Consider the following 144,179-nt stretch of genomic DNA (forward strand, 5'->3'; position numbering starts at 1 on the left):
GTTATAGCGGCTGAGCGCCATAAGAAACGGAGGGGGAGGGGATCAAAGTTGGTGGGAGAAGTGCTATGCTATATTATAGAAATACATCAAATAAACTGTTGAACTGTAAAAATAGTGAAAGATAGACACTCCAAACGGTGGTAATTTCACATATTGGCAAAAGAGGAATGGCCAGAGTAGACTATGAACCTCCGCCATCTTGAAGTCCACCATTTTGAAATCTGTGATAGTTTTTTTTTTAAATGGAAAGGTAGTCATGTGATGTATCAATTAGCGCCAACATGTTGTCAAAAATGCAATTATGAAATTTAGTGATCGTTGTCTGTACTCATGTTGAAGTTTTAGAACCATCTTTATAGTTATTTACGAAAATGTAGGAAAAGTGATATTGATATGTTGAAAGGTGGATTATCTTGAAAACACATGTAAGTTAAACATATCTACAAGCCAAGAAAACTAACAGTGAAGTAATATCCAAGTTGTATGTTATTACATTATTATTTATGACATTACTTCCAATTTGCTTCATATAATGCCGAAAAGAACTGTTACTGTCTGGAAGAACCGCTTCCACTTGTTTGTTGTTTGCGCTTTCGGTCGAGAATAATGTGGAGTTTATGTAGCTACTTTTGTTAAACGACATACCATAAATATAGACCATAACAAATAAAATCTGTTAGATTGGAATGCAACTTTTACGTACTGTACGTAAACCACTATTTGTTTCCACCACTTACTCGATTTTTCACTCAACTTTGTTTGTCCACCTTTATAAGCAATAGCAAATTCGGACGAGCGTAGCATGTGATATCTGGATTACTGCAGTCGAATACAGCAATGAAGTTGTAGTGGAAAATGAGTTATCGGGTGAGATGGCTTTCTCTAGTATCTATCGTGTCCCAATATGTTTGATCGGTTTGTTTGAAATATGAAGCCTTCGATTATTGTGACAATGTTGGTTCGTGAGTTCGGAACTTGCAATGATGAACCATCGTCGGAGGAATACAGTGTGTTTGAAAGAATTAAAAATATGTTGGAAGAAAACGAAAGTATAGTAAATTAGATACAAATATTTTTGACTTGGAACGAGGTGAAGATGGTTATGATGTTGATAATACCGTTAATGATTTAGAAGAGCAAGATGTTTCTAAATTAGAATCATCCATTGAAACTGTAGAAGATAGTTCTAATAAAGCAGCAGCCCCTTATGTATGTCCCGCCACGAAAAGAATTTCACTGTTTTTGGCGGGAAAGGCATATACTGGCTTGTAGATATGTTTAACTTACAGGTGTTTTCATGATTATCCAAACTTTCAACGTACGAGTATATATGAGTATCAGTCTCCTAGATTTTCGTAATTAATTATAAAGATGATCCTAAATCTTCCAAATGAGTACAGATAACGATCACTAAAGTTCATAATTGCATTTTTGAGAACATGTTGGCCCTAATTGATATATCAAATGATTACATTTTCATTTAAAAAAAAAAAAAAATGTCACACATCTCAAAATGGCGGATTTTAAGGCGGCGGCGGAGGTTCGTTATTTACTCTGGCAATTTTTATTTTGCCAATATGTGAAACTACCATCGTTTGCAGTGTTTATCTTTCACTATTTTTACAATTCAAGAGTTTATTTGATGTATTTCTTAATATAGCAAAGCTCTTCTCCCACCAACTTTGGCCCCCTCTTCCTTCGTTTCTTATGGCGCTTAGCCACTACAACTTTGCACATACACATATTTTTACATCCTCTATCAGGTGCACTATGTCTCATCCCGCAACTTGATTCATCCATTTGGACCCTTTACTTGTCAGAGATAATTGCACCAAAGTTGATATAGGAGTAGGTAATGGGAATAGAAAAGGACGTGTGAAAGCATTCGTTTCGCAGGCGTTCGGAATCAGAAATAATGGGCCCCACAGTTCTGGAGAAGTAGGGCCTGTAAACCAGATATTGATGGGACGGAGCCTTTGCTCGCTGTTGCGGCCAATGCAGAAGTTAAACAAAGTAGAATGGAAACAGAAAAGATAAGCTGAACAGAAAATGCGCCAATGTCCACCCTCAGTCTCACCAGGCGAATGCTGGGATTCTAAATTACCAACTGCCTCTGCCATTACCCATTGATATGCATCACTAGTTAGCTTACTAGTGACTAGACAAATTACTTTCTTAATATGCTCAGTATCCATGCCAAAACTCATCACCTTAGTAATTTCTTCTAATTGTTCGGAAAATTTAGTCTATCTGAACTATCCTATTTTCCCTTGATATCACACACTTACAACTGCCCATTTGGATACAGATCCTCACAGTGTTCCACATACGCGTACTATGTACGATTGATACGGTCATCGACGTCCCAAAGCTCTACATTCCCGTCTTTATCTCCTTCAGCAGTTAATGTAACCAGGTGTCGCATGTTTAGGCCTTGCACACACCTATCCACTTCTTTTGTTTATAATGGAATAGTTTCACAACATGCGTTGAAAGTAGGACATCACAAACTGTGCACAAGTCTGCTCTTTCAGATCTGTTTATGCCTCCTTACCACAAATCAATTAGCACCTTGATGGTTGAGTAAGCCTCATATTTCCATTGCCCAGTACAGAAAGTACAAATCGCAGATTCGAGCTTCGTCTTCAACATCGATTTACTTGTGTATATATATTTTCTTTATTTTCTTAATATAATTTCATTAAGTTAACAGAGTGATGCATACCCAATGAGTAATGACGGGCAGTTGATAGATTTAGTAACCCGGCATTCGCCTGGTGGGACTGAGGGCGGACATTGACACATTTTTTGCTCAGCTTATCTTTTCTGTTTCCATTCTACTTTATTTAACTTCTGCATTGGCCGCAACAGCGAGCAAAGGTTCCGTCCCATCAATATCTGATTCACAGGCTATACTTCTCCTGAACTGTAGGGCCCATTATTTCTGATTCCAAACGCCTGCGAAATGAATGCTTCCACACGTTCTTTTCTATTCCCATTACCTACTCCTACACCAAATTTGGTATAATTATCTCTGAGTGACATTATACCCTTCCCTCGTCAGTAAACAATTTAAATTGGAAGTCGTTATTGGCGAGTGTAAACAATTTATCTATTTATTATTTGTCTTTGCGTCCTATGAGTATTCAGTTCTGTATTGAGCGAACTAAATTATTTTCTTTCCTCTGAGATTGCTTACCTCAGAGTTTTTCTACGCTGCTCTCTTTCTATGGTTTGCCAATACAATGGTTAATACGCGGTCACTCACCATGTATTTCTATGCTAATTGGATTGCTTTACTTAAGTAAGCAGGTGTCTGATTAAGCCATGATTAATTATGATTGCAGGTGTCTGATTAATTATGATTGAAAAGACACGGCTTAATGATTTCGTTTATATAAGCTATTTTAGACCTGCATTTCTGTCATTTCTTATACTATTAGAATAAGAATAAAAATAAACTATTATCCGCTTATATCCGAACCATATGAGCTCCTACGGGGAAGCTTCGGATCCGGATCTCCCGCGCCAAAAGCTTGTACGCTAACTATATAGCCCCAAAGGACCTCGCACATATTACTTCTAACGAATGGATTAAAAGCACACGCTATTAGCAGCATCGTGCATATACGAAGAGCGTTCCGAAAGTAAGTCTCATCATTTGTTTTGAAGAAGATGGTACACCAGGTAAAACACAGAGTCGCCGTAAGAAACCGCACCAGTTGCTGGTTCAACAACGGAAGGAGCGTCAGCGGAGGTGGAATGACATATGCACAGAGCGCCGAAGAAGAGAGAATAAGTTGCAGCAGGACCGGCGTGCCCGAGGTTATTCGAATACAAATCACAATGCCAGATAGATGTGCGCTGATTACGTTGTCGCCAATGGAACTGCGTGGTGTTATCCGGTATGAATGGGCACATAGGACTAATGAGCGTCATCCATGAACGACTACAGATCATATATGGTGAAGAGGTCATATCTCGTCAAATGGATGATCGCTAGTGTTGCATATTCAATGAAAGAAGGCAGTGTGGAGGATGAAGGTTGAAGTGGGCTTCTCTCCACATCCTCGAATGAAAACAACATTGCTAGGGTACAGAACATGGTGTTAACAGACAGGCGCAACACGGTATCAGACGTGGTGTCCACACTGCGTATTGGTCATGCTCAGACCCATCAGATGCCCCATGATTTGTTGGGTTACTGAAAAGTGTCTGCAAGATGGGTGTTGAGAAACCTGACCCCGGTTCACAAGAAAATGGAAATCAGCTTCGATCACTTGATACAGTACGCGCGAGAGGGAAATGAGTTCCTTTTGAGAATCATCACTGACGATGATTTATGGGTGCACCACTTTACCATAGAAACCAAGGCCGCCTCAATGACGTGTACACATCCCAGTTCACCAGTGAGGAAAAGCTTCAAAGTGTCGCTCTCCGCAGGAAAGGTTATGGCCACAGTGTTCTGGGATGCAAAAGGTGTGATTTTGCTTGATTTCCTCCATGAACGGACCATCAATTCGCCATGCTACTGCGTCACCCTTACAAACCTCCGGTCTGCTATTCGACGAAAGAAACCAGAGCTCTTGAATGAAAGTAATGTGTGTTCTTGGAAGACAACGCAAAACAGCACAAAGCAAGGTTCTCACAAGATCAGATTCGTCGTTTCCGATGGGAGAGATCACCCAGCCTACACCCTTGATCTTACCCCATCGTTTTCACCTGTTCCCTGCATTGAAAGCTGCGCTTTTGAGATGTCACTTCAAAACAATGCTGGGGTAGAGCAGGCTGTGCGACAATTCCTTGTATCGCAGGGCAATGAGTTTTAGCAGAGTGGTTTCTTCAAACTGATTGCACGCTACGACAAATGTCTCAATGTCGGAGACTATCTCGAAAAATAGTGCAGTATGTGTAGTTGATAATGCCATGGTATATATGTGTTCGGCAATAAAGTTTCCGTGTGGGAAAAAAGGTGACCAAACTTACTTTTGGAAGGTTCCTCGTACGTAAGAAGTGAGTAATTATGGTTTCATTCACAGATATTCACTTGCATACTTCAATTTCTTAGTCAAGAAGAAGCAACATACTTGACAGAGCCTCATTAGGTTAATTTGAAAGCATGCGGCATTGACGAAGTTCCAACGATCCAATTGGAGCTGTTTTACACTAAAAGATATACAATGCGAAATGGAAAAGATATTTTGTTTAAGCCTTTTAATGAGAAAAGTAATTCCAGTAGATTCGAACTACTTTATTAATTAATTATAAGATTTTAAAATATTGAGTACTACTTCTATAGTAAGTTTCTATAAGGACACTCAGCACTTCAGAAAAGAATTTTTTGAGACAGTATTACAGACCCTGAAAAATTTCAGTTAATTTACTGCATCTATCTACATATTCAATAGGGATACCGGTCTTCAATTCAGCCAAATATGGCTTTCCCTTATTGGGAGAGAACCTATACAAAACAATCAGGGGTTGCTAACCAACTCAATCAACCAGCCAATCACAATTGAGGTCACAGACTGACGCTGATTGGATGTCGCCATTGAGCAATCAAACTCCGCCCCTTCCTGCAATCACCTATATAATACACGCTTCTGTTTTTGGTGTCTCATCTCACGCTTTCCTATCTTCTTGTTTACCCTCCTTTCTTTCTACAGGATGTCTATTAAATTCCAAAATGAAATTTCGTGACTTTTTCGTGAACTTTTCTTTACCAAATCATAAAATTTCCTAACATTTTCAAGAGCGAATTTGGGTGCGAATTAGACCGAATTTTCATCCATGCGATACAAACGTACTTTGCTTGCAATTTGGTAGCGTCTAAAGCCGACCATAGACATTTTTGGTGTTGAATTTTGATGTTTTATAGAACAAAATTTTCCCATCTGTACTTACATTTGCACAGTTAAAAGAAATCGTGACCCAAAAGCTAAATTTCGTGACTTTTTTGTGACATTCGTGACCGATAGACACCCTGTTCTATCTACACATTTCAACAGACTCGTGTGTAAACGTCTCCGTATAGATAGAAACCGCGACACACACTTTCCCCCCGACAGATGCTTTAGTGTACTAACTGCATGTGAGGAAAGGCATATAGATAGATGGTTTTACTTTCTGACAGGACTCGGGGTTTCCTGAGGGGCGTCTTATACGAGGCACGTCCAGAAAGTAAGTTCCGTTTGGTAATAAAATTAAATTGTGTACAGATACAGAAAAAATATTTATTGCACAAAATTCTACAACTCTTAAACTACTTTTCCACATAACTGCCGAAATTTTGCAGGCATTTGTCATAGCGTGGCACAAGGTTTTGTATACCTTCTTCATAGGAGTTTGCCGCCTGTGTCTTCAACCAGTTGGAAACATTTCTTTAAGCTCGTCGTCATTGTTGAAGTGTTGACCGCTAAGCATACCATATTCCAAACCGAGAGCACTAATTGTAAACCTGTGGTTTTCCTGGATCTTGTCATCAATCGCGTGAACCAGTTCTTCTGTAACCAAAGATGGACGCCCACTTCGTTCTTCATCGTGCACGTCACTACGTCCTTCACTGAATTGTCGGACCCATCTTCTCACCATTGAATCACTCATCGCATTTTGTCCGTAAACATCGCAAATTTGCCGATAAATTTCACTTGGTTTCACTTTCCTCGCATTCAGAAAACAAATCACCGCTCTGATTTCACAAGCGGCGGGATTTTCAATCAACACCGACATTGTAAACAAGCACAACAAAGCGTACGTGACTGGCTCCATGTGATCTCCAAATGGCGCACGTTTCTTCTCCTTGATACAGAGCGTCTACCGCGCATGTGCGGAACTGCGATCGCAGCGCTGCAGCGGAGATAAATTGAAACGGAACTTACTTTCTGGACGTGCTATGTATAACTTTTCTGTTTGGTCTCTCATACTTTACCCTGAAGACAAGAACAATTTTGTCAATTTTCGAAACATTGGACGACGTAAATTTTACTGTTATTCGAGAACAACTGTATTCATCTACATGTGAAGTTTCAGAGGACGGAGAGACAATAACTGTTTCACAATCATCAATCGAGAAATCGAATACCTCATTCCAGATTAACGTATGAGGACTATGGTGCGTAAGAACAATTAGGAAATACTAATTCTCCATTTTATAGGAAACAGAGACGGCTCTTGATGGAAATCGGTAAAAATTGAATTTTATCGCACCAAGTGAAGGAAAGAAAGCTAACCTAATATATTAATATTTTTGGATACAACTTTCATAAGCTGAATGGAGTTTACTCTCCTTAGCTCCTACCGGTATGACTTCCTTCAAGAACCGCTACTCACAGAAACCAATATTAACTACAGTAGGACTTACAGACCCCCAATAACTATCCTCCTGTTAAAAAACATTTAAATATGAAAAAAAAAATCTTGACTATAATGAATAAAATAACTGTATTTCTTGCATGTCGTGTACAGATTCCATATGGATATTATAATTCATATTCACTGCTTGTAACTTATAAGCATAAAATAAAAATCAACAATTATTATATTTTTATATATATATATATAAAGCAACTAAGGAAATTTAGGCTATTAGGCTTAAAAAGAACTTTGGCACCTCTCAAATACATAAGTATTATCTACAATTTATATACACATTTCTACGTATTTAATATAAAATAACCATTGCACAATTTACTTTCATACAATATACTATAGTTTTCCTCAACTTTTATTTTCACAATCTTATAATTTAAAAAAAAAAAAAAAAAAATACTGTATTGCACTCACCCGAATTTGGTACAATCAATATAAAGAAACAAAATTTTTTAAGTAGAGTCCGAATTCAACATGTAGACGGAACACGTAAGTACGAAATTACATATGTAAATCAAGACATATATACAGTCTCCTTAAGTCTGACTTACGCTTATATACCCGTTAAAATCAATAGTTATATTTTATATATTACGCATATCTTTTTCTAACATAGAAAATTCGAAATGTGTGTAATACGAGGTGATCAAAAAATATGGTGTATAATTTTATTACAAACAATGTAATAAGCTTACATGGAATTTGATTTTGATCTCCTTCAAAGTACTGTCCTTAGCTAACAATGCACTTATTCCAACGTTGAATCCATGACTCGAAGCATTTCTGGAAGTTTTTTATTATTATTATTATTTATTTATTTAAAGGGCGTTCAGCAGTTCTATCGTGGCCCTCTCAATGTCCGGAACGGTGTCAAAACGTTTTTTCTTAAGCACCGTTTTAATTTTGGGGAAGAACCAGTCACACGGTGCAAAATCTGGTGAATAAGGCGGATATGGACAGACAGGAACACTTTTCCGGTCCAAAACTCGCGAATCAAAAGCGAGATGTGGGAACAAATTTTGCATTCACTCGTCTCATTTGCAAAGTATTGGTTAAAATGCTTTGCACGGACCCGTACGAGATACTAAGTTCTTCGGTATGCTCTCGAATAGTTAATCGCCTGTTTGAACAAACAATTTTTGTTAAGCTTTGCACGTTTTCTTCTGTTTTTGAGGTTAATGGATGTGCCGAACGTTGCTCTTCTTCTACCGACTCACTTTCGCTTTTAAATCGCTCGTACCATTTGTAAACAGTCTTTAGAATTACAGCATTATCGCCATACACTAATTTCAACATTTCTTGAGTTTCTTTGGCACTTGAAACGGAACTTAAATGCCCACGCGTTGTTTGAAATCCATGATTCTGTACACAACCCCACTCTAGCGGCTCTGCACGCTGACTGACAAGTCAGAACGTGTTCCAACTTGACGCTGCCTATCTCAACGGATCAGGCTATCGGAGAAATTACGTCAAATGGTTGTAGCGTCAATAGTTGCTGCTTTAAAAAAAAGAAAAAAAAATCATTCATCGCATTTTTTGTTCACACCTTGTAATAGTAATATGAATGAAAATGGGAAGGGTATCATACTAATTCTAATTTATTCATTGTTTTTGTACCGTAGTGTCAGTCAATGGAAAGTGTCCGTTAGTGACCGACAGCAGAAATTTGTAACCAGCTTGAAGTGAAAAATCATGAATATTTTGTACAGTGAAAATATACACATTACAATGTGTCCCTTTTATATTGGAAGTTCTGTTAGTTTCATTTGTTAAGTATAAATATACCCACACCACGTTGTTTTGTTTCTAGTATCTTGTGCAGTAGCCTATGTCAACAGCAAAATTGAATAAACTAACACCTTTTACAATCAAAGTTTCTTTAAGTCATGGGTTGGTAAAGAAAACCGCAAGAAAGCTTTCAAATAAATTTTAGAAGTCTTATATAAAGTAACTACAGTTTCTGCTTGTGAATTCGGACTCTACAAAAGTTTCATCACCGGTCTCATAATCATATATTTGAAATAGAATTTTCTAACACTTAACAGAAAAAAAAAAAATAAATAAATAAAAAAATAAAGTTTCTCGTGAAGATTACTTTGGTATTTTGGTTTCATAGTTAAATCGTTCCAAAACCATACAAATTAAATCAGAATGAAACATATGTATCTAATTTAAGTCTAGATTTTAGTATTTCGTATTCAAAAATAAATAAATAAATGAAAGTCCAAGCAAACCACTCACTCAAGTAACAAATACAATAATTAGCGATAGCTCTTTCGAAAACAATGACTATTGGTTTCCCACTGACATATTGTACTATTAAATATGAACATCTCCCTTTTTAAAATTCTGTTTCATAAATGTCTGTCGCAATAGAATAACACATTTAATTTAACAAGTCTTTACAATTTCATATGACTGTTAGTTTGATAACCGTTATACTGGCAAATAAGTTTTGTTTCAGGTTCTTTGTAAGCACTTATTATTATTATTATTATTATTATTATTATTATTATTATTATTATTATTATTATTATTATTATTATTATTATTATTATTATTAATAATAATAATAATAATAATAATAGTAGTAATTTTTATATTCGCTCATTTTTTCCTTCTCTCTTCCTTTGTTATTCTGGAGTTGCAAAAAATAAGACCACAATACCCTCTTAATTAGTTCTTACTCAAAGAAAAATCCGTAATAACGTTCTGCATCCTTCGCTGCGCTCCAGAGACTTTTATCGTTGGTACACCTCGCTTGATGGATACTTTTATGTAATCACAGTACCATATTCAAAGATACTACTGTCGCTTAGAAAACAGTATTGGATTACATAATGTTATATATAAAGATGTTCAGAATACTTTTACTTTACATGACGACGTTGCATTCAATCACAATTAGCAATTTTCAAGCTGATGGCTATAGACATACCTGTACTTGCTAATATGTCAGTCAAAAGCTTCTTCAGTCCAGCCAGTCTGAGTGAAGTTTTCCTCATTCACACCAGGTAAATGTCGGGATAGTACCTAACATAATGACCCCAGGCTGCTTTTTCCTCTCCAACTTTCCGGGTAATGTGACTGCCGTCCTTCACACGTGACGGGCTAACATGTCCTTAGATGGCGAAGGTCCACAAATGTAATTCCTAATCAGGACAATCGACTGCGGGATTGAAAACGACAATCATTTAGCTACACCCACTCGTTTAATTCAGTTTGGATATGTACGGTTAAAATTCGATATTGAATGCGCTATTTTTTTTCTTTCTTATAGTTTCACTTCATTACGCATTAATAATGTTACTTCCTGTAACTAATATCTTATACAAATTTTTCGATACTCATAGATAGTGGAATTGTTGATTAATACTTTTCTTTCTATATGTTTGAGACAGCTAACGTAAAGATATGCATAGCAAGCTTAAAAGGGGGAATGAAAGTTAGGACAGAAATGGGCAGAAATTTTGCCTGAATAAAGTGGTATTCGATCTTTACGAAAATACTCTAGGCGCTATTATAGTTACAGCTCTAAGTTCTTTGACAAAAGATGGACAAATTCTAAGCTCTGTCCTTTTTTTTGCAAGCTGGAGATTGCGTTCATACATATGGCAATGCAATCACAGATAATACCAATGACATAGAAGAAGGATAAAGCTCAGTCTGTTTTCTGTTAACACGAGACCCGTTTAGCGATTAGGTACAACAGAAGTTCACGAGGGAATATGGATGACAAAAATACTGATGCATGATATGCGAAGGACGTTGGAAACGTGCTTTTCCTCCTGTGAATGTGGTGACCAATTCACCGTCCGTCAGTGAAGATAGTACTGAGACCGTGAAGCAAACGTCCAGTTGTGTGGAAGTCGGAATTCCCCGATCCACAGTACACAAAATTTTATACAAACTACTGCACTTGTGTGCATATGAAGTCCAGATACTGCAATTTTTGGAACCGAACGACTTCCGTAGTGTTTTGTTTTGTGATTCATATTTTGCGCCAGATCGGACAAAGATATTAAATATCTGCAGGTTTGTTTTAACTGCAGATAAGACTACTTCCCACATCTTCACGAAAATCAACTGGCAATATTGGGTTTTGAAAATCACCACAAAAGATAGGTATAGCTCAAAACCAATGAATGACTGAGGCATAACGATATTGGTCCCTTCTTGTCTAGCGAGCCTGGCGTTTACATAAGTTGGGAAAGTTCCTAAATGACTTCAAATCTATAGTGATTTTCTTGCACGATTGCGCTCCACCACATTGGGAATTGTTTATTCAAGATTAATTGAATGAGAGGTGATCGCACGCGACGACCCTACATCCTGGCCGCCACAATCGACTGATGTTATTAATCCCCTATGAACTTCTTACTATGGGCTATGTCTAGGACAGTGTTTATGTAACGTATATTCTTGTTCTTGATACACTAAAAACAAGAATATCGGACGCTATTCTTAGTATAACAACAGAAATATTACACAACATATGGCGCGAATTCGAATATCGTTTAGACCCACTGCGGGCACCGAAGGACGAACATATGAAGTTGTATTGCCATCGTAACAAATATCTTATGAGTTTGTCCCTCTTTTAAAACAAGCGCATAGCTGTGAATATAAGTTTCTTTGTAATACTGGAAAGACTATAAGACACCCTATACTATGGAAGGTTACGGAAATCTTTCTCTCTTTCTCTTTCTCTTTCTCTCTCTCTCTCTCTCTCTCTCTCTCTCTCTCTCTCTCTATATATATATATATATATATATATGATATTTAAAATTACATAAATTACAAATTATTGTCCATACTATATTCTGTAATAGTGCTAAATCTTAGATAGGAAGTGAAACCGAAATCTACACATAGCTAAAAATTAATGCCTCAGGAATGTTCATATAAAAACTGAAAAGGTTTCTTTCGTTTAATTACGAGATCCTCCTACTCTATAATTCAGTCATTTGCTTATATTTAAATTTAAATTGAAATCAGGAATTCCTCCTTGGTTTTAGTATCGTACACCCTACAAAAATAAACATCCCTTTATACAGTAGGATGCTGAGAATTTGTTTGGAGATACGGAATGACTTATTTTTTTTTTACTTTTTTAAGGTGTTGCAAATGAACTGACAATTATTGTTATTATTCATTATGAAGTGCCTTAAAACTTATTCTGAAGTTTCGTCACACCCTATATATAATTCAATTCAGTTTTTGTATTTTCTTTTTTACACTAACATACAATTATGATTGTAATAAACTTTTATTCCAAAATACCAAAGTACTTCTGTTAAAGGCGCAAAATTATTCAGTCTATGAAGAACTATAGTTCACATTTTCACGTTACATCAGTTTCTAAAACTTTTGAAACGACGGCACAGTATCTATCTGAAACGTAATCTTGCGGTTCAATGAGATGAAAATAAACGGGAGAAAGAAACTGTTTGTTTTTGCACATATGACTCAGATTATAGTTATTATACAGACGATGCGAAGCCCGATTTTCACATTAAATTGTAAGATTTCAATGTATTCACTTTTCTGGTTTTGGCATAAACCACTTCCTTAAGTTGGTTGCATTCATTGTCCGCTGTAAACACCAACAACATGAAGATTTTTCTTAGGCATTGTTTCTTTTGAAAGCAAAACCTAAGAAAGACCCTCATATTCTTGGTATCTTTAGGACTCACATTTTAGAATAAACAGAAGAATCGCTAAATGGTCAATTCTTTCATAAAGGAATCGTCAAAAAAGACGAAAAATCTACATAAACTAACAAGAGGTTTCATACCAATTTCGAACACTTGCACCAAAAGTGCAACCTTTGTTTATAAAATGATTCGATCTTCATATGACTGACTTAACATTGGTACTAACATGAGCTTACTTGGCCGAAATCATTTAGGAAAACTCTTATAGAACCCTTTTAAGTTCTGGCCTTTCAGACTAGACCTTTCAGTTCAGGTAAATAGCCTTTCAGTCAAGCAGCTACAGCATCATTCCCATTTATCCTAGAACATGATTCGTACCTCATTCTCTTCAGAATAGAACAGCCTTTTAAACAATTACATTTCCCAGAGGTGGTAAATTTTGAGAAATCGAGATTTTTTTTTTTTTTTAATTTTAAGCTCCTCTGGACTTTCCTGTGTTAACGCACAGATCTCAAAATCAACTGAAAAACAGTCAGAGTGTACTAAATATGTGTACAAAATTTCAAGCTAATAGTAAGGGCGGGAAAAACATATTTACGAATGAGCTCCACAATGCCTCAAATTACTCCAAAAGGCCCGGATTAAATATAAAAATGTCCTGAAATATCCGTAATTATTCTAGGATCATGGTTCGTACATCATTCTCTTCAGAATAGAACAGACTTTCAAACAGTGCCATTCACAAGTCTCCATCATGTATCTGAGGTGGGAAAATTGTGAAAAGAGGATTTTTTTGTTAAAAAGACCCCCCCTTTTTTTATTACCTTTTTGACTCTCTGCCCCCCCCCCCCCCCAACCCCTGTGTTAATGCAGAGATCTGTAGAATAGTTAATTCGTGCATTGAATGTGTGTGCAAAATTTCAATCCTCTAAGTGCAAAAGTAAGCCCATCAAAACACAATGAAAGCAGATCTAACAAACAATAGTTCTTTTTCAAGTTATTACGTCATCATCCTCTATGTCTTAACGCAGAAAGGCGTGAAACTATACGTAACTTGTTCTACAATGCCTCTAGACTTGAAAAAACAAAGAAAACCCCAAAGTAAAAAGCTTTATTTGGTACTTCTTTTTTAATGGAATAATTAAGACACTACTTCAGTGCCTGTATACAGGTACTAGAACTTAAAAGGGTTAACGAAGTAAATGTTTTAATAAGCTGCAAGAAGATGATATTTGTTGGTTAATCTTTTAGCAAAGACGCCATACTCAGTTGTTCTGATAGATTACTGTGCCGTATCATATTCTTCGAGAAACTTTCCCACACATCACATACTAATTCTCTCGTAAACAATCTCTTAAAAGTAGAATGTGCAACGTTCTACAAAAAAAACTCATTCAGTCTCATTGTATACTCGAAATAAAATGCAATCTAATAAAAAATTAAATTAAATTCAGAGCTGACGAAAATTCGCACGAATTTTCTCTGAAAAACTTACTTTTTTTTGTTTTTCTATAAACAATTCACTAAATTAATCAACATGAATTAACATCTAATTAATTCTTCTTCTCTTATTGTTAATATTTATATGTACACTTTTCTTTGAAAACATTCACACGTGGTACGACACGACGAAAGTGACAGTAAATGTATGATCATGAATGATTTTATGTATACCATAAATACAAATGCATAAAAAACGTCATCAAATATTTTCTTTTTTTTTGTAACCTTTTTTTTCTTAAAAACGGACAAAATATATTAATATATTATAATTGCAGTAAAATGAAGACTGTAACTAAATATGATGTATATTAATACTCTTTTTATGATTTATTATTGATTCCGTGTTAAAGGATCTTTTGCTCCTTTCAGTCTGTGCACTTTTCAATGTAGTCTCCTGTTTCTCTAACAGGGGCTGGGCTACAAAGAAATACCTAAAACATAACAAGAAAATATTTTTTCTTTTCTTTGTTTTTAATATTTCATTGATCATTATGAATATTCACTGGATTCGAACCACTTTTTTTTCGCACTTTTTATAACCAAGGAAAGGATCACATATAAATACTGATGTATGGGATGGATAGGAAATCACATACACTAAGTAGCAGAGCCACAACACTCGGCGGTACAAGCTGTACAACGCACAGGGCCCCAGGACGAAGAGCTGTTTGAAGCTTATATTATTTCTGACACTTAAATTAGCCTTTTACTCATTTCATGTATGTGAGATTTGTACATTACAAGATTACATATTACACACGCAAGGACGTATTAGGCTGAATTTTGTACAATTATATATAATTTCTAAGAGTGACAAAATTTCAAATCTCATATTTGTACTATATATATATATATATGGTGCACCTGAAAGATGTGCACAAACTCCGGGAGGTGATTCGTGACATCAAAAGAAGACAAAAAGTCCTCTTGCATGTTGTCGAATTCCGCGTCGTGTACGAGTGACAGGGGATGGCAACTTGGGATCGACAATCGAATCCTGACAATTGGAACGGAATAGAAATATATGCACAAACTGCGTGAAGTGATTCGTGACATCAAAACTAGTCAAATGTGGCTATGTACATCAGCAAAATCGTACATTAGGCAGTTGCACAGAGATAGTTCGTGCACATCTTTCTGTTCCGTTCCAATTGTTGATTCCAAGTTGGCACACCTGTCACTCGTACACGACGCGAATTCAAGAACATACAAGAGGACTTTTTGTCTTCTTTTGATGTCATGAATTACCTCCAGGAGTTTGTGCGCATCCTTCAGGTTCACCCTCTATATGTATTACCTTCTTCAAGTTCTAGTTAGTAGCCAACGCTGTACGTTTTTCTATTGTTGTTATCGAAAAGTTCTTTTTCGCAATACGAAATGTAAATCCAGGCCTTCCATGTAACACGTAGATGAATGTTAATAGACGTATAGTATCCAATTTTACGCAGTTTTAATTTTTCACGTATATTAAATACAATGAAATATATTTTATCAGCCTGTTATTAAATGAAAACAGATTTATTTTGCAATTGAAGCCATATTTTGATTGCAAAAAATTATATGATGTCTACATACGTTCACGTGTTTTAGTACAATCCGTCCCTTGGTTATAATGTATTATAGAAATCAGACAGTTTCTGATTAATTTTCAATCTAATACTATTTAATAAAATAGTCAGTTCTTTCTTTAGATTTTCTTCATTGTTGTGTAACTGGCCTTAAATCTATGATTCCGTACTTGATTCTAAGGTACGTAATGAATTCCACATTCAAGAAAACTCAATAGCATGTCTATGATCTGTTATTGACGTCTGGCACTCCACCCCGATATTCTACAGGCAGTGAAACACGCTCTAGGGCACAAACAACCGTACACCTTTCAGCACATTAGCAGAAGTGTTTACCCATGACCTTAATTTCCTTTCATATGAAATTCTCTGTTTAGCAACAATGACGAAAATCATAAAAGTAGCACTGACCATTTTACTAAACTGCTTGGTAAGCACTACAAATTTACGGAGAGAAACTAGATTATTGTTCTTTGAGTTACTCAATAATTTGAGAAGACTGAAAAAAAAGCAGCAAGGCTAGTGCACTCTTTACGGAACTACATCCTTATGTCAATGAAACAAACATACATGGTGTCTACCATCACATCTGGCAGACATAAAGCTCAAAAACAGGATACGACAACAGCTATTATGTGCTGTCTGTAAAATGCTCATTTTGCCATTCTGTTGGAACAGATCCATTGTTGTTGTTGAGTTACCACTTCAGTCTGAGTCACTATCTGAATCCGGGCTTCGTCTTCGTAGCTCATTGGGTAAACCTTCTTGAAACTCGAGGATATGTTCAATAGGCTTTGGTCGGCCATCGTCTCCAATACGACCAGGCTGGATAACTCCTTGCCTGTTAAGAAGAAACATTTCATTAACTTAGTTTTGATATGTAACGAATAGGAGGAAATATCACGTCGTTTGATAATTGTCATCTTGCAAACCCTAAGATTTCAAACTTTTGTAAATTTATGACCACTTCCTCGTGAACAGACACTAAAGATTAAAAGTGAAATTACGAGACGTGTTTGGAGAGTAACCTCCGATTGGTCACTGTGCGTGAAGTAGTGGGGGCAGCGTCATTATCTCTGAACAGATGTGCGTGGCAGATCAGTCTGCATCTGGCCGTGGTAGAGTCTGATCACTAGTTCCACTTTAGTAGCGTCTCAAAATTTGTGCTGCAATAGAAAACACCCGTCAAGTGTGAGGTGTTACACGTTTTCTTACGGCAAAACAATATTCGGCAGCAGGTATTCATCGGGAACTTTGTACCGTGTATGGATCAAGTGTGATGAATGAAGTGTTCTTTCATTTAAAAGTGGACGAACAAACACTCATGACGAAAAGAGGAGTGGCAGGCCATCAGTGGTCACTGATGAACTCGTTCAGAAAATTGATGAAAAAGTTCGTGAGACACAGTGATTATCATCCCTTCATGCATAAGAAGTGGCTTGACTCTAAGCAATTTGGTGATGAGGAGGAGCTGAAAGATGCGGTTACAGGCTACCTCAAGGCACAGATGGGAGATTTGTATGCTGATGGAATTTCTAAGCTAGTGTAGAGACATAAATGCTTGAATGTTTATGAAAACTATGCTGAAAAATAGAGCAAAGAAGTAGTTTTCAGATGTATATAATAAATGCGTCTTATTTACTTTAACCAATCGCAGGTTACTTTCCGAACGGCCCTCGTAAAATGTAGAAGAAATTCACGAAAGACAAAAGTCACTTACCCAACTGAAATTACTCAGTGAACCGATGGAGTGCATACTGAATAATAATAAACAAACTTTTACTTGTCAAAGTATCCAAGTGACCACCCTAAATTTACGTTTCTTGCAGAATACATAATTGACAACTTTCTTAACTGAGGGAAATATGAAGGTACAGGGAACTTTAGGATAATTTTTCATTAATCATTTGTCGTTTTTTCTACACAGAAGCTTATTCTAAGGCAAAAGTAAAACACCACGAATTACACAAAAAGAATCTTAACAACATTACTTAAATAACCTAATTAAATATTCCTTCAGCCACGAAAAGTCATCAAAAATGTAGTTCCACAAGCACAGTAAATTTCGTCAAAGATAGCGAAACGCATGTCGCCATCTTAGGATGGCCATTTGGATGTTATGGAGAGTACAATACAGAAATCCTCACAAATATAAAAGATCGATTGCTTTCCGAGTATCTAAAAATATCGATGTCACGCTACCACAAAGATTTACATATAAGGTTTTGTATCTTATCATAAATTCCTTTACATTTTTAATTTTCGTTTTAAGTTTAAGCTATGTATTCGTGAGAAAATGGGTCGTAAATCCACAAAAATCTGACCTATTGGTATTTACGAGTGAAGAGTACTACTGCCGGGTAAGATGTAACACATTAGTCAAGATTTGGCGTTTCCCATTCTTCACCTATATGCCGAATTAACATAAATATATGGAGGAGAGAGGAATCTTTTATTGCTCATCTGCTCTATACTAGAAGCTGCTATTATGATCAAATAAAGAGGGACAAATCTAATTCTTTACTACTAGATTTGTCCCACTTTATTTAATCATAATAGCAGCTTCTAGTATAGAATAGATAAGCAATAAATAACCACGTAATTATTATAAACGCATATAGTAGTTTATTCTAATATTCATAAACTGTTCTAATGGACTGATAGGTATATTTTCCAGTTTTTCATTTTCTGCACGGAAGAGATCAACGTGAAGGAACAAAGACAAAATTCTTGACCATGGTTTCAACGCGGTTTCTTTGAGAACAGCAGGAATGAAAATCAATGATCGTTCCGGAACGGTGAAACAAAATGCACGCGTTATGGTTCTCCCACTGCTGACTTATGCAGACGAAGGGTCAGTTCACTGCCTGCTTTCTTATTCTTTTACTTTCTTCTGTGGAGGCATTGTCATTGGTCGAAGAAACTTTAGTCTGAATTGATTATTATAGATTTTATGTGTAAATGTTATACTTGCAAACCGGCACTAATAATGATAATTACACGAATTGGTATCTCAACCATAATCTAAGATAGGCAGAGCTGGGATGAAGCAATCCCTTGTTTCTTGGAGCTTTGGAGATTATGAGTTGGACTTTGTCGGGTTGCGATAATATCGTGGGATTCGGTACCAGGTGGTATCGGAACGCTTCCTGATGTTATTTGGGGGATAGTGAGCTTCGTCCCCGATACCGGACATGTCGGTAGACTCCACTCGCTAGTGTAGTTCCCCCCACCAGTAGGTAAAACTGAAATATATACTTATCTCATTACCCCCTTCGGAAGGATGTTAGTTACTGATCTAGAAATGGCCGGAGTTCTGCCGCTGAGTTTTGGTAGTACAGGGTGTGATTGAAAAGTACCGGAACTCTTCCCGCCGCGCGGCTCCCTGGCGTTCGAAAAATGTGAGGGGTGGGGGAAAATGTGCGCGGGACTTTCCTCTTTCAAGCGGAACTTGGCCCAGTGCGCTGCGAGCAGCGGTTGAGAAAGCATCGCTGTCCGCGCGAACGTCGTTTTGGTCGTCGGTCACGTTTTTTGAGCGCCGAAAATGGAGTCAAAGATTGGCCGAGTTCGCGAATACCTGAACCTGGACCGTCGGACAACCCTCCGGGAGATCAGCGAAGAACTTAATTTGACATACTATGCAGTGCAAAAAATTCCAGGTTCAGGTATTCGCGAACTCGGTCGACGTTTTCATCGGTTTTCGACGTCGACGGCCTCCCAGAGCGTGGTTCGTCATCGGCGTCCTCCCGGCCTTTCCTGAAGGCCTTGTGCCACTCAAAGATCCGAGTACGGGACATCACATCTTCCCGAAAAGCTTCCTTGAGCAGTTCCTGGGTCTCGGTGAACGTCTTTTTTAGTTTGACACAAAACTTGATGGCCTAGCGTTGGTCAATCTTTGACTCCATTTTCGGCACTCAAAAAACGTGACCGACGACCAAAACGACGTTCGCGCGGACAGCGATGCTTTCTCAACCGCTGCTCGCAGCGCACTGGGCCAAGTTCCGCTTGAAAGAGGAAGGTCCCGCGCACATTTCCCCCCACCCCTCACATTTTTCGAACGCCAGGGAGCCGCGCGGCGGGAAAAGTTCCGGTACTTTTCAATCACACCCTGTATGTTCATTGTGAATCACTCCCATCACCAATTGACTGGTAGAACTTGCCCTACACGTATCATACGTATACTGACTATCCACTCTATCCTCGGATGGGATCATAAACTAGTAAGGTATCTATCGTAGTAAAGCTTGGGGATTAACTCCGGGGAGTTATACTGGTTTCATTGCTTCAATTAACTGCCGCGTGAAATGAATACATATATATCAAAACTTCAATCGATCATTAATCAAGATGGTGTCAACAAAAGTGATTCTCTGACAAGATACATCTGCATTTTGTCATGTAAGAGAGCAGCAAGATAGATCACAGTTTCAAATATAACCGTTCATTTTCTACTTGCCTTGATAGTTTATCCATAACGTTCACTAGCTGCATTGCTTCATACTCTTTCTGTTCCTCTGTCATCCCTTCGGTTGGATTCGGTCTCGGAGGTTCGTAGCAACCAATCACAGGGTTAATTCTGCTTTAACAGAGAAAAAACATAGTACTCTATTTAATCAACTATTTATAAAGAATATTTCACACATTTAAAATAAGATTTCCGGGCGTTAAGGTACCTTCAAATGTTTTCATATACGCGATTTCCCAACTATCATTTGGTAACTTAATTCTTTGCACTTCCAAGCCATCAGCTCTCGTTCGAAGCCTTCTACACGGAGAATAAAAATAGGAATAAAAGTGAAAAACATGAAAAAAATAAAATGAAGGGACTCGTCGGGGAAGAGCATTGAAGATACACCTTGTCAATAACTGCTTGTTAATGGTTAATTGTTATGTAGTGCTACTACAATGCTCCAGGGTATAGCCAAAAGCTAGAAAATGCAAGGAATCGGAATTTGATATAACTGACAATTGTTAAATTTCCTAAGCATGGTATTATATTGTTATAAATTATTACTAATTTTTCTTTCTTTCTCTCTTTTCATTTGCAGTTTTGATTCCGCACATAGTTTCAGTTCCCAACTGTCCCTCGTAATTCGCAATAATCTTGAGTGTTACTGTTTGGGATTTGTATTCTCTCGCTAGCAATCATTCCCATCTGTGTTATGGTCTTTTACTAAGTGATTTATTACTGGATTTCCACTTATTTGATGGGTACGAATTCTTTGACTTTCCCAGGTTTTCCAGGTCACGACTTACAGATTTCCAGGTCTATATATAACGTAAAAAAAAAAAAAAAAAAATAACTATTTTTCTACACTATGTTTTCTTGTTATCTACTATGCATGGATATACATATATATATATATATATATATATATATATATATATATATATATATATATAGAGAGAGAGAGAGAGAGAGAGAGAGAGAGAGAGAGAGAGAGAGAGAGATAGATATAGTGAATGGGTGGACAAGTTTTGCAGAAGAGGCTATTTTATTTTATAAAATATCCCGTACTAAATAGCCGGATAAGGCAAAAAGAGAAATGAGTTCTGAGAACTAAAAATCTGTACTTCAAATTCCCTGATCTATGCAGGTTCTTCAGCTTTTCATGAAATTCCCTGACTTTTCCAGGACTTCTAATAAGTGAGCTGAATACCCTTGATCTTTCCAGGATTTCCAGGTTGGTGGAAACTCGGTATGAGAAACAGTTTTCGTTCTTAAATTGCAGTGAAGGAACGGTGTTGCATTTGTGATGAGGATTCTTAACTATACAGTTTTCAGCAGGGTGGAAAAAATCATGATTTAAAAAAAAAATCATTTTTGTTGATTTTTTGATTTAAATCGATTTTTTTTTTTTTTTTTTTTAAATCAAATCTTTCTCCTCTTATAATACAAGTCGCGAAGTGAAGAAAAAGCATTAAGAATTAGTATTAAATGCTAATTATGTCATTTAAGTGAAAGTATTGGGGTTGAATTTTGAATTATCCCCAATCGTTAATCTATATCAATCCCAAACAATGTTTCTTAATCCTTTTAAATTATGGCTCTTTTTGAAGGTAAATTATAGACTGAGTCAAGCAGCTACAGCATCATCCTTATTTATCCTAGGATCATGGTACATACATCACTCTCTTTAGAATAGAACAGCTTTTGAAACGATAACATTCACATTTCCCTATCATGCCCCTGAAGCGGGAAATTTTGAGAGTAATCGGCATTTTTTTTAACTTTTTTTTTTTTTTAATTTTGATCCCCTCTGGATCCCCCTGTGTTAACGCACAGATCTCTAAATCAACTGGGAAGTACTAAGGGGTGTACTAAATGTGTCAGGGTGTTTACTAAAATTCCAAAATGAAATTTCGTGACTTTTTCTTTACCAAATCATAAAACTTCATAACACACCCAAGAGCGAATTTGGGTGCGAATTAGCCCGAATTTTCATCCATGCGATAGAAGCGTGGTTTGCTTGTGATTCGATAGCGTCTCAAGTCGACCATACACATTTCTGGTGGTGAATTTTGACATTTTATAAAACAAAATTTTCCAATCTGTATTTACATTTGTACAGACAGATAAAAAAAAAAAAAAAAAAAAAAAAAACCGTGACTCAAAACCTAAATTTCTTAACTTTCATGACCGTTTTCTGATTTCGTGACTTTTTCGTGACTTTCGTGACCGATACACACTCTGTTTGTCTACAAAATTTCAAGCTTCTATCTTGTGTAGTAAGGGTGAGGAAACTATTTAACAATGAGCTAAGAACATTCCCACAATGCCCCAGATGACCCGGATTAAAAATTTCCTCAGACATCCCTATTTATCTTAGGATCATGATTTGTACATTATTTTGTTCAGAATAAAACAAATTTTCAAACAGTACCCTTCAAATGTCTCCATCGTGTATCTGGGGCGGGTAAATCACGAAAAAAGAAATTTTCTGTTAAAAATATCCTGAGTAAATGTGCAAAATTTCAATCTTGTAGGTGCAAAAGTAAGCCCGCGAAAAATAATATTCCCCAAATACCCGTATAAAACAGAATCTCAGGTAAGTTTCCTGAGACATCCCTATTTATTCTAGGAGCATAGTAACGTACATAATTTTCTTCAGAAAGAACAGCCTTTCAAACACTACCATTCATACTGTATATCTCCATCTGAGGCGGGAAAATCACGAAAAAAGCTATTTTTGTTAAAAATATCCCTTTTTAAAAAATATTGCTATTTTTTGCCCCTCTGGACCCCGCTGTTTCCACGCAGAGATCTGAAAATTATTAAGAGTGCACTGAACGAGTGTGCAAAATTTCAGTCTTCTGAATGCAAAATGTAACCCGCCAAAAAATAATAATAATACGCATAACAAAAAATATATTTTTAAATTTATGACGTCATCACACACACTATGCTTCAACGCAGGAAGGCGTGAAAGCATATGTAACGTGTTCTAAAATGCCTCCAGTCTTGAAGAAAACGAAGTAAAAAGCCTTATTCGCACTTTTTAAATCGAATAATGAAGATTCTACCCTGTCACCTAAAAATAGGTGATATAATTTAAAAAGTCAAGCATTAAGGAAAAAGTACAGCAACGTTTATCAAAATGACACTTTTTTTTTCACAGAAGTTACTGATATTTGGCCGGGGCCTATTTTTAAAAACTCAGAACTAGCTTGAGCCATGAAATACATAAATTTCGCCTAAAGTTATAAAATTAACAAAAATAAATAAATAAATAAATAAATAAATAAATAAAATAAAATAAAATAAAATAAAATAAAATAAAATAAATAAATAATAATGGAGAGGGGGATAGGATCTCTCTATATACGCCCTATTATCTGGGAACAAACAAACAGACACTCACAAAAAAGAATTTTTGTCTTAAATGTCGATAGTGATTTCCCCGTTAGAATAGTTAATGATTTTAAAACCCAAACCCAATGTTACGAAAAGAAGAAAGCAGGATTGCTCTGATACCTGTTCAAAACGGGATTTTCCCTAATCATCCTCTGCATGACACTTGTTTTCATACTATACTGTATATTTGAGTCTCATTGTATTATGATTATTAACTTCCATAATCGAAATAAGAGAACAGAAACGGGTTTTACATATTTTCACTTTAAATTAATTTATTTCGGAATTCCATTTAAATCAACGATTTTTATTTAAAAAAATCAAGTGATTAAAATCTTGCTTTAAATCGTGATTTAAATCAGACTGATTTAAATCAATCCACCCTGGTTTTCAGTAAGCCGGAAGTTAACATTTGGTTTGTCTCTTCATTTAGAAAAGGCGAGAGAAAGAGAAGGTAGAACTACTCGATGGATTTCGGCTTCCCGCTGAGAGGATTCGTAACCTTGTTGCTTCGCAAAACGAGAGAAAAAGAGAAAATAAATATATATATATATATATATATATATATATATATATATATATATATATATATATATATATATATATATATATATATATATATATATCGTAATTGAGTGTATCTTACAATTAATTTAATATCAGTGCGTGAATATGCACACTTTAACACTATATAGAATTAAGAATTGTTAATAGCATATACGAGGTATGTTCAAAAAGTATCGAACCTTACTTTCTTTTCCCCGCGTAAACCAATGAAGCGCGGAAGATATTCAGTGTAGATGCAGAGGCGACACTCACGCGTACGCAGTCGTGATTTTTTCCCGTCCGCAGAAAGTGTCAGCTGCTGACAGTCGGCCAACGAGTGAAGATGTGTAGTGAGCGTCGTCGGATTTCAGTTTTTTGTATAATTACAGAAAAACTTGAACAGCGATATTGCATCAAATTTTGCCAAAAGCTTGGCTATACCCAAGCGGAAACCATTCAACCGGATCGGTACATTCACCTTTGAACGAGAATTTGGGCATGAGGAGAGTGTCCGCGAAATTTGATTCAAGCTTTCATCTCCAAGCACAACATTCATGTGTATCATCAGGCTCCCTACTCACCCGATATGGCTCCGTGTGACTTTTGGTTATATCACAAGCTGAAAATGCTACTAAAAAGGACCCGATTTGAGTGAAGAGAAGACATCATACAGAATACGACGACACGGTTGCTCACCATTCCAAAAACTGCGTTCCAGAGTTGTTTCTAACAATGGAGCGCTGCGAGAAGTATCTGCATTACCAAGGAGACCACTTTGAAGGGAATTAGTGTTTCGGATTTCCAAATCAATAAATGTACTTTAGCCAACCAGAGGTTCGTCACTTTTCGAACACACCTCGTATTTTCGCATATTTCATGTGCAACGGTTGTTACTCTACACTTTCATGTTGTTTTTCGATCAGTATAATAACTATATCAATTCCGAAACGTAAAAGAGAAGTACTCACTGATCTCGTAAGTCCTTATATATTTCCGTATCACTGTCTTCACTGTCCGAGGAGTAGTTGCCCTTTCCTCTTCCGCCGAGCATAAGACCTCGATTCGCAAACAGACCAGCAGCGTTTCCGTAACCGAAGTATTTGATCACTCTCATTGCTGAAACAAGAGACAGTTTAATGAAATGAATCATATATCAATACTGCTTAATGTTATGCTGTTAAATATTAAGCGACCAATATTTATTTATACGAGGGCTGTCGGAAAAGTTTCTGCGATCAATATGAAAAAAAGCCATGTAAAATTCTGGAAATGGCTTTATTATTTTTCAAAGTACTCACCTTTAAGATCGATACACTTTCACATTCGCTCAAACCAATTTTGAAAGCTTTTTTTTTTTTTTTTCCTCATTCTGAGGATGCTACCTCAGAATCCGCTGTTTGGAATGCGTCAACAGCTGCTTTTAGTGACATAAATAGTTCACGACGCATCTTATTTTTTATGTGTGAAAACAAAAGGAAGTCATTATATGATAAATCAGTTAAGTATAGACAGTTAATTCGATTCTTTACTAGACAAAAATTCAAAAACAGTTTGGTGTGCTGAGTGGGAAATGGCGTTGTCATAATGGAGAATGATGCGACGGTTTAACGTTTGTTTTATGCAATTCATTGATGACCTCTGACAAAAAAATTGTTGTATACACTCAGCATTTACAATCCTCCTATCTTATAACACTACGGTTGCCACATGTCCGGTATAACCGAAAAAGCAAGCCATCATTTGCTTGGCAGCACTCCACGAACGAACAACTTTTGTTGATTTCGGTTCACTTTGAAACACCCAAATAGCAGACTGCTGTTTACTTTTGGATTCATATGAATAGATCCAAGTTTTGTCCCCTGTAACGATGTAGTACATGAAATTTGAACTCAGTTGAACTTTTTGAGCATTTCTTTACACCAATTAACATGAGTCTGTTTTTGAGCTTTGGTCAAATTATGCAGGATCCAATGGCTTGCGTTTCTGTTCGTTCATGTGACCATGCACAATCGTATGTATTGCTTTCATGTCAATCTAGGATGCCTGAATCTCACGGTTTGACATATGCTGTCTTAAACACTTCATGCACAACATCAACATTACAGACAGAAACACATGCGAATAGACAGACGACCTTAACGGAAATTCATCACTGAGAAATGTGCGAGCATGTTGGAATTAGGAAACCCAATTGTACACAATCCTATTGGATGGTGCTTCATCCCCAAAAGCCAAATGATGTCACTCAATGCATTGTTTCATTGTAAACTATATTTGCAATTATGAAATACCATTGTCTGAAAGTGTTCACGAGAAACTTCCATTTCTTACCCCCCCCCCCCAAAAAAAAAAAAAAAAAACTCGTCAAACTGCTATGCAAAATAACTGAACAGGCTTAACTAACGATCAAAGATAATTTAAACATAGAAACATATTTTTTCGGATATTATAATAGCGGAACATTAGCGCCACTGTTAGTAGTAACGTGCAGAAACTTTTCCATCAGTCTTCGTATTTTATTTGTGTATTTAATATAGTAAGTATTCAACAATAGACAAGAAGCACAAAGCACTACACTACGAGTACTCGAACTCCACTCTCAGTAAAATACCTAGGTATTATGAAATTGAAGGATAATCTAAAATAAAACCGAAGTAGAGGTAACACTTAGCAACGTCAAGTGTACATCGCGTGAGAGAGTTTAGTTTGTATGGCGTGATATTTTCTCAATAACACTGAAAGTAGAAGTGGTAGGAGATTTCCACAACTTCTGGTTTCAGTACAGAGAGATTAGAGGAGAGATGACATATGCATTCCTGGGACGCTTAACTGGTTGTCAGAAACGCATTCTATTTATTACTGGTTTTACTCTACAGAGATCAGCGTTAAAACTGAAAGTGGTTAATTTTCTGCCACTGCGGGTTTGAAAAGGGAAATCTGTTTTACATCCCACAGTTATGCCGGTTAGGCTAAAGGAGACGGTGATGAGAAATGAATGAAATGGTGGAATGAAGAAAATGGGAGGAAACGGGAGAACCCCGAGAAAACCCACGAGCACGGTGTTTGTTCACCACAAAGTCCACACGGCGCGAGCTGGGATCAAACCAGGGACCCCAAGCATCGGAGGTAACCGCTCTACCACTGAGCCACCGCGCTCCCCTCACTGCCGGTTTGAATAGGGGGTTAAGAGTGATTGTAAATCGCTAAATCTATTTTATTTTTGTTTGTTTGTTTGTTTGTTTGTTTTACTGTTTTTACTGTATACAGATCAATATTGAAACCGAAAGTTGAAGTGGAGTTCAATCACTTTCAGCTTTTGCAGAGAATTAAGGACTTTGGTCCCTCTACAGTCTGACCAAGGGAATCCTTCCTGATGGATTTCGATGGAAAATAAAATTTGAAACTAATTCCAAGTCTGGGTGCAATCATTGAAGTCTGGGTGATGGCAAATCCTTCGGGAAAGAAGAGAAACTTACGGAATGGAAAAAGCACCACAGTGAAGAGTACAAAAATATTGCAAATTTTATAATGGGGTACATGGGAAGCTGTCACTCATTGCCGATTTTTTTTTTCAACCGTATGTTCATGCCACCAGGAAACTGATTCCAATATATGAAGTACAATACTATAATCCTTAAATAATAGTTACAAACCAGAATAATAACAGTTCCCAAATCATATTGCATAAACTGCAAATCGTGCCACTCTTTATGAAACTAACCCTCATTGTCGTTTTTTTGTTTTCTTTTAAGGTACCTAACATTTGTTCCCGAGGCTGATTTCAACGTACGATGCACAAAGTAATGTTCTTTGCAAATAATAGTTGTAAACCTGAATAAAGAGCTTTCTCGATTGCGCTGACCCGACTTTGCGAAAAATAAAAATAATTGCTCTTTATGCAATTTTTTAAGTAACATCATTATTTAATTTTAATAACTGTATGTTAAAACTATTTTGTTTATTACAACATAAATACAACTATTATTTAAAATGTAGTTTACAGGATTCCAAGACAACATGATACGTAATCAAATGCAGTTGAGTTCGTTCCTCTAGTCGCTGCCTTAACTTAGATTTTGGAGGAAAGTGTTATTCTGGCAACACTGTAATTTCTATGGATGGCAACACTGAAAATTCTTCAGGTTCATATTTTCTGTTGCAGAAAAAAATGAAATCTTTGAGTTTTACGTCCCACGGTTATGCCGGTTAGGCTAAAGGAGACGGTGATGATGAGTAATGAATGAAATGGTGAAATAAAGAAAATTGGAGGAAACGGGAGAACCTCGAGAAAACCCACGCACACGCCGTTTGTCCACTACAAAGTTCACTTGGCGAGGGCTGGGATCGAACCCGGGACCCCAAGCATCAGAGGTGAACGCTCTACCACTGAGTCACCGCGGCTCCCATTTTCTGTTGCAGAATAACATTATCTACGACTGTGATAAGTTACATTTCATTATCTCCTTTCACTTATGAAAAACAAGCAAAAGAAAGATGATAAATTTTGCATTATTTTCAGTAAGGCAGGCTCTTAGGAGGTATAAACTTAAACCACAAGATGTGACGTGATTGGAACGAAAGTTTAATCATTACAATTGATAAAGACGCAAGTCATCCGTTGGAATAATATGATTATTAATTTATAAAACATAGACGTTTACAAGGTAAGTCACTGATACTAGATACGCAATACTCTATTCTATTTACATGGTATGATTAAAATGTAATACTTACAATTCTCTTTACAGAGTACAAATATAAAATCTTCCACTATATCTTTTACTTGAGACACTGGCGTCGTCAATAAGCGACATAGTCTGTTCCGAAGAGTGCTACCTTCCTCTGGTCGGTTCATGACATCAGTTAACGGAGGGAGTATTTGAAGACGCATGTACTTTCTCATCACACGGTGATTTCTCGCACATGCAACAAGCACCGTCAAAATAGGAGACAAAGATTCCTTCTGGGATTTAAACGGCTGCGAAAAAAAAGAAGAAAAACACTTTATTATACACTTTTATTGTGCTCAATCAGTGTTTCTGGTTCGAACATCTTTACTTTAAAAAAAAAAAAAAAAAAAATCCTTTCGTCCTGAGTAGTATATGCAGGCACAATAAACATCTTGTTAAAACGTACAAAGAGTGAAAAAGTGACTAACTGGACCGGAGACTCGAACCCGGGAACTCCAGCATACCGCGCCGATGCGTTGACCACTACGCCACCCAGATCAGCCACTCTTTCTCGAAATCGGTGCTCTTCACTCGGACTACGTGGGTTGTATCACAGACCACTGCTGTGCTTTGACAATCCCTGTGTCCATAAGCACATAAGACGGTTGAAATTTCATATAGATATTAATGAAACAGGAAACAACCGATTTTTTCACACACCAGATCTTCTGTAGATGTGAATTCTCTAACGCACAAAGAGTGAAAAAGTGACCGACTGGACTCAAAGAGTCCAGTCCAGTCTCGGGCTCGAGTCTAGGTCCTCGGTCACTTTTTCACTCTGTAGGCGTTAGAGAATTCACATCTACAAAGGATCTGGTGTGTTGAAAAAAATCGGTTGTTTCCCCTTTCATCAATACCTATATACCTAGGTAAATATTGTGTTGTTTGTGTGTTGAAGTTTAGCGTTCTTTTTCAGTACTAAGACAGTATGAGTCGTGAACACATAGTTTAAGGTGAAATTCAAACCAACGTAGTGTGTTCAAATTTTTTATGACCTCCTAATAGAAACTAAACTCAGATCACATGCACCAAAAGCACACGCGCTAGCCACTAGGCCAGCGAGGAGGGATAATATTTTAAATTATAACAAAACTAGGGAAAGTATTCACACATTTTATTTTCCATCCATAATTGTGGAATTATACGCTTTTAAAGATATCAATTACGAGATAAAAATATGAACTTAATAATAGCTCATAGTAGAAATGCACTTTTTAAAAGTATTGAAGAGGTTTGAGTAATTCCTTCGTGTCTTATCCTAAACGAAAGGCAAATCCAAATCTATATCCTCGCGGGAGAAACCAGGTAACGTCTAAGGCGGCTTACGTAAGTGGGAACCGACTGACTCCTGGTTCAAGGAGTCAACCTCCATCAGGTGCCGACGGCCTCCTCGGAGGGCACATGAGCGGTTAAAGGTCAGGACATTTAATTGTCCTTAGGAGGGGTAACTGTCCTAAAAGGCGGATGGACCACAAGGTGGTCAACGGCATGGAGATGTGAAAAGGAAATGGGAACACAATCGTATTATTCTTTCCCAGGTGGGACGAAGGAGGAGGTAAACACACTAGTGGTACTTCCTGAAGTAAATTAGTTTCCAGTTCGGATCTTCGGGTTGGGAGTTCTCCGGGAAGAATCATCAAAGAAAAAATAACAACTTTCATTTCAACGTAGGAACCTGGGACGTACAAACTTTACGACGTGCTAGTAAACTTGAAAATGTAAAAGTGGGAATAGATAAATGTAAAGTAAACATAGCAGGTTTGAGTGAAGTACGATGGTAAGAAAAGGTGAAATAGTGTCGAGAAAATACACAATATTCTATTTGGGCAGCGTTAAGGACAAGAATGGTGTCGCGATAGCTATAAGAAACAAAACAGCAAAAACATAACCAGTGAGATCCTGTAGTGACCTTGATATTTGTAAAGCTACGTGTAAAACCAGTGGATATAACTAGGGAACGTGTTAGGGAAAAGAGGATATTTTAGTATGTTCAAATTTTTTGTTGTCGCTATGAGATTAATGAAATGAAATGAAATCTTTGAGTTTTACGTCCCACGGTTATGCCGGTTAGGCTAAAGGAGACGGTGATTATGAGAAATGAATGAAATGGTGGAATGAAAAGTGGGAGGAAACGGGAGAACCCGAGAAACCCCACGCACACGGTGTTTGTCCACCACAAAGTTCACTTGGCGAAAGCAGGGTTTGAACCCGGGACCCCATGCACTAGAGGTGAACGCTCTACCACTGAGCCACCGCGGCCCCGCTATGAGATTAATATTAATCAGCGAGTAGTCAATGCAAGTGCTGTGATTAAATAGTGACCCGCTGTGTACAAGCAATACCTGAGTAATGGCCCCATAATTACACATTTCTTGCATAATCCGACCAGCAGGGACTAAGTGAAGGGGGAGGAGCTGTACGACAAGCATACCACGTTTTCCGCAACACTTGTTGCTTGGTTTCTTGACCGGATTTATTTATTTGTTACGAGTTTAACGTCCCAGTTTTCCATCAAAACCATGACATGTAGACCTACAGTTCATCGTGGGATCCGAACCACAAACTCATACGGAGAATCGAACCCGATCTCCCGCACCGAATACATAATCGCTAGTTATTCAGTTATGACGGAGTTCTTCCCTCAAAGGGAATCCATTATACTCAATAGTCCTCCTGTTACAGAGTGAACGCTGTACCGTTAACACCATCCGGTTTTCCCCAATCACAACCCTTCTCCAGTGGTCAGACTCGTACTGTTTCACGTCGGTTGTCTTAGGAGAAAATACTCCTAACGATGCCGTTACTACTTCCTCGTCGGTACTGGTTCTCCTGTCATCCTGAACGTTCTGCAATACTAGCAAAACTAGAATGTGCGATACTTTCTCTATTTGGATGCCGCCACTGAAATTCTTTGCTCCGATCGTGACACTGTACTCCCTACTTATTAGAACAACTTCAATTCTCATTCTCGTAGGGTCAGTGCTATGTTGCATCACCTGGATCGACAAAAGAACAACCCATTACATGACGCCACATGAACTTTAACAGTCAATAACTCCTGAACAAATGCCGGTAAGTAAAAATAAACTGTATATTGTACTCCTGAATAAATGATTATGTTACATGACCCCTTGGCGTCTGAAATTTTGCAGTTAAATAGAAGATGTTTATTTTAAAGATCATTGCTATGATGCATACTACAAATACGAGTGCTCGTATATAGTAAGCCGTTATCCGTTACCCATATCCCACGTATCATTAGTCTCCCTTGCACTGTTTTCAAATTAAAGGATGATGCAGGACTTTTTCACTCACCCGATATATTATACATATATATATATATATATATATATAAACAAATTACATTTATACATTAATTCTTTACCTAAAAGGAGAATCACACATTGTTATAAAGATGTATCGTAAGAAAATCTATACACTACCTGAGATCCTTCTAATTTCCGATTCAGAAAATTCAGAAGAACTGCAATAGCTTCCATGTTCATTCCTTCATATTCCAAATCCTTTGGTATGTCTCGTAAGTCTTTGGAAATAGGTACTATCAATTCTTCGTAACAATTCTTTGGCATACACATCAACAAGTTGATCGTATGTCTGGAATAGAAGAACACAGAATTTACATTCAACTATAGAAATGGCATTAAATGATGAAAGATTAAGGTGATTACACATATTTACATTAAGAAACAAACCGAACTAATCTTTCGGTGAACTAATACAGGGTTTATACTGAAATTGTGTGGGATGCACAAACAAGCACAATGATCCGCACCGTATCCGCCCAGGCATGAAACATGGCAACGGTTCTGTGAAGTTATTGGTCCTAATATCCTGGTTTTCAGTAGATTCTATCCTGACGCTTACTGATCATGTCACTGCCCGTGATTATGTAGTTATTTTAGGCGACCACGTACATTAATACGGTCCAGATGTTTCCAGGCAATGATGCAATATTCCACGATGATAATGCATTCATTCACGCAGCTGGAGCTGTTGCGGTGTGGTTTTAGCAAAATCGAGATGAAGTTGAACACCTCCCCTGCCCCCCCTCCCCGGTCTGTTTTGGAGACACGAATCTGGCGCCAATTTCCCCCTCTATCCTCTCTCATGGAATTAAGTGATACATTGCGTGCGAAATGGTGAAATATTCCACTTGCTACCATTCACGACCTCTATGACTATTCTTATTTCATGTCGCATCAGAGCTCTTCTGAGGGCGAACAATGGGTGATATTAATCCAACAAGTTGCACTTTTTGCAGGTATTTCTATTAAACTGATACGGATCTGTAAAAAAAAAATAAATAAATAAATAAAATAAAATAAACAAACAAATTAATATATAATATTTTTAACTTACGTTTGAAGCTCATCTTGTTTCTCTCGGCTCTGTGTACCACAGAGCAACAAATCTCGAAGGATGGATACCATCCTTAAGAAATGGGCTTCTTCTTCTTCATCAACTCCTGCATTATGGGAACTAGACTTCACCGTCAAGTTAAACAGAACCTTTAATACTTCACACGCCAAATCAACATGTTGATCCTGAAACAAATATATATATTTAGTGCGTGTCCTGCGTTAGGCCTTATAGTACGTTATGGTATGCAAAGAATACACGTTTAAAAAAAATATGAAGTCACCGACGTTGTGCTCTATATCTGTAACCTTAATGTAAGTTAAAAATCGTCCTATCTTGTAAACTTAAAATTCATCCTTGTCATTATGTAATGGAAAATTTCTTGTATTATTACATCACCCTGTCTCTTTCCTGTGTCTAACTTCTATCAGTGTTACAAGAAAGTAAACTCTTGTTCGAATTATTCCCCCTGTTAGTCTAGTGCAAGAACCTTTGATGCACGGAATCTCAAGTTCGATTTCCGGTAAGACAACACTGGGATCGGATTTCACCTTAAATTGCAGGTTACAGTCTCTTATAGCCTCGGGGCTGTAAAGGGACGCTAAACTTAACCCAATTGTTTGTTGTTAGAATTGGCAACCCACTAACTTGTAAGTAACTTACTTAATTTGTCATAGAATGACCGTTGTGTAAATGTTTTGTTCGTTTCTGAAGGTACTGACTATCGTATAATTTCCCCTATTATTATTATTATTATTATTATTATTATTATTATTATTATTATTATTATCATTATTTTAAAGTACTATTTTATTACATAATCATTTTCAACTTAACTTTCTGGTAAGCTTTGAGGAGTTTCTGGCATAGAAATAGAATATATCGGTTTCATGAGAGAGCAGCACTAATGTAAAACGAAGAAAACCTAGAACAACGTTCCATGAAATGTTATTTCTAGTGTAAAGAAATCCACTCATAGGAAGATAGTTCAGTTTGATTTGCTTCTGTAACGTTGATTTCTTACAGGATTTGTGCTAGAAAAAACATCCATTGGTGAAACGTTCACTTCAAGATTACCATTGTCACTGTCCGGGAATGTTGAAGATCTATCTCTATTAATCACATAATATCTATTCTATTTACAAAATAGTTATTTTCAAACTGTTACATGAGTACTTACCGTCAGCACAATTTGGCCTGCTTGATAGTCATTGGGCGTCGCGCCCCTCTCATATTCTCTATGTCCACATTCTTCGGTGGGTTCTTTCAGAATAAGATCTAGAACTTCCATCAGATACGTCAGCCCATGATACTCTTCTTTCAATTTCGGTCTGGAAATAATTACAAAAATAATTAACATGTCATTTTATATCATTTAAAGAAACATAGTTAATAATAATACGTTCATGGCTTTTTTCTTCACTAATTTGTACAGATTAGATGCAACATACAGAAGTAGGTCCACGTTTATGAAGACGATTTTGGAACACCCACTCCAGAGCGTAAAGCCATGTTACCACCAACAGTTGTATTCTATATGCCAATCCTGGCTCTAGACAATAGTCCGACACCAGAGTTTCTATTGGAGGAGGCATCTATTGTTGAGAGACATCTGATTCAGTTTTAACCACTCATGCTTGCAAACTTTCCTAAACGACTGTAGTGAACGCGGACGACGGCGGGAAACAGCTCGATTCAATAACCCAAAAGCACAAAAGTCCATCAAAAGCACAAAAGTCCATCGTTGCAGCATCAGGGGACTTGACAGGGATATTGGAATATGGGATAGCAAGGACACCAGTGTCACGAACGGTAACAAACAAAATAGCTATTAAGTTGGGTAGGGAATCGAGTGATACAATACTGTAAATTTCCTACGTTACAATACATTTTAAATTTTGTCCTTGTTCTGCAATGAAACGTCAGTCACGAAGTCAACTCCTGTCGGGATATCCGGATTTGGATATCGATAAAATATCGGATCACAATCCATGTATCGAAAAAATATAGTGATATCAAATGTCAAAAAGTAAAATTTTGATACTGATATTCCGATATTTGAAAAATATCGATCGACATACCGAAATATCAATCTCTAGCATACAGTAGCAGATTTGTCTCAACTCGCAAGTTCGGGCTAAATAGCTGAGATCAAGCCTGTGTGAGTATAGCCCTGTAAGTGGATAGCGCTAATTGGAGCCAGCATCAACCCCAATGAAGTTGCTGAGCGCGTGGAAGCTTAACTGAGGACCGTGAGCTCGAGCCCAATGAACTTATAAGCAAGCCTTTTTGAGGATAGCGAGCCCTAGCTTGATTGAATTCAAGTCTGAGCCTTTGCAATTAGAGAGCGTGAGATCCAATGAGTATAATGCAACTGAGCCCGAGTGAGTCTCCATTACAACATGCCCATCTCAACCATATTCTATTGTTACCGTCTGTATAGCTGTGGAACCTAGAGACTAGTTCGTGCATTGTAATTATTATGCTAAACTATAAAAATATTTTAAATGTCTTTAGTTTGGAGATGTTTGTGAGAGGCACAAAAAGAAAAATGAACTGAAACGTCCTACGGTTATGCCAGCTAGGCTAAAGGAGACGGTGATGATGAGAAATGAATGAAATGGTGAAATGAAGAAAGTGGGAGGAAATAGGAGAACCCTAAGAAAGTCCACCACGGTGTTTATCCACCACGAAGCTCACTTGGCGCGAGCTGGGATCGAACCAAGGACCCCATGCACTGGAGGTGAATACTCTACCACTGAGACACCGTAGCCTATTACATAAAGAAAAAATTGTATAGTTCAAACTAGAGTTATCTTTAATGGTAAGTTAAATACATGCGTACGTGTGTAAGTCTGTGAATTGTTTACACATTGACACGCTTCAGACAAAAAAAATGTCTCTTTCACATGCCTGAGAATTATCAATGGTCCGTTTTCCATTTCTAGGCAATAAGTTACTAACCCAGCTCCAATCCTGATTAGTGGGAGTGATGATCTCAGAGAGAAAAATAAATGTGATTAATAGTCCTTTAATTGTCTGTTGTCAGTTCGATTGCCGATCACCCTACGTATCAGCTGTGATGAACTTTAACATGAGCTATAAGCTCTAACAGCGAGTAATATATACTTCATTTCTACACAATAAGTCTCTGTCTGATACAAGTTTAAGTTTGTCCATACTGACATAGCGGATGCGCCTTCGAGTTACTGGATCCTACTGGAAGTACATTTCTTCATGAATAACAACACGGAGAGAGAATGCTGTCTATTTTCTGAGTCGTACTGGGCGCCATCTTTAAAGTTTCCTTAGATTTTATATCAGGATTTTTGCCGTGTTGTTTAATCTACATGCCCGTGGACAAGAGATAAAGCCACATACAGAAAAATGACTACCCCAAATCGGGGTTCCAAAAGTTCTGGAAATTTTGGAAATTAGGAAATAAGAAAGAAATTGTCTGTGCCAGCTTACTACAATAAGAACGCAATAATTATGTAAGCACACCTATCCTCAGAACATAGAACAAATTCACAGACTATAATAGTATTAATGCTTTACAGCGTGTTACAAATTCAATTACTTCATAATTATTTACAAAAGCATTTAGTTCCGTAATTTTCTGATCTTTCGTACACTTATATCATTAATATGAAAATTAAATTCGTCTTCAAATAAATCTAAGATTAGGTCTACCACAATTAATTTCAAGCTTCGCTGACAGAAGGACATATGAACTTATGAAAATACTTACCGGACATCAACACACAGAGCTGTGATAAGAAACAACATCTTCATGTCAAAATACTTTATATCATGTGGAAGTTCTGGATCTCTGTATGTTCTTAGCCTCAACACTACACCCTCCACTGCGTGATTCTTCGCACAAATTTTCTGGGCAGTCTGACTGTTATAAATTAAGTTACATAAACATTTCTGCGCCTCCAACATCACTGAAAAGATATCCCATAGAATTTCACGTTATTCTAAACCTCGATGTATGATATGCTATTGATTCAACACGAATGATTCAAGTTATATACAGCGTATTGGTTTAAGCTGTACTTCGTAAACAAACCATTTGCTACAATTCTAAGCTTGACGAGTGCCAAGGGTGTTATAAAACACTAAAAAAATCACTATTTTAGTATCTAGAAATTAGTTTTACTTCCATATTGATTAGAGCAGCCTTTCTCAACCGCTGTGTCAAAACACATTTGTCGCGAATACGTGTCAGGTGTGTCGCGAGATTTTAAGTTTGATGTCTTATATTTCTGATGGTAATATTTCTTTCTCATATTCCTGCTTAAAAGTCATAAGTTTCTTTTATGTTAATAATATTATGTTTCTATTCATGAGTCTTTGAGATTTGTATCTCAAAGTCTTCCGTAATTTAAAAAAAAAAAAAAAAAAAAAACCGTATTGTATGTATTTTTGTGTGTTTCCTTTTTTGCATCTACATAGGAAAAAAATCACATGTAGGGGTATCGCGAAAATTTTAAACGTACTTTGCTTTGTCCCAAAGGAAAGAGGGTTGAGAAACGCTGGATTAGAGGATTGGACCTCTTTATTCTATTCTGAACAAGAATTCTTTTGTTATCTTTCTTTTTACATGACTTCTAGCTGTAACTCTTTCCCTGGTACTTGGAAAGTTTATATGTAAGTATCCAAATAATAAATAAATAAATAAATATATATATATATATATATATATATATATATATATATATATATATATATATATATATATTAAATCTTTATGAAGTAAACAGATATTGTTTCATATGATTTTCCGCTAGGTACACAAGGTTCCAAGAATAACATTCCTAGATCCTTTCACTCAAAAGATCTACAGAGAGGCATGGATTAATTCACAATCAACATCGGAAATATGAAATTTTCAACCCAAACTAGTGTATAACGGCTCGAATCCAAATCTACTCCTTATTTTCCTATACGAAAGTCTATGATACAAACTTTTATGAAATTTTCCTCAAATGAGGTAATTGATTTGATTTTAGTGTCCCTTTCGGCAGCGAGACTATATGAGATGTGGAACTACAGCTTAACATGGAATCCGACATGAACTCCCGTTGAGACTGGAACAAGAGTTCCAACGCCGAAGACGCGCACGCAACTCAAATGAGATAAATAGAGGAAGTTACATTTAACAGAAGTTTCCGATTTCTGAAAATGAAACCAAATCGTATTGAGATCCTTGCTCAGACCTGTAAACAGTAAACAAATTAGGTTATTGTTATTCGGTGTATAAACAGAGACCCTAGCGGGCACAGAGGTCTGAAAGAGCAATAATTGGAAATGAAACAGTGCCCCTCCAACACAGGTATAAAGATGATTATCTGGCAACAGTAATAAACAAGAATTTAAATAAATCAACAAACTTAATTATTATAGGTCTTGTATCGCACCAAACCTTGTATTTGAATATACGATTGAAAATATCTTACATTGTATACTGGTACCATGACACGTACACTAGGTTCAGAATTAAAAAGACTGTGTTCAGATAATGGTTGATTGTGATGAGCATCCTAAGGTAGAACTTCGTTTATATTAAAATCTGGGCTTAGTGGAGGGCTATCAATGTCAATGCTATTACCTCTTCTCTGTTGATTAGACCTAAATGAGCTCAAAGACAGGGTTGGCTGGTTTAAACCAGCTATTAAAAAAAAAAAAAAAAAAAAAAGTTTAAACAAAAAAAAAAAAAAAAAAAAAAGAAAAGAAACCGAAAAATGCTTTAAATCATGTTAACTTCATGGTAACGTTTTCACATATAAAATCATCTACATTAGTTTTATCTACTTTTCATCTTTTAATCATGGGGTCCCGTGTTCAATGTTCAATTCTTCGTCGAACAACAACCCTTCTTTCAAGTGTCTTGGTATTTCATAAGGATGTTAAGCCTAAACATACGAAACGAAACCAAATTATATATTTCCGCTTGCCTGAATGCCTGTTCATTTATAAAGAAGCCAAAGTTGCTTAAATATATTGAAGAAATTGGCAAAATTTATTAACTACCTATGTAACTTCCAACACTGGCTTGAATTGGACTTTGTTTTAATTTTATTGAATGTATCTACATACTAAATTTGTAATTTAATACCTAAGTTTTAGCGTACTGATTATGATACGTTGACCTTAAAATTTTACATGCAAATACATTCAAAGTAATAATAGGATTTTCCCAATGGCTAAGACGGGAGTTTCCCGATTTATATATAATTCTGTATAATGGTTTTACTTGTGTGACTGTTTATCTTTTTGTTCTTCTGAAATGACTCTTGACAATTATATTAACAAGTAGGCCTATGTAGAGATCAGTACAACGTATTTTTATCAGGAGTCCTTCGTGAGTGAGTCGGCAGACTCATCGCATCGAAAAGCGGTTTGAATTCCGCTTCAAGCTTCGGTGTTTCTTCCAGCATAATCCTGTTGTAACACCAAGGCGAAACAAACTTATATCTGTCCATATGTAATATAAATAAATACATAGAGCAAATTAATTATAAAAAAAAAAAAAAAAAAAAAAAACTGGTTTAAACAAAAAAAAACGTGTTTTTTTGTTTTTTTTTTTTTTTTTCAATAAAAACTATCGTTTTTGCCAACCCTACTCAAAGATAATAAGGACGGAATCTACAGTTTAACGTGGATTTCGAACCACGAGATCAGGAATGAACTTATGTAGGATTCAAACTTGCGGCACCTAATTCCAAAAGTGAATAACGCACTCCATGTTATTTGGTCTAGGAATTAATTCGTGCGGTTGGACAAGAGATGGCGCAACGAACGGAGCGTCCCACAGTTCCGTGTATCCACACATGTGTTGCAAACCCCTGTCATCGCGTATCGTTCGTAGTATAGGGCAGTGGATTAAAGCGTCAACAACACCAGTTTGTAGTTAAGTGAACATGGCGCAATTTGTGCCTGATAAAGTGTTTTTGCGGGGTGTCCTGCTGCATTACTTTAACATGCGGAAAAGTGCGACTGAAAGTCATCGTATTTTGGTGGAAGTGTATGGTGACCATGCTCTAGCTGAGCGAACGTGTCAGAAGTGGTTTGCACGGTTTAGAAAAGGTGATTTCGGCTTGGCAGACCAAGAGCGAGCTGGACAGCCAAAAAAATTTCAAGACGAAGAATTGACAGCATTGCTCGAGCAGGATTCGTGACAAACGCAGGAACAACTTGCAGCAGCATTAGGCGTTGATCAAACAACAGTCCCCAAACGCTTGAAAGCCATGGGAATGATTCAAAAGATGTCACATTGGGTTCCACATGAATTGAAAGACAGAGACGTTGAAAGACGAAAAACCATTTGCGAATTGCTGCTTCAACGACAGAGCAGAAAGGGGTTTCTGCATCGAATTATTACGGGTGATGAGAAGTGGATCCATTACGAGAACCCTAAACGAAAAAAGGCCTGGGTGAAACCAGGTGAACCAGGTCCATCACAACCAAAACGAGATATTCACTGTGCAAAGGTTATGCTGTGCATATGGTGGGATATGAAAGGTGTGGTGTACTATGAACTGCTGCAACCGGGTGAAACTATGAATGGAGAACGTTATCGATGACAATTAATGCGTTTGAAGCAAGCTCTGGCCAGAACACGACCAGAATGGGAGAACAGACATGATAAACTTATTGTTCAACATGATAACGCTCGCCCACATGTCGCAAAACCGGTCAAAACCTATTTAGAAAATGTCGGATGGGAAGTTTTACCCCACCCGCCGTATTCACCAGACGTTGCTCCTTCGGACTACAACTTGTTCGATTTCATGAACAACGATTTGATTGGACAGCGGTTTACTTCTTCAGAAGATATCGAAACATGGGTCTTTGACTGGATCGCTTCCAAGGATGAGGACTTCTTTCGCCACGGAATCCGTACATTGCCTGACAAATGGGCGAAAGTGGTGGCTAGCGATGGACAATATTTTTCTTACGGTATTTATGTGTTTTGTGTTTGTACTACAGCTTCAATGTGTGCGTACCAACCGCACGAATTAATTCCTAGACCAAATAGTTGCATTAAATTTACCAACAAAATTAATATTTTCCATAAGTAGAAGTTTTGCTTTGTATATACTTAAACACAAACAAACTATTTGCTGAGCAAAACAATATATTCACATAAAAAACTACATGCGTGTTACAGTTTCGCCAACTAACATTTTGGCTTCAGACACTATGAGATACATGAGAAACGTGAACACAAGAGCTGAGACATCTTGCTTCTGATTGGCTCCTGGCAGCATCCAATCCCCTTCAAGTATTCTAATTTGCATTTCCCTATACCGAGGCTTCCTATCTGTTGTAAATTACACACACACGTAAAAAGGACGATCTTAGCACAACTAATCTAAACTAACAAATAATTGACATAAATAATTAAATAATTATATAAATATATATAAAACACATAAATAAATAAATATATAAATAAACAGATAAACATACAATTACACATACGCTTAAAAAGACGACACACACATACAGTATATACACATATACAATACAACCACATATATATCTATATATAAATATACCATTACATATATACATATATACACACACGTATATAACTAATATGGACTAATAAATACATAAACACGTGTGAGACAATCAATATATATACAACAACCATAATAGATATGTGTGTTCAACCCTTATACTTTAAGCTTTTTTTAACAACCTATTCCATTCCACTGTTGGTCGATGATCAGTCCTGAGTTCCAGTTCATAGCTTTATTACCCTCCATTTCTATAAACCGTGCCTCCTTCCATTTCCTAACTATGCTTCTTTCTTCCTGGCCTAGAATTTTTACTTCATTCCAATTAACTGAATGTCCCGTGTCTCTTACGTGTTTGTAGACCGCATTTTTGTTCCTTTCTAGCCTAACGTCATCCTTATGTTGTCTTATGCGCTCTCTTAGTCTCTTTCCAGTTTCCCCAATATAACACATATCACACTCGCCGCACTGAATTTTATAAATCACTCCTTTTTTCTCCATCATTACTCCTTGTTCTTCTTCTGTCTTCTTCCTTCTTTTTTCCTTTATTACTTCCAGAAGCCTCTTGCTCCCTTTTCTGTAAGTTGAGATGCCCCTCATCTTCTTAAGCATTCTTTTAATGATTTCTGTTTCTTCTCCCAAACTTTCTATCCCCCACCACATTTTTCTTCTTTCTTCTTTTCCTCCTTCACTTTGCTCTCCTTCTCGGCTTCTTTCTTCTTTTTCTTCGTTTTTCTTCTCCCATCTCCTTCTGTATTTTAGCCTCTTTCTATTGTATCCATTATTCTCCAGCTGCTTATGGAATGACTGTATAGTCTGTCCCGCCTTGTCTCTTTCACTGGTTATTTGCTTAATTCTATTCTCCATGTTAATGATGAAATTCCTCTTAGTCGAGTAATCTACACCACTTCTGGCGTGGCAATAGTTTCCCGACGCGCAACTTTTTTGATACCATTGATCTCTTAGATTACTCGACCAAGAGGAATTTCATCATTAACATGGAGAATAGAATTAAGCAAATAACCAGTGAAAGAGACAAGGCGGGACAGACTATACAGTCATTCCATAAGCAGCTGGAGAATAATGGATACAATAGAAAGAGGCTAAAATACAGAAGGAGATGGGAGAAGAAAAACGAAGAAAAAAAGAAAGAAGCCGAGAAAGAGAGCAAAGTGAAGGAGGAAAAGAAGAAAGAAGAAAAATGTGGTGGGGGATAGAAAGTTTGGGAGAAGAAACAGAAATCATTAAAAGAATGCTTAAGAAGATGAGGGGCATCTCAACTTACAGAAAAGGGAGCAAGAGGCTTCTGGAAGTAATAAAGGAAAAAAGAAGGAAGAAGACAGAAGAAGAACAAGGAGTAATGATGGAGAAAAAAGGAGTGATTTATAAAATACAGTGCGGCGAGTGTGATATGTGTTATATTGGGGAAACTGGAAAGAGACTAAGAGAGCGCATAAGACAACATAAGGATGACGTTAGGCTAGAAAGGAACAAAAATGCGGTCTACAAACACGTAAGAGACACGGGACATTCAGTTAATTGGAATGAAGTAAAAATTCTAGGCCAGGAAGAAAGAAGCATAGTTAGGAAATGGAAGGAGGCACGGTTTATAGAAATGGAGGGTAATAAAGCTATGAACTGGAACTCAGGACTGATCATCGACCAACAGTGGAATGGAATAGGTTGTTAAAAAAAAGCTTAAAGTATAAGGGTTGAACACACATATCTATTATGGTTGTTGTATATATATTGATTGTCTCACACGTGTTTATGTATTTATTAGTCCATATTAGTTATATACGTGTGTGTATATATGTATATATGTAATGGTATATTTATATATAGATATATATGTGGTTGTATTGTATATGTGTATATACTGTATGTGTGTGTCGTCTTTTTAAGCGTATGTGTAATTGTATGTTTATCTGTTTATTTATATATTTATTTATTTATGTGTTTTATATATATTTATATAATTATTTAATTATTTATGTCAATTATTTGTTAGTTTAGATTAGTTGTGCTAAGATCGCCCTTTTTACGTGTGTGTGTAATTTACAACAGATAGGAAGCCTCGGTAAAGGGAAATACAAATTAGAATACTTGAAGGGGATTGGCTGCTGCCAGGAGCCAATCAGAAGCAAGATGTCTCAAATATTGTGTGTATATAAGACTTCACGTTTCTCATGTATCTCATAGTGTCTGATGAAGCCAAAATGTTAGTTGGCGAAACTGTAACACGTATGTAGTTTTTATGTGAATATATTGTTTTGCTCAGCAAATAGTTTGTTTGTATTCAACAAAATTAATTTTGTCCCAACATATAACGAAAACCGTAAAAAGCAGTAGCTTACATTCGTTAAAACGATTTCTCTTAAATGTGAAAAAAGATTCCCTTACCCATTAATATTTTCAATAGAAAGTATCTTCAATTAATAAAAATAAGGTTTATCCACTCCATGCCGTACTATCAGCTTCACGGAATGAATAGTACACGTGAAGACATGGAGCTAATGAAATTATCAATAAACATAGATTTGCATCTTGTTTTTCCAAAAAAGTACAATAAGCATATTATCTTCAGTTGAAATGGTCTGCTAGTTACCATTTCTATCGACAAGAAACTTCTAGTACTATTCTTTATAAAGAGCAACTTGGAGCTGATAAGTAAAAAAGTTTGACATGACTGACATTTTACGTTTCATGTTTTGCAGGAACTGTACTTCAGTACAAACTCCACGAGTCTGTCCTTGTAAAAGATTTCGGACTAAAACTTCCAGCACGTTGCGATAACTTGCATGTTATCGGTCGTTTTCGCAATTTGTAAGTCGGAAACAGTGGGGATATCCCCCAATTTTTACTTCTATAGAAAGATGATATTGGGACAAGCCAACACTACTGGAATTAGAAAATATCTTATTATTATGGATTTGAAATAGGAAAAAAAAAAAAAAAAAAAAAAAATCCGCAAATTCAAAATCTCGTCAGTGGTTTTTTGTACTACATCAACTTTATCCAGTCAGGGTCGTAGATCCCCAGTAAGATTCTTTGTATTATAGTTTTAACTACTATTTCCGATAAAGGATTTATTCTCTATATAACCCGCGCGTACTTACCATGCGAGATATGTGTCCTGCCCTTAAGGTATCTAGACATTTTTACAGGTGACCTGAAGCTACTACGAAGTACAGGAGGATCCACAGAACTAGGTATTGGTCAAAACTAACCTTTTTTTGCGTGAGGGAAATCAATATTCAACACACTCATCTTACGATTTCGTTTTTTCAAATCTCCTCTCCCCTGTTCCTCGTGTAAAAACAAATATACTTCCCGGCAAATCTATAAATCGGTAAATAACTTACCATCAAAATCAAAGGGCTCGTTGACTCTTGTTAGGGCCTCTTCCTGTGACATTAAGCCTGCATGTTGTAGGAGTATATTTAGCCATTCTTCACACATTAAGTCGTTCAGTTCGGCTTTATCTCGGCTGATAAGATAAATAAAAATCATACTTCATTAGGATTAGGTTAAAGAAACAATTGATACATTATAAGAAGTGAATTGATGACAATGTAATATCACTGCTTTAAAATTCTAATACAATTTCAGAGTTGCCACAAAAATTTTCCATTAGAATGAATGTGTCAAGCACGGCGTATTTTCGCCAGCAATTCCAGCATAATTTGTTCCCGGTACTTTCCCAAGACATGAGCTACAACTGAACCTTACAATGGTTATGTTCTGCGTTGGCTTATAAACATTATAATGGAAGAAATCCGAAGAAGGGACCTTAAAGAGCAAACTGAGCAAATATAAGCAAGATAATGAAACGTACTCACATGAAAATACGGTCTATGCATTCTTTACCCAGAAGACCTATCGTTTCGAACTGAAAATGTAAGTTCTGGAAGCCTTTTGTAACGGGACGTTACAGATTGTCTTTTATTTCGTGTTTATTCATGTTTGAATCACGTTATTATGACTTTCACAAATCCGGTTCAACCGACTTATACTTTATTTGCACCTTGTTTCAAGGTATTGGCCAAGAATTACTTAAAATTCTGAGCCAATTTCGTTCTCTTTTAATAAATAGAAGAAAGTTGTTGATATGATTTTACTCCGTGATTCTTAAAAAGATAGAAGTTAAATAATTTTATGAGTATTACTCGCCAATAATTTATTCTAATTCTATCGAAAATAATATTTATTTGCCATAATTTGTCACGATATTCTGATATAACATCTGTTTCAAGTAATTTTGAAACAACGTGTGTTTAATGTTTAATATTGTAGCTATGAATTACTTTAATATGACTTACTAATTTTAACTGATTCTGCTCCAAGCAACTAACTTTCGTCGTATCTCTGTGAAGTCAAATCAAAAATATGTATCTCCGATATGTCTGTTTAGTAACTTATAAGAAGTGTATTTAATGCTTATGAATGTAGTTCTGCTTGTTAAGTATATATATATATATATATATATATATATATTTATTTATTTATTTATTTATATATTATGAAATATGGTTCAAGAAAATTAATGAATAAATACAAAGGTTATGAAATACCATGGATTTTATACTATGTAATTATATGCAGCAGAACATGTATTTTGACAAACTGCCGATAAATATGGAATTAATAAACAACATAACGGAAGATTGAATAATAGTCTTAACTAACATGTATAAACATAAGTTTATAGTTCATGTCATCTAGATTGGAGTCTACTTACACCTTTTCTTGCTTTGTTCTTTACTGAAATCCATTCCCTTATCTGCAGTCTTCTTACAATGTTAAATCGTCGTGCGTAGCTCGAGATGCGTCACAGCGATGGAACCATTTAGAAGTAACACATACTTGTTAGAAGCCTTGTGACAAGATTTACATCCCGTCCCAAGGTACAGTGCACTTTACCTCTCCTGCATAAACGATCCCGCACTTATCAGGTAGGTTTTGAGCTTGGAAAACATGGTTAACAGTGTTTTGCTAACTGCACTTAACTGCATACTACTAGTCGCAACATGTCAACTGGTATCTCTGCAGGTTTGCCTCAGCAGAAAATAGAAATACATCTTAAGCGCTTTACAGAGTTATTGAAAAAATGCATGAGGACTATTGTAAGTAATATGGACGATAGTTGATGCGTATAGCTAGCTTTCAGTTACATTTTTTATAATGAACATTCATAGTATACTATATATACTATATAGTATAATACAAATAATAAGTATAGTAAAGTACGTTCCGTTTACTTTTGACTCATTACATACTTGAAATTGTTATTTTAAAATACGAACCAACAACGCAAAATTATTTGCAGTTATTTTACAATTTGACATGATGATGTACGGACATTGCGTTGTTTTCAGTGTATTCAAATGGGTTCTCAAGGTGACCTGCGACCTTGATCTGACAGTGCCCTCTGACCATGACACTTAATTGACGCATATTTGGTCGGCTTGCGACATAGAATCATACCATACAGCTTTTTCTTTGTTATCACTTCGATTTACGTTTTTCAGGCTCTTTCAGAATTTACCATTGCAATCCCATAATGAAAAAAATCGAAATTTGACCTTTGACCCTATATCTCTTCAATCTTTAGTACAAGTGACACGCTTCTATGGCGAAACGAAACTTATGTCCTTCGTCTAAAGTTACACCAAATTGTACGGCTTTACCTCATGCCACTTTTGCACAGTGAACAAATGAAATTAACACACGAATTAATCAACCCTCTGTATATATATATATATATATATATATATATATATATATATATATGTATGTTATCGCTATAAAGAAATCACAGAAACACAAATCTCCGGGTGTAGACGAAATTCCGGCTGAGTTAATTTTAGCTGGAGGGGAAATATTATGGAACAAAGATTGTAACAATTATCGTGGCATTTCTTTTCTGTCAACATTCTGTAAAATACTCTCAAACATTCTATTAGCAAGATTGACCCCATATGCAGGAGATTATCAGTGCGGATTTAGGCGAAATCTATCAACTATTGACCAGACATTTACTATTCGACAAATACTCGAAAAGAAGTGGGAATACAATGCCTCATTAAATGCAAATAATATTGCAGAATTACACATATTGACGAGTCGACAATACATTTGCCATTTATATTTATTCATTACTTTTTAAATTTCCAATTTTCTATTCTTATTTAATATCCTAATTTTTTGTGAACAACCAACTAGTGTGTGGGGGCTACAGTTTAAAAATAAGTTACCTCGTAAAAATACATTACTTTGTACAGAAATTTAAATATCCATTGATATTATAGTAATACGCATGACAAGAACTCACGTTCTACAAGTAGTTACAATATGAGTTTATATGTTAGGTTATGCAAATGTCCGATACAAATAGGAACGAAGCTACACTTCAACTTTCATCTCAACAAAGACGTACATTGCATTACATTGTAACTACTTGTGCTCTAAGGCCGATGACAACAGTTCTGCTGAGTATCGAGCAATACAGGTGTGTGTTACAATGTTAACAATGGAGCAACAAATATCGAGAACATACGAAACACAACTCACTAAAAAGGGGTTCAACAGTATTCGCTGAACAGTATCAGGATCAGCCTAAAACTATCAAAATACTGAGGGACCTATCACATGTAAGGTAATCCAATTTTTCACTAATCTTTACTTCAAATATTCGCAAAAATGTACAAGACCTGTGCCTTCAAGCTAACATACCCATTCTCAATATTTACGCAGTGGAGTGTTTCCGAAATAAAAATGAGATGCAATCTTCGAGTTTTATATCCCACGGCTATACCGGATAGGCTAAAGGAGACGGTGATGATGAGAAATGAATGCAACAGTGGAATGAAGAAAATGGGAGGAAACGGGAGAACCCCCGAGGAAACCCACGCACACGGTGTTTGTCCACCCCAAAGTTGAATTGGCGCGAGCTGGGATCGAACCTGGGACTCCATGTACCAAAGGAGAAAGCTCTACCACTAAGCCACCGCGACACCCAGTGGAGTGTTTCTATGTATCTCTTTTCCACAATCACGCGCGGATCGACTTTTTTTAACGCACTGTATGTTTTAAGCTCTATAGTGCTTGAAAATGGAGTCTCGATTATATATCCGAAATATTGGAAACTATTTCAGCTTCTAGAAATACAAAAAGTTAGCATTACATTTCTCATGTAATGTATTCCGTATGTTCTAACAGTGAATGTATTATTAATGTATTCGTCAAATTTTGTTTTTATATACACTCTGGTGTAAACCATGCATGCAGCGTGAAGTTGTGTGGCAGCTCTGAATTTGTATTAGAGCTCAGGAAACACCAATAGTAGTTTAAATTAACAAAACCTTTTTCAATAATTCATCCTATCAGTAATACATGAATCACCACAGAACATCAGTCTTAGATCGTACACTAAGCATCATGTAGGACTGACAGAAATATTAATCTTTTACGTTAATATTACACGTGGTTGAACCACAGACATTACATTAAGCACAAATACAAACAATAATTATCAAGTTAAATACAAAAATTATCTTTATCTTTACAAGCGTAAAGGTTTGTCTCATTTTTATTTTTAATTATTGCTTCAAATACTATATACTATATCTAAGTATGGGCAGAATCAGTTTTTCTATAAAAACTGGAAACCGGTTTCTAGAAAAACTGACATCTCTGTTATCTTCAAAACCGGTTTCATTTTCTTTAAAAAAAAAAAACGATTCGGTTTTCACCAAAACCGTTTTCTTCAGAACAGTTGTGGCATTTTACTGAAACTTGTATTTGTTCTTGTTATACTTACTTACTTACTTACTTACAAAAAAAAAAAAAAAAAAAAAAAAAAAAAAACCGAAGTTTTAATAGAAAGCCGTACCAGTTTTAAAACTGAATCCGGTTTCATAAAAGACTCATCTGGTTTTTGAAAAAAAATTCTTAAAAAGTTTTCAAATATCAACAAGAAGGTTTAAAGTCACAGAAATAAATGCTCTCTCCTAGTGAATCTTATCCTAATACACAATAACACACTGAACAAGGCTATGTGATAATATGCACAAGAAAGAAAAAAAAAGTATCACGTAACGGTTTCAACACAATAACTGTCTTCATTAGACTTCCACTCCTTCTGGCTGCTTGGGAGTTGGTCATCACTTATATCACTTACATAAAGTATATAAGTGATGACCAACTCCCAAGCAGCCAGAAGGAGTGGAAATCTGATGAAGACACAGTTATTGTGTTGAAACCGTTACGTGATACTGTTTTTTTTTTTTTTTTTTTTTTTCATATTATCACATAGCCTTTCTCAGTGTGTTATTGTGTATTAGTACAAAATGGAAACAAGGCCTGATTGAATCTTATTCTGTGTCAATCTAATGTAGTCAGAATTATTACTAACCAATTCTTTTAAATGTTGCTTTGGGATCTAGCTTTAGATCTACTACACCCCTATATTTAGACCTAAGGGTATAGTGTTCCCTGCGTGAACGACTGCATGGTCGGAGTAAAAATTGTGGGGATAGTATGATGTCACAGGGAATGTCAATATTGAACAGAAAAGTTCTTTAATAAGTAGCTAATCAAATAATTATTTTATTGTTTCTTGGATTATCGACGTATTAGCAGCTATTATACAGTAGCATATTTAGAACTTTTTTGCACGTAGTTTTGTGATTAAAACAATACCAAGGTGTCTACTAAAATTCCAAAATGAAATTTCGTGACTTTTTCGTGACCTTTTCTTTACCAAATGATAACATTTTCTTACATTTTCAAGAGCGAATTTGGGTGCGAATTAGGCCGAATTTTCATCCATGCGATAGAAACGTACTTTGTTTGCGATTTGGTAGCGTTTAAAACCGACCATAGACTTTTCCTGGTAATTTTTGAGGCCTTATAGAACAAAATTTCCCAATCTGTACTTACATTTGTAAAGTTTAAAAAAAAAAAAAAAAAAAAAAAAAAAAAAAGTAATCCAAAATCTAAATTTCGTGACTTTCATGACCGATTTCTGATTTCGTGACATTGGTGACACGATAGACACCCTGAATACAGATATTTGCAAATAACCTCACCTCTTAAAACAGGATGTCTACTAAAATCTGAAAAAGAAATTTCGTCAACTTTTCTTTACCAAACCATAAAATTTCGTAACATTCTCTCAAGTGCAAATTTGGGTGCGGATTAGGACAAATTTTCATACACGCGATAGTAGCATACTTTGGTTGTGATTTGCTGGCGTCTAAAGCCGACCATAGACATTTTTGGTGGTCAATTTTGACGCTTTATGGAACAAAAGATCCCGGTTCTGCACTTATATTTGTAGATAAAAAAAAAAAAAAAAAAAAAAAAGTCGTGACCCAAAAGCTAAATTTCATGATTTCCGTGACCGATCGACACCCTGTAAAAGAACGACAAAATTCAAACTACCGATCAAATTTTAACTTTCATGGAAAGCGAAACTATTTATGTATTACAAACTACATTTGTTATTAACACAAACCTTAGTATACGGACAGCATGTAGACATGTCTTGTAGCACGGAGAGGAAGGTTTATCTTCCAATCTACGAAACAACGCTGACCATAGCTCCCGACGTTTCCCTTCTTTGGACAAATCTGGAAATGTAAATACCTGATTGTTCTGAAACAAAGAAAGAATATAAACGACATTAATACTTTTCTTACGTCTCTTTGTTACGTTCAATTCACCAATTCACTCGGTACTTACCAGTGTTTTCTTCAGGCAGGTGTGAAAGTGTGAAAGAATAGTTTTTTAAGCCCGCCAAATAAGCAAATGCATGTTTTACCCTTTAACCCTCCCGTTACCAACCTTTTTGACACCTTTATTTTACTAAGCAGGGTAGTTTGACTACCCCAATACAATTTTGTTATTTAGTGTAAGATTTGTTTTTAGATTACGTTATTTTCAATGAATACCTTTATTTAGCATTGAAATGCAGTGTTATAAATTATCTAAAATATCTACACTGTTTATAGATGAATTTTATATAATTTACAAGAGAAATTCAGCATTGGACACCTGTAAAATAAAGAAATGTTTACATTTTGGTTTACTTTTTTCAAATGCACAACGTGAGGTTATTCAAATTTATACTTGAAAGCGTTTTAAATTTACTTGTAAAACGAAAACTTACAGTTGTACCCTTGTCACGCAGTGTTGCATACTAAGAATACTGCAGTATGAAAGACATCGAAAATCAACAAAATTTTGGAGGGTTCTATACATTACAGACTCCACAGCATACCACTTCTGTGCACTCTGCTTAGAACTGAAATAAGCAATTCAATAAACTAAAAATCTGTTCAATTGCATTAGTATCTTCTTCTAATATTGAGTGATCCCTCCCTGCTGAACCAATAGGAACTTTTTACTGAAGGAATTGGAGCTGAGGTACTTTTTTCGCGTTTTTATCATGTCCTCACTTCTTTTCTCCATGTAATATCAGTCATGATTTTTTGTAAAAGTTTATTCACATACAGAATTACTTTGTGGCATAAGCAGCAAATTTTAGCACTTTGCCCTCCTGAGATATTACGCCTCAAAAATGGCATCAAAATCACAACCTTCAACTTTCAGATCCCCATAAATCTACAATGTCAGTAGTATCATAGCTGTGGATATTTTTACAGACTCTTTATATGCAATAGTATTCAGCACAAAACTTATTAACCCCTCACTTTATACCATTCCAAAATCCAGCCCGCTTACAAGTGAAATCGTCTCTAGTTTTTCTGGTGAATTCATGTATTGGTTTGCAACCCTGCATATTTATTTAGACGCAAAAGTTTATATTCTCCGTGCACCTCAGTCTCTCCTGTAAACATTCGTTTCTGTTTGGTGTTCGTCTGATTCGTACATCCTGGGCAACTGTAGGTTTCGTAAACGCTCGCAAATGCAAAAATTCACACTCCACCGGCAACAAAGATGGCAACCATTCAGGAACACTCGTACATACGACAACGTGAATGTTACTGACCTTCTCATACACAAGGTTCATTACACTCAAATTTCTAGAATTTTCGGAGATGGTCCAGCAACCACTTGTGGGCCACTTCGTATGGATTGACCCAATAGAAGTGTCTCAATACAGGTAAGAGAAAGAGGACACATTTAGCTATCATTCTTCGTAGGAAGGACAACTGGATTGGACACATCTTCCAAAGAAATTGTCTTCTTCATACCGCCTTGTAAATGAAATGAAATATTTAAGTTTTACGCCCCACGGTTATGCTGGCTAGGAAAAATGAGACTGTGATGATACGAAATGAAAGAAAGGGTGGAATGAAAGTGGAAGCAAACGGGAGAACGCCGAGAAAACCCACGAACATGGTTTGTCCATTACATATCACTTGGTGCGAGCTGGGATCGAATCAAGGACCCCCGTGCACCAGAGGTGAACGCTCTACGACTGAGCCTTGGAGATATCGCAAGAAAGTGAGAACTACGAAGATGAACACAACTGATCGATGAATTGAAAAACGGACGAAAATATCTGGGAGTATGTTTAGCAGAAAGGGTCCAAAATCAAGTTAAAAATACAAAATTTACAGAAGAAATGAATTGAATTAAAGCAATCGTAATTGAAGTATGTATCTTTAGGAAGGTAATAAAAGTGAATTTTGTATTTATCTAACGGAAGAAGATGAAGAAATATTAAGACAACAAATCCAGTAGTTAGTCGTTCTGAGTTACGCGTTGTGAGATATGGCGGGCTCGTGTGTTGGATGTGACATTTCTATTTTGAACTTTGTGCGCAGTTACGTTGGTAAAGATGATCAAATATTAAGTTTTCTACATAGACACGGATTATTGAAGTTGAGGACGGAGTTCAGTTTGTACAAACCGTGAAGGTAAGTGCTAATAAAAAAAAAAAAACAAAGCTAACTGGGTTGCTTTCCGCAGATGGCGGCCTCAAAGTACAAGGGCAAACCTAACCTAACCTAAACTAACCTGAACTAACCTAGTATTATTAGAAATAAGCGAAAATTTTATCATTTTTTCGAAAATTATGCGGGACCCCTACACTAATATAACATAAATTAACCTACCCTAAACTAACCTAAGCTACCCTAAACTAACCTAAGGTACCCTAAACTAACCTAAGGTACCCTAAACTAACCGAATGTGAACAGAAATTACCAAAATTGTAACACTTTTTAGAGAAAAGAGCTGGACCCCTTCTGCTAAACATAGGCCAATATCTGGAGTTAACATATATAACTGAAGATCGAGAAACTTGAGGAAAAAAAAAAAAAAAACATTCCTAGATCCGAAGAAGAGAAATAGAAACTGATACTCCTAGGAACTGCCGACAGGTGGAATACTTAAAAATAATAGTATAAATGTTTGTCTATAGAAAAATTAACTTAATACGAAATACTTTACATTCTTCTAAGACGTGTGTGAACTTATCTTTCTTTCAAGAACCTAGAAATACAACACCGTGTTGTTTTACTCTTGGATACTATCATAATCCATGATCTCGTTTCCATTCTGATGTTAATATCAATCAGAATGTACCTGCACTCTAACGATGCGTAGTTTTCTTTAGTTTGAAATTTAACGTGCAAGGACTTCCGATCTATTGAACTAATAAAAAATATAGTTAGTTTATGACCGTCAATGACTTTTTGGAAGGAATTGTGTATACAAACCTTTTCAATAAATTCCTTAAGTACTTTCAAAACATCTTCAATGCTTCCGCTCTCCAAACACTTTAAATCAATTTCCTCCATTGTACGAGTATTTTCACATAGACACTCCCCCTTTCTACACGCAATATTTTTCTTGGCGAGATAGACGAAACATATTAACTAAGACCATATAATCTACACCATCCTCCACACAACAGCGGACATAATGAATTCTACGCAGTGTTTCCAGTACGTTTTTGAATTAATGTTCATGTACATGATTATTTTGGTATAGGTAGAACATTTCGGTGCCTGAATGTCTTCCAAGAGTACTCGAATATCTAACCTAAACGTTTAATTTAAAAATAATAATAGTTAGAAAAAATTCAGATGCTGGTCAAGTAAAGGCACTCACATATTGCAAAGTTTACAGGTAACACTCAATACTGTTCATGGAAACATATTTTTATAGGAACAAATTTCTCTAACCACTAGAACTAAATACTAGGTATTATTCTAAGTTTACGAGTGCAGGGTAATTAGTGTAAAAACACTATAAGTGCTTTACGGCTGTTAAAGCAAATTAATACATATGAAAGATGACTTACTCGATACTATTTTCAACTGGCGAAGTATTTCTTCACAGTGTACTAAACTTATATTTTATGTTTAAAAGTGTAGCGTTACTAGTATGAAACTATTACAAGTGCTATTGGAGCTCGTATCATTGCTAAAACTCAAATGTTTTCACTACTCTAGCTTACGCGTATATACACCATCGATGACGCTCCTGTTGCCTTCGGAAGCATCCCTCCGTTAACGGGATGATCTACCTTTTCTCGGCAGAAAAATTTTTATATTGGACCTTATGGGGAGAACATGGCTACCGAATTTCCTCAGTTTCTAAGGAATTAGGTATCTCTAATGGGAAAGAAAAAATTTGCAGCATTCTACAGAAGTTTATTAACGGGTTGAAATACTTAAATTGTATATTTGTCTGCTAGTTTAGCAGAAATAAATTATTAAAAAATAAATAAATTAGTTTCTGTTTATACAAATTATAATATGTCTAACTTTGGAACCAATTATGGTAGAAAAATCAACTTTTTTTTGTTTTATTCCTTGAGAAGAAACGACTCTAATAGTTTTAATCATAACCATATCTGATACGCCAATTAAAAAATAGTATTTTAATATAAGTATTAAAGTCAACCTGTCAAAGTTTGACGAGGGTAAGTCACGCCCCACTCTAAGCTTGGCCGCGGAAAGGGCGGGGGTTGGTGAAATGGAGGGGGAAGGAGGTGGATGTCTGAATGAAACAGGTTATCGACCAGTTTCTGAGATTACCTGTCAGCTGCCAAATACTGTTAGCTTTATAGAGTTTGTCTCTCTCAGTGGTTCCATACTAAGAGACTGGACGATGTGGTGTGAAGTATCCTCTTTTCCCCATTACCTCTGGAAGTTCATCAAGATGCATTCTAGAGTGCGCGGGAAGAACAGTATATATCAGAAAACGCTGTTATTTTGGGAATTTTTTCCCTTCCGGACAAACATTATAGCATACAGTAGTGGCGAAGGGAAGGGGGGCAGAGAGGTGCCCCCACAGGATTCCGACAATGTAAAGTACTGGCCCCCATATATAGGTGTCCGTAAAAAAATGTCCCCTAAGTTCTTTTTAAAATAATGTCTTGGGAATATATTTCAAATTTGAGGTGTTTTCCTGGTAGCCATCATTTTCCAATATGGACGCCGCCCTACGTAAATCTCTCTCTCTCTACATATATATATATATATATATATATATATATATATATATATATATATATATATATATATATATATATATATATATATATATATATATATATATATATATAAAGAGAGAGATTGTGAACCAAGGTACTTAGAAAGATATTTTTGGTGTCAAACTATAGGTTTTTGAGACCGATGAATTTAAATATGGCATTATTTATTGCCATTTAGAAACCTTACAACCTGGCAACACTGTTGTCTAACGATTAACTGTACAAAGTTACAAATGCGTATATGCACGCATTACTCTAGGATGTAGCGTACTTCCTTAGGACTAAACGAAACCTACTTTTTCTGGTAGCTTTCATCACGACAAGACATATTTTACATGGTAACATGAGAGAACATTTGTCTAAATCCAATATGGCAGCCAATATGATGGCTAATTACTAGGCAACCAAGTAATGGACTTATTCAAATGCCTGTCAGTCCTAATTGGCCTAGAACCTAGAGAATGGGAGAAAGAGGCAGAATACGGTCTCATTGAAGAAGCGTCTCCTGAGGGGGCGAGGGAAATTTAAAATACCCCATTTTTTAATGAAAAACACGGTTTTGCCTCCTTGTCCGCAGACAACACTGCACACCAAATGCTCAATAAGACGTTCTCTAAATAGCCCTGTTAGATCCAACCTGTATTGTGTGTAAACCGTGCATTTTCATGGGGAAACAGCGGCACAAAAGCCCTGTTTTTGTGATATTTCTGGTTTCTCGTGCTTACTTCGCTAAGACTAAGCACTGTAAGCCAATCTCCAATTATCCTATAGCAGTGTTAATTTCAGATCATTTCCTCCGGAGGCACCACGCACAGGGGGGAAAGCGACTAAAAATTGCGTGCTCTACAGAAATTTCTGCGAAGATCTCAAGCACCCAAGGGTGAATTTCGTAGCTCTTGGGAGAATTCCCCCCCCCCAGAAACACCCCTGAAATCATTACTGTTCTAGGGAGTTGAAACAAGAAGCAGGATACGCAAAAAAGAACAAACTTTCAAAGCATTTAAAGTTTAGGCTCGTTGCGCTAAGCGCCTTCTTAGGACGAGGATGTGGGAATTGAAAAATGCACGTTTTCTTTCTTTTATTTATTTATTTATTTATTGAAAAACATGTTTGCCCTTTTTTGTATAAGATGTATAAGATTATCACTTCGCGGTAATTTCTAGTGGTCAGAACTTGACATTCAAATTCCTTACTATTGTTTGGGCATTTCTCGGAACTAGCCTTCTCTTCAATACAAATAAGCGTCCTACGGGGGAAATATTTTTGTTGAATGTCTACGCAGGCATATCCAAACGTCGGTTCGTGGGCCGGATCTGACACGCCGAGTTCTTTTATACAGCTCGCGAAATTGTCCGTTATTAAATTATCCGATAATTATTTCTTGTGAAACTGTCATATATTACCTTTTACAGCCCGTGACGACAGTAAGATTTCTGTGATTCGGCCAATCCCTGTTCCTACCTGCAAATGCCTGATTTATAGCATTTACGCTATTAGTAAGCGCTACTGATGTCAATAAGAGTTGAATTAGATTTTTGCGAGGGGCGCATTGTTATAGCATGTTTTCTAACGCACAAAGGGATGTTTTGAATGGGGGCAGCTATATGTATGTTTAGCCAATGGAGCCATTTGTATCTTCGGGGCTTTGCACTCTAACTCCAAATAATAATAATAATAATAATAATAATAATAATAATAATAATAATAATAATAATAATAATAATAATAATAATAATAATATAACTTTTGCCTCCTGAAAATAACCAGATGGTAAAGTTATGGTCGATACATTTTTGGAATTCAAAGGCATTTTAGAATGCTTGTCTATCATCTGGCTATCAGAAATAATTGATCACCATTTTCTCTACATATCTATAATTTTCCTACATTGTAGAAACACCTCCTTGGAAGAGAGAGAGAAAGTGGCCGAACTTGGGCTATTGAATGTGAGGACAGGATGTTTACATTCGCATTGACACCTGCTGTGAAAACGGTCCCTTCATATCTCTCGGGACGAAAACAGAAGAAAAGGGTGGGCGCAGATGCCTTACCCTCGTCAAACTTCTTGACAGGTGGACTTTAATACTTATATGAAAATACTATTTTTTTAATTGGCGTATCAGATATGGTTATGATTAAAACTATTAGAGTCGTTTCTTCTCAAGGAATAAAACAAAAAAAAGTTGATTTTTCTACCATAATTGGTTCCAAAGTTAGACATATTATAATTTGTATAAACAGAAACTAATTTATTTATTTTTTAATAATTTATTTCTGCTAAACTAGCAGACAAATATACAATTTAAGTATTTCAACCCGTTAATAAACTTCTGTAGAATGCTGCAAAATTTTTCTTTCCTATTAGAGATTCCTAGTTCCTTTGAAACTGAGGAAATTCGGTAGTCATGTTCTCCCCATAAGGTCCAATATAAAATTTTTTGTGCCGAGAAAAGGTAGATCATTCCGTTAACGAAATGATGCTTCCGAAGGCAACAGGAGCGTCATCGATGGTGTATATACGCGTAAGCTAGAGTAGTGACGCACGGTTTCACTAGTTTCACTCTGTTCTGACTGGGTCAGATAGCGCTCGTGCTTCTTAGTGGTCATCTTGCACAGGTGCATTTTTTTTGCACTGTAGTTTTTACGGTTTACCGTACATCCTTACGCTGTATTTATACGCAAATTGAAAAATAATTCTAATTTTTCAACAAATATTACTGGAGGTCCTTTTGAATTGCATCTGTGCTAAGAGGAGTAATGCCACGTGGCCCGGCATAAATCTTTTGAAGAACAATATAAATTAAATTAATAGAGGAATTATAATTTTTCAACAATGTTTCGAGTGATCTTCCTAAACTTGTCCTGCACGTAACTTAAAAATATATCCATTTTTCGAAGTGCTCTTTCATGATATAAAGGCCAAAATATATTTTTGCATTTCAAATTACAATGGCATAACTAGGATTTTGCTAAGGAGAAGCAAACCCTCACACTTCTGGCCATATCACAGTTTCAGCCTGTAGTCCAACGGTACTGTAGTGGAGCCAACAGTATTACTAGGGGACTTCCCCCTCAGCTTGCGTCTAGTTACTTCTATGGTTACAGATAATATTAGTTTACTGATTATATTGCACAGCGTTCGTTTAAAAATTCTCAGGTGGTAAAGAAATTTGGCTGATATGCGTGAAATGGCTATGTTTTGCATTTTAAGAGAATGTTAAAATGTAATGAATTTTCTAGTATTATTGGTGGCCAAACTAGTATCTTATCTGCCCAAACTGCATTAGCTGGCAACATTTTTACGAACTGACTCTCGTGTTCGCTTTGCTGCTCTTCGTCAATCGTGCACGGTCTGTTGTTTAGTGTTGAAGTGAAGTAAATTTGTAAGAAGATATTATCTATTAAAAATATTTTCATTTTGTTTGTTCAGTGTAAACTACTATGACTGATATGAGTACCGACAGTATTGAGAAACTGTACAAAAATTTTGGTATATTAGCTGATGCCAAAGATAAAATAAGTGAGGTGGGTGTGCAATCCATGTTAGTGTGATTCATTCATGGAAGAGTACGATACCGCTTAACACAGTAAAATAAGGAAATAATGATTCATCTGTACTCTTTTTGATTGTTGTATTTTTTGTAGTAAGTTGTTTCTTAATGGGTTAAAGTTTTCCTCTCTGGGTGAGCAGTGCATGTGGAATATTGTGTGGATAAACCTTTATTCCCTCCATTTATCTTAAATAACATTTTTCCTTACATCTTATTATATTTTTTTTTTCAAAGATAAAAATTCCAAGTTTATACGTAACCTTATTTATAATTAAGAACGTATAATGGCAATAGTATTTCTGTGGAAAAAGCTTGTCCCAATGCGTTAAGAGATTCTATGGATGTATTTATAATTTTTATCAAGTAGCTATAGTTTAACAATACTGTCTTATGCACAAAATCGACTCTGGCTTGTGTGTAGCCCCCTCCTCCCAGTTCTTAGTCACCGGAACGGGAAGAGTTACTACCGGTATTACTACTACTACTACTTATACAAAACCTTTCTTATCACAAGATTTACATCTTCAATCTTTATAACATGCGATTCCGAACTAATATGAATCATTATGAACTAATATGAATCGTTAGAATCACTGTAATTCGTTAAAAATCACGGGTTGGGGGGGGGAGCGGGCTATACTCAATCCTTGAGTCTTAAGCGACTTATGTTTATTAATTAGGTCATCGATTCATAACTAAGCAGTAAAGTGTGGAATTTCGAGGTAGTGAATACAAGCAAGTATTACAGAGGAAAAGTTCGCTGAGGCGCCGGAGAGATTCTTAGTGTGATTTTTAAACGGCATACATCCCGTTAACCTCACCAGCTAGGTTAAATTCGTTTGATTTCTGTTCCGTTTACATTATATAAGTGATCCTGGCGTAACGGAATTTAACATTTCAAAAATTCGTGTTTATATTGTGTAATTGCTTCCCTTACGGGGTATTACATGGTAATGAAATTGACGGATGGCATTTAGTACCTCCCCCAACTCGTTTCATGGCTCTAAAACAGAGTACTTTATTTTTGTCTAAATTGTGATAAAGGCAGAAAAAGACGGGCCCTGCGGGGCTTCTAACCACGTTCACTCGCTGTCGCTCGCTCAGCTATATTCTGTGCAGTAACACTGGAGATCTTGTATGTGCAAGATTGGGGGAGATCAGCCGACATGGACATTATACTATTTCTATAGTATACGAGAAATGAAGTTAAAAAACATTTTTCTCAGCAATTCTTTAGGTGCGAATTCAATAATTCGAAGAGCGGAAAGTGCATGGCTGAGCTGAGAATGTAATCCGGATTTGTGGCTTCCCGTATTAGTATGTAAACAGCTACGCAATTCAGTCCTCTTCCTGATAAGCCACACTTTTTTTCCCCTTCCTGTGAGTCAGTGTTCAACAATTTAGGCTGTATGAGAGCTAACCCGTGGTTAAGTAACCTAGAACGTACTCCGAGATACAGTGCATGCAAATGTATATTGTAAAATCTATATTCTATATCAACAATTATTGACAGAAAGGGAATAATGAGTTGGTTTGGAAATATCTTTCTGGATAAAATACAATTTCATATAAGTCTAATTAAGAGGTACTCCAACCACAGGGTCCCCATGTTATTTAGGGAGGAGTGACAGGTATTGGGCTTCTCCCGCTAAACAGTGATTGAATTTTATGTTGTGTTATGTGACTAAGTTTGAGGGGCTTCAACCCTTTGAGATTCTTGCAAATTTAGGGTATAGCAAAACCCGCGACTATTTAGAACCGGGGTTTGATAAGTTGTGTTAAAGATATCTCGCTACGAGATTTCTCGATTGAGGTGAGTTGGTTACTAGGTAGCAGGTTTGGCAAAAACCGTGGTTTTTATTGAAAAAACAAAAAAAGCCAGGTTTTATGGTCTAAATAATTTGCTCTATGTATTTATATCAGATATGGACAGAAATAAGTTTGTTTCGCTTGGTTATTATGCAACAACCGGGTTATGGTGGGAGGGGTCACATTAGCTTAAAACGGAATCCAAACCGCTTCTCGGCTAACATCCGAGAGAAATTGTCCTCCATTTGAACTTGAAACCGGGACTAATTGACCACAAATGCGATACGTCTGCCGACTCACGAAGGATTCATCATAAAAATACGTTGTACTGATCTTTACGTACTTGTTAATATAATTGTTAGAGTCATTTCAGAAGGACAAAAAGATAAACAGTTGCACACGTGAAATCACTATACGGAATTACATATGGACAATTTCGAAATACTGCTGAGTATGGAAGACCTAATTTAGCTCATGTTAGTTCATTACCGGTACTACTTTTATTAGTCCAAGAACTACAACGACTTAATTTGCATAAAGTGAAAAGTGAATAAAAATACGAATTATGATCCATTTTGGCTCTGACCCATTTTTACATAAAGAGATACCAAAGATGCTTCGGATTTAAATAAATGCCTCTCGTGGGGTTTGTATGACCCTCCCCTACCTCCCTTCCACAAAAAGGGTCAGATGTATTTTTTCAATAGTATACATTATTAAAAGGAAACAATATGTAGGATTTTTCTTTGATTGCAATTGCAGAACAGTAATAACAAACTATAAAAATATCACAAAAGAAACATTCATAAACTTATTTAAAAAAAGCTTTTGTAGTATAATCTCTTCGAGTAATGAATGAGGAATTTAGAACTGAATATAATACAAATAATATACAGAAGTGAAACATGATAACCCACAAATGTGTGTTCATCAAGATTTTACGAACACTTACACTTTTACGAACATTTTTCGTTTTTTGGTTTAAACCATTTAAAAAAAAAAAAAAAAAAAAAAAAAAAAAAAAAAACCAGCTGGTTTAAACCATATTTGTTTAAACCAGCTAACCCTGCTAGGTAGCTATGGCTTCTCAGACAGGGAGCCTGATAGAGGATGTCCAGTTGCGGGATTTTTCGAGTAGGCCCTTGGTGCACGCGGTCATTGGTGTTAGTTCTGAAATAACAGCACTAGCGAGAAAGGTCTGGGTCTAGTTCGTTAGTTCGTATCCCGAGGCGGAATTTTACGAAAGTAGTTCGGTGAAAGTGTGTTACGTTGTCATTTTTAAATTGCTAGACATTTATTATAGTAGGTAGTTACTGTTTTTAGTTTGTATTGGGGAGTACATACCCCTAGTGTCTCAACTACTTACATTCTATTAAGTGATGTCATACTTTATCTTCGATACCTACGGTTTCACTTGCTTCCCGTACCTTTTCGGTTTTTTTTTTTTTCAGGCTGGAAAAAGTCATGATTTTTTTTTTAAAAAAAATCGTTTTTGTTGATTCTTTTTATTTAAATCGATTTTTTTTATTTAAATCAAATCTTTCTCCTCGTATATTGCAAGTCGCGAACTGAAGAAAAAACATTAGGAATTAGTATTAAATGCTAATTATGCCATTTAAGTGAAAGTATTGGGGTTGAATTTTGAATTATCCCCAATCGTTTCTTATCGTTATCCCCAAATGTTTCTTAACCCTTTTAAATTATGACTTTCAGTCAAGCAGCTACAGCGTCATCTCTGTTTACCCTAGGATCATGGTGCATACATCACTCTCTTTAGAATAGAACAGCTTATGAAACGGTAACATTCACATTTCCCTATCATGTCCCTGAAGCGGGAAATTTTGCGAGTAATCGGCATTTTTTTTTCCTTTTTTAAAAAAACATTTGATCTCTGGATTCCCCTGTGTTGACGCACAGATCTCAAAATCAACTGGAAAAGGGGATCAAAATCAACTACGAAATGTGTGTACAAAATTTCAAGCTTTTATCTTAAGGGCCTTCACTACAACGAAATTAAACTACCGCTAATTTTAGAGTTTTTCTGTAATATCTTCAAAACAAATAAAAATATTCGAAAAGCAGAAACGTAGTGAACTAGACAATACCATTTTGCATGTGATACCGTTATCACAACTCGTCTATCTGTTTTCGATTTGCAACTGTAGATAGATTTAGCATTTTTTGCGGGTTCTGTAAATAGCGGCATACCAAAAGCAGATAGGTGAATTGTGGTAATGATATAACGTGCAAAATCGTATTGTCTAGTTCACTACGTTTCTGCTTTTCGAATATTTTTATTTATTTTGAAGATATTACAGAAAAACTAAAATTAGCGGTAGTTTAATTTCGCTGTAGTGAAGGCCCTTAAGTAGTAAGGGTGAGGAAATTATTTAACAATGAGCTAAGAACATGCCCACAATTCCCCAGATGACCCGGATGTAACATAAAAATTTCCTCAGACATCTCTATTTATCCTAGGATCATGATTTGTACATTATTCTCTTCAGAATAAAACAAATTTTCAAACGGTACCATTCATATGTCTCCATCTGAGGCGGGAAAATCAGGAAAAAAGCTATGTCTTTGTTAAAAATATTCTTTTTTTTAAACATTTTTGCTCCTCTGGACCCCGCTGTTTCCACACAGAGATCTGAAAATTAAGGGGTGCACTGAACGAGTGTGCAAAATTTCAGTCTTCTGAATGCAAAATGTAACCCGCCAAATAATAATAATACGCATAACAAAAAATATCATCTTTTTAAATTTATGACGTCATCACACACTATGCCTCAACGCAGAAAGGCGTGAAAACATATGTAACGTGTTCTAGAATGCCTCCAGTTTTGAAGAAAACGAAGTAAAAAGCCTTATTGGTACTTTTTTAATCGAATAATGAAGATTCTATCCTATCACCTAAAAATAGGTGATATAATTTAAAAGGTTAAGCATTAAGGATAAAGTACAGCAACGTTTATAAAAATGACACTTTTTTCACAAAAGTTACTTATATTTGGCAGGGGCCTATTTTTAAAAACTCAGAACTAGCTTGCGGCAAGAAATACATAAATTTCGCCTAAAGTTATATATATATAAAAAAAAAAAAAAGAGGGGATAGAATCTAAATACGCCCCCCTAAATACGACCCCTCTAAATACGCCCTATTATCTAGGAACAAACAAACAGACACGCACAAAAAAGAATTTTCGTTTTAAATGTCGATAGTGATTTCCCCGTTGGAATTGTTAACGATTGTACTTGCACCTATTAGAACTTAATGTTACGAAAAGAAGAAAGCAGGATTGCTCCGTTACCTGTTCAAAACGGGAATTTCCGTAATCATCCTCGGCATGACATTTGTTTTCATACTATACTGTACATTTGAGTCTCATTGTATTATTATTAATTTCCATAATCGAAATAACAGAACAGAAACGGTATTTTACTTATTTTCACTTTAAATTAATTTATTTCGGAATTCGATTTAAATCAACGATTTTTATTTAAAAAATCAAGTAAAAAAATCATGATTTAAATCAGACTGATTAAATCAATCCACCCTGGTGTTTTTTTCCTAAGTGAATGCACACTTCGAGAGAGTATCTTTTTTAGTAGTTTGTTTTTTGTTAACTTGGTCATGTTAAAAGAAATTCAATATAAAGGTTAGTTTTGGTGTTGATTCATTGATTTTTGTTGTTTCTCTCACTCCAATGGGAATGTTGTTATTCCAAGTTTGTACTTCGAGAGATGATGTGATTTGTCGTGGTTGATAATGAGTTTATGTTAGCGCTGGTTTTAAAGGATTGTGATGGCCATCCGATGTGTCTTTCCCTTTTTCCGTGGTGGTTGTGTGAGTTACTGAATCACTGGACACCGTACAGTGAGGGATTTTGGGGTATTGTTTAGTTTCTCTCCCAAATCACTTGCCAGGGACTGTGGCTCACGTAATAGTGATTACGGTTCGCTATTTGTATCTGTGATGAGTAAAAATACAGTGTTGACATATATCATAAAAACTATAATGCATATAACACGAACCAGCTTACACTAGGTGGCCTCTAAAAAGCACGAATGCTGTCTAACCGAATCAGCAGGAGCGCAGCAAGTCGGCCCGAGTTGTAGCGAGGGGTTGCGTCCGTAGGGAGCAGCCGTGTCAGCGATGGTGCGTACACGCATTAACGAGGTCTTTTGCAACGGCTCACTTAAAGTCACAGTATCAGCTCCGGAGCCGTCGATGGATACGAATGATATACTAAATGTCATCCGGATTTTTTTCGGAGTTCGGTTTTATAATTTTGTGAGACATTTCTTATTGTTTTTATATTAATTGAAATTGCTTATTTGGATAGTCTTTGGTTAATTTTTTTTTTTTTTTTTCATTTTAATTGTATGTTTGGAAGATTAATGAAAATAAAAGTAAGACGGGTTACGCCATAACCGTGTTACAGGATTTTACATTGCGCTACCTGGAATTAGTTCGTTTCTTTTATATATATATATATATATATATATATATATATATATATTTCCTTTCTACTTTTAATTTTGGCCATTTTCTTTTAGAAATATAATGAAATCATCGTTGTTCCGAGTACCATTCTAAATTTTATCTATTTAGCGGGATACCAACTAATGGCATCCGCTTTGGAGCTATTTTTGACACAAAACTAACCTTTACAGAACATGTAAACGCTATCACTAAACAATCGATGCGTCTTCTAGGACTTCTGTACAAAGTAACAGAGATAAGGAATTTCTCTTAACATCGTTCTACAAGGCAATAATTTCTCCTAAATTGAAATATTGTTTACCTATCTGGACAATGGCAGCTCCTACAAACCTATCCCGGCTAAACTAAGTTCTAAACTTCTTCCTGGCAATAGTACATTTTCGATTACCTCGCACACTTGCGATGACAAAGCACGAATTGTTCCGAACACTAAATATTTAAGTATCTGACACTCGTCATAAGATTAGTGATCTCAGATACCTCTACAAACTCACGCATGGCTAGTTCAGATCCGAAACGTTACTCTCAGAATTGTATTTCCGAATTCCATTCAGACAAACTCGTAACATACATCTTTTTCATTTAGTACAACCTAGACTGTCAATAGTTAAACGCTCTCTGTTCTACAGGCTTCCTAAGTTATACAATAAAATATCACATACACCCGTACATTTATTTTAATTCTGAAACTGCATAGAACTCTGTACTACGTCATCATTTTAAGGTTGGTGTAAAGGGACAAATTTTGCCAATAGATGTCACTACGGTCTTCGTCTCTCTCTCTCTCTCTCATGTATTTTTTACCTTTCACGAAAATTTACAATTTATCTTACAAATTTCAACCTAGAGACTTCAAATTTTTAGAGAAGGAACTTCATAACCTATCGAAGGCAACAATCCGTGCCGATTTTTTTAGACTTTTCTTCATTGTTGAAACAGTTACATTGTTAAAAGTTTGGAAAGCCATTTCAACAATAAAGAAATGTCTAAATAAAAAATTGGCACGGATTGTTGTCTTCGACAGGTTATGAAGTTCCTTCTCGAAAAATTTGAAATCTCTAGGTTAAAATTTGTAAGAGAAATAGTGAATTTTCGTGAAAGGTAAAAATACATGAGAGATACGAAGACTGTTGTGCCATCTATCGTCAAAACTTGTCCCTTTAAACTAACCTTAATATATAAATTCTAGTCACTTATTGTCAATCTTTCTTGTTATCACTTGATGTTGTTATTTAGTATTATTATTATTGTATTATGTTATTATCTCTTAGTTTTGTTAGATATTCCAGTGTAAATTGGCGTTCAGCTCTATTTGGAATTATGTTTGTAAATGAATAAAAAAAAAAAAATAATAATAATAATAATAATAATAATGAACTTTACTCAAGTCTTCGAGCACTGGGCTTCTCTCGCTGTAGTTCGGGTTTAAAGCGATTTACATATTTGCCTTTCCAACTCGTTCGCTTTTGATATGCTAATAACGTTCATAACTTTGTCAAAAAGAAGCCATTGCGTTCTAAGAGAAATTCAAGCTAAGAGTTCTATATAAATGTATTTAAAAACTAGATGATCTTACAGGAGAAAAAAAAATACAATCTTATACATGTATGTGGTTTTTACCTGGCCAGCTTACCTGTATGTAGCAGGTTCTATTCCTTGTTCAGTCGTGCAGATTTTCTTTCGTTGAATATCATTAAATACGTTATTTCTTCTTTAACTCTCTGCGTAAGCATACGGGAGTCGTATTGTTTCACTCCAGGTGTGTGTGTATGTGGTACTTTTTCCCAGTGTTTAAGGAACAAAGATCGCTCTATGTAGTGGCCATGGAAATGCTCAGCTTCGTTTGTGTATGATACTTTGCGTCTCGGTAACTATATAATCTGATCTGAACGAAATTTGGAGGACAATTAACCCATCGTCTAAGAAATTAAAATTGCTATATTTGGTGGCCGAGGTTCATCAGGGACAGGTTTAGCTTGCTTTGTATGTGATACTTCATTTCTCGAAAACTACTGGCCGGTTCTAAACCAAATTTGATGGACAAGTAATCCATCGCCTAAGGAATAAAGATCTCCATTCCCCGATTTCGACCAAGAATAAGCAAGGCTTGGCAACAGAGGCTGTTCCACAGCTTTGCACGCTGGGAGCTTCTGAATTCGATTCGCTTCGACTTGTTACTTTAGTTAGATTTTATTTGTTCAGGTTTAGCCTCTCTTTTCAGCACCGAGGCTATGTGAGACATGAGCTTAGAGCTTAAGATAGAATCCGTACCACCGTAATGGGCTCAAATTTTTAATGCTCTCTTAACGGGAATGGAATCTGAGATCACGCGCGCTAAAAGCGCATGCTCGGGAATATCTACTTTAGAGGAATGGCGCCTATATACTAAAAATAATTGACATAATGCATATTGTTTTTGCAAAGATAAACTGTCATACAGTGAACTGGACACATCTGGCCCAGCCATCCGCGAGATAAGCGACAAAGAGTGAACACATGTTTGAGTACGTTGGCGGAATGTGACGAGCGTGAAAGTAGTAGAACAAAATATAAACATAAAGTTTCTCGTGAAACTTCGAAACTCTGCCACTGAAACATTTCAAATGTTGAAGGAAGTTTATAATGAAGCCTGCATGTCAAGAATACAAGTGTTTGAGTGACATAAAAAGGTTTTTGGAGGGTAGGGAGAGCTGTGATGATGATGAACGAACAGGTCGCCCGCGTTCTTCTGTAACTAATAGAAATATCGAAAATGTTCGTCATGTTGTGAGAAATGACAGCAGATTGAGTGTTAGTCATTGCTGAGACTGTGAACTTGGACAGAGAATCAGTTAGATGCATCTTAACGGAAGAACTGGAAATGCGGGAAACTTGTGCAATGCACGTCCTCACAAGGTTCTATGCTTACAGCAATTTTTCGCTCGAAAAAACATTGCAGTGTTGGAATACTTGCCGTACTTGCCTGATTTGGCACGTTATTTTATTTATTTATTTATTTTCTTTTTGTTCGAAAAACAAATGTGAACTGAATGCAGCACATTTTACCTCCGTTAATGAGGTTAGAAAAAAAAACTGAAAACGTACTAAAGCCCCTTACAGAAAAAATGGAATGAAATCTTTGATTTTTACGTCCCACGATTATGCCGGTTAGGCTAAAGGAGACGGTGATTATGAGAAATGAATGAAATGGTGGAATGAAGAAAGTGGGAGGAAACGGGAGAACCCCGAGAAAACCCACGCACGCGGTGTTTGCCCACCACAAAGTTCACTTGGCGGGAGCAGGATTTGAACCCGGGACCCCATGCACCAGAGGTGAACGCTCTACCAGTGAGCCACTGCGGCCCCTAGCCCCTTACACAACATGGCTTCCGTGGATGTTATATACAATGGCAGAAGCGAATGTAGTAGTGTGTTGAAACAAAAGGGGGCTACTTTGAAGGTGAACCACCGACAGGAACCAATAATGTAAGTATTCTGGGTTATTACTTCAGTCCCGTTTCTTTTGTGTCGCACCTCGTAAGTTCTTAGATGTGTGTGTGTATAAGTAAGCTCTTTTATGAGTGAATTAGTAGGTTTTATTCATAAATTTTCCCCGTACTGACACCCAGATTCTTAATTTGCAAGAACTGTTTCTGTTGCGGTAATTGTGTAAATAATTATGTAATGTATTACATTGATATCATTTGATATATTGCAGCATGAAAATGAGTATATGGAAATCCTTACTGCGGTGAAAGGAACTGAGAAAGAGAAGCGTTTAGCATCACAGTTTATTGCAAGGTTTTTCAAGCACTTTCCACAACTTGCAGATCAAGCAATAGAAGCACAATTAGACCTTTGTGAAGACGATGAAGTTGCGGTAAGTTAAAGTAATGCTTAGTTGACTTTACATAGCTATTATTAGAGAGTTGAAATGATGTAAGATTGGTATGGTTACTGTAGTCTTGCAGGAATATTTAAGATTAAAAAGTAGTATAGATTTAAAATGCTCTTACAGTAGAAAGGTGTGTTCTTGCTTTGCATCTCGGCTATGCTTTTATCACTAACAAGGACACTGGAATTTAGTCTTTATCAGCCATATTCAGTACTTACTGGTGAACTAACTGCACTTAAACTTGCTCTCGACCATGCTTTAGCTTCTGCTGTGTCGTATGATTACCTAAACCGATTCGCAAGGTGTTATAAAAAGCCTCCAGAATGTCAATAAGCACGCTATCGTACAAGACGTTCTCGTGAAATGTCACCAGCTACAACAACAGAGTTGTGTCGTCGTCGTCTGATGGTTGTGGCGTTACATTAGCATTCGGAGGAACTAGTGTGGATAGGTAGTCGAAAGGAACGCCGCGTTGGTAGGAGTTGTAGGGGAGGACTGTCTTGTGCTCTCATCTCTGTAGTTATTTCATCCAGTAAATGCGCTCTCACTGGTAAGCGGACCGGCAATAGGGCAATGGAAATTGTTGTAAATTAAGACAATGTCATCTTCGATTATAAATCAAATTTTTAACATCTTCGCTTCAAAGAAACTTAAGAATTCCGGAAAATCCAATTAAACCCGAAAAAGTCCGATAAAACCCACATTGACCCAAGTCTTTTTCAAAAGAAAAAAAGTGGGATTAAACCCAAGTACTGTTGTTCCATGATAGCACGAAGGCATATACTGCTTCTCCAAGGTTAGTTTTCGTCTAGTCTTTAAATAGCAATTAAATCACCTTCCCCATCGGAGGAAATTCTTCTCTTGCAAGCGTTATACAGGAATGGTTATTCTGTTAGGTGGGTGACTTCTTTGTGCTCGTCACACTTCAGGTCAACAGTCTCTCGATTGCTTTGATGTAGTGTTTCGTCCTTTCCTATCCTGAGCCAGACTTTACAGTTTCTTGTAGCTTTTCTTCCCTATATCTTGTATTACTTCGCCTGTATATTTTAATCGTGGCCTTTCTCTAGGTATTTTACCTTCTGAAATTGCCTCCGTAGCTACTATCGTGTGATTCTTCCATGTCGTATATGTCCATTCATCCTATTTTGTGTTGTCTCACTATACTACTTTTTGTCTCCTACCACTTGCAATTCTCTTCTCATTTAATTTTCAGTCTTCTTCTGGAGCATCACATTTCAAAGGTTTCCATTCTCAGTTTTTCCTCTTCTTTTGGGTATCCACTTTTCACATCCACACAATGGAACGCTCCACACGTATGCTTTCATCAGCTTTAACTTTGTCTATGCCGATGCTGCTTGTTAGAAGCTTCTCTTTTTCTTCAAATGTTGTATTTATTTATTTGTGTATTTACTTATTGTTAGTAATAACATTTGTACAACATGGTCGCTTACTCTGAGGGAAGAACATAGATTGAATGTATTTAAGAACAAGATCCTGAAACGAATATTCGGAGTCAAGAGGAACGGGAGTGGGGAATGCCGGAAACTTCATAACGAGGAACTACATAATTTATACGGTTTACTAAGCATTGTTAGGCTCAGGTGGGCAGGTCATGTAGCTAGGATGCAAGAACGTAGAAACGCTTTCAAAGTCTTGACTGGAATACCAGTCGGAAAACGGCCATTAAGAAGACCTAGGAGCAGATGGGATGACAATATTAAGATGGATCTCGCAGAAATAGGAATACAAAATAGAAACTGGATCCAGTTGGCTAAGGATAGAAGTCAGTGGGGAGCTTTTGTGAACGCGGCATTGAACCTCCGGGTTTCATAGGCCATAGAGTTAGTTAATTAAATTTGTACAGGCTCTGGTCAGAGAATAAAAATGTACATATCGTCCAATCTAACAGCACCATCTTTGTTATTTGCATTCACGAGCGATGTTACTTACATAGTTAATCACAGGGTTATGCACTGGTTGTTGCAAAGTTTTCGTGAGTGGTTTATTATGTTGGGCTGAGTTTTTTTTTTTTTTAATGAAATATGATAGGCGAATCTGTTCCGATAAGATTAGGTATAATGAAATATGATAGGCGAATCTGTTCCGATAAGATTAGGTAGTCCATATGTTCTGTGTATTATCAGGAGTAAGGTTATATTAACCTTATATACGTCTTTTTCTCATCCAAACGCCGGAATTTTTTATGATTGTAAGGTTGTTTTTACAATGCAGGTTAATACCGTGAGCTTTAGGTGCTTATTTACTAGTAGTTTCAAGAAACTCGAGACCATTAGGTATATTTTTAATAATTTTTGGGCATGAAAACGCTTGATATATTCAGAAAGTAGATTTTTCAAATGTATCTTTACTAGCCAGAAATAAATGTAAACATCAATATTTGTAACTTAGAAATTTATTTCAAAAAGCACTAAATTATTATTTGAATAATTCTGCTTGAAGATGTAAACAATATTTGCAGATTTGCTAACGTGTGTGGAGCATTCTGGCAGGCAAAGGCAGTTTACAATTTTGGCACAATCAACTAGTTTTCTTTCTAAAAGCTTTGTTAACAGGATTCTTTAATTTATGAGAACGTACTAGGTTAGCTGAGCTTCCTTTGGGTTGGAGATGTTTCGTCTGGTAGATGGCTCCCAAGAAGTCGTGTATTTTTTAAATAGTTTTATAACCTGTCACCAGACGGCTGTATCAATCACAAGTCGAACAAAGGCAGCGATTAGCATTTCCATGGTATCTGTTTTCAATTCAGGATCATGCTTTGACCTGATACATTTAGAAACTGCACTTATTCTCAGGTACGCAATACGCAAACAATTTTAAGTCCCACAACTTCAGTATCTTATGCCGCGCCTCCATTGCTTCCGAATGCGAATTTCCCAGCACGTGTAAATACATTGGAGTGCCCCGACTAGTTCCGACCTGCAAATTGCGAAAACCTACGAAAAGATGCGAATGCGAACGATCCCAACATGTTGGGATTATTCGTTCGAATTCGTACGAATGGAGTGTCGTCTGCAGTGGAATTGAGCGCTACGTAAATGAAAAAAGTTTGTTTTGCGTGAAAGCAGACGACGTTGTGAGGTGCGGAGTTAAAAAATAAAAGTAAAGATGGAAATAGATATTGATGCTTTAATAAATTGTTTTTGATAAAGTTCCATTGTAGAACCAAGCACATTCAGATTACACAAACGACACATCGTGAACAAATTATGAACAGATGTATGCAAGGAATTTTGAGTGGAAGATATGTGTATTTTCTTTTGTTTTGTCTTTAAAATATGAAGATTTAATTAATACACGAACCGCAACATCTCATTAAATTTATATTTCGCTTTTGTTCCTCAAATAATGATTTTACGAATACATGTAATTATTGACAAAAATGTTTGAAATAGCAAAAACGGGTTTCTTTACTCGTGGAGAAAATTTTCTTAGAAAGTAGGTTGATTCTGTAATCTCTAATTTTATTTAGTTAATTTATTTTAAAGTGAAAATAGTAGCGGTTACCACGGAAGCATAATAATAACGGAAGCTTGACGGACATTCACTTTATTTTGCATACAGAGGAAATTAATAGATATTATTGTTATTTAGGCTCTCAAGACTTTAAGGTACGAATTTTCAAGCAAAAATATTTCACATTGAAGCTTGGAAAGAACCATTCCAACTTGATTTTCATTCGCAAAACTTCGGATGTAGTAGAGGCACATGAATTCGCAGTTCGCAATCGCATTCGGAAGCAATGGAGGCGCGGCCTTACGATTGTTTCAAAACTTAATCACGCTGACATTTTTAATTGTATGACTATTTCCCCATAATTATAATTTTGTTAACCGTGTGTGCACTACAGCACCATATTTTTTTAAATATTTTCTTTACAGTTTCTTCTCTTTTGTATCTCTTTTACCTAATGCAGTATGAATGTTACGTACAGTAATATCGTGATCAATAACAGTAAAGAAAGTGGAAGGAATTCAGACAAGCCCTGTATTTATCAGAGTCCTATTCGGCGTTCGTGTGATGAGTTGAAGGAGAAATATAACGCCACAGTTAGTTTGAAGAATATCAAGGACAAAATTTGTTACTACTTATACAAAGATCATTTGTAGAATTATACACCAGCTTTAAAATTAATCTAACACCCTATATTTCATAATAATTGTAATTTATTTTACAATTAAGTAACATGTGTCAGTCTTACATGGCGTCTTGATTCGTAAACTCTTGTGCTCTATGTATCAACATTTACACAGTGACTAAACTGTTTTCTCAGTAACCAAATCAGTGTCATGACAACGAATAAACAATCATTTTTAGCTAACAACTGAAAAATAAACATTACAAAATCAACATTTTTATGACATTAAATATTATGTTTTCTTCTTTTTCTTCTACTAGGTAGGTAGTGCAAATTAATGTAGTGTAGCACTTTCTACCCTGAATGACAATAATAATAATAATAAACACTATAAATACAAGTTATCGTTGTAAAACTTCGTGTTAATCTCGTTACAAACTGGGAACTCTACTTACAAAATAAAACTTCTTTCCCTTTAGTTAAGACTCACGGAAGTAAAGTATGTATTTCATTGCATTTTCTACGGTTGATGCGTCAGCAATTAATTTTCTTTTCTCTTCCAGATAAGAAAGCAGGCAATAAAAGATCTTCCGAATCTTTGTAAAGATAACAAGGAGCACACACACAAGATTGCCGATGTATTGTCTCAGTTACTGCAAACTCAAGACCAAACAGAACTTAGTGTTGTCTATAATTCTCTGATGACTATATTTAAGACAGATCCTAAAGGTAAGTTTCTGGTCATAGAAATAGAAATTAAATTTTTTCATTTATTTTTGTGATCCTCAGAACTTCTTGAACTTCCAAGCTTTCGACTCTCCTTTAAAGCCGTGGCTAAGCGGTTAGCGTACGCGCCTTTGGCGTGGGAGACCCGGGTTCGATTCCCGGCTGGAGCTCATGTGGTTCGTATTCCACGTTAATCAGTAGGTCCACGTCTCATATAGCTTCGCTGCTGAACAGGACGTTAAACCCAAAATCATCAACTCAACTCTCCTCTAGAGCCTTGTTCGCGGAAGATAAAAATAGTAGAAATAACAGGAAACAAAAATTAAAGAAGTATAAAGGAATTGTCTCGTCAAAGTAGGGCAATGCAGAAACATCTTGTCGATTCCTGTTCGTCACACGTCAAATTGTGCTATTCTAATCCTCGTTACCTAGTATTCTCATCCTGGTCGATCACCCAGTTGACGTGTGGCCGCAGCAGTCAATAAGCTGTGGTGGTTGTTCTATCCCAGTGAATCCATTTCTTTATATTTCCTTAATGTTTTGTCACTTTTTCTTATGATAGGGTCAGTGAGGGTAATTATGAGACAGATTTCACAAATTTTCCAAGTTACTCTGTTTCCATTAGATTTGAAAGCATTTAACCTAGGCAGCAGTTTATGGTGCTAATAGAGTAACAATATTGCTGCCAAGAAATTTCCTATCATCTCGTAAGTTGATGAGTAAATGTCAAATTTGTGCTGTCTCATAATTTCCCTCCAAAAGGGTAATTATGAGACACTGGGTGGGTAATTGAGACACCTGCTGTTCCCAGCTTTCTGTATATGATATTGAGGTATGAAGAAATTCAATTGTGAGACAAAGAAGTCTTCGTTATTTTGCGATCATTACATAAAGATATACAAATATTTGGCTGAGTTACAAGAAAATAACTAAGAAAGAAAGTAGAAATAGCTACTGATGTTATTCTAACATTTTTGTGAGTTGACTATAATAGTCCTTATATAATATTCCTATATTAGATAGTTTCAGGTTACAAACAGGCTTGTAAAACAAATTTAGACGAAGTTCTAGGATGTTCACTAAAAATAACTTTGGCTATTTCTATTTCTTTGTTTTAGTATGTTGATATGCAGCTTAGGCTATTTACAACAAAATACTGTAGGTCTACAATTTTGAAAGTTAATAAGAAACGAGATTATAGGACTGCCTAAACTACAGAACTCAGTTTTTTTGAAACTTAATATACTAAGGTACAGAAACAGTCTCCGGTTATTTCTCAAATACATTAATCTAGCATGTGTTTCATAATTACCTTCCATATAGCCAAAATGAGATACAAATTTTATCTATCTATCTATATATCTATCTATCTATCTATCTATCTATCTATATATATATATATATATATATATATATATATATATATATATATATATATATAAAACCCTACAATGCATAGTGGGACAGATATGGGTCATAATGGTAAATAATCTGTGCTTTCCTACATAACGGTATGAGTTGATAGGTGGCATGTAGTACTAGTTAGTTAGTTATGCGTGTTGAACCAGATTGGGAACGTTCCAATCTAGTTGTAATTCCAGTTTCCGCATAGATGGCACTATTAAGCGTACCGCTACTTCCGTTACTCCTTGTTTTCTCTTGCAAAACTTTTTTTACTGAAGAAAAAAACACGCATTATAAGGTTAACTGACTTATTTGCAACCCTGTATATGAGTTTCTCATTTGGATTAAAATTTTAAAGATTTTTCTCCTAGAGTTTTTACTTTATTACGTAATTGTTTTGTATTTTATTCGAAGGCTCTCTGGCGGGATTATTTTCTCAGATCAATTCAGGAGAGGAGGTCGTGCGTGAACGTGGAATCAAGTTTTTAACGACAAAGTTTCGAACATTAGGTCAAGATATAGTAACCAAAGAAGTCGAAGATTTTCTAATTGCGGAGTGCAAGAAGGTATTACAGGTAAGAGCTTACAATAAGTTAATATTTTTTTTTAATGTTTGGTTCGTTTGTTTGAGTCTGTGTACATTTACGGTAGGATTTGATGCAGATGGTTTCTGTTATTGAAACAGTATAATATCTGGGGAGTAGCAAAATTCAAGAAATGCGGCCTTGTTAAATTTAACTGTTTGTCAGTGATTATTGTACTGTCATGTAACAGACAGCTACATAAGAACAGGCAAAGTTACAACTGTAATAAGTGCCAAATTACCAGAAGTTTCGAAGTAACAATGCGTTTACAAATACCACATTTTCATAGTAAACGAATAGCCATCATTAGTAATAGTAGAATTAATTTACGATGTGTGTATTTAATTTTCGGTACGCCGCAACGCAGAACAGATTAGAACATGGTTTAGTTATTATTGCGATCAGATAGTTGTCTTGATTTTCGCTATGCGATGCATCTGAGTGAATTGACTTTGCCTGTTAACTGAAATTGTTCTCGGCCAATCCGCGATTATATTAGCCACTACTCATAGTTCATTGGCCGATCATAAAAACATTAGATAAAGCGATTTGACCATCTGTGTAAGAGGAAGAAAGTTGCGGCACAGTATAGAACCTCATTCCCATGCTAGGAATAACCGAATGGAAATGTTTTTTCTGAAGAGTATGTCAAAAGAAATGTATTATTTTGAGTTTTGGTAATAATAATGAAAGTCAATAATTGTAAAAAATATCTCGCAGGAAGGTTAGTACAGTTGTTTTTTTCATTGATTCATCTCAATTTCGTTATTACGATGAAGTTTATAAGTTTTATGCTTTCTATTTTTAAATAAAATAAGGGAGGAAATGTCGCATTTGTTCAATTCAGTGTTTCTTCCCATTATTGCATGTGATGGTTTTTCCTATTTTCCTCTTTAATTTATGTGCGCTAATTAGATAGTAAAATATAATTACAGTTTATTGCCTTTTTTAAGTTAGACTGTACAGTCATTGTTTTCATTTGAGGTAGTCATTTTATGAAAGATTCTGCTTAATTATTTTTAAAATTAATAAAGGAAGTTCGTAAGCCTCCCCAACTCTACTCAAGATACCAAGAAACATTTTATATGTTTCTCATTTCAATTTAAACTAATGGCAGATAACGCTCAAAGAGTGAAAAACGTATGAACGTATTCTATAACGTATGAAGAGTGAAAAAGTGACTGACTGGACCGGGACTCGAATTCGAGACCTCTGGCATACCGTGCTGATGCGTTAACCATCACACATCGGCACGATATGCCCAAGGTCCCAGGTTCGAGTCTCGCTCTAGTCAGTCACTTTTCACTCTTCATACGTTATAGAATTCACACCTACAGAGGATCTGGTGTGTTAAAAAGTCTGGTTTTCTCTTTCGTTAATACCTGTAACGGCAGATAATTGATAACTGTTGAAACTTCAACACCGAAGTTTTCGTTGCAGTTTATCTCCACTGTATTTTCACAAAACTATTTTAATATGCTTACCGAAATTCTCGTAAATGATGAACAGTGTACGATCTAAGACTGATGTATTGGGACGATAAAATTTGTCTGATAGTGCTTGATAGTAGTTTTTCTGTATTATTTTTAGTACTAACGTAAATAGTTTTAATTTGCTCAGGATGTGACGGCGGATGAATTTCACCAGCTAATGGTACTGCTAGGCAGTACAAGGCTTGGACTTACCGTCAGTGGACAGCAGGAATTAGTAGACTTAGTGGCGGAACAAGCTGAACTTGATCAAGCATTCAACCCTTCTGATCCAGAAAGTGACAACGTTGATAGACTTATACAGTGTGTCAGGCATGCGTTGCCGTATTTCTCGGTAAGTTCTCAACTACTATTATTCTAGTTTAACGCCTGGAAATGTTTAAGCGTGATGAAGTGTAGTAACTCGGTATATGTTTGAACGATTGTTTGCTTTTCTGAAGATGATTTTCTGTATTTGATTATATTTGTGTAAACATTTCGACAAACTTCATGTGTTGCTACCTACAGCTACTGAAATATCAAATAAGGTAATCAGTATAATTTCAGTCTCCACTTTGAAATCAAGCTATATTCTTCATAAATGTAGATGGGTGTTGATTTTTCTTTCTTTATTGCTCACTGTCATATAAAATAATAATCAGAACAGTTCCAACTTCAGAGTACTTGGCAAGATGAAAATCCTCTGTGTATATTTCATCACTTGTTCATGCAAACTCTTCGTGAGAACTTTTGAACTGCTAACTATTTCGTTCTTTTTCTACTGGTGTGCTGGAAAAATGAACTTCTCCAGGGTGTCTATCGGTCACGAAAGTCATGAAATCAGAAAACTGTCATGGAAGTCAAGAAAAAGTCTCGAAATTTTTTATCTGTGCAAATATAAGTGTAGATAGGAAAATTTTGTTCTATAAAATCACCACCAAAAATGTCTCTGGTCGACTTTAGATGCTACCAAATCGCAAACAAATCTCGCTTCTATCGCATGCATGAAAATTCGGCCCAATTCGCACTCAAATTTGCTCTTAAGAATGTTACTAAATTTTATGGTTTAGGAAGGAAAAGGTCACGAAGTTTCATTTTGTAATTTTAGTAGACACCCTGTTCTCTCTTGACGGTAAGAATAAGTAACTGGTAAATCTATAGAGATGCTGTGGTGAACTATAAAAACACTAAATGTAAGATAAGCTGTCCTCCCTCTAATTTTCTAACTGTGTTGTCAGCGCTACAAACTTTATATAGGTAATGGGGACCGCGGAGTCTCAGTGGTAGAGCATTTACTCGCGTCAGGTGGCTTTGTGGTGGACAAATACCGTGTGCATGGATTTTCTCGGGGTCTTCCCGTTTCTTCCCACTTTCTTCATTCCGCCATTTCATTTATCATCATGACTGTCTCCTTTAGCCAACGGAGCATAACAATGGGTATAAAACTGAAAGATTTAGATTACGTAGTCATAGTTCGATTTTTCCACTCAGCTGCTGCGGAAATTTTGGTAATATGTTTGTTTGTCAAAATATATAATGTAATCTCATTGCTTATCTCACCTGCTTGTATCTGAACTTAATTTAGAATCCTTTGTTGTGATGAAATATTATACAAATACTAGTCTCTTTTTTATTAATGATCAAGTTGTGTGTAAATTTTTAATTGTTTTATGGTGTGCTTGCTGCTGAGTTATCATTTTTGAAATCTCTTATATAGTCTTAAATTCAAATGTAGTGTTTATATATATATATATATATATATATATATATATATATATATATATATATATATATATAATGTCTTCCAATAATTATGCATCGAAGGTAGTTGAAAGAGTGAGGGTGATGACTGAAATAGTGGAATGAAGAAAATGGGAAGAAACGGGATAACTCCAAGAAAACCTACCTACACGGTTTTGTCCATCAGAGCCCGCTTAGAGAGTACCTGGGATCGAACCAAGAGACCTCTCGCACCAGAAGTAAACGCTGTTCACTGAGTCACTGCAGTTGCAGGTGTTCCTTTTGTGAATCCGTATGTAGATTGGATCACAATTACATACCACTATTTTTCAACTTGACAGCACATTCACAGATAACTGTTTTGATTATAGTAAATTAATGCGCTAAAATACAACTGTTGAAGTTACTTTGAATTATATGTATCTTGGAGATAAAAGGGAAGACTGGACTCTTAGTCTGAGTCCTTAGTTGCTGTTAAATTTGGTATTGAATTTAATGTCTTAGAAAACTTTTGTTCATGTATTTTATTTGTTTGTTTATTCATTAGAAAACTTTTGTTCATGTATTTTATTTGTTTGTTTATTCATTTTTTCTTCAGTCGCAGGTGAATTCTTCTCGTTTTGTGATCTACATTTGTGAGCAAGTTCTTCCTGTTTTTAGTGAAATCTCTGTGAATGAGGATGGAAGTGATCCGCAACTGGAAATATTGAAATTATTAGCAGAACTGTGTACTCATTGTGGAAATCTTGAAAATCCAGAGCAAAAGATAGAGAAGGTGTTCGATCGACTCATTGTAAGTGTCTCATTTATTTTCTAGTCTTTCTATTTTAAAAACTACTTGTGAGGTATGAGTAGAAAGAAACCAATTTGGTTTGTTTGAAACGTACAACTGTATGAAACGGTGGAGCACCGTGTCGAACTCGCTTTCTAATTTCGCTTTAGAATACACGATGCGCAAGTTATAGATATTAGAGAACTAGCCTTAAATGATATCAAACTTCAAACGATTGTCATAAACTCATTTGGACATTATTTTGGCAGTATGCGGCTCAAGCAATTTAATTCTCTTTTATTTTAAAAAGGATTGTTACTTGCAAGCAGATTAAAAACGATTGTCTCTTGCAAGCAGTCTATGTGTTCGTTTTCTCGCTCAGAGGATGCAGATGACTGGCTTGACCTTGGCCAGCGCTTCTCCAGCCAATCACAGCTCTGTCCGCTATTACTCACCCAAGACGAGAAACTCACGCGAACAGCGAGAACTAAAGAGATTTGGCGGTAGGCAACACTACTTGGCGCCGAGAGACAAGAAACGTAACAGCTCGATTATCTTGCTGCAGAAAATAATCAGATAATAATGTAATTTATCAATTGTATCAACATATATTTTATTCTATATGAAGCATCGATACGAAATTTTAGTGTAATATCCAATACCTAATAGTAGGAGATGTAAGTATGGTTAATTATTAAAATTTTAAGTCCATTTGTGCGTATTGGTTGTGATTTGCATGTTGTATCCTCAAGCCTCGTGGTAATCAATTTATGTGCATGGTACTGGAAATAATTCTTACTTATTGTTTGTGGTGTTTATTATTCTTTGAAAATTATGATGCTGAATCTTTGGTGTGTAAGCATATTTAAGGTTGTATTTAGAATCTTTGCTTATGTGTAGTTGGCGTTGAAAGCTATTACTTATAATAACTTGTTTCATCGTCAATGCTCGAGCAAACATCCTATTTACGACTATCTAATGTAATGTTTGCTCTCTTAGGATTATCATCCTATGGAGTAAACGTTATACGATTTAGACTTGTTAGGAAACTATGTAACGCCACTGAAAGAAAATTCTGCATCGTGCTGTGAAGCTGTAAGGGAATTGATCCGAATATGAATGTTGTTAAGAATACGTATATTCTTGTTAAATATTATATGGTAATCCACATCACTATACTTTCGCAACCATTCGTAAAAAAATAAAGAATTCAGTTGGTCAAAACAGGATAAAAATTTTACAAAGAAATGGAAGGAAAAGGCTTCACCACAAAAGAAACAAAATATTCTAAACATCAATGTTTCAGTAATTACTCCTAAATCTATAGGAAAATACTAACAAATTTTAAAGTATCTTTCACTTATTAAGTGTCAATGTGACAATATATATAGGTCAAACAGAAGGGAATATTTTTACCAGAATAGCTGAGCACATTCTCTCATTGAAATGTCGTAACTTCAACAGTTATCCGGATTGGCAACTTAAAGACTATAACCATAGCATTGCTAATTCATGTTTGATAGAGAAAGCTAAAACAACTGAACGAACAATTAAAGAAGTCTATTACATTCGTAAAAAGAAATCTACTTTAGATAAAGGAGGCATGTGTTTGGAGCATTGTTTTCACTACATACTTCCGCCGTCTGGAAGATAAGAAAAAAAGCAGTGAACAACAGTAAATAGTGACGAGTGAGTAACCATTGGCACGTGCTTATTTTTGACAGAAGACTTGCGCTTCACATATTTTAAACCTTTTTTAGTTATCCATATTTCTCCCCCGTGTTTTAAATTCTCTTCAAATTGTTTGTAAGCTGAAGATGGAAGCAGGGTCTTCCGAAAACGCCATTTAGAATATTTTGTTTCTTTTGCGGTGAGTATTAGCCTTTTGCTTACATTTTGTTGTAAACATTATCACCACTCACAATACTGTGGTAGGAAAAGTATTGTTCAGTTCCTTTTATAGATAATAGAATAAGGCTTTTCAGAGAGTTTTTCAATAAGTCTATGCACTATGACGAGCAGAGGCCTATTTACAAAAGTAAGGAAACGTTTTAATCAACGTCCTTGAAGTGGTAATGGATTTACATGGTTTGGCGTAGTGCTAACCAATATAAATTAAACGATGCAATATGTTCATACAGTATGTTCAAAAACTTCGATCACCAAACCCTGGAAGGTGATTCCTCACATCAAATAATAATAATAAAAAGATTTTAATTAACATGGGTTGAAAAACACCTCCTTTCCGAGTTATAAGCGGTCGAGAACGGTGGAAGTTAAAACTCCATAGCTCTAGAACTATAGGACATCGTAATTGGATCAAGAAATTACACAAGAACTAGTATGCGCTCTATCTAAATATCCATGTTTCATAATCCTCCGGTACCAGTGCAACGAATTGTATATAGGAAGTTGGGCTACAATGTGTGCTTAGTGTGAGATTTTTTACTATTTTCAAGTGAATAATTCATTTTACATGTATGTTTCTGTTGAAGGGCGTATCAAAGCATTCTATACTTTTTTTTCTTCTTTTCTTTCTTCAGGACTACATGCCGCTTCCACCAGCCGAAGATTCAGAAAATGCTAACAAAGAGGAACCCCGTCTAGAATTCTCGTACGTCGAATGTTTGATGTATTCGTTTCATAGACTTGGGAGGCAGTGCCCAGACTTTCTCGCGGGAAATCAAGAAAGATTAAAGGACTTTCGAATAAGGTATGTGTAATAAGGTTTCAAAATCAGTCTTAAAACTTATGGAACTCATTTTCACAAATAACCTATCTTCTTGTATAATTATATGTACGAGGTTTGTTCAAAAACTGCCCGACCTAATTTTTTTTTGGGGGGGGGAGGGGGCGTAAAGAAATGTAGTTAGGGATCCGTAGTTGTTGCATGTATGTAGGTAATCCTGATGTGCATTATTTCTTCAGCCTGCAGAAGCAGTCAGTCGCCGGTAGACCGCCTATGAGTGAGGAAGAGTAAGTGACCGGCTTCAGATTTTCATTTTTGATATTAAAAAAAAAAAAAAAAATGACTCAAAGCCTTGAACAGAGTTACTGCATTAACTTTTGTGTCAAGCTTGGAAAATCTCAAGTGGAAATGATTCGAAAAATTAGGAGACAGGCTTTCGGGAACGAAGCAATGGGCACTATACAGATAAGAGAGTGGTCTAGGAGAATTTCCTGGCCAACCGTAGCAGCTCGTCAGGCTCCGTACTCTCCCCACGCGGCTCCATGTCATGCCATCCCAAGCTTGAAATATCCCTGAAAGGAACCAGAAAACAGCATGCGGAATATGACCGACTCTCTGCGCACAATCCCCCACCCCCTGCCAAAAAAGGCGTTTGAGCACTGCTTCCAACATTTGGAGAAACGTCGGGAGAAGTGTGTGTCAGCCCAAGGAAACTACTTTGAAGAAAATCAGTGTAAGATTGTGATATCTCAATACACTTTTTTTTTTTTTTTTTTTTTTTTTTTTTTTAATGAATAAAAGCTGGAACTTCCAGAGTAAACGTCTTATGCCAATCGGTGAATCAGTGACAGTGTCGCCGTTGATTTCAGTGGAAGCAGCATGGTGTCATTACTGTCGGTGGGAAATGTAAATGTTCCAGAGTTCGCGATTTACTCCAGTAGGAGTACTGTTGTATATCCTGATAATGATGGGTAGTTTGAGCCTGTCGATTTCAGATGTGCACTCAGGAAAATGTGTGAAACATACTTCGGTCCCACCCACACCTCTCTCTGACGGAGGAAACCCTCCCTTTGCTTAGGGAAAAGAAATTAATGACCTCAGCTGTGTTGGCAATTTGTCATTCAGTCGTTTGGTCTTGGCGAGTGAGGATTGTAAACTACTTAAAATGGCTAACAAGACAAAGCACAGCGAAGTCCGTGAAATGATTCATTGTGGCAACGCTTCCGCATCCAACAATTGAAAGATGTCGGCCGCAGCAACTTGTCCCTCTTCTTTCGAGTGGTACGGGAAAACCACACATCGACAGCAACACCAGAAGGGGCACAGTTGAAATAGATAGGCTCTAGTTTGTACTAATTTAAACCATACATCATTCAAAAAGTTACGTATTATAGTTAAGAGTGAGTACATATTTAATATGAGGAATTTGTAGTTTTGCATTCGGAGTAGACTTTGCTAGTAGGCGCTACTAGTTACTTTACAACATTATTAACGTTTAACAGGGGCAAGAATTGTCCATAGATGAGAGGTATATCAATTGATGCGCCTCATCGAGCTGAACAAAATATAGGTATGTCAATCCTCATGAGCAGTTTTCGATAAAATTTAAAAATTAATGCTGTATGATAATCACGCCATCTATTAAGATGCAATTAACACTAAAGTATACTCTCACGAAGCTTTTTCGTATGACATACGCAACACAATGTGGTTAATGAGATTTAGTCCCAAATTCTCAATTTTGAACTTTTTTTTTCTTACCTAGAGTATTGTTCAAAGATGGTAAATTATTTTGCGTAGGTTTCGAGAAAATGTATTATTATTATTATTATTATTATTATTATTATTATTATTATTATTATTATTATTATTATTATTATTATTAAGTACGAGGTGTGTTCAAAAAGTGTCGAGCCTATTTTCCCCCTTCAGAAACCAATGAAGCACGGGAGAGTTTCTTCAGTGCAAATTTAGAGGGGACACTAATGCGCAGTCATGAATTTTTTCCCGCCCGCAGAAAGCGTCAGTTTGTTGGCAATTGGCCCACGAGTGAAGACGTGAAGTGAGCGGTGGTCGGATTTCAGTTTTTTGTAAAATCGTAGAAAAACTTGAGCAGTGATATTGTATCAACTTTTTCCAAAAGCTTGGGGATACCCAAGCGGAAATCATTCAATCGGGTCGGTACATTCAATTTTGAACGAGAATTTGGGCTTGAGGAGAGTGCTCACGAAATATGATTCAGGTTTTCATTGCCAAAATCAACATTTCTGTGTATCGTCAGGCTCCCTACTCACCCGACATGATTCCGTGTGACTTTTGGTTATTTCCCAAGCTGAAAATGCCACTAAAAGGGACACGATTTGAGTCAACAGAAGACATCATGTGGAATGCAACGGCACGGTTGCTCACCATCCAAAAACTGCGTTCCACAAGTGTTTCCAACTATGGCGGGAGCAGTGTCTGCATTACCAAGGAGACTACTTTGAAGGGGATTAGTGTTTCGTATTTCCAAATCAATAAATGTACTTTTGCCAACCCAAAGTTCGATACTTTTTGAACACACCTCGTATGTCGTTCATTGCCAATAATAATTTTTATTTAGCTGGAACAGATAGTTCGTTTATTTATGTACTAGTATGTAACAAATGTACATTATCAGGTAGCAGATTGTGTTTGTTTGTTTGTTTGTTTGTTTTTTTTTCCTTGCAATGGGGTCTTCGGTGGCTCAGTGGTAGAGCGTTCACCTCTGGTGCATGGGGTCCTTGGTTCGATCCCAGCTCGCATCAAATGAGTTCACTTGGTGCGAGCTTTGTGGTGGACAAACGCCGCATGCTTGGTGTTCTCCCGTTTCCTCCCAGTTTCTTCATTCCATCGTTTCATTCATTTCTGACCATCGCCGTCTCCTTTAACCTAGCCAGCATAACCGTGAACGCAAAACTTAGATTTCATTTAATTTTTAGAATGTTATACATATTCTTTTTGTAATTTAAAACATTACATAGACCTTGGATTTTGCTATTTTAATTTGTAACCTCACTTGCTTTTAGCAGTTTTTGCCATTATACAAAGTGCTTTACCTTTCAGACGAATCTCTACGTATTCTTTTGTGATATTCTTCATTATATTTTGTGTTGATTTATTGCAGGTTACAGTATTTTGCCAGAGGGACGCAAGGTTATATTAAAAAGTTACGTGAAGCATTGCAAGGTAAATCAGGAGATGAGTTGAAAACGGAAGAGAATAAGATAAAAGTCGTTGCCTTGAAAACTACTTCAAACATTAACACGTTAATCAAAGATCTATTTCATAGTCCACCGAGTTACAAGAGCATCATTAGTCTTTCCTGGAAGCCGACTACAGCTGCTAGCGTAAGTAATGCATCCCATTATATTCTCATTTATTGTAGAACAAGTGATGTATTGGTTCTAAGTATTGTTCATGCCGGACTTTCTTATGCATGCTCCAGAGATTTTCCATTGTGTGAACTAAATATTGTGAAATACTTAATGTTGAGACTAGCGTCTCGTATCTGTCTTTTCTTCCGATAGTACTTACCATAAGAGACATGTCCTAAGACGCCACATCCTACAAAGGGCACTGCGACTCAGAGGTAGAGCGTTCACCTCTGCTGGGTGGGTCCCTGTTTCGATCCCAGCTCGCGCTAAGTGGGCTTTGTCGGGGACAAGCATCGTGTTCGTGGGTTTTCTCGTTTCCTCCCGCTTTATTCATTCCGTCATTCCATTAATTTCTCATTATCACCGTCCTTTGGCCTAGCCTGCATAAACGTGGGACGTAAAACTGAAATACTTCATTTTATTTAATTTGCCATATTCTGCAACCGTAGAAATATTTTTCTTCTCAGATCAGCAGTCTTTCGATTGGTTTTGACGGAGCTTTCAACTGTTTCGGTTCTGATCTAAACTTTTCGTCAGGGCTCATAACGAGTCACTTTTTTAAATACATAACTAAAAGTTAGTTTTTTCAAGTTGGTCAGTAAAAGTTACTTTAAAAAAATGTCACTAAAAGTTACTTTTTTGGGAGGTAAAGTGACTTTTTCGTGTGATTTGTTTTGCATTGACAGTTTTCTAAGAAAAATGTTATAAAAATAAATGAAAAAAGGCAGAAACTTGTTACTTATTACTCTTCTGAAAGCTTCTGCCACGTATGAAACAGTTAGCTTTATTCTCACTTCAGCTTTTATTCTTTCTAAAACACAGTAGACGGTTGGTGGATGCGTAAACTCTCAAGGTGGGGTTGAGAACTCTTCTGTGTCTATTTTCTTCTATCATAATAGTCTTTTAGTTTTCTCTCGTAATAGTTAACGCGCCGCTCAACGTTGTGTGTGTATGTGTGTTTGTGTGTTTCATCATCATGTTCGTCTTGTGTTATGCTTCTTGTATGTTCTTCTTAAGAGTAGACGTGTGAATGCTCTCAATGCTAAGTTGAATATAATGTCTGAGATGAAGAAATTTGGAAATAGGCCAGAACTGGTTCCACTTACTCAGAAGCTTCTTACATCTGCTAAGTCTGGTTACCGGAACTACAAAGCATACTTAGAAAACCTAAGAAAGGAGGAAGCTCAAAGAAGAAAAGATGAAACAAAACAACAAAGAGAGAGGTGATGGAGAAATTGACAAAGGAAAAAGGGGTATGATGAGATTTTGATCACTTTTTCGAATACTTTTCAACTATTTACAAGAGACCAGACCGCTACGAGCCCTGCTTTTCATTTCCGTGTATATTTTCTTCTCTTTATCTTGTATTATTTTGCCTGTATTTCAGTCGCGACCGTGTAGGTATTTTTCATTTTTTGCCGTTCCCTCCATAGCTAATAGGGTGATTTCTTAATATCTCATAATGTGTCCAGTCATCCTTCTTTTCATTTTCAAATATTCTTCAGTATAACCATTTCCAATACTATTTCATTTGATATCGTATCCACCTATCTTAATTTTCAGTATCCTTTTATAACACTGCATTTCGAAGGCTTTCATTCTCAGTTAGTCTCTTCCAGAGTCCTTACAATGCTACATGTATGGTTTCATTATCCTGTTCTTCGATTCTGATGCTGCCGGTTAGAAGATTTTTTGTTTCGTCAAATACTTTCTTTTACGATCTATTTTGTATTTTGTTTGCACTATTATCGCCTGTCAACGAACTTGAAAAGATCGTTACTGAATTCTCTGTATATATATATATATATATATATATATATATATATATATATATATATATATAGATACATAGATACATAGATAGATATGTATGTGTGTGTGTCTGATTTTTCAATTTTGAGCCCTCCATTCGGTAGGCCACCAAAAACTGTCTGAGAAAGTGATGGAATTTTTCGCGTCACTCTCACCGTTCCAGAGATGTTGGCCAAAAACAGTTCTGATTTCGGGAGATTTAAGGAGACATATCTCGGGAACCAGATATATGTCTCCCGAGACATAGAGAGATGATATTTTACGAAATTTTTCAATTTTGATCCCTTCATTTTGAGCATGTCTTCATAAATCAGCATATGGGAGAACGTTTTAACAGAGCCTTTAAACTAAACATGTGGAAAAATTTTAGTACTCAAGGAAATTATAAATGGATAGCTATATCACAAGAATTGTTTAATGAGTATAATAATAAAGTACATAGAACAATTGGTATAAGGGCTGTAGAAGTTAATAAGAAAAATTAATTCTTTTTAAGTTCGTTCTGGCAATGCTCTTGGAGCATTCTGAACTGGTTTCCCACCGTCTGCCAACACCACGATATCGTCCGCAAGTCTAAGTGTGTAAATGTTATTCTAGGCTCTCAGTGGCCTTGATTTCTTTTGTTTCTTCAATGTAGAGCTCGACAATGAGCATCCTTGCCTGTTCCCTTTCTAAATTGCTGCATCTCCTTCCTCTCATTCCATTTCAGTTGTTGTTTACTGATATTCCTTTGATGTTTTCATTTCATCTGCATCATCATCCATGGATCTTCCGTTGTCTTATACTACTTAGTCTTTGGTCTCCGTGTTTTGAAGTTCCTCTTCGCCTTCTTCTAAATCATTTTTCTTTCTTTCTTTCTGTGTTCGTACACTTTTCTGTCTTCTTACTTTGTTGTCTTATCCAGTCCTTGGCAAGTCTGCATTTTCGAATAATCCAATTTCGTGTCCTTTTGTACTGCTCTTTAGCCTCGGTGACCAGAGGCGATATCGGCCACAGCTGCAGTGATGCTCTCATGCAATTCAACCACAGTTGTTGCAAGTGGCGGTACAAATATCCTAAATTTTCCACAGAAATGCCATTGAGCTTGCACAACGGACTTAGTCGCATGTAAATGAAGCACACAAAAACGTTTGGTGGCTTGTAGAAACCATGTTGCTCACTTCGACTAAACTGCCTCCTGATAAACGTTACGTAATTACGCCTCTGTAATAGAAAGAAAAAAACTGAGATTATATTCCAGTAAAAATTATATTGACAACAAAAGCTCATTACTGTTCGAATAATAAATTATCGAAATCGGGACCATCATTTTGACTCACCCGATATTATAATACATCACTGTTTTAGTTTTTACACTCTATACTGGATTATATATTGTTTTTTACAGAGTGATTTATTTTTGCCTATGAGCTGTTCATAGCGCTCAAAATAAATTATTATTATTAGTAGTAGTATACAAATAAATGATAATGAAAAGCAAAAAAAAAAAAAAAAACGTAAGTTTATGTAGGGTTTTATGTAATAATGTTCATATAACAAAATAGTGTTATCCGTAAAATATATTCAAGTGCAAATAACAAGATCCGGCTTAAAATTCCAAGGTTGATGAACTTCAATCAATAAGTTATTAAGTTCTAGTAATTGTGTTAACTCTCCCCTGTGATCTAGTGACTAGCGCAAATATCTTTGATGCACGAGGTTTCGATTTCCAGGAGAGCTTTGGTCAGCGATACTTCTCAGTAGCTACGCTAATATGAGACGTGGACTAGTTTCAGGTAGAATCCGAACCGCCGTAATGCGTTCAAATTTTGTAATGTTTTCCCATCGCTAATCAAACCCGGGACCAAATTACGAAGAGGGCAATCAATCAGGTAATTGTTACTAAATTTAAAATCATTCGGTTTTACAGAAAAGTGCCTATTTGTACAAAGGACCAAGCTACAGTGTATGTTCACTCGTACGTATGGCTGCCAGACAAATTAAGCAGATATCAAAGATAATAAGCAGATTAAGCTGTCCAGTTTATTATACAATATAAAATATTGTTCAGCGTAAAGGTTTAATTGTACTTTAATTGTAGTTTTTCGTTTGTTGCGCCATATCATCAACAGAAGTCTTCGGCACATTTGTAAATTGCCTACACAGCAAGCGACAAGTATTAGCCTGATCTTGAACTATTGGGAAGTAGTGTGACGGACAGACTGATGTCTTGTGTTTATATTAAGGATTAAGCATGTGTAAATATTTTCGCCTAGATGTTTATGCAACCCATAACTCTTAAATGTTTGAAATTTATATTTTAGCATTATCCACAAACTAGTGCTTTTCCATATATACTAATGAATGAAGGAAACAATCTATTTTTTATGCACCAGATCCTATATAAATTGGTACAGCCCATGTGGTCCGAGTTGAGGGCACCGACCTCAAGAATGAGTGAGTGGTTGTGTTGGGAACCGAACTGTGTGGCGTAGTGGTCAAAGCATCGGCACGGTATGCCAGGGGTCCTGGGTTCTAGTCTCAGTCCAGTCGGCCACTTTTTCGCTCTTTGTGTGTTATAGAATTCGCACCTATAGATCATCTGGTATGTTAAAAATCGGTTGTTTCCTTTCATTAGTATACTGTATATTAAATCACAACCGTCATAAGATGCTTGGTATATAGACACAAGATTGTCCAATCACAACAGGTTCTGCAGTACAACTCACGTGATCCGAGATGAGAGCATCGACCTCGAAAATGAGAGTGAGTGGCTGTTCTGCGAAGCAGACTGGGTGGCGTAGTGGTTAACGTATCGGTACGATATGACAGAGGTCCCGGGTTTGAGTCCCAGTCTAGTCAGTCATTTTTTCACGCTGTGTGTTAATGCTTTTTCGTTTTGCATATATTGTAACTAATAGTCATAATCTGAGGACTTGCGTCTCGACCGTATGCATGTGACATTCTCGCTTATTTAGTCGAATTGATTGTCTGCAGTATGTGAAGTCACGCAGATAACAGATTTAACTCCAATTATTTAGTTTCAACTTGGTAATCTTTATTGTCAGTGTCCGAATGCTAACATATACTGTTAAAACCCCACGCCCAATCAATCAAGCGTATTAGACATAGTGGTTTTACATAATAATTGATTACATTTGTTGTGAAACCTGTTAGTAATTATTTACATTGTGGTAAGCATTGTATATGGGATGATTTTACGAAGAAAAAAATTAACTTACTAAATTTGTATTTTATTGAGCAGGCTGGAGGAAATACGACGCCGGCGCAAAAGAGACATACTCCGATCACATTTAGTGATTCTTCACCTTCCCAGAAGCAGCAGAAAGTAGAACGAGAAATATACCAACCACCGAGTGGAAAATTTAGCAATAAAGTTACAAGTTATGGTAAGCAATTGTTTCAAATTATTTTATTTTTCTTATACTTTTGAGAAACCATGCTGTCAGTTGGTCTGGTTTGATTTATTTCCACTCGACCAGCTTCAGACTACATGAAATTTTGTGTGGAGCTCTTGTACATGATATCTGCGGTTGCTGATCCACAGCCACTGAAAAGAAAGGATACTTGTGTATGCCTGATATCTATACCTCATGTGCGCATGTGAGAACGTTCTACGTTGTTTTTTGAATCTAGTTACGAGTCTGCGTTGTCGTACTGTTGATTAGTGTTTTGCTTTGAATCAGTATTTCATATTTATTCGCGTTTTATTAAATCCTGTACGAGCTGTGGTTGTTGAAACTGCAAAAAGTATCGCGGAACATATAATGTCAAAATTTATACTAGGGCAATTTGATTTTGGTACTAACATATTCATAACATCTAGCAATGAAAGTGTACCAACCACATTGGGTAGAACACAATTATAGTACTAAATGTGCTATGCTGGCGCGTGATTACAAATGTTAACTTGAACTCTTGAACTGAAAACTTAAGCATACCGGCAAGTTCTTTTTTCTTTCTTTCTTTTTGTCATTATTTAATGGACTCATGAGATGTGATTAAATCAGTAATGCTTCTTTATGTTAAAAAAATAAATAAGCCTTTGACGAAGATACGGTTTCCCATTGAAAACTTCATTAATAAGTATATATCCTCATTCAAGAGTAAATTAATAAAATTATAGCTGTTGCATTAGTCAGAAAACGTTGACATTGACAAAATCGGAGACTCATATCACTTTGCTTCTATCATGTGAGAGTTGTGCTGCCGGTAGCAGTGAAATTTCTCCCGCAATACAGGCATATAAGAATTTGTTAATGTTTAAACTTACTAAAACGAGATTGTAATGCGAACGCCATATTGCAAAATTTGAAAGACAAAGATAATTATTTACAAAACCCTGCATTTAAGCTCAATTGGATTCATACTGGATTGAAATAGTTTTGTGAGCGCAAGTGGGATCCTTAGTACGTGTGAGATAATCGGTACGAGACAGGTGAGAAAATGTTGGGAGTGGCATCTTGAGGTGTATAGATTTGAAGTCCAAGATGGCCTTCGATTGTCCTTGACCGTTAGTAGATTCTATTTTCTGTCATATCAATGCAATCATGAAAGTTCTGACATTTCTTTAAGCTCCTCTTCATGTGTTATCCTCCCGTTTTGTTCCTGGTTTCCTCAAAGGTGTGAAGGTTATTTTTTAAGGTTGGTTTATGAATGCCGTTTGATATTTCGCGTGCTTTTTGTTAGGTGCGCAGATTCCTTGCATCATTTGCGTAGAGTAGGACACCATTTACATTCACGGCATCAGTCTGTACGCTTCGTAGCATCAAGTTTTCATATTTAAGAAATCGACCTACCCACCGACTGTAAAAGCGATCATCCATTTTCTGACAACGAGCATGCAGCTGAACATTTATCGCCAGATATGTAAGGTATATGGTTAAATGCAGTAACACTGAAGTCTGAAAATAGGTCAGATTGTTTAAGAAAGGTTTGGGAAAGTGTCCATGATGACTCGCGAACGGGAGGAATTGGATCATTCGCAATACAATCATCCAAACCTTGCCCCTAGCGATTAATACCTCTTCCACCAACTAAAAATCTTCCAGGGCAACAGAGTTCTATCAGGACAGTATCCAAAAGCCTGTTCTTCGTTACAATAAATGTTAAAGCAGGCTAGGAAATTACTAGAAAAGCAGAGAATCACATGTAAATTATATATATACATATTTATTTCTTTTTTAAACATTTTTTTTTCGTTTCCATTCTAAAATGAATCTCATTTAAAAAAAATAACCCTCGTCTTTCGAAAATTTTGATTTTTTTTTTCTTTTTTAATTGGAAATCTTTAGATTAATTCATTAGAATGGTTCCAAGTAGTTTACAATCACTTAAGTGTACATATATTTCAAAATTCTGCGCTTTGATATATTCTAAAGCATGGATCATCGACCTTTCTCACTGGCATACAACCATATTATTATGATGATTATTATTATACTTTCAACCTATGCTATGCATAAGTGTCGAAGTCTTACGAGGGTGGGGTGAAAAGTTCTTGGCCTGACCCAGAGATGGCACTCCAATCAGCAAAATTTTATTGTTCTTGCCTAGGGTGCTTTTCAGTTGTTCGTATAACAAGTGTCAACTTGTTCTCTCAAGTAGTTTGTGTGCAGGCATTGTTGCAGTAAGACGTCGTGCGTGTTAGTTGTGAAAATGGTTAAACTTGAATATCGTGTGGTAATCAAATTTTTCGTTTTGGATGGATTAACCCCTACGGAAATTTATCCAAAGTTGACAAAAGTTTACGGGGATTCTGCTCCTTCCATGTCAACCGTTAAAAAGTGAGCAGCTGTATTTAAACGTGGTCGCACATCCCTGGAAGATGACCCACGTGAAGGAAGGCCGAAAACCGCACCCACACCGGAAACAATCGAAAAAGTCCATGGTATCGTGTTGGACGACAGGGGAGTGAAGGTGAGTGAGATAGCTGAGAGTGTAGGAATATAGGAAGAACGGGTCCGAAACATCTTGCTCAAAGAACTAGGGATGCGAAAGCTCTGCGCAAGATGGGTGCCGCATTTGCTGACTGCCGACTAAAGCAAATGCCAAAATGATTTTCGCAGCAATCTTTGGACCGATTCAAAAGGGATCTGACCGATTTTGTGCGGCGATTTGTGACAATGGATGAGACATGGGTTTACCACTACACGGCAGAAATGAAACAGCAGCCCAAGTAGTGATTGGAAGCCAGTGATGCAGCGCCGAAGAAAGCGAAGACGATCGTATCGGCCGGAAAGGTCATGGCTAGTGTGTTTTGGGATGCGAAAGGGTTCCTGTTAATTGCTTACCTTGCAAAAGGGAGAACAATTACAGGCAAATATCACTCGAACCTTCTTGACCAGCTGGATGCCAAAATTCGCGAGAAGAGGCCTGGCTTGAAGAAGAAAATCATCTTTCACCGGGACAACGCACTTGTGCACAAGGGTGAGTTGGTGATGGTAAAACTGCGAGATTTGGAGTACGATTTGCTCTGCCACCCTCCATATTCTCCTGATTTGGCATCATCGGACCTCTTTCTGTTTCCAGACTTGAAGAAATTTCTTTCTGGGAAGCGCTTCACATCGAATGAAGAAGTTGAGAGAGTCGTGGATGACTATTTTCACAACCTTCCGGACTCTCACTTCCGGGAAGGAATATTGATGTTGGTGAAACGCTGGACAAGTGTATTGAAGTTAAGGGAGATTATGTCGAAAAATAAAATAATTTTTGAACTGAAATTCGCAGTCTTTCATTGTCAGGCCGAGAACTTTTCACCCCGCCCTCGTATATAATGGTTTTGTCCGTCCATGTGTCAGCAGGTATCAGAACAAAAATGGTAAGAGATATCAAGATGCGGTTTTTGCAATCGATTCATTGTTCGTACAATAGGTTCCATCTCTTCCAGTAACTCTATTCAAACCAGAAATGGTTCCAATAAGATCATACCACTTCCGACGTTTATCGCCATAAAACGAATACAGTAACAGCGAGAAGGTTTTTTCAAACGATTCAGCGTCTAAGGCAAATAAACCAGAGTATCCCGAAGATTGTACCAAAACCGAAAGTTGTTCAAATTTAATGCTATTTCCTGTTTCAATATAGAAAAAACTGTAATAGATATCGAGATGAAGTTTCTTATAATGGATTCATTGTTTCGAGAATAGATCTTATTTTCTTCATGAACCATCCATTCAAACCGGAACTAGGGGACGCGGTGGCTCAGTGGTAGAGCGTTCACCTTCGGTGCTTGGGGTCCCTGGTTCGATCCCAGCTCGCGCAGTGTGGACTTTGTGGTGGACAAACACCGTGCTCATGGGTTTTCTCGGTGTTCTTCCGTTTCCTTTCACTTTCTTCATTCCACCATTTCATTCATTTCTCATAATCACAGTCTCCTTTAGCCTAATCGGCATAACTGTGGGACGTAAAACTTAAGATTTCATTTCATTTTTTTCAAACCGGAACTAGTTCAAATTATTCATTTTCGGTTTCAGCATTTATCGCTATAGAACAAAATGGTAATAAATACCGGCAATCTGTTTTCTCAGACTGATTCATTGGCTCAAGAGAGCATATCGCTACAACCAACAACTGCGTTCTTTTGCAGTTGATTCAGCTTCTCAAAAATAAGTTCGAACTTCTCTCCTAACCCTTCATTTAAGCCGAAACGATTTCCAGTTTCAATATTTATCGCCATAGAACAAAAATAGTAATAGATAGCAACAAGCGATGAGACTGTTACCGATTCAGGGTCTCAAGAATACTTACCATCTAACTTATTGTCTACGTCAACAACACTTGTAGTTGTATGCTAGAGGTGCGGCGTGTCAGCATCGAGGAAAACAAACAAAACTAATATGTAAAGAATGCCATCTTGGCAGGTGTATCAATGGCTCACCTTATTTATATTTTTCTCCGATCGTTGTAACTGTTTTCTCCATCAGACTTGCACTCACCCGACCTATTGTTGAACTCTAAAATTGAGATTTATACTTCATTAAAAATTTGGACCTGTGAAAATGAAAAGAAGACTCTTACTGGGTTGTTAGTAGGGACCTATCATCGTCGATAATCTGTAAGCTGTACCCTTGAATTGTACTTTCATGATGTGTCTGATGAAGACAATGATATATTCTCGAAATTGTAATATGGGTTGTAAAAACATAGGTGTTTGCTTTGGTCAGATCTTACCAGGATCACGCAGTGGGAATATAAGATGGTACTCTTAGCTCGTCCGTTAGTCTACACGTTAACTGTTGAATGAAAGCTAATTTTTTAAATTCTGTTCTTGCCTTAGACAGTCAGAGCTATTATCTCAGCAGAGTTCGTTAATAGAATCAACCCGTTAACATTTTCAGCGTGATGGTGGTCTTAACGGTGGCTATCCATATCCCGTTTAAAATTAACAACATTCCCTAGTTTCTATGCAACCTAGACATTAACAAACAGATATTGGTTACCTGTAATAAAATAATATGTAGCTTTTCTTACTGCATTTATCGTTAATTGAGCCAATCCGGTCATCTCAGGTTAACATCATCTCAGGTTAACATTTTAATGGTGGCTATCCATATCCTGTTTAAAATTGATAACATTCCCTAGCTTCTGTCCAGCCTTCATGGTAGCAAAGATATGTTGGATGCCTATAATAAAAGGATATGTAGCTTTTCTTATTGCAATCTTCGTTAATGGAGCAAATCCTTAAATCTCTGATAACGGCTACTTTAGTGGTGGCTGTCCATATCCCGTTTAAAATTGATATTCCCTAACTTCTATGCAGCCTGCACAGTAGCAAAGATGTGGTTGCCTGTAATAAAAGTAGCTTTTCGTATTGCAGTTATCGTTAATGAAGCTAATCCGTTAACATCTCCGGTAACGGCGACTTTAATTGTGGATATCCTTATCCCGTTTAAAATTGATAACATTCGCTAGATGCTACACATTAGCAAAGAGATGTTGGTTGCCTATAATAAAAGGATATGTACCTTACTGGAATCATCGTTAATGGAGCCAATCCGTTAGCATCTCAGGTGACGGTGACTTGAATGATGGATATCATATTCCATTTAAAATTGATAACTCCCTAACTTCTATGCAACCTGCATAGTAGCAAAGATGTAGTTGCGTGTAATAAAAGAATATGTAGCCTTTCGTAGTGTAGTTATCGTTAATGGAGCCAATCCGTTAATAAATATCTCAGGTGGCGGTGACTTTAATGGCGGCTATCCATATCCCGTTTAAAATTGATAATATTCTCTAGCTTATATGCAACCTGCATACTAGCAAAGAGATGTTGGTTACCTATAATAAAAGGAGATGTAGCATTTCGTACTGCAGTTACTGTTAATAGAACAAATCCCTTAACATCTCAGGTAACGGCGACTTCAATTATGGCTGTCCGTATCCCGTTTATAATTGATAACATTCCCTAAATTCTATTCAACCTGCGGAGATGTTGGTTGCCTATAATAAAAGATATGTAAGCTTACTGCAATTATCGTTAATGTAGCCAATCCGTTAATACCTTCTCAAGTAACAGTGACCTTAACAGTGGTTATCCATATCCCGTTTAAAATTGATAACATTCCCTAGCTTCTATGCAACCTGCATAGTAGCAAAGAGATGTTGGTAACTTGTAATAAAAGGATATCTAGCTTTTCTTACTTCAGTTATCTCGGCCGAGTTCGTTAATGGAGTGAATCCATTAATATCTTCACGGGTAAAGGTGATTTTAATTGTGGTTATTCATATCCCATGAATGAAGTAGCATGATACTCTTGACTGTCTTTAGGCAGACTTTATTTTTGTTCAAATTATACAAATTTCTCGTTTCACACAGAATTTATATTCTAATAATGTTTTATTTATCTTTTTCAGTTCCTCCTAGACGAGGACGTGGTCGTGGAGGAGGTGGAGGACCCCGAGGCTCCAGTTTCCGTGGAAATAGAAGGTGGCGAAGATTCTGAAATGCAGCAATGAAGACGTTACAATTTAGTTGGACGCGAGAAAAGTGTGCCTCCATTAGTTCTGCCTTCGTTTTTTTAGACTCGATATATGAACGCCTAGTGTCAATGGAGGATGTCAATCACATGTGGTAGTGGTGCAGATAATGAACACAAAAAGTCTACCGTCGTAGTGTTAAAGCGAATATAACCCTTGTATTAGAAAAGATTTTTTTCAAAACTGAAATTTTGTTTGTGTGTGTATATATAAGAAAAGGGGGAATCGAAAAACGTTGCACTCTTTCGAAACGAACTGACTTGCCAATTGATTGTACTCACTGGATTACTGACTTTATTTCGGTATCAAACGACTTCCCGACAAACACTTGATGCAGTTCTGCTTTCGAATATAACAACACTTATTTGAACAGACAGCTTGAAGATCTTGCAGTGTAATATGAGTTGTAAAAAGTGTTGTCAGTTCAGTGAATATTCTCCCCCATTCCTGGTCCAACCTGCTTCCCTAGACCCGTAGCATTCCTAAACCTTATTTTGAACTACTTGATTACATTTTTTTTTAAATTAACAACCACGTGTTAAAAGTTTGTGCGCATACTATATTATAGATATAATCTAATTTTATTTTTTCTGTATTTCCTAGGTTCATGTTGAGAGCTATTAAGAATCTTGAACATACAACAAGAGCAAGAGAGGGACTTTTTTCCCTGAATACTTGAGATGATTTCCAAAAGCACACAATATATATTAGGACCCAAAATAAAATTGTCAGAAGTTGGTATTTCACCATTTGGACGTCGGACATTCTTTTTCTTATTTTTCAGCTTGTGAATCAGAGGTGAAATCTGCTGGAGTTGACAAAGGATTTCTTTCTTGATATTTAATCCAGCTGGCAAAATAGCATTTGTTCAACATCATTTCTCGAGAAACTTTGAGTACATTATTTGCTTCAGTGGCTGCTGTATTGATATTTCTTCTTCGGAAAACTATAAAATGATTTAGTGACGATAATCTTGATCCATGATAATTTATATATGACTATCTAAGGACAGATTTCTTTCACACAAACTGAAGAGTCAAAATTAAGAATATATTAAGTCTTGTAGCACTATTAAAGATTTGTACATTAATATATATAAAAATGCTAGTATATTGAAGAATATGTTGTATTATAAGGGCAGTCGTTAATACAGTACAGTACTACGTTAGAGAGTTTTTTTTAAAAGAATATTAAAGAAAATACGTGATGATTGATGTTGGACAAATAAAGACGAGTTTGGTTTTCTAACAAGAATTCTTTCTTTTAAAGGAAAATCTGAGATGATCTTACAGTGACTTCTGATCATATATTTAAATTGTTTGTGTTTAATTAGTAAGTGACTCTTTCCATTAAAAATGGTAGGAACATTCATTTGTGCAGAACGAGTACTTTTGTAAATTACCCACATAGATTTTTAATTATGGGAGTTAGGCAAAGAATCATATTTCGTAATGTTTTATTAAATTCGTACGTAAAGTGTAATATATATGCATTCAAATATTTACAAAAAAATGCTAGTATACGATAATAAGTATTCGTTTCATAGGTGACGATCAGGGGAGGGAGCTTAATATTTATTGCGATTTAGTCCGACTCCCCTTGCCATTTTATATCTTTCCAGATAATTATAGAAAAAAGTTTAAGTTGTTTGACTTTGGTTATTAAAGATAAATTATATATTGGTTAAAAGGAAGATATCACTATTTAGTACAAAAACGAAGTATTAATTCTCTCGTTTTTTAAGCGTATGCTCATGTTGTATATGCATGCATGTAGACGCTTATAGATAACAGTAGAGAGTTAAAATTTTGAGAGAAACGTTGCAATTAATAATGCGATATTACGCAATATATAACATTCTGACTTCATCATTTTACCAAATAATGCAAAACATTATATACATACATACATTTTATTCACTTAGTTTTATTAACACATATTATAGAAAATGGATTATTTGTTTATGAAAGGGATAAAATTGTTTAGTTTGCAGTACGTTATTTCGTCTTTTTAGGGTGGTTGCAGTGGCGGTCTGGAGAGAGTACTAGATGCGACAGTTCTCTCCTGAAATTCCTTTTTCCTCATTTCTCATGCGTGACTTTGTATCAATTTTTTGCATTTCGTTGCAGCCCCACTGTTCTTTTCCTGTATCCGCCACTGTATTATTGTAGTAACAACTCTCAGGTGATAATTTTCTACTATTTCTATCGCACAAGGGTGGCGTTAATACAGTTCACTTCTACTACGTACGTAGCGATGAATTATTTGATTATTTACGGTTTGTGACGTTGATTATAGTATTTGTGTGGGTCTGCGAATAAGCTACTATGGGGACTGTCTCATGTGCGATTTTGCCAATACGTTGCAAATATGCTCTCGGTATCAAAATACCACAGCATAACAGCAACAAAAATTTCATTCATCTTATGGGTTTTTTATTAAAATTCAGAAGCAGTTACTTCAGAAGTATATGCATCTAAATTTTTTTTTTTTTTTTTTTTTTTTTTTTTTTTTTCATTTGCTTCTGTTCGATTATCTTTGCCTAATTCCGAAATTATTTTCTGGGTGGTGGTTTGCTTGAAAATTAATCGCTTTATTTTCTTCCTATTTTTCAGGAGTAACCAAAAAATGTTCACGTTTCGCTTTGGGAAATTTGGATCTTTCCATGATGTGTACATTGGAAGCTCAAACATACTAACATTGTTTCTTTATTTCTTTTTAGCTTTTCCATGACAAGTAAGAAGTATTAATTAAAGAATCCATGTATTTTCTTGTTCTTTTTCTTCCCTTTTATTAAAGAGAGAAAAAACGTATTTCCTTATGCACATTATTGTATTGGATGAATGTATGTTTGTTGTCTGATTGTTGAGAACAAAGACACCTGTGTACCTTCCTTCTCCTTGTAATTCAAGTGGTAAGTTCGCAGCCCTTGTATTAATGTGAGAATTTAGATGAATGCTTGTGTAAATTTAATTTAATTTTTTTTATATAAAAATAAATTTTCCTTACAGAAATACTGACTGCGTTTTGTTCTGTATTACAAAATTTGTACTTTAGAATGTTTGTACTGAGTGCTTATAAATTTTTGTTTTACATGTAAAGTGATATGAGGCGTTTTATGTAGTAAGAGGAGACTCAACTGATAAATTTTTGTTTTACGTGTAAAGTGGTATGAGGCGTTCTACGTAGTAAGAGCAAATTCAACTTGTACATTTTTGTTTTACGTGTAAAGTGGTATGAGGCGTTCTGCGCAGTAAGAACAAACTCAACTTGCATTTTTGTTTTACGTGTAAAGTGATATGAGGCGTTCTATGTAGTAAGAGCAAACTCAACGTATAAATTTTTGTTTTACGTGTAGTGATATTGGGGCGTTCTACGTAGTAAGAGCATACTCAACGTATAAATTTTTGTTTTACGTGTAAAGTGATCTTAAGGCGTTCTATGTAGTAAGAGCAAACTCAACAAAAGTTACGTGCAATCTGAACGTCGGAAATCATATTTGAATGTTCGAATAGTACTACTTAACTGCTGTGTATGAGCCAGTTCTCGCATCTATATTTATATTCCATGAAAGTAGTTTGTTTTTCCTTTAGAAAAGTACAATTTCGAAATGAATGGACGATTATTTCGATCGTTCATATGCATTTGTTCGAGGTGTTATCAGGGAGAAAAATCTGTTAAGTTTGCTCCTATAACGTAGAATGCATCATTCTTTGTAGAATGAAATCTTGCTCAAAGGAAACTAGACGGACCATTGTTAAAATACTTATACGAGGGGCAGTCATTAAGTTCCGGGAATGTTGTAGTTTTGGCATTTGTGATGCAATCAAAATCAATCTGATATAGTACAGTCCTGCAATCAAAATCAATCTGGTATAGTACAGTCCTGCAATCAAAATCAATCTGGTATAGTACAGTCCTTCAATCAAAATCAATCTGGTATAGTACAGTTCTGCAATCAAAATCAATCTGGTATAGTACAGTCCTTAGGTTGTCTAATTATAAATCTGACAAGTGTGAACGAGTTATGACAAGCAGTGTACGAGTTGTGTGGCTGAATGGAGGAGTGTGCTGTGATCAGTTGGCGCAGTGTTGCAGTTCGGCAACGCGTAAACATCAAGTTCATGTGCAAATTATGGAAATATGATTTAGGGACCTACTTTAATAGCCTTAAAATCCGTTTACGGTGACAATCATTTAAGGAAAATAGCACCGATACTCGTTCTCAACCATAGAAGAGATCAAAACCGACGCGACGGATGAACTTCGGAAGATACCAAAAGAGAGCTTCGTTGAAATTTCCAGTAATTGCAAGAACGGAGCAAGTGTGTGTGTGTTCAGAAGGTGCCTACTTTGAAGGCGATTAAGTAAATATGTACTTATATTGTGGTAATAAAAAAGTTACAACAAAATTCCGGGAACTTTTTGACTGCTCCTCGTATATAGGGATATTACTTACGAAAGAAGAGTAAAATTTTACTTCAATCGGAATCTGCCTTGGAACAAGGTTTGCTATATTCTGTACTGTAATCTTAACACAAGGGGAAGGGGGAGGTATTTGATTGGGACTTTCAGGCAAACGCATCTAGCTTCATGGAAAATATTGAAGTTAAATTGAAATAATTTAAACATACACGCGCTGAAATCACACACTACCCTTAACACTTTTAATTTTTTAGGTAATTTTTAGGCTTTGTCAAGCAGCTACAGTACCAACATTATTGACGCTAGGATCACGGTTCGTACCTTTTTTGTAATGAAGCAGAATTTCCAACTGCATCAGTCAAATTTCCTTATTACGTACCAAATGCGAGAGATTCCCGCTCAAAGTGGGAAAAGGGATTTTTCGAAAAACAAAATTCTCTTTTATCACGAATTTCTCCACTCAGGTATATGACACGCACATGTGAATGGTACCAAAAGAAACTTTGCTTCATTGCAAAAATAATGAGAAACGAAGAAATGTACGGGGGGAAATAGTCTTGACTCTATAGCCGATTTACCAATTTTCCCTCGATGATACATTTTCAGTCAATTTCTATCCAATCCGCTTCAGCATAAAGACAAATCATTGTAGGAACATGAATCATACCTCGTGTTGTTCGGCATGAATCGGCCTTTCGAACGGTATAACTTGCAAATCCCTATCGTGCACCTGAGGGGAGGAAATTCCTCCAAAGGGAATTTTTTGTAAAAAAAAAAAAAATCCTTTTTTTAAATTTTGGGCCCCTCTATGTCCCGGGTGGTAACGCTCAGCGCCCAAAATATTTCGAAATATACTACATAGCGTATGTAATAACTGTACGAAATACCAATCTCTACTAAGGGCGAGAAAAAATATTGACCTGTCTCAACAATACGCATGTTCCCCTATAGCATGAAAAAAAAAAATGCCGAATTCTAGATAAAAATTTCCTGACACATTCCTAATTGTCGTAGGAACATGAATCGTACTTCGTCTTGTTCGGCATGAATCGGCCTTTCGAATGGTATAACTTGCATATCCCTATCGTGCAGGAAAAAAAAGTTTTTTTTTTTTTTTTTTTTTTACAAAAATTTCCCTTTTGGGGGAATTTTCTCCCCTCAGGTGCACGATACGGATATGCAAGTTATACCGTTCGAAAGGCCGATTCATGTCGAAGAGAACAAGGTACGACTCATGGTTTTAGGATAATTAGTAATAATACTGTAGATTACTAAACTAATTGACTAAAAATGAGTAAATAAAGTAAGAATTTAAACATTGGGAAATTTCCTGGCACATTTCTATTTACTCTAGTATCATGATTTGTATTTCGCTTTATTCCAGATAAGAGTAGGTTTCCAACGGTACCACTTCTAATATGTCTATATGTCCCTGAGGGAGAAATTTAGAAAAAAGGGGAAATTTTGTCCTGAAAAAATAGCTTTTTTCGATTTGAGCTGGATTTTCCCGCTTCTGGTACATAATAGGGAAATTTGAGTGCTAAATTTGGAAACTGCTTTATAACGAAACCAACGAGGTGTTTCTAAGATTAATAGGGATGCGTCACGATTTTTTTTTAAGAAGCTCTAAAATTTACCCTTTTTTTAAAAGCCGTCTTCGTTGTTTGTGACGGCACTGCCCCCAGGCATCGCACACGTGACTGCAAAATGCCCATAAAACATGATCTTTGATGCTTCCATACTTGAATAAATGCAAAAATACCCGGTATGAAAAGCTTTAGTAGAGATTTATACAGCGAAATTCCGAAGGTCCTACCAGCCAAAAAATTTAAAAGGTTTAAAACTAACTCACTCATATTTAATTGTCAGACCTGGAAGTAAATAAAACTAGGACTAAATGCGTACTAGGATAGACGTCAACTCAGTAAACTCCAAATTAGTAAACAACACGTTTGAAAACTATGATTTAGAATATTGAGTATCTATAAAGAAGCAGGACAGGAAGATGCAAATGTTTGGCCAGATGAAGAGAAAATCCAAGACATAGGACGTTCTATTAGGAAGTCGAATGTCCTCGAATGGAAAAGGTGAAAAGACGTAAGTTCAGGAATAGCATAGGTTAAACAAGCATTCAATAGGAAAAGAGGATTGCTAACATCAAGAAATCTGTCGTTGGACGTTCGACAACGATTTATTAAGACTCTGGTATGGAGCGTAGCGCTTTACGGATCAGAGACGTGGACACTGAGAAAAGCCGGAAGCATATGAAATGTGGTGTTGGCGCAGAATGCTGCGCATATGATGCACCGAAAGGAAAATGAATGAAGACGTACTAAAGAAAGCTAATGAAAGACGACAAATCATGAAGATAATAGGAAAAAGGAGAAACAGCATGCTTGGTCATCTTATTCTGTACTCCGATTGTATAGAGGATACAGGGAAAGGCAGAAGGAAAACCAAGAAGACGACCAAGGATAGAATATCTAGATGCAGTTACGAAGAAACCTTACCAAAGTATAAAACAATTTTCCCAAGGGAGAGAGAAGTTTCGAAATTTCCATGTTGGCCACCAACCTATGGTTGAGGAGACAAAAAAGAAAAATAAATACACAAAGACAAATAAAAAATAAATACACAAAGAGGAAGTCATAGATTAGTTACTGCAAATAAATGTCACTTTGCACTATGCAAAACTTTGACCTACCCAGAAAAATTGCATAAGTTACATAGAACCTATTGTAACTACAAATGCAGGTCTTTACGTAACGACATGCGTGTGTTATCAGTATATAAATAGTCAACCAACTTACGGACCACTACATTGCATGCCGAGATGTGGCTGTCCCATTCCTACTTTTTTTAAATTCAAAATATAGTACAATATCTACTTGTAGGCCCTTTGTTTCATACAGTACGCACTTCTCATCACATGTCAACACCCTGCCCAGAAATGGTTCTTCCTCAGGCGAGACAGCAAGGAAACACAAACGTCTGCTCGCATTGTCTTCTGGCTCGGAGTCATATCATGTGGGACCAATAGACCCAAGTTGGAGGTGCTGCCGAATGGTTTCTCTACTCTCACTGAATTGTAGTCCCAGTTCCTCACATGTCTGGTCACTGTTCGCTTCAATTGCTGCCTGAATATCTTTATTTTGTACATGTGTTGGTTTTCCGGAACGTGATGCGTCATCGATGTTTCCTCAGTCTTTAAACTTGTTAAACCACCGCTGCAGCGACGTTTGACCTCAGTTTGAACTCGTACAGCATACATGCCCTTATGACGCTTTGTGGAGGTCCCTTGTTCACTCTATCTTTACGCAAGTTCACGGTGTAACTGAACTGACACAACCAGAGTGTGTGTTGGATATACCCGCACCAATGACTGGCCTTCGCCTTATTTCTATTCGCATTCAACTGACGGTGTGAGAGCCAATGGAACAGAGATCTCCACAAAAAGCGACGGACTTTCTTGGTTACCTTTATATCAATGAATTTTGGGTTAAAGGATGAAAAGGTATATCTATTAGGTTAACCCCTTTAAATTTTGGGTTTTTTTTAGGCATTTTGTAGACTTTCACTCAATCAGCTATAGTGTCAAGATTATTTATCGTATTATGGTTCATACCTCGTTTTTTCACAAAAGAGCAACCTTTCAAATGATACCATTCCCATTTCCCTATCATGTCACTGAAGCGAGAAATTTTGAGAGAAATCGGAATTTTTCCGACCCCTCTTCCCTGTGTTAACGCAGAGAACTGAAAATCAACTGAAAAATACTAAGGGTGTACTAAATTTCAAGCTTTATCTTGAATAGTAAGGACGGGAAAAATATTTACCAATAATCTCCAGAACGCCCCAGATTTCCGCAAAAGACCTTGTTCTCAGGTAAAAATTCCCTGAGACATCCCTATTTATCCTAGGGTCATGATTTGTACCTCATTCTCTTTAGAATAGAACTGCCTTTCAAACGGTATAATTCACATGTCTCCATCATGTACGTGAGGTGGGAAAGACGCGAAAAAGAGATTTTTAGTTTAAAATATTCCTTTTTACATTTTTGCCTCTGGACCACTCCTGTGTTAACGTAGAAATCTGGGGAAAAATCTGATAAATACTACTCTGTGGATTGAGTGTTCGTGCAAAATTTCAATCTTCTAGGTGCAAAAGTGAGCCTACCATAAAATAATAAAAATAGGCCTAACCAAAAAAAAAAAAAAAAATCAGGATTTCAGCTAAAAATTTCCTGAGACATCCTATTTACCCTAGAATTACGGTTCGTCCATTATTCTCTGCAGAATAAAACTTCCTTTGAAACGGTACCATTCGCATGTCTCCATGTATCTGAGGCGGTAAAATCGCGACATTTTTGGGTTAAAATATTCCCTTTAATTTCTTGTCCCTCTTGACCCCCCTGTGTTAACGCAGAAATCTTTAAAAAAAAAAATTATAAATACTACTCGCTGGACTGAATGTTTGTGCAAAATTTCAATCTTCTAGGTGCAAAAGTAAGCTCGCCAGAAATAATATACTCACAATACAACAGAATATCGTATAAAATAGGATTTTCGGTAAAAATTTCCTGAGACATGTCTCTCTATCCTAGGATCATGGTTCGTATATCATTCTCTTCAGAATAGAACTGCCTTTCAAACGATACCATTCACATGTCTCATAGTGTATCTGAGGCGGGAAAATTGCGTAAAAGATTTTTGGTAATAAATATCGCTTTTTTTTTAACTTGTTGCCACCCTGAAACCCCCCACCATGTGTTAACGCAGAGATCCGAAAAATGTGACTACTACTACTCGGTAGACTGACTGTTTATGCAAAATTTCAATCTTCTAGGTACAAAAGTAAGTCCGCCAAAAATAATAAAAATAAGCGTAACAATTTTTTTAAGTTAACGACGTCATCACCTGTCTCGACGCAGAAAGACGTGAAGCCATACGAAACGTGTTCTACAATGCCTCTAGACTTGAAAAAACAAAAAACCGAAGCAAAAAGTTTTATAGGTTCTTGAATCGAATAATGAAGACTACTTTAGTACCGAAAAATAGGTACTAAAACTCCAAAGGGTTAAATTCCATGTTCCTTCTATTTTTGTGAAATAGTTATATGATTTTTAGTCTCAAGAAAGTATCAATGCTAGCAAACAAACATCTTTGCACATTCAGCAAACTGTTTCAAAGCAGCTTTCTAACCAATGACCTTCTTCCGGACTGACAGTTCGGAACACAGTTTGCACTTCCAATTAATATCTTCGCTGAAATAAAAACTCCAGTATACTGTAGCTTTGTTTAGCTATCAGGCATTTCAAGACCTTCATTTTGACTAGAATACGATTTCTACTACGACAGTACTTAAATAGAAATTAATTATTGAAGTTAATGTTTCCAACTGACAGTTTTGCAACCTTATTTCGAATTCTTCCTCTTTAAATGGACCAAAAAAAAAAAAAACCTGCCGAGCTAAATTTTCAACTGTATCTTTTGTTGGCCAACGAAACCTCAGTCCTATTTGCTACAAGAATTACATTGTAATAACACTGTCATCTTTGCTGCAGTGGAGAGCTCTGCCGATGTAGAATCTCTGATCGTAAAACACGGCGTAATAATGCGGGTGTTCTTGAAGGGATTCTTCCTCAGATGTTGCTTTAGTGTCTTGTGGCGGCATGTGGGATAAAAACTTGTGCCTCATCCACTTTTCTAATGCATGATACCTGGCATATTCACTCTGGCAATATCTTATTACCTTCAAGAAGTGGTTCTCACGCAGTCTTGGAATGACCACTATATCTTTCCAAAATTCATCAAGATCCTCTTTCTCTGCTTTAATTTCATCCACTGGCACTTCAAAAACATTGATATGCTTCGCCCTGTTTTCAACTTGTTTCACGAAATCATGTGCATTTCCAATGGAGTTTCCACTTAACATAGCTCTTGTTGCAATCCATTTTACATCACCTCCTATACCATCTTCAGTTTCTTTCCCTTGGGAGGTTTCAAAAAAAGTTCCATTCCACGACATCCAAAGTTTCGGGTTTTGTTGTTATATCTGCCACCATGAACTTCTGCTTAAACTGGCTAGATGCGCCGTCAGAGAAGATTTTGAAAATTGATGCCAATCTTTTACGGAATACACCCTGATTCTCAAGAGCAGAGTTTTTTTTTAAGGTAAACATTAACTGCACTGGTGACCATTATCATCCAAGAACCACGATACTGCTGTAAAAGCTGACACTTGTTGTTAACCCAGTGAGCTGACTGGATTTCATTCTACTCTTTACATGTGAAATTTTCAGCAAAACTCGTCTGCAAACAGTGGTTCCACGAGGAATGTCTGCTTCGCTGTTAGCAAAACATGTTGCTTGTTGACGTTTTATGAAAGTATGACTCAAGAAAATCAAGAATGTCGCCAGTTAGTTCATCCAGGAGGCTTTGAATTGTAAAATGCTTGTGTAATTGTAAACTGTCAAAATATAAATAAGAAGCTCTGAAGTACAAGCTAGATGTTTACCCAGCAGAAATTCTGATAAGACTAGAGAGCAAAAACAAGTCCAGACAGGAAGAAAGGAGCATCTATCAGTCCGAAACACACACTTGGTCAATTCGGAACACAGTTTAATGTTAGTCCGGAACACATTTTACTATGGGAGAAACTACAATAAAGTCCTATGGCTCATTTGAAAGGCTGTTTAAAGGAGACAAAAAATATGACATATTTTTTAAATTCACAAACATTCAGGCAAGCTACATAAAGTTTAGCATGGAAAACGTTCCGGACTGACACGAATATAAAGAGTGCTAATTTAATATGAAAGATAATTATATTTACATACTATATTCATTTTACTACTTGATTTATGAAATACTGATGACAGTACATCAGTGAAAAAAAAATGGTCAAGATCTTGCTGTCGATCCCTCTGTATATCAGTTTATAACTCAACATTTGCCTGTTTTATTGACAGTGAAATACAAACTGTATTTAATTAATCTGTTTTGATCTGGATTCTATACGAAATTAGCTTTCAAATGATGTATTGCACATGTGCATGACAGCAGTTTCTTTTTTTCCTATCAGGTTGACATTTGTCTGGAAATGCCCTATAGTAGATATCGCTTTCTCTAAAACCAAATGAGCACCTCAACGCTTACTGGCTTGGTACAGTAACAGGGAACATAGCGGAGTAGAGTTCCAGAGATTGCGAGTTCGAATCCAGCTTACGACATAAAAATTTATTTTCGTAATTCAATACTTCGGACGAAATAGTACTACTACTAATAATAATAATAGGAAGAAACGCTATAATAGAAATTTCATTTCAAAGTGCATTGAGATCGTGCAGTGAGAGACTAATGTGTAGAAAACTGATCTATGTGGCGTGCGCAGAGTAACATAAACTCCAAGTTCAGTGGCAGAAAGTACCAACAAAAAGGCAAATGAGGACAGATACATATTTAAGAGTCTTCGCGGTACTGTAAACCGGATATAATAAAAGAGCACTCTAACATGTTCATATACTGAGAATGTTACGTAATATCTAATCGTTTTTTTTAAAAAAAAACTTCCGTCAATTAATAACAAAGCACATCATTTTTACCATTCTTAATAGCATAATATCAGATTAAAATGTTGTATCATTAAATAATTATTAAATACCCCAGAAAACCTGATTTAATACGTTCTCGTATTAAATCATTACGAAATCCCAGCATGAAGATAGCTATTCCTCCCGCAGCAAGACCAGGAAAGCCGACGCAACAAAGAAGTTCTTAGCTCTGACAGTAAGTAAATTTTTTATTCAAAATTTTAACATAGCGCTAGTCATTGGCAATCATACCTATAAAGACAAACGTGAAAATGCAATGCATTCCGTGGTCTTTCTTAGATACATCATAGAGATGAATAGGAAATAGTGTACAGGAAATACATTAAGTAAGGGTTCAATATCAAACGCATTATTAGATCGATCGATTAAATTGATTAAACGATTCGATTAAATTAATTAAATATTAATTAGATACCAAAATCTGATTAAATTTTAGATTACAATGTTGCCTAATTTCCACTACAAATAAGCATTATATATATAATATAAAATTTCAACCCTTTAGGGCCAAATGTGGCAACAGCGCACTACTAAAACGTCCATATTACAGCGTAACACATCTTTATTAAAATTATGTACCCTTAGGGAGGTCAGATTCGGACACATATCTACTGAACACTTCTGAAGAAATCTGCGGGAATGCAATAAGAACCCAACAGTTAGGAAGAATATTAATGTGAAAGGCAGACTAATTAAGAAAATTAATATGAATAGCAGATTAAATAAGAAAATCGGCAGAAACAGAACAGGAAATAGAAAAATACTGTCAACGGAACAGGATGTATGAGCAATAGCACTAGACAATTTGCTACCCCTTTGTCCAGAAATAATGGGCCTTATGCAGAGTCATTCTGACGCATGATTGGCGCCATACTAAACGATTCGACTAACATATGTTTCTTGTAGTAGTCAGGCTTTTAGTATGACACTAATCATATGTCAAAATGACTGTGCATAAGGCGCAATAAGTCTTAAAAGCCACGATTTTAAGTATGCTACTCCATCATGAATAACGAAGGGGTGAGAAAGGGCACTCGCGCTCAGAAAGGCCTAAACACTACAAATACGATCTCGTTCTGTCTGCTTTTTCTTCTTTAAATTTATTATGTTAGTCAAAGATATAGCAAACACACCTGCAGAGGAAAGATGATAATCCTCTTCATAGAAGTCAACATCAAGCTTCAATCTCAATACATCACTTTGCAATTCCAGTGCAACTAGTTCTCTCATCTTTATTTTTTTTGATTTGTTGATTTTCTTTGTATATCTGTTATTTTTTTTAAAAGAAAACTCGTTTCCACCTTCAACCATAAGGAACTCGTTTGTGACAAAGACAAGACTAGTTTAATCCCTATAAGTTCCGTGGAGGGGGTCGACGGGCTCTTATCTGATGTTAGTGACACCCAGGCTCGTATTTAGGTAAGTGCTATTCTATGCTCGAGCACAGGGCGGCAAAATTTTGGATTTTTTAAAGATTCACAATAAAGTAATATTTTAAAGTAGCAACGCGCACAATCCCACTCAAGTGCGAGAAAATATGTTCATGTGTTGAATTTGCTCTAATTACACTACTTACTAATTAGCTAGCTTATCTGATTATTTTTAAAAAGTCATCCACTTCCACCCCAACCCCAAGGCTGAGGATTAACTTGAACATCATAAAAATTGATACCGTTAAAATCAGCGACCTCGAAAACTATGAATTCAACAATAATATTTGTCGTTTTCAATTATTTTTAAAATCTCTCCCCCTCCCTGGGGAGTAGAATATGACCTCGAAGTTGAATTGGATTAAAACTGTCACTATTCATCTCAGCGACCCCAAAAACTGTGAATTCAACTCTAATATTTGTTGTTTTATTTGGAGGCGGCAAATTATTTAGAACACAAGGGCACACAATATATACATAGAAGGCTGATGACACCCCTTGATTAAGATCTAATGAGTTTGGGAGCCATTGCAACAATTGAAATTCCGCGTTGTACTTCTCAAACCCTACGCCCTGTATGACATTGGCCTTGTGACAAGGAGAATTGTCCTGTTGAAAGATTTCATTACCAGCTGGAAATATGGCCAACATAAACTTTTGGTGAACATGATCTGCAGAGGAGGACTGGAAGTGTAAGGGCCCACCCGGAGAATGATGCTTAAGGGCCTTGATGAATATCGAGTTGGTCTGGAGTCTGGAATGAATCCTTAGCTGGAGACTTGGATGGCTAAACCCCTGCCCCCATGGATATCCTCCTGCCCCAGTTGTCTATGCGTATCTATAGCCAAACATTATTTCGCTATCTTTATTTTCTACACTGAAAATTCTTCAGAAGGCAATTGGAGAGGTTGGCGGGTTCGAACGCTGCCGCCGGCCATCCTGACTGAGGTTTTCCAGGGTTTTCCTCAGTCACCAGGCAAATTCCGGGATGATATCTTGAATAAGGCCCTGGGCGCTCCCTTCTTAATCCCTTTGCTTGGAGGCGTGCGTTGGGGGACGTCATCCCCCGGTCTTCAGAGGGATTAGGTCAAAAATGCCATTGATGCCTATTCAAATAAAGCTTCCCCCAAAGTTTCTTGGGATTGGAAAGGGTGAAATTATACTTTATTGTTAATTACTGTGAAATATAGTGTTAAGAAAATACCAGAAAGCTAATCGTCGTTCCAATTTACGACAATGATTAATTGTAATATCTTTTCCTGACCTGTTTGCTTCGGGGGCCTCTTCGTATTAAAAACCCATATGACCTGTATAATCCGTACATTTCCCTAGGATGAATTATTCCACATAACACACACATCAATACAAATCAAATTATATTACTTTTAATATTATTAGTAGCGTAACTAAGATCGCGTACTCCAACTCCCCTCAGTAGTAAGCCCCCGTCAATATTCGTGCACTATTGTTAGGTATACCGATTAGAAACCCCATCTTGCTATCGCCTTTTCTCTTTATCGACTCGAACTTAAAAAAAAAAAAAAAAAAAAACTGCATTAGGAGTAAAGACCACCTTCTATCCGAGTTTTCAAAATAAATAAATAAATAAATAAATAATTATAAATAAAAATCATAAGCTAAAAATAAAGATTTGCAAGAAAGGAGTGTTGCATTCCATTGGGGTTTACTATTTTCCGTGTACTTTATACATACGATAAAAAGAAATTGTCCCAATTTAATGCTCTGTTAATTTGCACAGCTTTGTAATGTCTTTGTTACTCTTGAATAAGAACATGGAGAATATTCCATGAAAATCCTCCTACAGTCAGGAAACCGTGTTAGATATGGAGTTAAAAAAGAGTTGTGGCATTGGAAAAAACCGGATCCCCTGAAGTAAAGCGATGATGTTAGAAATCGATCCCGTGGCCCGTAATCCAAGAATTCGGGTACCACATGTTTGGGCTCAGGTCCTTTCTATTTGATATCAAACATATTGTGCTGTCCCTTACTGACACGCAGCATCACAGTATTGTCTTGTAATGTTCGATTGAATAACATTCAAGCAGGATAATAAGGAAACTTACTTCTGTGAGCAAAAAGCAGGGAGAATGTGGTATGAACATCCTTTGGGGCCCGACTTTTTAAGCTTCGGGCCCAGGGCCTGATTTACGACATCACCGGTGTGCTCAGGTGAAACCAACTCTTTCCAATACAACCACTCACTTCCAAAACCTCCATGCTTCATTGTTGAATACAAGGGACCCGATTCTATACTCTCGGGGCACGATATCCGGGGACATCAGGCCCCGCGCTCTATTTGTGTCATCACCGCTGTGCTCAGAGGATCACATCTCCCACGTCCAAGAACTACAAAGCCCCTTTTCATTGATGAATAGAAGGGACCCAAGCTCGAAACCTGTGGGCCCGATTTCTGGAGCTTCCGGCCCGTTTTCTGACATCACCTCTGCGCTCAGGGGATCATTATTTATCGGCATCACTCGTGTTCAACAACTCCATGTCTAACACGGTTTCTTTATCGTAGAAGAATCAGCTCCATCCTCTTTATATGTTATCGATTGCACATCACATTATAGAATACATAAATTACGTACGATATTACATTTTCGAGTTGATCACTTAGACCTACATGCATTTTTGAGACATCTTTCATTGTCTTATTGATTTTTCAACAAACAAGGCTACAGGTAGGGCAGGGGCCCCCTTTCTCTAGTGCCCACCTTCGCTATCGCTGCGAGCCCATTAGTTACGCCACTCGTTACTGTGAACGAGAACGGAGTTTTGAATTAGTTATAACTAATCGAGCAATATCTTAAGTAATTTTACAGAAGGCAAGGCCCGCCTGGAAATTTCCGTTTATCCGGGCGGCCCAGTCCGCCTCTGATGATTAGCAATAATCTGCCCATAGCGAGGAGTCGACATGGTGCCCTCCACACGCACTACCGGAGCCATGAATGACTATGTGAAATTTCCCAAAGTATGATGAAGTCACCATTCTACTGTATACATCTCTAGCAGCTGTTCCCGTGGAAGCCGAAGTATTCTGACTTGGCCATCGATGTGAAGGCAGTATCGTGGAATTCATCGGATCATGGAAATTTGTGCCATTGCTCTGCAGTCCAATGACGATAGGTACGTGTTTACTCCTGTTGTTATCGATGACGCCATACGGTTAATATTGACACACGTGTGGGACGTCGGCTGCGAAGGCCCATGTCTAACAACGTACAGTGAATCAGGGGCGGATCCAGGACGGACTTCTGGGGGGAGCGGTGGGTTGTACACTGCTACTTAGAGCTACTTTTAAGGGCTCGGAAATCTGGATGATATTTATATATAAAATAAGAAAGTTTCCTGTTCTGGGGGGCGATCGCCCTCTGGATACGCAACTGCAGTGAACAGTGTGCTCAGACATTTATCCACTGTTCAAATGCGTTGTTTGTTATACCACAGTTTGTCTCCTATTCTGTTGTACCAACCTCGATAGTCTATTACGTTTGACATCTTAAAAGAGGTGAGCCGCCCCATGTCTTGTAGTTTGGTACTGGTTTCACCATCCTTTTAACTACGGCAGTTCGTGAACGTCCAACAAGTCAAACTATTTCCGAAATGCTCGTTCCCAGCCGGCTAACCATCAAGATCTGACCGTCAAACTCTGATTTATCGCCATTCTTCCCCATTGTACACACATGCATCACACTGACTGATCGAGTGAAATTCTTGTCACCATCTGGCGAGCGGTTCTAGTGTATGCCGTGCCTTTTACGTCAGCACAACAACTTGATCCAAAAATAGACTATAGCGGGTGGCCATAATATTTTCGCAGGTCAGTATATATACAGGGCCGGCACTAGGCAATTTTCCGCCCCCTTTTCTTCAGAAAAATTCTTAAAAGCCACGATTTTAAGTAATCCTTTTTATAGAATTCAATATCGAACTTCAATCTCAATATATCAGTTTGCAATTCCAATACAACTAGCTCTTTTATCTTTATTTCTTAATTTTCCTTCTACATCTGTTATTTTTTTTAAACTTGTTTCTTCCTTCAAAGATGGCGAAGTTGTTTGTGACAAAGACAAGACTAGTCTTCATATCAAAACTGTGATAAATAATTAAATGGAACAGGTGTTTGCTACTGTTCGAGAATTGAGTTCTGTTATTTGACAATAATTAAGCAATTCATGCTAGGATTTGTGTTATCATTTTGGTTTAGCACTGTTCATGTGATCTTAAACTAATATGATCTAAACATAATTTAGAAATGTAGTATTCGAATAGGTCAGCGTAGTAAATTTAATTACCATCATCATGGAATATGTTTCTAACAACAAATATTTGTTTTAAATATGACAGATTTTGCCGCCCCGTGCAAATGCATGCGTTACACAATGGTAGAGCCGGCCCTATGTACGAGTTAGTGTAAGGAGACGTGAATTTATCTATTAGCATCCCTATATGCAATAGTTTATTCAGCGGTCACATGCATTTTATAGATTATACCGCGACGTAAATCACAACTTGCACCATCGCTGCCATACGCAGGGACGGCGCCACAAACGTTTGATGGGGTGGGCAGAAAGACGTGGACCTATTTGCAGGGTGGGCGGACAATGAAACTAAGAACTGGGCAATGTAGACTTTTTTTTTTGGACAATAATTAAGTTTTAATTTTTATACTCTTTAGTTAGCTAAAATTCAGACCGAAAAAGGGGAGGAACGAGGATGTGGAAAACAGCTGTCTTGGCCTTATAGAAGGTACAATTCCAGCATTCGCCTGGTGGGAGTGAAGAAATGCAGGACTTGGGATGGGCTGCGGGAGTTCGTGGCTATATGCTCGACCTACCGAATTCCGCGTGGTAGACACACTACCTCTACTTCCAGTTTTTTTTTTTTTTTTTTTTTTTTTTAACAATAATAACGGTGTGTACTGTGTAGTCGATGAAGTTCAAGACAGCTTTAAATTCTAACTTCTCTCCCTCCAAGAATGCACATGAATGCATAGAAATAAAAGAAGGTTCAAACAACACAGACTAACAAATACTCTACCTTTTGTTAATATCATAAAATGCACAATAAGTAGGTAAAGTAAAACAAGGATAAAATACGCTATTGCAAACATTTTTACCTTTGAAGGATTTATTACAATTAAGCAAGAGACAGAAAAATATTAATCATTTATATTTACTCTCGTATATTCTTAATTTGTGCACAGTAGATTTTTTTATGTGATCTCTATATGCAACAGCAAAGACCTATGTTACTAAAAGAATAGAGAAATTCGACAGCATGGTTGTTTGATCATACATTACACAGAAATCTTTGAAACTGAAACTCAAGTTGAAAAAAAAATAAATAAAACAATTATACATTAGATAAAGAAGTAAATAGCAATTAACAAAACTTCATTATGATCCACAGAAACAACAATTTATTTTAAACTGTGGAGGGCTGATCATATGGTACGAACAAGCTTACATGAAACTTTTATACCTGCACTTTAATAAAGTGCAATGTGTCGATTTTTATGTCCAGCAACGAATGCGTTTACCACATCCTCCTACAGCAATATTCATTACAAGTTTTCTTTCTATTGAAAGGAAACAAAGATCGCTTAGGCGACCGTTTGCCATTCGATTTCTTAGATATGTTTTAATCTGTCTAAATCACGAGAAAGAACGTTCACATGGTGAACTAGATACAGGAATGGTGACAGTAATTACGGCTAATTTGTGAATTTCATGAAAAGCAATTTTGAAACGGTCAATCATTTCAGTAAACAGAAACGGAAGTAATTTTGCATTGCTTTTCCTCCTCATAACGTTTCAAAACTTTTGGGAGAAGTTTCAGTTCCATCTCTACACTATCGACATCACATCCATAATGACGTGCAAGTGGTTCAATTTTCTCAAATGAGAGGAAGTGTTCACTTTTAGGGTGAAGACTGCTTATCCCACTTAAAATCATTGTTCATTGCAGAGTTAATCAGGGTCCTAAAACCTATAACATTACAATCAATAGTAATACCTATTGCTTTTGAAGTACAGGGTGTCACCATTATTCCACTTCTGTTGGGGTTGTGCAAGGATATTCATCGGGTGGGCGGTTGCCCACCCCCGCCCACCCTTAATGCCGTCCCTGGCCATACGTGACTTTACAAACATCAAACCTTCAATTCCGGAAGCATTTGCTTCCCGTTTGCAATATTTTCTTCGTTTTGTTCATATCATGGTTGGATATGTTTGCAAGTAAAACCAACTAGTTCACTTATGATTTAGCAAAAGCATTTGCTGCAATTTTTAATCATACGCTATTACTTCAAATACCTGATGTAAAAGCATTTACTTCTTTTTGTTCACTGGGCTTAGTGAAAACCCAAAACTCATATTTTGCGTATTGGTTAGCACATAGGCCTATGTATTATATCTCAGTAATTATAGCGATCAAGTCACTTCGGTTTTTAGTCTATAGATTTTGTAAAGATGTCAGATGTTGTATATGTATGTTATGTGTGTATATATTTAATCGAAATGTGTACAGAACGAGGAAAGCATCCTTCCCAGATAAGTGCTTTACTTTTGGTTAATGTATTCCTTAAAAAGTATAAAAGTATTAAGAAAAACAGTTTTTACAAAGGATTAATGACGAACATTATGTATATATGGTTGAATTCAACTTATTTGCTTCAGAAGTTTGCATACGTGTACCACGCATTCTCAGGCATTACTTCAGCATCTTGTAATCTATGGGAAAAGTTATACGATTGTACGGCCGCCGTAGGAGATTTTCACTGTGCCACTAAGTTTTTGCAACTTTCGTTTGCCTATGTATTTATTTCCACGACAATAATCTAGATTATAAAGTAAATAAATATTATGAAAACTGACAATAAAATAATTTGTGCGCAAATATAACTGGCAACGCTGTTTTGCTCATTCTGCTACTCTTTCTTTCTGCTACAGTTCTTTCAATGTTGCTAACTACAAGTTAGTTTACTTTATTTTAGTTGTTGATTAATTTATTTCTCTAGATACAAGAATTACACATTTCCAATTACTCGTGGAGTTTGTTATAAATTTAAGGATTAACATTTGCTGTAATCAGTGAGGATTATTTTCTTCGACTTTTACTGGCTAGTTAAATACCTTATACTTAAAAATATGAAGTGTTTGTGTCTGAGTATGCTCTGATTACTTCTAGTTCATAAACTTCGTATTAATTTCATTGCACATTTTCTTTTTCTTCCTCCTTCTCTTCTCCTTCTTCTTCCTATTATTATTATTATTATTATTATTATTATTATTATTATTATTATTATTATTATTATTATTATTATTATTATTATTATTATTATTATTATTATTATTATTGAGGAAGTTAAACGTTTCTTTTAATAAGAGATGATATGAGATGTGGACCTACAGTTTAGGATAGAATCCGTACTGTTGTGTAATAATAGTTCAAATTTTTGAAATTCCCTCACCGGGAATCATGGGCGCCCGAAGGGGAGGGCAGGGTGGGGCCCGAGCCCCTCTCTGGCTTATGAAAATGTATTAAATTTCCGAAGGTTTACTTAATACAAATAAAAAAAAAAAATGCCAAACGTAATACAGCAACCTTGGATTTGTCTCTCCCTTAGAAAATTATCTTCGGACGCCCATGCCGGAAATCGATCCTGGAACCACGTGCATCAGAAGCATAGCATACACAATATACCAACTATTATTATTATTATTATTATTATTATTATTATTATTATTATTATTATTATTATTATTATTATTATTATTATTATTATTATTATTATTACTGTTATTATTATAAGGCTCTTTTATTGTTACAATAACTATAAAAGGAGGGAATTATAGAAATATGTTTCCCCACTTGGCGCCAGTGATGACTTTAAAATTTTCCAAAGGGGAGGCTTCTAATATATGAAGAGTGAAAATCCTGGTAAAAATAACATTCATCCACAACTGGAAATATGCTTCAGCTGGATACTTCTCCCAGGCCGCCCCATAAATAATCACTCTCTGTCACAATATGCGTTTAGTGTAGTTTCATAAGGAAACAGTAGCTATTAAAGCAACTATTTCTCTACTTTCTCTGGCTGACCTCGAACAAAGGAAAACATTAGTATTCTTTAAGTGAAAATAGCAGAAGTTCATATATTTCCTCAAATGTATGTAAATATTAATTAAACATGAAGAGAATATTATTTTTATATATGGAAAATCGATTATTTGATTCTCAACGATACAAATGTTCCTTAGGAAACTTTATCTTTGTACTGTATACAAATAATAATGTTTTTGCTTTACCTTGAATATTTTGGAAAATGTAAGTAAATTTTCAAGTTGTGCATTGGCAACACTAAGTCATATGGTAGATGGAAGTAATGTGAACACAGTACGATTAGGTGCTCCACGACTTAAGACATCGTGTAGGTGATTAGAATTTGCGGCGATTTTAACGATCAACTAACTGGATTTGAAACAGATGATAAATTAATGATGTTCAATTTGGAATATAATAAATATACAAAGGAAAGAAAATTGATTGTTTTCAGAACCTAGTTAAAACTTGTTACTTGAAAAACATATTGGGTAAAAAAAATATATCTTTGTGGCTTGAAGTGTTGGGGCAGGTAAGAAAGGACAATGAAGTGTATATATATTTATTCAAACAAGATAAGACAGTTGAATGTAATTGTTTGTTAGTAGGCTGATAATTTTGTATTTGAGGTAACTGAATTATTGTTTATGAATAATTAATGTTGCATTGATTAGTACCATGTAATGACGTTTATAAACATACACTCCGTAGAACGACACTGTTAGTAACTGAAGAAGCTTGTTTGTAATACCGTTCGTCAATTGAAGACTGTAATAAGGAATAACGCAAAACTAATGTGAGTAGCATGTAGCGATGTAGATATTAATATATTGAAACTTATTACAAAGCGGATTAATACTTAAGTTGGAATATTTTAATACATCGTTAAGTATACACACACTATCAGAATTAATAGTTTCTGCTACACGTAGATTATATTAAGTAAATATTACAGTCATTTTCAGGATACTTGTAAGCAACGTTTTTTTGAAAGTCCACAGTAGTTTACGTCTAGGAAAAAAATAGAATCAAACCGATCTACAGTACACATAATATTCTTGTGATTAGCGCTAGTAATTTATACTGACCTGGGGAGATTGTATATATTTAAAGAAATATAGAGATATGAAATGTCCCAGCAAGTAATGGTTTAATTGGCATTTATTCGGAAGTTGGGCGTCCGCTTTCGCCACGTTTTTTCGCTATTATCTCCTTGCCACACTTTCTGCAATTTGTTATTAGGTTCATTAATCCGTGCTCTTTTCACAAACTTTTAAAAGATTTTGCTCGTAATCAACGTATTGCTTCACAAATGTTAAAATTGTTAGATCATTGCCCTTGTACATTTGCCATGTTGATAACATAAATGCTCGTTTCTTTCCAACAATGCAACTGTTCGGTTACCTTGCGCCAAGTAGTTCCCTCCGCTCGCCGTATAGTCCCATGTTTATAACCGCTTATATATAACAAATAAACAGATTTTTCGAGACTCTTATACATTATCAAGCACACAAACAATCAAATTATCCATATCTTTTCTGTAAATTTTAAAAATTTTGCTGGAAACGGACTCCCAACTTTGGAACTTAACCCGTTTAATTTAATCACAGTACCGGTACGCCAAATAATACTTAATTACAAACAAGAATAATTCACGTGTAATGTTCTGTCGTATATTATAACTGGTGTACAAGGTATCATTGATATTAACATATTGAGATGGTAGGTTCCTTTGTAAAACTTGTAACACTACCTGCTAATAACTTGATAATTGAAATCAAATCCCTACTGTAACATGTCGTGATCATTCTCTAAACTGAAGGAGGCTATGATGAATGCAATGTATTGTTCAAAGGAAAAGTAATAGGAGGACCTTTAATAAAAATGCGTATTTCTTATTTATCCAATACCGGCCTGGGATCGAACTAACAAATTTGAAGAATTTTCTTACGCTGTAAATTTTATTTACGGGGTAAACCTCCAGACACCTACCAAAAGTTGAATGAGTGAAAATGTTGAACGAGTCAAGGTTGAATTCGTCGCCCCGTTTTGCTGTGCCGATGAGTTAACTATTACATTACCTAGCTCCCTTCTAGACAATGAACTATTATACTACCAAAAATGAGAGGTTTTCGTCCATTTGATAGTTATTCAGAATCAAACAGTATATATATATTTTTTGAGCTATCTCTGTATTCATAGTACATCATCATTTCTGACTACATGCCATATTTAGATATTGTATAACGCATACCTACATGGTATCTTTCACTGACGTATGCAAGAGGTTGGTGAGCAGCGGTGGCTCAGCGGTACAGCGTTTACTTCTGGTGCATGGGGTCCCTGGTTTGATCCCACCTCGTGCCAAGTGAACTTTGTGGTGGACAAACACCGTGTGCGTGTGTTTCTCCGGGATTCTCCTACTTTCTTCATTTCACAATTTCATTCATTTCTCATTATCCCCGTCTCCTTTAGCCTAGCCGGCATAATCGTGAGACATAAGACTTAAAAATTTCATTTCATTTTTTGCAAGGGGATTGGTTTGTTGGATTAGAGTTTAGCTTCCCTTTCAGCAGCGAGGCTATCTGAGATATGGACTTACAGCTAAACGTGAGATTCGAACCACGAACCCCTACTGAATCTCCCGTCCCGAAGACCATACGATGACTATATAGCTATGAGAAAACTTCCGTACGTAAGGGAGGTTTCGGGTTTTAATCCTCTCCCTCAAAGAAGGTCTGTGGGAAAATAACTATTTACTATATTGACATATATATACACAGTGAAACCTCTCTAAAGCGGACAGCCGTGGGGAATCAAAAATTGTCCCCTATAGAGAGGTGTCCGCCTTCAAGAAATTTCAGTATTTTGTTATGTAAATTAGTGAGCAAGGTAATACACAATTAGAAAAAAAAAATATTTTTGCATGAATCACGTATTACCTGCATTATCCTCTGTCATCAAATACTCTATGTTCGAGGCACAACATGGAAATAACATGTTTTAGTTCCCTGCACTTTACATTTATCAATACTTCCTTCGTTTTCAGTATGGCGCTTTAATTTGTGGAGTAATTGCCTCACACATTCATCCTGAAGTGTCCTTTTTGAGACTATATATACCTGAGGGCAAAAAATACTAAACTTGTCTTCTGTTTGGTTAGAGACTCCAACGGGACAGTAGCATAACGTGTCATCCCTAACGGCGTGCAACTGTCAATCACTTTTGCGTCTAAAACAGCGTAAGTGGGAGTGGGATGCTAGCAAAGGACATAAGAGTGTTGGTAAACAGAGACGCTTCATCTGGGTTGCTGAGCAGACAGTTGAGGCAAAATGTCACAGTGCTTCCTTGGTGACACATGTATGAATTACTAAAAATGTATTTTTACTACACTTTTCAACTTATTTCTAGAGAAAGTGTCCGTAATACGGAGGTAAATAATACCTATAAAAGACAGAAAAGACTGTCCGTGTCCGTACTAGAGAGTGTCCGCTTTAGAGAGGTTTGCCAATATGTTTTTCCTATTACAGTGTTTGGGGATTACAAAATGTGTCCGTTAAGGGAGGTGTCCGTTAGTAGAGGTTTCACTATATATATATACACACAAAAATCATGTCTGTCCTAAAATGACATGAGCCTGAGCGCTTGACCTTCCCTTGATGAAAGTCTGCGTACACCTCTTCTGTCTTTACAATAGTTTTGTGCCTACTGTACGTTAATAATGCATTAAATATTTTAGTACGAATTACTGGCACGCCATGTTGGTAAATGAAGTATATTGTCATAGACTGTGAAGCTAGAGCACAGAGAAGAGTTCGGAAGGGGGCTTATTTTATAAATACATTTAAAATAAAGAGGAAAAAAACTTGATACCAATTTAAAATGCCGGCAAAGATTTGAAGTCAGTCTCTCTCTCTCTCTCTCTCTCTCTCTCTCTCTCTCTCTCTCTCTCTCTCTCTCTCTCTTTCTCTCTCTCTCTCTCTCTCTCTCTCTCTCTCTCTCTCCCCTCCCCCAATATTCCCCCTAGGTACGATCTTGGATACTGTTAAACCGTTTTTCTCTTTATCTGCTAAATAACGTATTAGAATTAACGTTGGATTTTGAAGTGGCACGCTGCACGGGAAACATTTGAATTCGATATTGTTTTGCACTTGCTGATACAAAGAATGCTCTATTAACACATTGAACAATCGACACAGCTTAACAAATTCTATTGTAGCTTAATTTCTTTCGTTTCAGCACTACTTTTCTGGCCTAATCACTAGAAGACATGTCTTTTGTGTACAGGGCTCCGTACCGAACGCAGTACAGTGATCCAGATTTCACTTTAAACTGTAAGTCTTGCTTGTACAGCAACACTGCTGACAAAGGGCGTAAATGCAAATCAACGAATTATTTGGCTCCTTTTATCCCAATTTACTTCATTTGATCTATTTTGAAAGGTGTAGTATGGCCCCGCATAGCGTAATCGCTGACGCTTTCGTCTTTGGTGCGAGCGGTCCTGGGTTCGATTTCCGGTGGGGACACTGGGTCGAAAAAGTCCGAAAGCTCAGAAATCTAATTCATAATCCTGAAAGGTGTTGTGCAGAAAGGGACTAAGAGATTGGAACATTATGTAAAAGTTTATGTCGTTCTTTTCTTTCTATACATCTTAAAAATTGCTATTGGAGAAATTAAAGTAGCGATCATAATACTCTATGCTTAATACAATTGATTTCGCACCAACGGACATGAAAGTACGAGATTTACCGTAGCCTGCTTACGGTTTCAAATATTTTTCGTAAGCGAGCACCGAAATTACGAATCTCAGTACATTGAGTACCCGTCTCGTCTCCACATGGAGACGATTGTAGAGATGCGGGTCGTGGTCGTGGAAAAGACATTCCGTACTTCTTCCGTCTGGTGAATTAATGGTCGCCGACATTGCAGACTGGAGTAGACGCCGGCCTATTGAATCCTACACATGGGGACAGGTGTGGTGATCCTGCAAGCCAAGGAAAGTTGACCCACATCTTTGAGAATGTGTTGTATGCCATATTCAGTGTGTATGTGTATGGAGGGGAGATATTCTCCTGTTGGAAGAACATATCTCTCTGATGGTGTAGGAACGGAAAGAGGAAGCGTTAGATGAAGGCTGCCTGGCGTTGGCCTTGTATGTCGCTTCTGTATAGATTATGGAAGGTAGCCTACTATTCATCAGTGACATCGCACCCACTAACGATTATCACTATCATAGAGGAAGAACTGCCTCTTATTTTGTCAAAATGATGAGGCATTACGTTCATCACTTTAGTTGTTTTCTTCGTGATACCATTAGAGACGAACTGATTTTTGGTGAGGCGTAGGGGGAAAGTCTTGTAAGCGTACCTGTGATAGTAGTCCTCCACCCAGTAAGTTATAGATAGTCCCATTAAGACACTTCGGGTGCGACGTTTGTTCTAATCTGGGATGTACTTGCCTTACGATCTGCAATGATAGTTCCTCTGATACTTCTGGTCAGGTATGCATCCATATAACGATACTTTCCGGGAATGTACTGATGTGCATGTATCTTCCTCGGTCCATTGACGTAAACACTTGATACTTAGTGGATAATTCTCGCGCAGTCAGTTACTCTTGTTTTTCGGAACAAACCTCCAGCTTCCAGCAGGCTCACAATATGCCTTCACTCAAACTCAGTTAACTGTGCGAACTGAGTTCGCCTACGTATTCTACATCTGCTGAAAATTTAGTTCCCCACCCCTTTGGGAAATCAGTTTGTTACGGGCTTGGAGATGTTCGCGTTCTAAAGCGTTTAAAACCAAGTGGTCGTTATCATCTCATGTACAGCCTTCTACCAGTATCTCAAGTAAACTACGCTACTTTCTTCCGGGTGTTCTTTTTTCATTATTTTATTTATTTTGTTGAAGTTTAGCGTCGGTTTTCAGCACTTAAGTTTTATGAAATGTGAACCTATGGTTTAAGGCGGAATCCGAATCTCTCTTATGTGTTCAAACTCTCCCATCGAGAATCGAACCCGGGACTCGTACACCAAGGGCTGTTTTTAATTTTGACCTATATATTATGAGCTTATGCTTGAACTGTCTTACATATGTGAATTGTACCTCTCTGAAGTGGAATAGTATGCCCGCTTGAACATCAAACATCACGAGATATTATGGTGGATTGGTGATCCAGCGATCGTCCAGTCAGGGAACGTAATGTTTGATTTCACATTCTAAACAACTCAACTAAGTCTATAGCCCATGGGACCCCGAGATTGAATGCCGCAATGACATAAGCTCTCCATTTACTTCTCTTCTTAGCTAATTGGATCCAGTTTCTAATTTTTATCTCTATTTCTGTTAGATCTATCGTAATATTGTCTTCACATTTGCGCCTTGGTCCTTTTAATTGTCTTTGTCCGATTGGGCTTCCAGTTTATATTTGGACAGCGTTTCTACTTTCTCCCATTCTTGCTACATAACCTGCCCACATAAGCCTCCTAAATACGATGATCCTAATAATATTGGGTAAACACTATAAATTATACAATTTCTCGTTTTGAAGTTTCTGCCGTTCCCGATTCGCATCCGTTCCATGTTTTAGGTCTTCATCTATCTTTGGTACTGGTGTATAAATCCAATTCTCTTTATCTGTGTAAGTAATAGAATGTTTTCCGTCTGACAATATTTAATGTAGCCTTACTTTAGTTTTACTAGGTTTATCTTAGTTACTATATACTGCTGATCCTTCGTATACCTCAGGATTTTGTTTTCAAATATTTTTGGCTTTCGTTCTCCCCTCAGAGTAAGCGACCATGTTGTGCAACCGTACTGCACAACAGGCGTAATTATCTTTTTGTATATTTTGAACGTTGAATTTTTCGATAGAATTCGCGTCGATCAGAGTTTGGACTGAATATTAACATAAATTCTCTGCTTTCAGTTGACATTTAATTTCTTTATGGATATAGTTTGGTCTGTTAATGTTAATCGCAAGTGTTTGAAAGTGCCTACTTTGTGGAAAGTAAAGTATAGTATTACTAAACAAAGTTGAATAATAACAGTGACAACGCATCTTCTTGTTTTAGGCTATTCTCGACGTGAAAGTATTTCCCTACTGGGTCGATAGTTGATCTGGTCGATAGTTGATCGATTTCGCCTAAATTCGCGCTGATAATCTCCAATAATTTCATCTACGTATGTAAAGAATACTTCAGTCTTGTTACAGAATATTTGAGAGAATTTTATAAGATGTTTACAGAAGGGAGATGCTTCGATAATTATTACAGTCGATTTTGTCACTTTTGTTGTAAATTGAAACAATAATTGATTCTTTCCATTCTTGTGGCAATTCCTCCTTGTTCCATTAACAAAAATGAGTTTGTATCTCGTTCCATAATTTTTCCCTCCACCTAAAATTAAGTCAGCGGGTCTTCCGTCTATATGTGAAGATTTGTGTTTCGTTAATTTCTTTTATAGCAATTTCTGTTTCTGTTCGGTTAGGTTCTGTATATATGTTCTGCTATATGAATTGCACTTTCTCTACGAGTATTCTTTGAGTGCACGTTTAGCAAATTGTAAAACCACTTATTTAAAATACTTCCTGTGTCCGTGAGAATTATACCATCCGCTGTCTGAGGTTGATCGTCTTTTCAAAACTCATTGATGTCTTTATAGAGTGAAATTTTGTGCTTCTGTCGTTCGGAATTTCTAGTCAATGTAGTTTTGCCTGTTTTCTCTGGTAGTTCATTGCATTCCTAGTCGAACCATGATCTGTTCCTGTGTATTTTTGCGTGACTTTTTTTTTCTTTCTTCTGAAATCTTAATCTACTTCTAATTCTAACTGAACTGTTCTCAAAACTGGTTCATTTCGAACCGGTAATCTACTCGATACCCCAATCTGGTAACAGGGATTATAATGCATGATTAATTGCTGACTCAACGTGTTCTACTTTGTTCATTTATAGTCTGAGAAGTTAGTTTCTAGCTTACAATACAATTCTCATAACAAAATACTAAAAAGTACTGGGTTAATCTTAAAATTAATCATGTTTTAAATCAAAAGCACTGCACAGAAAGAAATGTAGACCTAGGTAAGGGGAGGCTAATATGGAAATACAGAGGCCAAATAATGTTTTCGTAACAGTTGTACAGTAGTTTCGTTGTCGATGAGAATTGTTCCGCTACCTTACTTATGTATAGAATCCGACCATATTTGTGATGTGTTCATGTATGGATTACCCTGTAGAGCAGTCATTTCCAACACCCAAATGCATGATGTAGGAGCTGGCTGTTACGAACAGAGGCAGCCGAAAAATAATATCAGAAAAAAAGGGAGGGTTAATCGGTACAGATGTAATGGAATAAAACAAGGTTGGCGGTGAGAATGGAAGCCTTTGAAATTTGGTGCTAGAGAAGAATTAATGAAAGATGGACGAACAAGGTATCAAATGAGAGAGTATTGGGAATGGTGGGAGAAAAAAGAAGTATATTGTAAGGGTCCCACATGTCTTCACACCATGCTGTGACTATGTGTTTTTACTACACGTGCTTGAAGTAAACAAACACTCTACAGACAGCAGGAACGAAGAGGACGTCCATCATCGCCAACATTAGACAAGTAACGCAGAGGCCAGATTGGAGCAATTGGTATAAAAGAGGAGAGCACACCTTAAGAAGTATCAATCTCGACCAATTGATCAAACTACTAACTCTCTAAGATGATTGTCATTGAGAGCACCCTACCCCTCTCTAAGACGCCTTGTCATTGAGCTCCTTTTTCCTCTCTAAGGCGCCTTGTCATTAAGCACCTTTTTCCTCTCTAAGACGCCTAGTCATTGAGAGTCACCTAATAAAAAAACTCATTCCCTCTCTAAGACGCCTGGTCATCGAGAGTCACCTAATAAACTCGTTCCCTCTAAGACGCCTGGTCATTGAGAGTCACCTAATAAAAAAACTCATTCCCTCTCTAAGACGCCTGGTCATTGAGAGTCACCTAATAAAAAACTCATTCCCTCTCTAAGACCCCTGGTCATCGAGAGTCACCTAATAAAGAAACTCATTCCCTCTCTAAGACGCCTGGTCATTGAGAGTAACCTAACCTACACGTCCTAAGACGCAAACTCATTGGGTTCCTTTCATTTCTTTACTTACCTAATTAGAGGAAATTTTACTTACTGTAATATACTTGTATTCAAGAGGAACTTTTTATATTAAAAGGTGATGGGAAAGTCCAAATCCCGGTGTACCGTATTTTTGCTCTACCCTTCAGACACAAAGAATATTTCAATATTGAAGAATGTTTTGAAAAGACGAGATTGGATAATTGGACACATTATTGAGACCTGGAAGAATCATGCTAGTAGCTATGGAGCCAATTGCAGAAGAAAACTACCAAGAGGAAGACCGTGTTTGAAATGTACTGACAAAATAATACAAGATATAGGGAAGAAAAGCTACAAAGAAGTAAAAAATGTGTGGATTCTTACTTCCTAAATTCCGAAATTTGTTCTGGAACTTTTGGAACCCGGACGCAGAATAGTCTTCTTACTACACATGGCTTTAGTCTCGTCCTCGGGTATTAAAATTATCAACTTCAATCTTAAGATAATTTTAAGATGGCTTCCAGTACGACTTAGAGAATAGACAACCGCTTTCTCTCCAGGTCGTTGTTCATGGAGAAACTTAAATCCATAGGATTCTTTGGCTTATCAACGTATACATTATGTAGCACAAAACGGGATAGTCACAGTGAAATATTTGAAGCTTAAACTCCGTCGATACATTCGATGATTGGCTAAGCGTCACTCAGTGCATTAAACTACTTACAGGCAACCACTACACTACCATACACACAAAATTCAACTGTATTGAATATTCTACTAGTTTTAAAATGAGATTTTTATTAATAAACCTCTCGCTGACCAACTCCAAATATACACATAAATGTAAAATAATTTCACAATTGAACAATTTCTGGAGAACCTTCGAACACACAGAAAGAGTGGAATCTTTCTTGGCAACGTGATTCAAGCAAGTATTCTCTGGCTATATGTAAGGTAAAATTATTCATTTCCGACGTTTCAAATGCGAACTTTGCATTCATCTTAATAATAATAATAACTGAAGATGAATGCAGTGTCTGCATTCGAAACATCGGAATCCATAATTTCACCTGGAAAACACTTACTTGGAGCGAGCATGCCTTGTTTGCCTGTCACTTCTGCCTTCTATCAGTGATAGGTTTGCTGCCTTTTTCTAGCTCTATGTTAGTTAGCGTACGCGCCTTTAGCGTGGAAGACCCGGGTTCGATTGCTGGCGGGTGCTCATGTGGTTCGGATTCCACGTTAATCAGTAGGTCCCGTCTTCTATAGCCTTGCTGCTGAAAGGAACATTAAACTGAAGATCAACTCAGCTCCTAGGCTTCATGAGAACCCAAGCAACAGACTGTGATATCATGAAGCATTTAGTTTTAGTTAGAAATGAAATGAAAATGAAAATTAAATCTTTAAGTTTTACGGCCCACGTTTATGCCGGTTAGGCTAAAGGAGACGGTGATGATGAGAAATGAATGAAATGGTGGAATGAATAAAGTGGTAGGAAACGGGAGAACCCCGAGAAAACCCACGAGCACGATATTTGTCCATCACAAAGTCCACACGGCGCGAGCTGGGATCGAACCAGGGACCCCAAGCACCGGAGGTGAACGCTCTACCACTGAGCCACTGCGTCCCACTCAGTTGGAAATAAGTGCTATAGAGCTGTAACGTAAACATGTCCTTAAAGTAGAAGTAAAAACACGACTTATATAGGGTGTCCGGAATGGGACTGACGATTTTTAGAAGTGTATAGATTTAATATGGTCAGAGATACAGAAGAAAAAAAATCATATTGAAGGAAAACTCAAAAAGTTTTGTTCAGCAAATTTTCATACTTGAACAACTACCGGTGACGGCGGTAGTATCGCCGATAAACAGAAATGCCGCCGGCAGTCGAAAAGGCGCAATGAGTGTGGTGGTTTGCAGAGACAAAAATTGTTGTTCAAGTTTAACGAAACTTTCGACGTGTTTACCACAAGGATCCTCCATCACGCAACAGTATCCAGGCGTGGAAGGATCAATCTTTGCCAACGTGGAGTGTAGTGAAACAACACAGGGGTGGTAAATCGCTTGTGTCAGAAGAAAATGTAGAAGCAATAAGAGAGAGTTTCTCATGTAGACCGAGGAAGTCAATTCGCCCAGCGAGCAGGCAATTACAATCGGAAAGTCGTCAGTGCACGATATAATACACAAACGATTACGTTTGCGCGCGTATAAGATGCAATTGTTGCAGGAAATTAAGCCCAACGATAAGCCACAGAGAGCAGCATTTGCTACTGAAGTTCTGGACAGGATTGATTATGACCATCATTTTCTATTGATCGTGGTTTTCTCTGATGCAATTTTCGCTTGTCTGGCTATGTTAACAGACACAGTGTTAGGATATGTGGATCTGAGAATTGCATTCGTACATAGAATATTCTAGAGACAGTCCCAAATTGAATGTTTGGTGTGCTTTAACACATAATGCAGCTGTAGGCACCTTCTTTTTCATAGAGCAAACCATAACAGGAAATGTGTTCTTAGACATGCTTCAACTCTTTGCTCTTCCCCAGTTATAACATTTGCAACCTCAAGTAATATTCCAATTGGATGGTGCCCCGCTACATTAGAACCTAAAAGTGAGGGAGTACCTTGATACTGAATTTTCTGGCCGTTGAATAGGCCGTGATGGGCCAATTAGGTGACCTCCGCGGTCTCCTGATGTTACCCTCTGGACTTCTTCCTGTTGGGGTATGTGAAAGACCTTGTGTATTCTGGTGTAAAGGTGCGTAACCTTGATGAACTGAAGAACCGTAATAGGAATGCGATTGCTTCAGTAACACCTCACATGTTACAGAATACGTGGAGAGAGAGATTGAGTTCAGGCCATATATTGTAAGAGTTACTAATGGAGCTCACATGGAGTTAGAATGTAAGTAAGACCCTGGCCTGACCCATATTCTCGCCTTCACCTAATCATTTTTAAGGTAATGGGTGTATTTACTGTTAAGGCCACAGTAACGTTGTCGGTAAGGGATCTATTTGCTATCTCGGTAGCTCAGGTTCTGTCTCTGGGGAAGGAAGAATGAGTTTTTTTCCTTTTTTACCGTCGTTTCACTGCAGCTCTGAGGTTCACCAACCTCATTATAATGAATAACTGAGGTGACCTGGGGAAGTAAAAGTACCGGAGCATGGTACTAACAACACCTCCATGAGTGCCGAAGCCAACTTTTACAGGCCTTGTCGCGAAAAAGGGGGCGACTTTCCTTTGTAAACATTTTTTTATGAGTCTCGTTCCTGGTACAGGTTGACATTCAAAAATCCAGCAACCTTCATACCTGAGGGCTTTCATATTTTCGATAATGCCAAATTTTGGATGGTTATATGTGCTGGATATGTTGAACATAAAAGCTGTGCATTCCTATATATATATATATATATATATATATATATATATATATATATAAATCAGCAAATAAATTATAGAATCAGAAGAATGAGCAGAGATAGCTGTTAACCAGTGGAGGCAAGACCCAACAACTGATTATCACTATAGCGCCCGTTAAATTTGAGAAAACGCTCCGAAGTTCATGTCGCAAACTTAATGGCATATCAACCTGAACCTAGTACCGAACTTTAATTCAATTTTTATTTTTCTTTCTTTTCATTCTACTAATATATATTGGTCATATATATATAAGTATGTAGATCATGTAATATACATAATGGGGCCACGGTGGCTCAGCGGTAGAGCGTTCACCTCTGGTGCTTGGGGTTCCGGGTTCGATCCCAGCCCCCGCCAAGTGAACTTTGTGGTGGACAAACACCGTGTGCGTGAATTTTCTTGGGGTTCTCCCGTTTCCTCCCACTTTCTTCATTCCACCATTTCATCCATCACTCATCATCACCGTCTCCTTTAGCCTAACCGGCATAACCGTGGTACGTAGAACTCAAAGATTTCATTTCATTTGTTTTTGCAATATACATAATACACATTCATATTTTTTTATTACTGATTTCAAGCCATTCATTTACTTGATTATAGATTTTAAAAAATATTTTGATACTTTATTGATTTTTTTAAAATATATATATATATATTTAATGTAACGATGCTTGTATCTATAGGTGAAGCATCGTTACATTAAACTATTATTTAAATTTTCTGGCTTTTTATACTGTCGTGTAAAATACATGGTAACTACAGGGTGTTACAAAAAATTGTCATAATATTTTGGGAATAGATTCCTTACATTAAGATAACAGGGCTCATAGCGAGTCACTTTTGTAACTAAAAGTTACTTTTTTTCAAGTTGGTCACTAGAAGTTACTTTTTTTTTTCAAATTTCTCACTAAAAATTACTTTTTTGGGAGGTAAAGTGACTTTTTCGTGTGATTTATGCTTTGCATTGATAGTTTTCTAAGAAAAATATTATAAAAATAAATGAAAAAAGGCAGAAACTTGCTGTCGCTATTCTTCTGAAAGCTTCAGTACTTGCTGCCACGTGTGAAACAGTTAGCTTTATTCTCACTTCAGCTTTTATTATTTCTAAAGCACAGTAGATGGTTGGAGGATGCTTAAGCTATCAAGGTGGGGTTGATGAGAACCCTTCTGTGTCTGTTCTTTCTTCTATCATAATAGTCTTTTAGTTTTCTCTTGTAATAGTTAATGCTCCGCTCAACTTGTGTATGTGTGTTTGTGTGGTTCATCATGTTCGTCTTGTGTTATGTTCTTTTTAAGGGTAAGTGATGAGTTTGAATATTTCATGTCCTTGAGAACTCTCAATGCTAAGTTCAATATAATGTCTGGGATGAAGAAATTCGGAAATAGGCCAGAACTGGTTCCACTTACTCAGAAGCTTCTTACATCTGCTAAGTCTGCTTACCGTAACTACGAAGTATATTTAGAAAACCTAAGAAAGGAGGAAGCTCAAAAAGAAGAAGTAAAGAAGAAAAGATGAAACAAAACAACAGAGAGAGGGAGGTGATGCAGAAATTGACAAAGGATAAATAAAGGCATGCTGAGATTTTGGTCACTTTTTCATGTGCTTTCGGTCACTTTTTCGTGTGCTTTTGGTCACTTTTCAACTATTTACCAGAGACCAGACCACTATGAGCCCTGGAATAAGAAAAAAAAAATCCATATGGATTTGTGGTCGCAAGTGCATAGTGCCGAAAACGTGAAAAAATGAATTTCAAAGGTCCCTAGTTCCACTACTATAAGACCGATGGTAGTCGGGTTCAGACTTCACTGAGGGACTGTGAACTATGTAAATATCCATCTTCAGAACCTTCGGCACTTGCACAATCATTGTTTTGAGAGGCTCTTTGGGAGTACTTAATCACTCTCCAGCTATCTATCTAAAATTTGGTGTGCAAGTACTTTAGCATTCTTAAATATAGATATTTGGATAGTTCACTTACCAGTTCGTCAGTGATGTTTTGACCCGACTAGATAGGCCTCATAGTAGTGGAGCTGTATAGTTTTGAAGTTCACTTGTTTCATGTTTTCAGCACCCTATAACTCCGAAACTATCCACTTTTGAGCACAGGTCCATATGAACTTTTTTTTTTTTGAGTAATCTTTTCCCAAAATATTGTGACACATTTTTGTAACACCATGTATATTATTATTATTATTATTATTATTATAGCTTGAAAATGTTTCTTCTGACCAAGACACTAGAATAACACAAATCCAATATGATATACAGGTCTGCATTTTTGGCCTTAAATTATAGTTATTGATGTAAAAAGGCTATTCCTTGAAGATCACAGCAATTAAAGTCGTTGGAAGTGAAGTTTTACTGAGGATCATGATCTGTTTTATGTCCATGTACACTCATGTCCAAAATGATTGTCGCATATCTATAAATGTGTTCGGGTAAGAATATAATTTGATAATGATTTTGCAGGCTACTTTTAATACTGATACAATGTGTATAATCGGGAAAATTATATTTGTGGTGAATTTCGTAGGAAAAGAATTATAAATACGAAAATCAGAATGAGTAAAACAAAATGTTGCCAAATGGACAAGAAAGTTTTATTTTTGTTTTATCGTTCTTATTTACTGCTCTTTTGACATGAAGTTTGCCACATACATGTCTTTGCCGATTATACACATACTAACATTATAAGAAATACCAGGTGAATTCGTTATCAAATTATATTCCTACAACAACATATTTATAGACATGCGACAATAATTTTGGACATGAGTGTACATAACGTTTAGTTTGGGCATTGAAATAGGAGTAGTTGATGGATCAGAATCCACTAATGATGGAGTATCCGTGTTAAGGTTAAGGTAAATTCGAAACTTTGAACTTTATAACGTCTTCTTTATAATTTATTCCCAATTCATCTAAGTATGTAAAAATCTGAACTATTTGCAAACAAAAAATTGGGAATAGTAACGTCAAAACAAACTACGCGCCAGACTCGTAGTTCTAGTCACCATGGGGGCGGGGGGGGAGAGCACAGTGGCTCAGTGGTAGAGCGTTTATCTTCGGTGCGTGGGGTCCTTAGTTTAATTCCCGGCTAAGTAAGTTTGTGATGGACAACACCTTGTTCATGAATTTTCTCGGGGTACTCCCGTTTCCTTCCTAATTGCCATTCTACCAATTCTTCCATCATGTGCTTTAATAATCCGTCTTAGTCTAAAGGGAATAATCGAGGGACTTAAACTGAAACATTTCAAATCGCCATGATGATCTGATTATTACTAATACTGGTATTACAGAGTGTCCAGTCAACCGTGAATAAGCTGTGAATTTCATATACTATGTAAAAACCTGGATTAAGCCTTGATTTTCATTATCAAACCTTGGAAATTTAGAAAATTTTCATAAGATCATTTCATTGTAAGACTAAATCATTGATACAATAAAGTGATTAATACTATTTACAAAAAAAAAAAAAAGAAAAAAATGGAAAGATCATAGAAAGAAAATGATTTTTTTAATGTTTTCTCCGTTTCTTTTATGTACGGTCGACAACATAAGGTTGGACAAGAATGAGTTTACCCCGGGTTCGATTCCTGGCAGGGGCTCATGTAGTTCGGATTCCACGTTAATCAGTAGGTCCACGTCTCATAGCCTCGCTGCTAAACGGGACGTTAAACTAAAAATCAATTCAAGAATGAGTTTAATTATTTCACCGCAACGTAGTGACCCGCACGCCATGCCTTGAGTCCCGTCCACCTTCGATCCCGCATCGAGAGAATTTCATTGTCGTTATGTGGTCTGTAAAAGTTATTTTTATAAACTTTCCGATTTTGAAATTGAAAAAATTTGGACCATGAAAACCGTGAAAAGGCCATGAATTTGGTTATTTGAGTGGAAACCTGTGCTATTACTAATAATACAATCGATATTTTAACAGGAAATATATACAAAGTTAACAGTGCTTAATTAGGTATAGAATGGTATGCATGTCTGAAATGTCCATATCAAATGCGCACTCAGAGAAAAGCATGCACACTGTGAAGCTGTTGATATAGCGATTGTATCCGAACTACATGTACTGAATCTCTAAACGTTGCCTAATTAGAATGCTGTTGCACATTGTAAGAAAACAAAACATTAAACAGCACAAAATCGGGAGTGATTATTGAAACTGAAATAACCAAAATCTCTGTAAAACACATTCCATTTTTGGACTTTTCCTCAAAGAAAGGAAGTGCGTAAATACAGTAAATTAAAGTTACAAATATATGAAAATTCAAAGATACGCACATAAACTTACTTATAATATATTGTCGCTGTCTTTCTTGAAGCAAACATCAATAATACATACCTGGTTCTGTGTAATTTTAATTATTATTATTATTATTATTATTATTATTATTATTATTATTATTATTATTATTATTATTATTATTGTGTTACTAGTATTATTTCCATAGTATTTTTGGTGCAAAATAAGTTCTATGAGAACTTAACTCTACATAACGTAGCCAAAATAGTGTGTAAAAGATCAAGTTAACCGCGTTTGTTTAAGCAGTTTATTATTTTGATTGTCCAGTTTTATAAGGTATTGATATTGTACTTACACATTTTTCCAGAGTTCGTCACAATGGCGCCCCTTTGCCAGCCTCAATCCCTGTTTCAACTAACATTGAGAGAAGTGTCTGGATGGTTGGTGGAATTGCTCAAAACGAACCCAGACCATGCCATGATGAAACAGATTCATCAGTACCTTCTGGAACATCTACCTTCATTACTCCGTACTCGTCTGTTGCTTCAAGTGTTCAAAGATGACGATGAATCCCATGTCGTCAATTCACTAAGAATGTGTCTCTTCAATGATACGTATTCGGTGGTGCTTGGGCAGTATAAGGAATTAGCAGAACTGACGCCCACACAGACGCAAGATACATTTTTGGTGTTATTAGATCGCATTGCTGGTGTTAAAATAGTCAATATATTTGCACTGTCCCGTAATTTGTCGTTTTCTTGGAAAATTTGGGTCAATAAACTGTGTCATAAACTGGAATCTGTAACTGATCTGACATTGCCTCTATGTTCCAACAACATTTTGCGTTGTCTTAGTCGGTTACCATGCCTCAAGAGTTTCCATTGTCTTCACGGGCCACGAGAGTGCCGTGTGACTGGTCCTGGTATATATAATCTATGCACAGGTGTAGTAAAGCATTCTTTGACTCAATTAATTATGGACGCGCCTAAAATCAGTTTGAGAGCTGTACGTTGTCTTTTAACAGAATTGCCGCAGTTGGCATGGTGTCATCTTGGTGTGGACAACACGTTAATAATATGTGCTGCTGAACAGTTATATAGGCGAAATAAAAACTTACGACTGAATCTTCAAAACATTGTGCTACATGGTGCCGTGAGTCAAGAACGGGCTAATATTTTGGACTTCTGTTTTCCTTGCCTTACCGACATGACCTTACTTGTTAGTAATTCTGAGTATTACAAAAATCTAGAAACCAATCTGTCATGGAAAAGCGTGTTACTTAGAATACAGTCACTTAACATATCTGGTTTATGCAGACATCAAACCAATCAAGTCAGCTTGGAAGACGATGAGGTGCTTACCATTAGTAACTTATCAAGTATCTTAAAACAGGCGAGACGAATGAGGTATCTTCATTTGTCTGGTGGCTGTGTGAGGGTCCAGTTGAATTTATCTGCCCTACTTAAAGTGTGCCCTTTTCTTGAATGTTTGGAACTTGAGGATGTTGGTGTAATGTACACAGAGTTTTATCATTCAACTGTTTTCCACTATCGTTTAAGCAAACTTAAGTTGTGGAGCTGTCGGAACGTAGAACCGGAAACTGTTAACGCCATCATGAAGCTTCCGTACCTTTCGTGTTTTACAATGGACCAGACAGTGTGTCATTCTGGTGAAAGAATAAATCTTAGGACTTTGTATGGATCAAAGCGTTTGAAAGAGCTGAAGCTAGGTCGATGTTATTTGACAGTGGCAGATATTGAAAATCTTGTGTTAAACTGTCCAGCTCTTACGAAACTTACGATTGCATCGTGGGTTAGTATCAATGAAAAAGAAATCTTTGAAATGATCGAAAGACTGAAGATGAAGAATCAGGGTATTTGTTTGAAAGTTCAGCTTGACAAATCGCATGAAATTGTTTTCGAACAGTAACTTCTTAATTGTACAACCATTATGTACTTTTGTGGAAAAGTAATAAGCTTTACATTCGTAAGTAAGAAGAAAATAATGTCCCAGTAAGTAATACCAATGATTTTTTTTTTCAGTCGCTTCGATGAAAATTATGCATTAGGAGTACTACGAAGTTACTTCTTCGTAAAATAGCTTTAGAAAATAGACTTAATACATATTAAATATTATTGAAAAGAAAATTATAGTTAATTTCATTTTGTTGTATTACTTAAAGTTTTTAATCATAGATAAAATTTATTTATTTATTTGTTCATAAATGTTGATTCTAATCCAAGTTTATTTTCTCTGCAATTCCTTATTCGATGCCCAGTAAGATAACTTCCTGAATAAAATTAGTTGTGGGCAGATATAGTGTAATGAAATTGAGTGGTATGGACTAGGAATAAGCTTTTTTTTTTTTTTTTTTTTTTTATTAATATATAATAAGGTTTCACCAAAGTCATGTGTCTTTCAGCTGTATTCCCGTTTTGTTATCATGTCTTACATTTATGCGTTGTGGGTATAAATTTCATCTACATTGTCTATACTCTCAAGGATGGCTGTGATATCGTTTCCCAGTGTCTTATATTGCACTGATACTTAAAATTATGTCAATTCTGGTCGAAATGAAGTGACACTGTCTTCATTGAACTCGAAATGTTAACAAAACTAATGTTAACCTGTACTTTGTTATTCAGTACTGCAGTTTTAATTTAAATTCTGCATTTTTCACAGTATCCAGATGAGAAACATTTATTATTATTATTGCCGATAAAATAAAGTTAAATTGAAGAATAATAATTTTTTGCGTTATTCCTTCATAATTGTCATTTCTGCATCTATCTAGCCCGGCAAGTTAAAATTTAAATAAGAATACCAAATTATTATTATTAGCTATAAATATAATGAAGTATGTATCACGTCATGTGAATTAGTATTTTCATCTGCGATATTTATCATGGTTTCATAAAAAGAAAAAAATAACTAGTGTATTTTAAATTAAGGCGTTTAAGTTCTGTATATCAAATCAGTATATAATATAGTATTGTGTTATTATGAAGTTACTCGTGGAGAAATAAATATGGTTAAAGTTACTATTTAAATTTTTAAAAAAATATATATATTTGAGGGTACTGTTCATTACATTTTGAATTATCAGGAAGGTTTGCATATATTATAAATTAGTTCTTATTTGATTAATTTAGTTAAGTGCAAATATTATTTGCAAATTAGTATATCAGTCTGTTATAAATATTTAAGAATTCCATGGATACCTGGCTAGCAAAAGTTCCTTTTAAAAAGAATTCTTGGTAACTTAGAATTCTGGCACCTAAAATCATAAATATAAAATTGTTTATGTTATATAGTCCTGGAAGTAGTAATTATTTCATTGTAAACTATCGTTCTCCCAATAAGTGTACAAATTAAAGAAAAAAGGGGAAAAAATGAACGTTCACTTCTACCGTATTTATCATGCTTCTCTGCACAACTATATTATAGCATGACCTGTTGAAGGTGATAAGCCTTTAATAGTTATTGTATTTTCTTATTAATAGAAATCTCATACCAATGTTTGAGAAATTATTTTGTTTTCCAGGTATTCATCTTACTGTGTTTGTAGTTGGATAATTATTCATTGCTCATATTTTTACATTACATAACTGTCTTCTTACTTTATTTGAAAATATTGTTTGGCCATAAGTTTTGGTCGAGAAAGGAAAAAAAAAATGGGTAAGGATTAAAATTTCACATTTCTAATCTAAGAAGCTCGCATTATATTTAAAAAATGTAAGTATATTTCAGAGTAAGAAATTTTAGGTAGCAACTTGTAGAGTCACCAGCAAAAGGATATGATCACTCCATAAAAACGTATAAATAAGACACGTGGTTGGAACGAAGTAATCCTGAAGGTACTTGGTAAACAAATTACTAGAAAATAAAGTACACAATCTCTTGTTTTCGTGTTGTATGAGGATGTTCTTACTATTTTTTTGGAAGTTGCATATAATTATTTACGTATTAAATGTAAGGACTTAGCTTTAAAACCTCAAAGGGTTCTCCAATAGAATCTCAAAGGGATAAAGAAGAGAACTAGAGGCAGAAGTCTTGTTGCTGGATGTTAATGCTTTAGATATGTTACAACGAAAGAACGTATAGCCAGGTCAGTAAAGGTGTAGGGAATTAAGAGGAAGAAAGAAAACGCTGTCGTGTGATATAGGGAAAGTAAGGAAATAGTGAGACACCAAGAAAGACAGGCGACATAGGGAAGTAGTAAAATAAATACAGTGTGGGTTAACGTAATTGAAACGTGCTCGTACATTGATATTTTCCCTTTATTTTTCTCGACGATCTCTTGACGAGTGGTTTAATTTTCGAAAGTTAGCTTTATGTGCCTATCTTTCTCTTCGACACTCACCATTTCAGTGCAGCATTCTTCAACGTAGAGCGAATGTAAGTTTCTATACATTGTCTGAAAGTCATACTCTAGTTGGTAGAGATTTGTTCCAAAGCTTAATACACGTAATTTCACAGAAGAGATGTAAATAATGGATGCATACATTATGTTGCTTTTATAGGAAAAAGTAAACAAAGTCATTTTTATAACATTCTGAAAGATATGGTATGTCGTTCTTCCCGCAAGTGGAAGCCAAGGTGTTTATCCATTTTCAGCGTATAACTTTGAAATTTGAGTTGGTTTGTTCGGGAATAATCGGCGTGTGAAGTATATATATTCTTTTGCTGGTAACTGCCAAAATTAAAGATGTGGTATAATCAATAGTTTTATTTTAATCAGTTGACTTAAAACTAAGCAAAGATCGAGTCATTTTAGCAGCAATTTTCTGTAGCATCGTACGTTTCAATTGGGGTAATTTGGAAGTTCCTTAAGCAGCTGAGGTCTTCGTTCCTTATCATTGATTAGCTGGTCATACACCGTTTCCTCCCTTGTAAAATCACGGTGTCTGCTCGAGTCATGTGAAAATCATGTGTGATAGTTGCTCCAGTGAGTATTGCCGTGCGGGAGGTTTTTCGGTATGCTTTTGTCTGGAGTACTATGTAGAGCGTAAGTTCGCCAAACGCACATGCCACTTTCATGGAAAGTTGAATGTCAGTAATCAAGTGAAAAATCGTTTGTGTTAAAAGTTGTATATACTCTCATGTTCTTTCCCCTATAAAATCCTGACGCATATTCTGTTGAACCAGGTGAAAAACTACGGATGTTAATAGGAGGAGACTGTCCGCACATATTTTTTTTTTTTCTGGAATCAAACCGAATGTCTCAAATATTCATTTGCAAAATCTCCTGAAAACTAACTGCTGCTGTTCCCTATTAAACATTTAATTGTAGAAACTGTAAACCGTCTTATATGGAGAACGTTTTGCGAAACTTTTAATTAGCTAATCATTTACATTTAAACGATTACTAAGACGTATGTGTTATATTGTCACATAGAAATTTCACGCATCTTATTTTCTTTAATATAATATGTATATGATTATCATTTAATTTATAGATGATAACGCACCGTACCGGACGACGCTACTTGATTGCGTTTCCTTTTACTCACATTGTTTTCCTTGAGTGGAAGTCCTGTGCAACCACGTTTAATACTTTCATTTTTCTTTTTCTCGTGTCGTCTATGTAAGGTAACTATGTCTAAGGTTAGATATTCATTCTTAGTTCCTTTATTTTTTAAAGTATGCTTATGAACAGGTCGATAGTGAAACGATTAGATTGTGAAAACTAAGCATTCCGTGTATTACTTAAGTTTACAAATGCTACTCTGCAAAATAACTGTTTCTCCTGTGATCTTTAATATTTTAGATCATTTATTTTGGATGCTGTATTAAAAATAAAACTTCGTTTTAGTCATACATTTCAGAATGTTAAAAGATTGAAGTTACAGAAAAACTAAAACTACTTACAGCCCGTCTTAAGAATTGTCAGCCTATCCCGATGATTTGTAAGAATAATTGTTCATATATTTAATATGCTTTCTTTTTCACTTACTTTTTTTTAATGTTTACACTATACATATATATTTTGTATACTTGGTTATAATTACTTCTATTTGTATCTATTATAAGGATATTTATTCTGTTGTTTTTATAATACATAACTCAGTATTTTTCTGCTTAGAAATGAATTTGCTTTAATAGTATATTCTAATGTAAGATAAAGTGAATAGAAAGATGTTCTGGGAGTGTATTTGCATATAATTATATGTATTGATAATTGTCTTTGAGTAGTGAATTCTCTTTCATTTAGTGTAATAGTAGTCGAATGAGTTCTACAGTATTTCTATTCGCAAAAAGAAAAGCAGTTCTCGTATTGAGGTTGCATATGATCTTATTATTAAACCCAATTTGTGCACTTTTTTCCATTTTTTTTTCATATTAAACCTATTTATATAATCATATCACATTGTCATCAGCTTGCTAGATGCATTCATATTCACTAAGATATTAACGTAATTTGTTTTACTTTCATTATTTTATATTTTCTGCTTATTTATTAAGTTACGTTTAGATTACAAGTAAGTTGAACTTAAAAGTAGTAGTAACAATTTTACTATGTATCAATTTGTTTATATAGAACAATAAATCTGCTGTAAGGAGGAAAAAGAGTTCGGTTAGGGTTTACAGACAGATCAGAGCAGGAAAGATTGCTGTGTTCCTGTTCGAGAATAACAATATATAATGGATGAAGTTCAAGGGAAGTTCAGTTAGAGATGTCCCTGTTCGGGCGCCATACATAGGAGAAAAAAGGTTCCGTTTTGAGCAGTTACTACTTTTGGTAGGAACCTTCTTACTCCGTATCTGCTCGTTACGACTAATAAATC

General features: G+C 36.3%; 4 protein-coding genes across 6 annotated transcripts in view; 3 read left to right on the forward strand and 1 right to left on the reverse strand.

Moving 5' to 3' along the window:
- The first annotated feature begins 4,259 nt into the window (after positions 1-4,259).
- Positions 4,260-4,829, forward strand: LOC145669766 (histone-lysine N-methyltransferase SETMAR-like). Its single transcript, XM_081738104.1, has one exon. It carries the CDS (start codon positions 4,260-4,262, stop codon positions 4,827-4,829), a length of 570 nt encoding a protein of 189 aa, XP_081594230.1.
- A 2,592-nt stretch (positions 4,830-7,421) lies between these two features.
- ric8a (ric8 guanine nucleotide exchange factor A) lies at positions 7,422-55,055 on the reverse strand. The gene is made up of 11 exons (XM_081737801.1): positions 54,837-55,055; positions 51,662-51,801; positions 45,507-45,631; positions 37,359-37,557; positions 34,788-34,938; positions 33,608-33,792; positions 32,671-32,842; positions 29,232-29,475; positions 25,466-25,613; positions 20,553-20,672; positions 7,422-16,937 (listed from the first exon to the last, which is right to left on the reverse strand). The coding sequence occupies exons 1-11, from the start codon at positions 54,915-54,917 to the stop codon at positions 16,802-16,804; spliced, it is 1,701 nt and encodes a 566-aa protein (XP_081593927.1). The 5' UTR covers positions 54,918-55,055; the 3' UTR covers positions 7,422-16,801.
- Positions 55,056-59,932: 4,877 nt separating this feature from the next.
- Positions 59,933-101,514, forward strand: cass (apoptosis inhibitor cassowary). Its single transcript, XM_081737802.1, has 10 exons — positions 59,933-60,145; positions 70,185-70,346; positions 75,021-75,186; positions 77,002-77,162; positions 78,792-78,995; positions 80,979-81,173; positions 83,696-83,865; positions 86,987-87,209; positions 92,293-92,437; positions 98,907-101,514. The coding sequence occupies exons 1-10, from the start codon at positions 60,062-60,064 to the stop codon at positions 98,993-98,995; spliced, it is 1,599 nt and encodes a 532-aa protein (XP_081593928.1). The 5' UTR covers positions 59,933-60,061; the 3' UTR covers positions 98,996-101,514.
- A 19,387-nt stretch (positions 101,515-120,901) lies between these two features.
- The window catches only part of LOC145669589 (uncharacterized), a 30,402-nt gene continuing 7,124 nt past the window's right edge, over positions 120,902-144,179 (forward strand). Inside the window, exons 1-3 of one of the 3 annotated variants that reach the window (XM_081737804.1) lie at positions 120,902-121,158; positions 124,866-124,960; positions 137,759-144,179. The exon at positions 137,759-144,179 is cut by the window's right edge and continues 7,124 nt beyond it. In XM_081737804.1, the coding sequence (XP_081593930.1) occupies positions 137,770-139,320 (1,551 nt within the window). In that variant the 5' untranslated portion in view covers positions 120,902-121,158; positions 124,866-124,960; positions 137,759-137,769 and the 3' untranslated portion in view covers positions 139,321-144,179. Of the gene's footprint in view, positions 121,159-121,226; positions 121,423-124,865; positions 124,961-137,758 lie in introns of those variants that run through there. The other 2 variants (XM_081737803.1, XM_081737805.1) reach the window with 2 other exon arrangements.

This window comes from Thermobia domestica, chromosome 14, assembly GCF_964235325.1.
Source record: "Thermobia domestica chromosome 14, izTheDome1.hap1.1, whole genome shotgun sequence".
Taxonomy (NCBI): Eukaryota; Metazoa; Arthropoda; class Insecta; order Zygentoma; family Lepismatidae; genus Thermobia; species Thermobia domestica.

Coding starts and splice junctions, on each gene's coding strand:
- LOC145669766 (XM_081738104.1), top strand. CDS start 4,260: ATGGAAATCAGCTTCGATCACTTGATACAGTACGCGCGAGAGGGAAAT.
- ric8a (XM_081737801.1), bottom strand. CDS start 54,917: ATGGAGGAAATTGATTTAAAGTGTTTGGAGAGCGGAAGCATTGAAGAT. Junction 33,793..34,787: donor CAGGCCAAATTGTGCTGACG/GTAAGTACTCAT, acceptor TATTTGTTTCAG/GATCAACATGTTGATTTGGC. Junction 32,843..33,607: donor AAACAAGATGAGCTTCAAAC/GTAAGTTAAAAA, acceptor CTTCTATTCCAG/ACATACGATCAACTTGTTGA.
- cass (XM_081737802.1), top strand. CDS start 60,062: ATGACTGATATGAGTACCGACAGTATTGAGAAACTGTACAAAAATTTT. Junction 60,146..70,184: donor CCAAAGATAAAATAAGTGAG/GTGGGTGTGCAA, acceptor GATATATTGCAG/CATGAAAATGAGTATATGGA. Junction 78,996..80,978: donor ATGCGTTGCCGTATTTCTCG/GTAAGTTCTCAA, acceptor TTTTTTCTTCAG/TCGCAGGTGAATTCTTCTCG.